At 32.0% G+C, this 142,526-nt stretch overlaps 14 protein-coding genes, 3 long non-coding RNA genes and 5 pseudogenes across 21 annotated transcripts in view; 12 read left to right on the top strand and 10 right to left on the bottom strand.

The window, feature by feature from the left end:
- The first annotated feature begins 12,607 nt into the window (after nucleotides 1-12,607).
- Nucleotides 12,608-14,397, top strand: LOC111316703 (expansin-A10-like). The gene is made up of 4 exons (XM_022918769.2): nucleotides 12,608-12,804; nucleotides 12,993-13,153; nucleotides 13,264-13,552; nucleotides 13,657-14,397. The coding sequence occupies exons 1-4, from the start codon at nucleotides 12,719-12,721 to the stop codon at nucleotides 13,964-13,966; spliced, it is 846 nt and encodes a 281-aa protein (XP_022774504.2). The 5' UTR covers nucleotides 12,608-12,718; the 3' UTR covers nucleotides 13,967-14,397.
- An 11,216-nt stretch (nucleotides 14,398-25,613) lies between these two features.
- Nucleotides 25,614-28,143, top strand: LOC111316307 (uncharacterized). The gene is made up of 3 exons (XM_089753653.1): nucleotides 25,614-26,581; nucleotides 26,725-27,219; nucleotides 27,500-28,143. Exons 1-3 carry the CDS (start codon nucleotides 26,029-26,031, stop codon nucleotides 27,799-27,801), a joined length of 1,350 nt encoding a protein of 449 aa, XP_089609779.1. The 5' UTR covers nucleotides 25,614-26,028; the 3' UTR covers nucleotides 27,802-28,143.
- Nucleotides 28,144-30,088: 1,945 nt separating this feature from the next.
- Nucleotides 30,089-32,965, top strand: EMB2744 (Pentatricopeptide repeat (PPR) superfamily protein). The gene is made up of 2 exons (XM_022918767.2): nucleotides 30,089-32,421; nucleotides 32,518-32,965. The coding sequence occupies exon 1, from the start codon at nucleotides 30,173-30,175 to the stop codon at nucleotides 32,282-32,284; it is 2,112 nt and encodes a 703-aa protein (XP_022774502.2). The 5' UTR covers nucleotides 30,089-30,172; the 3' UTR covers nucleotides 32,285-32,421; nucleotides 32,518-32,965.
- A 270-nt stretch (nucleotides 32,966-33,235) lies between these two features.
- LOC111316702 (putative calcium-binding protein CML46 pseudogene) lies at nucleotides 33,236-34,025 on the bottom strand (annotated as a pseudogene).
- Nucleotides 34,026-52,177: 18,152 nt separating this feature from the next.
- On the top strand, nucleotides 52,178-61,386 carry LOC149511851 (uncharacterized). Its single transcript, XM_089753435.1, has 2 exons — nucleotides 52,178-52,329; nucleotides 61,027-61,386. Exons 1-2 carry the CDS (start codon nucleotides 52,178-52,180, stop codon nucleotides 61,313-61,315), a joined length of 441 nt encoding a protein of 146 aa, XP_089609561.1. The 3' UTR covers nucleotides 61,316-61,386.
- Nucleotides 61,387-62,856: 1,470 nt separating this feature from the next.
- LOC149511850 (uncharacterized) lies at nucleotides 62,857-63,952 on the bottom strand. The gene is made up of 3 exons (XR_016333259.1): nucleotides 63,575-63,952; nucleotides 63,402-63,460; nucleotides 62,857-63,331 (listed from the first exon to the last, which is right to left on the bottom strand). It is a non-coding gene; the product is annotated as an uncharacterized LOC149511850 (long non-coding RNA).
- Nucleotides 63,953-68,739: 4,787 nt separating this feature from the next.
- Nucleotides 68,740-72,333, bottom strand: LOC111316700 (cyclic dof factor 1-like). 2 transcript variants are annotated; one of them, XM_022918765.2, is made up of 3 exons: nucleotides 71,858-72,256; nucleotides 69,980-70,499; nucleotides 68,740-69,910 (listed from the first exon to the last, which is right to left on the bottom strand). In XM_022918765.2, the coding sequence occupies exons 1-3, from the start codon at nucleotides 72,080-72,082 to the stop codon at nucleotides 69,171-69,173; spliced, it is 1,485 nt and encodes a 494-aa protein (XP_022774500.2). In that variant the 5' UTR covers nucleotides 72,083-72,256; the 3' UTR covers nucleotides 68,740-69,170. The 2 variants fall into 2 exon arrangements, with proteins under 2 accessions (XP_022774500.2, XP_022774499.2); XM_022918764.2 differs by having other exon boundaries at nucleotides 68,740-70,499; nucleotides 71,858-72,333.
- Nucleotides 72,334-78,680: 6,347 nt separating this feature from the next.
- Nucleotides 78,681-80,000, top strand: LOC149511849 (uncharacterized). Of its 2 annotated transcripts, XM_022918761.2 has the most exons (2): nucleotides 78,681-78,916; nucleotides 79,046-80,000. In XM_022918761.2, the coding sequence occupies exons 1-2, from the start codon at nucleotides 78,912-78,914 to the stop codon at nucleotides 79,752-79,754; spliced, it is 714 nt and encodes a 237-aa protein (XP_022774496.1). In that variant the 5' UTR covers nucleotides 78,681-78,911; the 3' UTR covers nucleotides 79,755-80,000. The 2 variants fall into 2 exon arrangements, with proteins under 2 accessions (XP_022774496.1, XP_089609543.1); XM_089753417.1 differs by having other exon boundaries at nucleotides 78,687-80,000.
- Nucleotides 80,001-81,117: 1,117 nt separating this feature from the next.
- Nucleotides 81,118-83,530, top strand: LOC111316697 (uncharacterized). Its single transcript, XR_016333100.1, has 3 exons — nucleotides 81,118-81,253; nucleotides 82,140-82,212; nucleotides 82,901-83,530. It is a non-coding gene; the product is annotated as an uncharacterized LOC111316697 (long non-coding RNA).
- A 178-nt stretch (nucleotides 83,531-83,708) lies between these two features.
- On the bottom strand, nucleotides 83,709-84,419 carry LOC111316699 (E3 ubiquitin-protein ligase MPSR1-like). The gene has a single exon (XM_022918763.2). It carries the CDS (start codon nucleotides 84,349-84,351, stop codon nucleotides 83,830-83,832), a length of 522 nt encoding a protein of 173 aa, XP_022774498.2. The 5' UTR covers nucleotides 84,352-84,419; the 3' UTR covers nucleotides 83,709-83,829.
- Nucleotides 84,420-89,844: 5,425 nt separating this feature from the next.
- On the top strand, nucleotides 89,845-93,566 carry LOC111316696 (defective in cullin neddylation protein AAR3-like). Of its 2 annotated transcripts, XM_022918756.2 has the most exons (9): nucleotides 89,845-89,989; nucleotides 90,590-90,722; nucleotides 91,238-91,289; nucleotides 91,424-91,499; nucleotides 91,647-91,729; nucleotides 92,220-92,316; nucleotides 92,398-92,443; nucleotides 92,792-92,880; nucleotides 92,982-93,566. In XM_022918756.2, exons 1-9 carry the CDS (start codon nucleotides 89,932-89,934, stop codon nucleotides 93,290-93,292), a joined length of 945 nt encoding a protein of 314 aa, XP_022774491.2. In that variant the 5' UTR covers nucleotides 89,845-89,931; the 3' UTR covers nucleotides 93,293-93,566. The 2 variants fall into 2 exon arrangements, with proteins under 2 accessions (XP_022774491.2, XP_022774492.2); XM_022918757.2 differs by lacking the exons at nucleotides 91,424-91,499; nucleotides 91,647-91,729.
- Nucleotides 93,567-96,782: 3,216 nt separating this feature from the next.
- On the bottom strand, nucleotides 96,783-103,716 carry LOC149511848 (granule-bound starch synthase 2, chloroplastic/amyloplastic-like; annotated as a pseudogene).
- Nucleotides 103,717-104,087: 371 nt separating this feature from the next.
- LOC149511847 (uncharacterized) lies at nucleotides 104,088-104,633 on the top strand. The gene has a single exon (XM_089753434.1). The coding sequence runs from the start codon at nucleotides 104,088-104,090 to the stop codon at nucleotides 104,631-104,633; it is 546 nt and encodes a 181-aa protein (XP_089609560.1).
- Nucleotides 104,634-113,286: 8,653 nt separating this feature from the next.
- On the bottom strand, nucleotides 113,287-115,113 carry LOC111316305 (ribonuclease S-7-like). The gene is made up of 4 exons (XM_089753871.1): nucleotides 114,473-115,113; nucleotides 114,182-114,380; nucleotides 113,870-114,104; nucleotides 113,287-113,768 (listed from the first exon to the last, which is right to left on the bottom strand). Exons 1-4 carry the CDS (start codon nucleotides 114,731-114,733, stop codon nucleotides 113,729-113,731), a joined length of 735 nt encoding a protein of 244 aa, XP_089609997.1. The 5' UTR covers nucleotides 114,734-115,113; the 3' UTR covers nucleotides 113,287-113,728.
- Nucleotides 115,114-117,063: 1,950 nt separating this feature from the next.
- On the bottom strand, nucleotides 117,064-120,236 carry LOC149511846 (uncharacterized). 2 transcript variants are annotated; one of them, XR_016333355.1, is made up of 4 exons: nucleotides 119,462-120,236; nucleotides 118,399-118,660; nucleotides 117,890-118,284; nucleotides 117,064-117,788 (listed from the first exon to the last, which is right to left on the bottom strand). It is a non-coding gene; the product is annotated as an uncharacterized LOC149511846 (long non-coding RNA). The 2 variants fall into 2 exon arrangements; XR_016333354.1 differs by having other exon boundaries at nucleotides 117,890-118,660.
- Nucleotides 120,237-120,966: 730 nt separating this feature from the next.
- Nucleotides 120,967-123,957, bottom strand: LOC111316303 (uncharacterized; annotated as a pseudogene).
- A 1,824-nt stretch (nucleotides 123,958-125,781) lies between these two features.
- LOC111315986 (protein DMP9-like) lies at nucleotides 125,782-126,846 on the bottom strand. Its single transcript, XM_022918002.2, has one exon. It carries the CDS (start codon nucleotides 126,565-126,567, stop codon nucleotides 125,920-125,922), a length of 648 nt encoding a protein of 215 aa, XP_022773737.2. The 5' UTR covers nucleotides 126,568-126,846; the 3' UTR covers nucleotides 125,782-125,919.
- Nucleotides 126,847-128,145: 1,299 nt separating this feature from the next.
- On the top strand, nucleotides 128,146-128,854 carry LOC149511845 (ATP-dependent zinc metalloprotease FTSH 6, chloroplastic pseudogene; annotated as a pseudogene).
- A 15-nt stretch (nucleotides 128,855-128,869) lies between these two features.
- Nucleotides 128,870-129,220, top strand: LOC111315985 (ATP-dependent zinc metalloprotease FTSH 6, chloroplastic pseudogene; annotated as a pseudogene).
- On the top strand, nucleotides 128,985-130,913 carry LOC111316695 (ATP-dependent zinc metalloprotease FTSH 6, chloroplastic-like). The gene is made up of 4 exons (XM_089753768.1): nucleotides 128,985-129,391; nucleotides 129,693-130,006; nucleotides 130,137-130,377; nucleotides 130,481-130,913. Exons 1-4 carry the CDS (start codon nucleotides 129,287-129,289, stop codon nucleotides 130,820-130,822), a joined length of 1,002 nt encoding a protein of 333 aa, XP_089609894.1. The 5' UTR covers nucleotides 128,985-129,286; the 3' UTR covers nucleotides 130,823-130,913.
- A 1,179-nt stretch (nucleotides 130,914-132,092) lies between these two features.
- LOC111316694 (amino acid transporter AVT1I-like) lies at nucleotides 132,093-135,761 on the bottom strand. Its single transcript, XM_022918754.2, has 3 exons — nucleotides 135,407-135,761; nucleotides 132,771-133,378; nucleotides 132,093-132,688 (listed from the first exon to the last, which is right to left on the bottom strand). The coding sequence occupies exons 1-3, from the start codon at nucleotides 135,579-135,581 to the stop codon at nucleotides 132,173-132,175; spliced, it is 1,299 nt and encodes a 432-aa protein (XP_022774489.2). The 5' UTR covers nucleotides 135,582-135,761; the 3' UTR covers nucleotides 132,093-132,172.
- A 4,096-nt stretch (nucleotides 135,762-139,857) lies between these two features.
- LOC111315984 (aquaporin NIP2-1-like) overlaps nucleotides 139,858-142,526 on the top strand; it is a 2,906-nt gene continuing 237 nt past the window's right edge. Inside the window, exons 1-5 of the mRNA XM_022918000.2 lie at nucleotides 139,858-140,145; nucleotides 140,221-140,445; nucleotides 141,123-141,317; nucleotides 141,466-141,527; nucleotides 142,217-142,526. The exon at nucleotides 142,217-142,526 is cut by the window's right edge and continues 237 nt beyond it. Of these exons, the coding sequence (XP_022773735.2) occupies nucleotides 140,014-140,145; nucleotides 140,221-140,445; nucleotides 141,123-141,317; nucleotides 141,466-141,527; nucleotides 142,217-142,445 (843 nt within the window). The 5' untranslated portion in view covers nucleotides 139,858-140,013 and the 3' untranslated portion in view covers nucleotides 142,446-142,526. The remainder of the gene's footprint in view (nucleotides 140,146-140,220; nucleotides 140,446-141,122; nucleotides 141,318-141,465; nucleotides 141,528-142,216) is intronic.

Genomic DNA, 142,526 nt, shown 5'->3' with positions numbered 1-142,526 from the left:
CTTAAATTCAAAAACTGAAATTTATATTAACTTCATTCACGTTTAAATATACATCTAATTAATACAAGGTTTAATAATTAATATAATAACATTCAAATATTTTATATACATTAACAAAATAAAAAATTAAAATATATGAAATGGATGACTGTATACATTTTACTGGCTGCCAACTGATGAAGAAAATTTTTCACCTTAGTTACTAGCGTGCTCAAGAACCTACTGAATAATACCATACAATTTTTAACACTTCATTGTAAGCTTTTTATATATTTAAAATTTTAAATATTTTCTAAATATAATACTTAAGTTGGTAGAGCACCAAGATCATTTTTTGGAAATTATTGCTGCACAAAATTCATAAAATGATCGAATTGATCATGCAACTGCTAAAATTTAGCACGTTCTTGCTTCATTTTAGCATATTTTTTCTACATTTTGGCACTGTCCTTCTATTCTCTTTCTGCTTCCACTTGTTGAAAATGTTGTTACATAGTTTGCAACTCCCCTCTCAATATTGAAATGTCTCACAAAGACTGACTTGCTGAGAATGTAAATTGCAGAGAGCTATGTCCATAGTTGGTAGATGGCGTTGGACCCAATCCAAGGCCTCGGACCCGTCTATGCTTTTCTTTTCTAGCAACTTCTACGAATATCTAACTTTTTATCTTTTACATGTTGAGAGAACCATCAGATGCTACTTCAATCTCAGCAACCATTTTTTCTTTCATTTTTTTTGTGAATTTATCATATACAACTATCAAGTTTCATGATTAATTGATTATATGTTAAAAAGAGTAAATATTTACTTTCTGTTAAAATAAATGATACAAATTACTATAATTTTTTGTGTTTTGATATTCATGTAAGATCCATCTTTTTTGTGTGTGTTATGCGAAAAAGTTTCACACGTCCAATTGTGCTACCCATCTCATTCTCCTATACAACAACATATTTTATTTGATATGATACATATCAACCGTAACTTATTCATGCATATCAAGCCTGTCAATCAAGTATTAAAATTTTGAATAATTTTAATCTCAGGTATTTATATTTTGGCCTTGTAACATCATAATAGTCTTAAACATACGCAAACAATAAAATCATTTTAGGCTTTCACACATATCGATCATGAAAATCAAATTCAATTATTTTCTCCCGGTTTAATATCAATGATTGAAGCCATTCAATATGTTGAAAGCCATCAAAAAGTTTAATTTGTAAATTTGCCTTTTGTATGAAAAAATAATCCCAAATAGACATAAACGACAACTTTTTCTCCTATATCAACCATAAAAACCAAGTTCAATCAATCGGACCAGTTTAATATCAAGTATTGAAGCTATCCAAATTGTTAAAATACAACAATCACAACAAATCTTTATTAAAGGCATAAATATACGTAAATAATAACTTTTCATATATATCATCTGTGTCAACTAAGTTCAAAACTTTTAATAAGTTTAATATCATGTATTGAAACTATTAAAACTATTAAAACAGAATAATAGCTGTTAATTTGCATATTTACCTTTTAATGACTGAAAAAGTTTATTCATTGGAATACGTTTATTAGCATAAACTTACGATTTCTTTTTGCTTTCTTGCAAAACTTTTTGATCTACTTGTATGGCTATATTTTTATTGTTTTCTACTATCAATCCCAATATGTTCTCTTTCCTATCATAAAATATAATTAAGTATATGATAGAAATACAAATATTACCAACTTAAACCATAAAACACTTTCATAATTTCATTATACTATACAAAGTTAAGAACTAGTACCTCTCTTTTTCTTGAGAATCAAAATCTAACCAGTTGTTTATATTGCCACCTAATCACATTATGGTGTAGATTTTCCATCATCGTCTCTACAGTAGTATTTCGATTGAAATACTTATTCTTCAAACTATGCTTATAATCTTTGTATTTCTTTCCCAATGACTTAAGCACAAATGAAGTTGGTATTTCAAGTACAAATCTTGACTACAATAATACAATAAGAAAAGTTAGAATAAGTAAACAATATGTAAAACAAAAAATTTTTATATCTAATTAATTATAATAATACCTTAATAAAGTTTAACGCATCGGCCTTAACTTCTTCTGGAACTTTATGCCATGTTTCATAATGAATAAGCAATTTTATTCCATTACGGGCTAGTATGCCTAGAAATTCAGCCAATAGTTAAGCCTCTTCACCAATTGGTTGTCTATCAGAGTTTGCAGATACTACAATACGCTCGTTAGGAGTTAGTGTAACCAATTCCTTTAAAGTTATTCGGCCTTTAGTCTTTCGATGACCATTGTTATCAACTGCAACAAATAAGAAATATATTTGTAAATTCTTAATACTTTTATCATTATACTCGAATTCTAAAATTGAAGTATATCATACCTACATTCAAATTTAAAGTATAATCAATTGATGGGGTACTATCTAAACCTGTACCTCTCATATTGCTAGATCTAATATCAGTTGATAGGTGAGAAGTGATGGAGTTAGATCTGACAGTATATTCATTTCCCTCCAAAAGATTCAGTCCATAGCCAATATCTACAGGTGCCGTAGATGTTTCTAAACTAATATTTCTAATATGTTTTTCTTTCAACCTACTCTTTCGCATTGTAGCTTACCTACATCATAAAAGCGAATATAGAAAAAATATTAGTTTAAACATATATAAAGACATTGACAATTTAAGAAATTAAAACCTATGATAGATAAATAACATATCAATTTAATTAAATCAAAAGATAATGTATGATTTAGAATACAATAATTATACAATAGCGAATGTCATATTATTTACATACTATTATTTACTACATTATGTCTTAAACACTCGAATTACAAATTACAGATGCATCATTTCATGGTTAATAAATATCTTCAGTAACATCTTGGCAGACCCACTGAGCGTAGGTACTAGAGATATTTTCATCCAAGTTTTATTCAACAAAAGGATAAAATTCAATTTCATGTTCAACATCATCTTTGGTATCTAACCCCATATCGAATAAGTCTCTAGGTGTGTTTTGAATAACAACAAACCAACCCAATTCTTTGAGATCTTTGGAGTAAAATACTTGTTTGACTTGAGATGAAAATACATAAGGTTTATTGATGAGTTGTTGTCCAATGTGAATTAATAAAAAAAAATTCACAAGTGTTAATCTATATTGATCTTTCTTAATACTCTTTGCACTATTCACATCAGCCCAATCATACCAAAATAAGAAAACTTTTCACTTGCCATATAATTCAACTCAATGATATCATTAATCATGCCATAATAGTCAACATTTTCCTCTAAAGGGTTTGTATCCCTAGCACTAGTATAACTAGTAGTTGATGAAATCACAACAACTCTTGAATTTTGTGTACTTCTAAATCTCTCATGAGATTTAGTGTGAAATCTAAATCCATTGATGATGAAACTTTTGTATTGTTTCATAATCCGATTCAAACTGTGTGAAAGATACTTCACATTTTCACTAACAAGCCTTCCACTCCAAACCTATAAAAGTGAAATAAATATATATGTTATTAATGTTATTTATACTGTAAGCATTTTATGTAGATTTTTCATAGTAGGAAGTAGGGCATTACTTATAGTTGTTCCTAACCATTCATGAAAGTTTTCAGTGAATAACTTATCAAGCTTTCGAGGGTTTCATCATCGATAATGTGCATGATCTCTCAAATTATTTCTATACTCACTATATAGCATCATGATAAAGTATTAACAATAAAAAAAGATAATAAATTATGCTTAATGTAATGAATTATTTTCTTGCTACAAAACTTACGTGCAAAACGATTTGATTAAGTCATGATGAAAAAAACATATTGATGTGCTTGTGCCCAAGATTTATCATCTAACTCCACCAATTTAGCTTTGCTTATGGGTTGTCTAAAACTTTGAAAAAGATAATTATAGGCAAAGTCTGAATGTTGTATACCAACATTTCTCGATGGTCTATTAAATCTCATTTCAACATCTTTCAAATAATGAGAACAAAATGTCATACACTCTTCTGTTAAATATCCTTCAGTAATAGAATCTTTCAGATAACGTTTATTGTGACAATAAGACTTTAACCTCTCCAAAAATCTATAGCATAAAACATTAGTCATATATTATTTTAAGTTAAGTGGCTTGATCATCAATAAAAAATGTAATTAATCTATTAACAAATAATACCTTTCAATAAGATACATCTATAGATAATAAATCGGCCCATCAACTTTTGCTTCATATGGAAAGTGGATAATCAAATACATCATAATAGTGAAAAAGTTTGGAAGAAAGATCTTCTCTAAATGGCATAAAGTAATCGTGGCTCGATCTTGAATTTGTCAAGCTTTTTCACATTCATATATTGTTTACATAGAGATTTAAATATGTTACTCAATTCAATTACTACAAAAGTGACTTGCTTTGACAATGATGAACGTAAAGTAATTGAAAGTAAGTCTTACATCAAAATGTGATAATCATGTGACTTCAATGAAAAAAGTTTTCACTTCTTTAGATTCATACATCTTGATATATTTGATGCATAACCATCCGAAACTTTGACATTTTTCAAAACCTTACAAAACACATCTTTTTCAGCTTTAAAAATCCTAAAACAAGCAGTAGACAATCGATATTTGCCATTAGAAAGCAATTTCAAATGAAGGTCTAGGTGAATCCCCATATCAACTAGGTCAAAATGACTCTTTAAGTCATCCATCGATCTTCTATTCATATTAAGAATTGTCTCGATGAAATTTTCACAAACATTCTTTGTTATATCCATCAAATCAAGGTTATGGCATAATAAATTATATTCTTAATAAGGCAACTCAAAAAATATACATTTTTTTCATAACTCAGACTCATTATGGTCATCTGTTTCATTATCCTCTTCATTACTTTGAACATCAAGATCACTAATTTTTGTATGACTATCACCAACTTCAAAGATGTCCCTCACTTTTTTTCTTGATGGAGTCATTTTTTCATAAGTAAAATTGATATCTTTTAACTTTGATAAGATACTAGACCCACTAATGGGTAAAGACGATCTCCTCAACTCATTCGTTTCATCAAAGAGATATTTATGGAATCTAAATCGATGATTATCATCTAACCATCGATGATGTCCCATATAACAAAATTTTTTACCATTAGGTAACCACGTTGAACATGTCTGTGCAGCACAACATGGATAAGCATAATGACCTTTTATACTCTAACCAGATAAATTCGCATAAGCAAGAAAATCGTTAATAATCCATAATAAAGCAGCATGCATATTAAAGTTCTTTTCTTTTGATGCATCATAGGTCTTAACTCTTTCTTATAATTATTTTAACTCTTTAATAAGAGGTTGTAACTAGATGTCTATATCATTACCTAAACTTTTTTTTTCGAGAATTATCATAGACAATATAAATGACTGTTGCTTTATAGCAATCCATAGTGGCAAATTATAAATAATCAATGCAATCGACCAAGTACTATAAGAAGTACTCATCATTTTGAATAGGTTGAATTCATCATATGCTAGTCTAAGCATAACATTTCGAGGATTAGATGCAAAGTCTGAAAACCTATAATGAAATGATTTTCATGCCAAAGAATTTGCAAGATGCCATAATGATCCATTATCCGTCCGTTTCTCATGATGCCACCTCATTGAATCTATAGTTTTGAAAGACATGAAGAGTCATTGAAGTATTGGTATTAATGAAAATAGTGTAAAACCTTAAAAGGTTACTTTTTGACACATACCTCATTACCATCATTATTCAACCTTTTATGAAGGCTTTTGTCCACCCAATGAGAAATACCAAACAAATGACAAGATTCTTGATTTTTTTTATCCCTTCAATACAACATACAATCATTGGGATAACTATGAATTTTTTTATATCCGAGACCTAAATCTTTTATCATCTTCTTTGATTCCTTATAAGATTAAGAGATTTTTGTAAAAAGAAACATTTCTTTTATAAATTGTAATAATAAAGTAATGAGTTTCCTGTCCATCCATATAAGCATTTTAAGTGAAAAAGATGAATATAGAAAGATAACCTTGAATGCTTCGATTCCTCAAAAAGTTCTTCATTCATCTCCTCAAGTAACTTATAAAACTTTGATGCTTCTCATTTAGGTTGTTGGTCACATACACCTATCTCAAGTTCACTAAATTCATGCATTTCAACATTAGACTGATTAAATCCTTCATTTTAGGGAGAAAAATTATGAAAATATTGGTTATGAATGTTAAAAGCATCTTATAACATGCATTCAATATCATCGATATAAAAGGATTATGTTGTTGTTGGGGAGCCTTTGAAGTTGAAGAAACTCTAGTGGAAGACCTTGACGATACAAACTCTCCATGAAAATACCAATTAACATATCCCAATAGAAATCCAATACAAATTAAATGTTCAAAAATAACTTGACACATTCGCCACTCGATATTAGCATACTTCACACATGGGCATAATATCATATTATATTTACTTGTATTATCAAATGCAAAATGAAGAAAATTTTTTACTTTATCTTTGTACTCTTGACTTAATCTTGACTTTTACATTAAACTCTTATCCATTTAGTACTTGCTGCATTATCAAACCAAATGTATATAAATAATTTATATGAAAATGATCATGTACAATACTTAAGTTTACTATGTTTTAAATAAAAGATAGTAATAAGACCAGTACTTACACAAAACAAAAACTCCTTATTGTGAAGTAATTTATCAGCTACTAGAGCCATTGAATGTTAAAACTCTACTACTAACATTGACAGTACCAAAGAGAATTTGTAGTTTGGGTTGACATAAAGTGAAATAAAATGGGTTTTAGAGAAAATTGCTTACACCAAAAAAGAAAATCGTGAATTGGAAAAGTTGAAAGAATAGTCGAATGAAGTAAAAGCTAAAGTAAATAAGTAATGAATAGTTGAACTAGGATTCTAAAAGATAATACTCGAATACTAAAAGCTGAAAGAAAGGGAAAGTAAATTGTACTTAGTCTAAAAAAAATAGTAGAATAATGAATATGAAGCTTGAAGTTGGTGATTGGATGCACTAAGTTTGGGAAGATTTTTATTGGATAAGATTATGAAAGGCGTTTACTAAGAAAAATGCCTACAATAATTTCATCCTGAATATTTTTTTAAATATATTATAGGCATCTTCACCAGCGTCGTAGTGGAATTGTTTGGGACTATTAAAGGTGTTTAGGCCATAAAAAATGTCATCAATACCTTATGTAAAATTTTTATGTGTTTATGGAAGATGATTTTTACATAATATGCCTTAAATAACACTCTCATATCAATAAAGGTGACTTTTTACAAAAAAAGCCTTCACTGTTTAGGTATATTAAAGGCATTTTTTATTGAAAATGCTTGTAATATTACACAACTTAAATTTTAAAGGGTTATTGAATGTTAAAATTCCATAAAAACACCTTGACTAATTCGTTTCATTTTTTTAAAGCAATTTACTGAAGGTGTGTTCCAATGCAAAACGACTTCATTATTCCAATTCTCAAATTTTATGACGAATAGTGAAGGTGTTTATTGTAGAAAAATGCGATTACTAAATGCTTATTTTTTATTTTAGGTACTAACGCATTGAATAATTTTCAAGTGCTTTTATTTTAAGTGTTCTACTAGAAAACGGTAATTGAAAGCATATATTAAAGAAAAATGCCTTTATGCATCCCTGTTATTAATTATTAATGGCATCTTTTACAGTAAAATATCTTCAATATACCATGATAGTTATAGAAGGTGTTTATTCAAAAATATGCCTTCAATATACCGTTAAACTTAGTAATCCATTACAGAAGACATTTGTTAATAATGGATGCCTTCAATATTTTTTTTCTAAAAATTTTAGGCATTATTAAAGGTGTCTTCTACTGTAAAATGTCTTCAATATATCGTCACATAAATTTTAACATGGTTATTGAAGGCGTATTAGATTTTGTAGATAGTTAGTCAATGCATTTGCAGATAGCAACGCCTTCAATAATTTCATTAAAAAAAATTTTGAGAGATTATTAAATGCGTCTTTTGTTATAAAATGCCTTCAATATACCACGATGGTTATAGAAGGCATTTATTCAAAAAAGTGCTTTCAATATACCTTTAAACTTAGTAATCCATTATTGAAGATGTTTGTTAATAATAAATGCCTTCAATATTTTCCCTCTAAAAATTTTGGGCATTATTAAAAACAGCTTTTACTATAAAATACCTTCAATATATCACCACATAAATTTTAACATGGTTATTGAAGGTGTATATTCAAGAAAAATGCTAATATTTGCTATTAGATTTTGTAAATAATTAGTAAAGACGGTTGCAGATAGCAACGCTTTCAATTATTTTATTAAAAAAAATTTTGGGATTATTAAAGGCATCTTTTATTATAAAACGCCTTTAATATACCACGGTGGTTATAGAAGGTGTTTGCTAAGAAAACGCCTAGAATAATCAATTATAAATAATCTGTGCAAAAAACCAAAAAAATGCCAAAGAGAGGGATCGAATTTTCAACCTTATGGTAAACATCTGTACGATCCAAACATTTTTATAAGCCTGTGAAATTTTTTGATCCAATTATTAAAGGCATTTCTTATGAAAAATACTTTCAATAATCTCATACAATTTTTTATAACGTGATTATTGAAGGCGTTGACTGTTAAAAATGCGTTTGTACTATTCATTAAAATTTTTAATAAAAATTATTCAAGGCATTTTTATCTAGAAAAACGTCATTGATATCAAGTCTTTGGTGGTGTTTATAAGTACCAATACTGCTATTTGAAAATTTAGTGGTGTTTTGATAATAAACGCTTGAAGTTTTATAAAAACATGGAAGCTAGCAACGTTTGTAAGTAAAAGGTCACTACAAAACTACCACTAATACACCATTTTCTTATAGTGAATGAAGTTCATAGAGGAAAAAAGAGAAAAAAGATTGGCTCATTTTTTGGGGTAAAAAGTAGAAACTAAAAGCCTATTTTTTCCTCCCCTTTACAAGATTTTCATCTCAGTTGGCTATATCTATCTAAATGTAGAAGGAAACATAGAGAAAGAGTTTACACCATCATTGGAAGATATCTTCACTGAATTTTTAATATAAATGATGGGTGAAAAAAAAAGGATAACAAAGATCTAAGCTGTCCATGGGTTTATCTTACCCCTCTTGGTGCAAAATTGAAAAATTGGCATGTTGAGGAGCTATCTGTTGTTTTTAAATTTTCTCCAAAGTAGTGTGTTGAACCTAATCTAAATAAATGTCTTATGTGTGTTTGTTTCTTCATTTTCAATTGAATAAATGACAAGTGTAGCACATTTGTTATTAACTTATTCATTTTATTGTTTTGAATTTTATTTTATTTTATTTTTGCTTTTTGTTTTGTTGTTTTATTTATTAATATTTGTTAGATAATGATTAAAAAAAAAGATAAAAAATAAAAAATTTTATCGTAAATCTGGTGGTTGGTAGAGTTGGAATTGAACTCAAAGATTGATAATTCTGAATCCCAATCAAAGAAAGAATCGAAATTGATCAAAAACTCTTTTGATCAATGCCTATAAATACTCACATAAAAGAAAATCACAAAATCACCGCAAGCAAAAAGTAGAAAAAAATTTTTGAAGACTTTTAGGTTTAAAAAAAATGGTTTTTTTGAAAAAATTTGAAAAATTTTTAGATTTCGATAAAATTTTTCAATGTCGGTTGAATTTTTTGACAAGGTTTTCCAAAATTGATGGTGATTCCGACAAAGGTTGAATTTTTCAATGACAAACCTACCCATATTTCGACGTCATTCCCCAGAATCCGATTGATATTCGATCGGAGTGCATCCGATTCTAAAAAGAGAATGAGAGAAAAAAAAGGAAAGAGAGAGAAGGGGAAGGGGAGATCTGAAGCAAAAAGTTGAAACTTGAGCTTTTATAACCTCACAGAAACGACACCATTTTGGTGTTTAAGAAAATCCAAGATTCGCGCGTTTTTCATTCAAACGACTCGACTTGAGCGCCAATCGACTTCTGCTGACCTGCATTCCAACCGATTCCTTTAGCTAAACCGCGCCATCCAGCTGTGACCCTGAGCCACTATTTGTGTTTGAAATCAAGCCACACCTAAACCATCTAGCCAAGTCGTTTCTTTTTTTTTTTTTGGTATTTTTTATTTATTTTTTTATGTGTTTTTTTTAGTATTTGTGCATGATTAAATTTAGAAAAAAATTTAAAAAAGTAAAAAATAAAAAAATAAAATAAATTTTTTGGAGTAAATATTAATTATCCAATGATAAAATTTATAGAAATTTCAAATGGTAAATTTTTATAAAATTCTTAGGTAAGGAATTTTGTCTAAATTTGCCCTAAATGGAGAAATGATTTAGATAAGATTTTAATAACGATAATTAATATTTATTTTCAAACAAAAAAATAAAAAAATAAAAAAATATTGATAAAAATTTTGGAATTAAATTTCTAAAAAATCTCTATGTGAGAAATTCTTTTTCAAATTTGGTTGAAAATATTTGATAATTATCTAATGATGAGATTTTTAAAAACTTCAAATGGTAAATTCGTAAGAAATCTTTAGGTGAGAAATTTCTTTAAATTTATCCCAAATGGTGAAAGAATTTAAATAAAATTTCAAAAAAAAATGTTATATTATTTTCTTTCTAAAAAAAATTAATAAAAAAAATTTCTAAATAAGCCCAAATTGTGAAAAATTTAGAAATTCAAAAAAAATATTTTTAATTTGGCCCAAATGGTGGAATAATTAGATATATTTTTATAATAAAATAATAAAAAATAATTCAACATTTTTTCGATAATGGAGCTTCTTCAAGGAAATAAATGGGATCTTTGTATACTCTTGAGGTAAGAAAATATTTTTAAAAATTTTACTAGATTGATGAAAGAATCTTATGAATTATTTTAATATTTAACATACAAATTAAAACCATTAGAATCAAGACATTAGGATAAATTTAAAATAAATGGTACCATCCTTTAGATGGGCATGTGGGGGTGCTATATCCTTCCTCACATGTAACTGAACTCTCAAATCATGTTCTAGTTTGTAGACCTAAACCTATTCTTTTAGGGACCCTTAGTTAAGCTTAAGAGCTCTTTAAGATGATAGATTCATTAGGTGACCAATCATACCTAGATAAAAAAGATTGGTGGTGACTCATCTATTTGTTAAGTCTAGCTATAGATTTATGGATCTATATGTTATGACACTTAGACTTTTTTATTACAGCAACTATATGATCAAACTTTGGAGTCAGGCTTCATAAAACTTTGAAGACAATGGTCTCGTCAATAATTTTATCACCGTAAATCTTAGTTGAGTCACAATATAAATTACTCTAGAAAGAAAATCTTTCACTATTTCCTTATTCATCATCATCAAAATTTCAAACTCATGTCATAAAGTTTGGAGTTTCACAGCAATAACTTTTAAAGAGCCCTGAAACTCTTTTTTAAGGTTTCTAAACTTACTTTAAAGTGTTGGCTGCTATAATCCTGGAAAAAAGTGTCTTATGAACTACCTGATAAATAGGGCTTTGAAATCCTTCTTCTTGTTGTCTTTCAGCCATCATTTATCATTATCATTTTGGTAGTATCTAGTCTCTACAAAATCTCCAAAATCTTAAGTTTTGAAAAATGTCTTCATCTTAATGTTCCAGAAGTCATAATGTTTTTCATCAAACACAAGCATGAGAGGTTAGGCTACATTTGAATTGGCATTCACTGCCATTGTTTTCTGGCTAGCTATCCTACATCTGAACTGAATTCTTTTTGGTTAACGAATCTTCTTCGAGTTCTTCTGGAACAATTAGTATATTCTCTAGAAAAAATACGGAGGTTTGCTTTTGGCAGCAACATGAGTGTACTTTCTAAGATGAAATATTTGAATTTCAATCTCATCGGTATGGTTGATCTCATAAATCTCATACCAAATCCCATCGATCAAATCCTTTTTTTGATAAATACGAGAGATCTAAGTCATACAAGTAAATAGATCTATTCATTGATAGCAAAAAGACAAAATGTGAACGGTGATTGTATTGAATGGATTCAAAAAATGGGTAAGGATTTTAAAGCTCTAATATTAAAGATTTGTTGGGGAAGGAAGTATGCTTTTCTAAAATTTAATCATCGACTCACAAAAAATAATTAATTTTGGATAATTATAAATAAATTACTCTGTATTCTTATTAAACTCAATCAGCCTTTTAATAAGTTTACAAGATAACTAACAGAGAAAAAAAATTCAAATAGTTAACAGATAATGAAAAAATAAAGAAAGTGATTGAATATTAAGAATCATTAAATCACATTTAACAAATACTACCAACTAATCCTAAAAACCAATGTCTACTACTAACTATAACCTAAAAATCAGGACTTTAAACCCAATGGTGAACTCAATTTTAAATCATTCTTTGATAAAAAATCCATGGCTTGTTTGTCTCTCCCCCCGCGTCCCCTCCCACACTCACTCCCCCTCTTTTCAAACCACGCGGTTTTAGCCTTGAAAACCGCTTTTAACCTTAGCCTAGTCTAGCCTAGCCCCTTAAAAACTACATTTGTTTCCATAAAATCAAGAGTCTCCAAAAACCACTTTGCAGTTGCTTGGTCCCAACAGCTCAATGGTTGTCAGGTTGTCAGATATTGACCGCCCTCTATTTATTCCCTTCAAACACCCCCTTTTCGTTCAACAAACAACTCTTTCAAGGTTCAGTTACTAGTCGCATTCTTCTTTTTGCTTCCTCTTACACTTTTTTTTTTTTTTTACTTTAAAACAGCATAATGAAAGAAAAAAAAGGCTTTGAAAATATGCTTGTATTCTTTGTTAGTTTTAGAATTTTAGTGTACAATTTTTTTCACATTAGGGGTTTATGGAGTATTTTTTTTCATGTGCAGGGCAATGAGACTTTTGGGGCTTCTTGTAGTTGTATTACTCTCAGTCCTCAACTTTGTTCATGGTTTTCCATGGAATCATCATGCTTATCATGGATACCTTGGACCCTGGAACAATGCTCATGCCACTTTCTATGGGGATGGTGATGCTTCTGGAACAATGGGTACATTCCATTATCACTTTTTTTTTCCTATTTTTGTGTTTGTTGTATTGTATCTGACATGTTGTTCTTGGTATCTACTTAATGAAATTACATTTTGGGTTTTGTTATAGGTGGAGCTTGTGGTTATGGAAACCTGTATAGCCAAGGTTATGGTGTTAACACAGCAGCATTGAGCACTGCATTGTTTGACAATGGCTTGAGCTGTGGTGCATGCTATGAACTCAGGTGTGTCAGTGACCCACAATGGTGCCTGCCTGGCTCCATTGTGGTCACAGCCACTAACTTCTGCCCTCCAGGAGGCTGGTGTGACCCACCTAATCACCACTTTGATCTCTCCCAGCCTATTTTCCAACACATTGCCCAATACAAAGCTGGTATTGTTCCTGTAATTTACAGAAGGTAACATAATTGGCTAATTTCACCAAAATGTTTCAACAATATTTTCTTTTATATTTCTAATATGATGGCAATAAGGTTACATGTAAAATGTTTTTGTTTTCCAGGGTGAGGTGCAGGAGAAGCGGGGGTGTCAGGTTCACAATTAATGGACATTCCTACTTCAACCTAGTACTTATAACCAATGTTGGAGGTGCTGGTGATGTGCATTCTGTAGCCATTAAAGGTTCAAGGACCAGATGGCAGGCAATGTCAAGAAACTGGGGCCAGAACTGGCAAAGCAATTCTTACCTTAATGGACAAAGCCTCTCATTTCTTGTCACAACCAGTGATGGCCGTAGTGTTATCTCTTACAATGTTGCTCCAGCCGGTTGGGCCTTTGGACAGACTTACATTGGAGGCCAGTTTAAGTTTTAACTACCCTTTACCATAAAATATAACAGCCGCCCTTGCTGTAGTATATGATATAGTAAAAATAATGTCCGAATAAAGACATGAGGGTGAACCTTGGGTCAAGTTTGATTTTTGAATGGCCCTTTTCTGTGTAGTTGTATAATTGTGAGTTTTTGCAGTTCTATTTGCTTTGAATTGAAGCCTGCATGTAACTGCTGTGGGAAGAGAAAGACTGTATTTAGACTTTTAGAGGCATATTTATGAGTGAGATCCTGTCTTGGAATCTTACTAAGTAGCTCTAGTACATCAAATAATGAATAGAAGGTTTTTTTTTTTTTTTCAAGCCAAAAGACATTTTTGCATGCTTGTGAAAAGCCACTGAAAACCTTTCTTTTTGTTGTTGTGTACTTTTGAACAATTATTGAATGTTAAAAAGATTCTGCAATTTGTGATGATGATAGAGAGATCTTGAATTTTGTTAATTAATTAAGTATCCAACATCATATCATCATCATCGGTTCTGCCATGTGCTGCAGACAAGCCCAAAATACATTTTTGAGTTATTATTAGATGAAAATGGTCTTTCCTTGCTTTCATTTTGCTGCACTTTCCCCTGCAACATTATCAGCTTATATGCTTAATCCAGTGTACCTTTTTCCATGACCTCATGCATTCCAATAGGAGCAGAGACATTAGAAGAAAACATTTTGTTTTTAAATTGGAGTACAGATTCGAATTTAGTTTTTGTAATTTGAAATATATAAATTAATCATTGAATTAAATGCTCAAGTACTATTTTTTTTAATTATTTTTAATTCAATTGATATACTAATAATTTTCAATCTCTCAAACTCATTATAAGGATTTGGCTCTAAACTTCTAAAAAATGGCAAAAATTTTAAGTGATTTGAAGGTATTTCAAGGTTTACCAAAATTGATAAATGCTTCATTTATGGAAGAAAATTAACATATAACAATTATCCTTATAATTATGTGCCTTCAAAAGATGTCAAGTTGTTTGCCTTTTCAGAAAGCTTCCTGGTTGATTTTGATGGAAAACTGAAACAGAAGCACCGACACACTACATTCTGAACCAGACTTATATTTGAAAGGTTGTCGGCAGATATATTTCAGTCTCCAAAAAAAAAAAAGTAGAATTGAAAATATATTTAGGAAGCACGTGAATGTAGCATGTTATTTTCATAGAATGACAAAAAGTGCAATAAATTTCATTTATTACTTCTTTCAAATCGAAGTGGTTAGTCCAATTTCCACCATTGATTTTGAAATCAGCCTTTTTCTTATCCTTCAAGAATTTCTTTTTTTTAACATAAAGGGGATGGATTTAAAATTTAAATTTGTTGAATGTCGTATTTTCAAAATGATTATATAAAATAATTAAATTAAATTTTAAGTTTTTTTTAAAATATATTTTGTGTGATAACTTCGACAACTCTGATCTAAATGTACGTAGATATGAAATTTAAACATTAAAATATATTTTTTTCAAAAAATATGTAATCTTAGCAGAAAAATATAATCCATTTATAAAAAATAATGATCTTTATTATTAGTAAGTCTCCATCATGAATACTATTAATTTCGAGATTTTTAATTTTTTTAATTTTTTTTTTGTGTATAAAGGCATAGTAATTTAAAAGTAAAAGTGAGAATATTTAAATTTGAAATTTATTAAATATTATTTTTTAAAAATAATACCCTTAATCAACTAAAGTAAACATCAAAATTGAATTCTCTCTAATTTTAAAGTACAACACATGATCATAATTGAAGATACTAAATCCTGATCAATCCAAAAAAAAAAAAAGAAAAGAACTTCTAACAATTAAATAAGCAATTCTAATCTACATTGGCGAATATGAAAAATTCTGAGTTATCCGATATTGCTGTTTTATTTATAAAAATAGTTGTTCGCAAGACAGATTTAAATTTGAGACTTCTTATTATAAGAGTGATATTGAGTAATTGAGACAATGTCAACGATCACACAAAAACAAAGCAAATTCAATGTTGTTTTGATCTTAATATTTTGCTCATAATTAGATTTGATATTTTAAAATACGACATGATAACACGATACGAAATTATATAAATAAAATATACAAAAATAATACGATTTAAAATTTTTAAAAATTTAATAAGTTTAATAAAATAAAAAAATTATATTTTATATTTTCATATCAACACGAATTATGATACGTGATTTTTATGTAAAATATGATATAAATATAATATTTTATATAATACGATGACATAAATCATAAGTTCTATTCACAACTTTATCTCCTTAAGTTGAAACAAAATGTTTATGATTAAAGCTATATCGTGGATTATTATCCAAAATGTAGAAAATCAAACATATGAACTTTTTCTTCAAATATTTTAATTAAAAATTTTAGAAATGAGATTTTACGGGTTAATCTAATTTGTAAGAAGAGAACTTTTTAATTTGTAAATCATAATTCAATATTCATAAAAAAATATTTCGAAAATAAAATCATAAATATTACCCCAAAAAAAAGTCAGAAATGAGAATAGTATTTGGGCTGAGAATCGTAATATTTGGCCCAACTTCTTATCTATTGCAGTAGGCCAGGTAGCCCACCCCTCGGCCTGGACTGGGGTTGGGCTTGAAAAAGTTTTTTTTAACACAAATCATATCTAAATTATTTTCGTTTTTGGTTTTTTTTTTTTTTTTATATATAGATTTTGCTAACTTATTTTTGTTATCTAGATAATACAATTCATAAATAAAATAAAAGAAATTATCATATAGACCGACTGTTGAGTTTTTAAACTTCATTGTCAAGATTAATAGGATGGTACATATCTCTTAAGGTATAGAAAAAAAATAAAAAAAATATGAAACATGTGATAATCTTTTAATTTCGTTTATAAAATTAAAAAATTACAAATATGTATACAAAAAATAAACTTATAAAATATAAATTATTACTAATATTGTTAAAAAAATTTACTAGATTATTTTAACCATCTTTCTTTTTTAAAAAATTAGTTAATCAGTATAGAAACATTTTTAACAACTGATTTTTAAAAGAGCAATGAAATTTGTTATAAGATTGAAACATCCAATTCCATTGAAGTATAACATTAATACAGCAATAACATGCCTGAAAACACAAGATTGGATCAGTGCATTACCAGATTGAATGTAGAAGTTGACGTGTCAAGTTTGACATCATTTGAATTCTTTGGAGATTTAATGAAGATTTCTTTGAGTATTTCGCCTTCCCTTGTTGAAACCACACCTTTTTCAGTAGGAACATAGACAAGATAAAGAAGAATTCGAGGACTATATTAGAATGTTGGCACGAAATCTTGCCCATGTAAAGCAACTTGGCGTTTGTTTTTGGTTTATTTCTTTGTAAATTCTTATTATTGTTTTTATTGAATTTGATTCTGCATTATCTAAAGATAGTTCTGGTACATCACTTCTTCGGTTATAAGAGTGAGATTGAATTTGTTAAGCATCTGCGGCTAAAGGCAGTTGCTGTTTTTGCATGACTTGTGGATTTTTTTTTTTTAGAAAATGGATTGGTTTGTAACCTATGTTATTATTTGTCGTACACTTGATAATTTGTGTATTAATGTAAAACATAAAAGTTATTGTATAAATTTGTGTCAATACGTTAAATATGAAATATGTTTCTTTTTTTATAAATCAATATACAATTTTTTACTAAAATATTAAATTATATTGCTTTTATATATCATTTTCGGAATGTATTTAAAATTATCTAGGTGTCACGGTTTGCTTACTTGTCTAGGCCCAGGGTTTGATCCAAGTCCAATAGTAGTTTTAATTCTAGCGGAACAGAGTCTGACAATCATAAAGAACTAGGCTTTAAGGTGCACTAAAGGTCTAGGATGTTGGACAGAGGATAGAATCCTAGAATAATGGTGCGGGCAATAATCAGGACTCTAGTGACTTAAACAAAGTGTTCAAGTTTGGTAGAATTGAGCCAGACCCAAGTATGGGCATTGATGAACATAGACTTGAAAAGATTAGATTTGAGAGCTTTTAGAAGGCCCAATGCTTAGCATAATTCCCAAAGGTCAAAGATGCGAGGAATTATGCTGCAATATTATATCTTTTAGAATCAAAGGATTCATTGTAATCTGAAAATTAATGTAATCTCTAGACTTTAGGAAGATAATCTCAACCATTGATTGTAAAAGGGACCCAACTATAAAAAAAGAGGTTCCTTCACCCTCATTGTACATAGCAACCATTGAGTAATACAACTTTACTCTTGCCTTACTTTTTATTGCTCTTTTTAGCCTTTATTCAAACACTTTATATGCCTTGTCTTATGTAGCATTTTGGGCAACTAGGCCCTGCAGTACCGAGTTCCTTAGCACCAGTACAAATATGGGTTGATTTATGACGTTGAAAAAGTCCATTCTCGGGTCTTGAAATTGCACAACCCTGGAGTTTAAAAGTTTATTTAGATTTCATTGAACCTTAAGTGAAATTTCGATCATTCCAGGAAATAGTGCCAAACGCAACAATGAGATCTAAATGAAGTAGGATAATGGTGCGATTTATCACGGTGAGCCATTGCCCATCTTTGCTCCAATTGCTTAATTGCATTAGGGCTTTTAACCCTTTTTTCCTTTTCCATCCTTATATTTTAATTATAAAGATAAAAATATCCTCAAAATTATAAAAATAATAAATAAATAAGTAAAATGTATTAGTATGTAATAAATAAATAAATTTTAAATATTTATTATTAAAACTATTATTTGATATAAAATAATTTAATAATTTATAAATTATTTATTAATTTTATAAATTTAAAATAATTTAAAATTTTTATTATATATACATTTTAATTTAACATTCTTAATAGTAGAATTGTAATTTCTCTTCTTATTATAATTCATTTAACCGTCACCGTTACATTTGCATCCAAACGCATATCCTTATCATTGATTTTAATCTCACAGTTACAATAGCCAATCTCACTTCCACAGCTATTTTCAATCTCACAAGAGCTAATCTCACCGTTCATCCAAATAGATCCTAAGTTTTGACTTATGATAAGTGGTATCAGAGCTTGGTACAAACTGGAGTTAGTGACTCTTGGTTCGGAAGCAAAAATTGGTCCAAAAGAGGTGATTAGTGCAGGGTGCTTCTAGAACCAAAATTGGCCCTGAAGGAGGTTTAGACCTATGAGATGCAGGCAATTTACTGTATGGTGCGAGCATATTGGAAGTGTTATTATGTTTGTGTGTCGGTATGCCTCCTAAAGTGCTACAAGTATACTAAAGGGTAGAACAATGCTTGACAAAGAATTGCTAGTGTGCTACAAATGTGATGTATATGTGTGTTGATTGGTGCTTCATAGAGTGCTGATCGTGTGTATTGTGCTGAGCAGGATCCTGATTCACTAAAGTGTTGGTTAGAAGGTTGAGGTAAAGTCCCTAGATTGTATTTATGAATTTGTGATTTAATAGTGTGTTTGCAAGTATGGCCAGGGATAACCAGACAAAAAGCTCGAGTGACGTGCGTGAGGAGCACCCCCTACAGATAAGAAAAAAAGGTTACCTCGAAAGATGTGATAATGGACACTCAACTGGTGAAGTGCCAGATGGCTATCATTGACATGCTAGATTGGTTTGAGAATAGTGAAAGATCCTTGAATAAGGCAATGGAAAAGCTCATGCAACAAAATAAAGCGTTGAGGTCCATGGTGTCAACCTTGCAAAATGAGCTACAAAGGCTCAAGGTTGATCATGCTGCATTGTGAGCTACCATGATTGTTGATGTTGGCTTAAGACCTATAGTGGAAATGCCTAAGCATTTCATGGATGGTTTAAAGCTGTGGGTAAAGATCGAGCTATAACGAAAAGATATGTAAGAGTCGAGTTAGGCCAGAGTTGTTGTGAAATCGATAACTTAAGTTGAGTGTACCAAGTTTTCAAAGCCTATGAAAAAAGGTAAAAATATGAAAGACACAGGTGGTAGTTCCTTAGAGAAGAAAAAGATTGTAGAAAATCCCAGATTTCGTAAGACCAGTAAAGCCGCTAGTAGGGGCAAGGATAAGAAACCTTTGAGTTTTATTTTTATATAGGTCCACATCAGATTAGAAAGTGCTTGATGCTTTCAGCCATTAAATAGGTAAAAGAGCTGTTTGAGGACAAGAATAGCAATGGTAAATGGCACTAGAAAATGCTCAAAGAGATGCGTCTAGGTGCTATTCGATACTATTGAAGGGTTGGAACCTCTCAAGGAGTTGATAAAAGAAAACCAGTAGCGACTGAGTGACATATCATGAATATCAAAATGTAGCTAGATTTCTCATAGAATAGTGTGTAGCAGGCAACTCGAAAGAAATGAAAAAAGCGTTGGTAGCGTAAGAAAAAAGGACCATTAGAGCAAAGTGCTAAGGAACATCAGATCTAGACCAACAAAAGCCAAAATAGTAAATTCAAGTATGGGACCAGTTGAAAGAAAATTGGTTCGTGCGGTAGGAGATGAAACTGGTGTGCATAGTGGATGCATCATTCCTTTAGCAACAAAGGTGTTGCTAGAATGAATGCGTAAGACTATCACAGTCCACACACTAGTTCAGGCTCAAGGGTTCAATCTGAATCCAGTAATAGTTCTAGTTCTAGCATGATAGAATGTGACAACTAGAAGGACTAAGCCCTGAGGCATAATGGAGATCCAAGACGTAGGATAGGAGCCTAGAATAATGGTGCGAGCAGTAATCATGACTCTAGTGGCTCAAGCAAGGTGTTCATGTTCCATAGAATTGAGTTAGGCCCAGGTATGGGTATCGATGAATACATACTTAGGAGGATTAGATTTGGGAGCTTCTAAAAGGCCTAATGCTCAACATAATTCCAGAAGGTCAAAAATGCTGAAAATTATATTGAAGTATCATATCCCCTAAAATCAAATATTGTATCATATTTCTTACGGTATGTTTGGATTGAGAGAAAGCGAAGGAAATGAAAGGAAAATAAAAGAAGTAATGAAAATAGAAAAACTATTCCTTTGTTTGGATAAACTTTTAATTTAAAGGAAAGGAATGAGGTGAAAACTCAATAACATTTGGTTTCCCCTATAGTCTTCATTTTTTTAATATTCCAATTTGGGAGAAAAGCTAAAGAAAGAAAAGTTAAAAAAATTTATTTTTATAAAAAGACTATTCTATCCATCTTTTTATTAATACCAAAGCCTAGCAAAAAAAAAACCTAACCCTTCCTGTAAGTTTTCAAAATCATCTCTTTTTTTAAGTAACTTTCACACGTTTCTTCCAATATAAAAATTTTTAATAATTTTTAGTTATTTAATTTTGATAAATGATTGAATATAAATAAACATATTTTTTAGATTTATGAGATATCGAATTAGCTTAAAATTTTTTATTTTTATATGTAGTATATTATAATTTGAGATGTTGGCAATTCTAAGACATTATAGAAAGAAAAGTGGGAAAAGGGAGATGCTTCATCGAAACACAATTAACTTGGCTATGATTATAAACATATCAGTACGCTTTTCACACAAACTTAATTGGTAAATATTAGTATTATAATAATTAATATATGTGAGTAATTGATAAATATTAGTATTATTATTTGTAGTATGTATGATTTATTGTTAAATGCTGTATGTCTCATAATTCTCTAATTTAATTTTGTTTTAATATTATTTTCTTTCATACAAGTGTTAGTGTATTTATTTTTAAGATAATAATAATTATTGTTAATAATTTGTTGTATAGATGAATAAACAAATAAATGAGATAATGACTGAGTATTTTTGAAGATGAATGCTCTAAAATTACAAGCAATTAAAGGTTATAATTAAAAAAATTTATTATAATGAATTATTTTATTTTTTTCGCTCTTTATCCAAACAATGTTTATTAAAATTTCTTTCATTTGTTTTTTTTATTAATTTTAATTATTCAAATAAAGGATACATATATCATTTTAAAAAAAAAAAATTCCTTTTCTTTTCCTTTCTTTTCTTTTTCTTTATTAATATTTATTTAAACATAGTGTTAGAATCAAGAGATTCATTATAATTTGAAAATTAATGTTATATTTAAACTTGAAAAAGATAATCTCAACAATTAATTATAAGAAAAACTCAACTATAAATAAAAATTCTTCACCTTATCGAATAATACAACTTTACTCGTCTTACTTTTTGTTGTTCTTTCTAACCTTCCTTCGAACATTTTTTATGCTTTGTCTTTTGTAGCATTCTGGACAGCTAGACCTTACAATAACGAATGCCTAAGCACCAATACAATTATAGGCTGATCTGAAACACATAAAGTCCATTTCTAAATCTTGAAATCACATAAGTCTAGAGTTTAAATCGATCAACGACATGTGTCTTTTGCTTTTATCAACATAGCTGAAAGCTAGATTTAAGTTCTCAGGCTTTTGCTCTCCAGCAGTGGCAAATAAATCTCACCCATCCATGAAAAACAGTATTGGTCAAATATTAAATAAATGGAGTTCAAAGTAGAAATGCTGAATTTCATGGCTGATTAGGCTTGTTATAGCAGCTGCTTCAACAATCCACTTTTTGGAAGCAAGACCTTTCGGCCTTTTTTTCATTTCGTACCATACCTTGGCTAGATTGTGGCTTGGGAAATTAAAGAGGGGGACAAGAAAACAGGCCAAATTTAGCTAATGGTTTAGAGCATAGGAGCCATATGAAAACCTAAAACCCAAATCTGAAAAAGGGGAAAATCTGTCTCAAAAAAGTGTGGCAACAGTCCTTCTCTGTGTTACTGCATTAATGATAAAACATAAATAAATAAATAAAAACTTGGGGAAGCAACAAAAGCTTAGAAGTTAAGCTTAGTCAGGGGAGTAAAAAAATGATCGGTCGTTTTAGGGGCAACAACTACTCGTAGGCTCAACTGAAAGACTAATATTTTTATGGTCCCATGTATATATTTGGTAATTTTGAATACATTTTTGGGATATGATATAAAAATAATATGATAAAGATATAAAAACAAAATAAGTTAAAATTTTAATAAAAAATTATATCAATTTGAAAATAATTGAAAATTACATTTTATATTTAGATATGTTCACATAATTATAACATATAATTTTTGTATTTTACATATATTTAATATAAATAAATATAATATAAATATATAAATCATAAGAGTTATTCATGTACAACCTATCACTCTTGCTATGTACGGCTTAATAATAATTTGTGCATCCATTTTGACAAGCTTTAAGTTGTACAGTTATCAGGATTATTATTTTGATAAGAAAGTTGCCAGCAAGTATGATTGAATTAGGGTTGCAAGTTTTCCAGTTTCAGCTCTTGGTAGAATTCAATATAAGAGGGTGAAAAATATTGGAGGTATGGTTCAAATTTGATTGCTATATAATTATGTAACTGTCATTCCATTTTCATTTCTTTTGACAAATTGAACAAGCTTTCTCTTTCTGAATTAATACTTGGCATTAACCAGCAAGATCATAGCTTTCGAAAAGACGTAACATTGGTTAAGGTTGCCTTAATCCAAATAAGTTTAACTTAGTAGAAAAGGATTGATATCGACAGTGTTTTGATTTGATTTCTTCCTTGTGTAGAGCAGTACATGTTATTATTTTGATGGACAAATTGCAATTCTGTTTTTAACGATTAAGGCAAATGAGAGGTTCCCACCTAAAATGTTTTTATCAAAGAAAAAGAATGGTGCCTAATCTAGTAGTATTACGACTACTTTTTTTTACAGTAAATTTCTTATCAGTTGCTTTAGCTATGTAGCCTATATCTGTTGTTTCTTATCAAGGGAAATCAAGGTCTCCAGGCTCACTGCATCAAGTTATATAAAAGGTAAAGGGTGACAGGCACTGAAATTGAAGTCAAACAAGGGCTGGTGAAAAGTTTTTTGTGTGTGTGTGTGTGCTGGGGGGGGGGGGGGGGGGGGGGGGGGAGGGGTAATGTTTTAGAATGCCTGGTTGCTGGTTGAAAGTGAAAATGCTCCCAGGATGTGCCAATAGTTTAGCTGTTGTTCTAGAGAATTTGAGTCAAATCAGGCAGTGAATTTGGCTTGAGAATATGGTTTACCTCTTTGACTGTGCAGGGAGGGTTGCTTTACATTTGGGGTAACTAACACTAATTGATCATGGCTAAATCTAGAAACAAACTTGCTCTTCCTTTCCCCATCTTTCCTTTATTTGTTATTCCTTTATAATTTCCCCTTCAAACATATGGTTAATGCTCAGTTAAGATTTTTGTTCCTGTATGTTTTAGCCCAGCTTAAGTTTATAGAGGTAACTTTTATTGTCAAATGACAATGACAATGAGATTGAGATAAAATTTTTCTGAATCCATCCATGAAGCTTGAGTTTTGATCTAGCTATAAAAAATTCTTGAAAATCTTCTATGGATAGTGAAGTTAAAACTCAAAAACCTGAAAGATTTTGACAACGAATATAATCTGAGGGTGTTTTGGAAGTTGTTGTAACCAAAAGAAAACAGGTGAAGGTGGTAGGTCCAAACTGATTTTGGAGTTTAATGCCTTTGCTGGTACAGTTTCCAAAATTGAAAAACTCGTATACTATTTCATGCAATGGTAGTTCTGCTAGGCTTTGGTGGTGCTGGGTCTATCTCAGGTGGTTAAATGAATAAAATCCCCCAGGGTTAAAGCAGAGGTCTGTATCAAAGTTATGTATCTGACAGTGATTAGGATGGAGAGAGCTCCTACTCATTTATTACTGGTTTTTTGGTTTGAGTAAAGATGATCATAGAAATTTAAAATATGATACGATGATATAAAATAATATAAAAAAATATATAATTTATTTAATATTTTTTATATTGATACGAATGATAATTTATATAACATAAATATATATATATGGATTGTCATTTATAATTTTATAAATGAAGATATAGATTTTATAGCCAGGGAAGCAGGCTTGCTGTCCTTGTTGCTTTGCCCATCTGAATCACAAGGAAATACATAGGAGCCTTTAGCAAGGGCAAGGAGACATGGGGAGTAACCCTTTCAATAGGGCAGCAGCAGTGCCCCCTTGTTTTGTTAAGCTAGATAGATTCCCAGAAGCTCTCACTAGGCTTATGGTTCTCTGACTCAGAGAGTTTCACTTTCACACGTGACATGAGATGACATCCACACGTGTGTCAGTGATGCAAGGGAACAAATGGTGAACAATTCAAACACCACTCGCAGTTAGGGATGGCACCTAAAGCTTTTTTTCGTTTATGCACTATCAGTTTTGGTTTTAATATTGCAGATATGTAGCAGCAGAAACTAGCTAGGCAAATTTATGGCAAATATAGGGTGAAAGCTCAAATACCCCACCAGTCCCTTTTGCCACCCTTTTACATTTTATACTTTGACATGCAGTCTCTGGTAGTAGCAAAAATGGTTTTATACAGTATTTATACACAAGAATATACATATTTGTAGCTAACTGTACAAGGCAAATGGTTTCATCTTTTTTATGTAAACCCATAGAAGAAAGAGATTCCATATCGAATTTTAACCATTTTAAAAGTAAATGTTAACAAATATTAGATCAACCATTTTAGATGTTAATTTTGTACTGGTGCATATATGCATTAACAACTTCTAACAAAACCAAACTTTTAAAAGGAAAGTTTTTTATTTAAGGAATTTTTCATTTATTAAGCTTCTTCGAAATGCATGTTTGATTCAAATGATTAAAAAAATGTGTTTTTTTTTTTTTTGAGTTCAAATTCGTTAAAAAAAAAAAAAGAAAGTGTATATTCTACGCTCTATAAAGTAGCGTAGAAATCTGTCCTTTGACAGAAAGAGTCAAAGTAGAGGTCAGGTTTCTGACAGAGTAGTGAAATGCCTTCAACAGCAGATGAGTAATCGTGTGGATTTTCTTTATTTCTCTGCCAATGCACCAAGCCTCCAATCTCTATATTGCTCTCTTAATTTTCTGCAGCTCTCTCACTTATTTTCCTTGGCAAAATCTCTCTCTCCCTCTCTCGCTTTTCCTTTTTTTGTTTTTATCTGCACTTGTTTTTGCCATTTTGGGATATGAAGACGACCTTGCAACAGTTCCACAACAGCCCCTGTTGTCACCAAGAAAATAATGGCTTGTCCAATTGGTGCAGCAGCATATATCCACCTTCCAGCTCATCTATGGAGGTGTTAAAACACATGGATTCTCTCTCTATTACTCCAAGTTATCATTTTTCTTCACAAAATATATGTTACTGTACTCGTGATCATGATCCTGTCAAGGGTCACATGGCGTTTTCATATATAATCAAGTGTCCTTGTGACTTGGAAGAGGATGGACAAAACAGTGAGGTAGCTGTTCATTTTTCGAAGGGCTCTGAATCAATTGATGGGTTTGGAGAAAACAATGCTGCAGTTTCCATGGAGGATATGAGGAGAAGAATGATCTGTATGAGTGAAGATAATACCCCTTGTGATGGTTTTCTCAATGGGAAGGATGTTGGGCAGTCAAAGGTTTGTGCTAGAGGGCATTGGAAACCTGCTGAGGACTCTAAACTCAAGGAACTTGTTGCACTTTATGGACCTCAAAACTGGAACCTTATAGCTGAAAATTTGCAAGGAAGAACAGGTAAAATCAGTTAAAAAATACATTACAAAGTTCTTTTCCATTTTTTTTTTGTATTTTTTTCCTTCAATGATGAAAATATGAAGCTTGTGCTTGAATTTGTTATGTACAATTTTTACATGTAAAAACTTCTGTTACATTTGAAGGTAAAAGCTGTAGATTGAGGTGGTTTAATCAACTTGACCCAAGGATCAACAAAAAGGTTTTTACTGAAGAGGAAGAAGAGAGGCTGATGGCAGCTCATAGAGCATATGGTAACAAATGGGCCATGATTGCTAGGCTTTTCCCTGGGAGAACTGATAATGCTGTAAAAAACCATTGGCATGTTATTATGGCTAGGAAATACAGGCAGCAGGCTAGTGCCTATAGTAGGAGAAAGCTAAGTCAAGCTGTTCAAAAAAAGTTGGAAGAAAATGGGAACTTTGACTGCAGAGAGGCAGCCAATGGCAACTTCACAAACCCCTCTAACAGCCCATATTTATCTTCATCTGTCGCGTCTAATGGCTCTAATTACAACAAGACTTCAAAGAAAGGAGATGCAAGCAGTGGTAGAGATTTGCTTCTTGGGTCTAAAAGCTACAACTCTTTATCTCCTGGGGAAGGAATTTGTAAAAACCAGACATCCTTAGATTTGTTTTCTGGTTTGTCCTTTTAGTCCCTTCTTACCATACTTTCTGTCATTTCATTTGCATTTAGTTTTGTGCTTCCTTTCATTGCTACTTTAAGCTAAATTTAACAATCTTTCACCAAGTTTCTCTTCTAAGTCTAGTCATCCTAGTGTAAGATACATTGTTGCATTTAAAAGTTCATATGTTGCAGAGAAAGACCATTTTCAATTTTCTTGGTCTTTTATTTGCAGCATTTAATTAGTCATTTTTTTCTTCATTTTCATGAAAGGGTCGATTGTGGATGTTTTTGCAGATTATAGTAGCCAAGATGGTTTAATTAGCCGGAACAGTAGGCAATGGAACATGCTTCGAGATGAAACGACCTTGGCTGTTTCCCATCCCAATTCTCTTCCTTCACAGATGTTAATGCAACAATCAAGTAACCATCAACCATCTGGTTTTTCTGATTCCATAGCATCAGCATCTCAGGTCACAGTCACTGAACCATCATCATCCTCCCCATCAGCTGCAGAGAACACAGTAGCAAGCCATTTTGATCAGACCACTAGCCCATCATCACCACCCTTTATCGATTTTCTTGGAGTAGGAGCTTAATGAAGAACAAGGATTTCCAAAGCGGGTAAAAGGATTTAAAACTGAAAAGAGTGTCCAAAGACTAGCTCAGACATCATTACAGGGCAAAGAGAAAAAAATTGTTTTTCAAGATGAATCACAAACCCCAGACGTAGCCCTTAATTATCATCAGCATCTTTGTCCTTGTAGCCATTCTAACAAAATCCAAACATTGAACCAGTGAACTAATACTCTTTCTCAGTCTAACAGTACTCCTCTTTCTTTCTTTCATTATTCATTTTTGTTGCCATTTCTTTTATAGGCAGAAATGATTTAATGTAAAAACTTTAAAGGAAATTCACTAATACATGCATGCCTTTTAGTAAAAACAAACTTAAAAAGAACCGAAACTTAGCTTTCTATGCAATTTAATAGGTCTGCATTTAAATCTCAACACCTACCGTTCTTCTCTTATCTCATATGGCGAAGAAAGTGTGATATTGAGAGAGAGAGAGAGAGAGAGAGAGAGAGAGAGAGAGAGAAAGAGAGAGATGCCTATGGTGAAGAGACCAGTGACAGAATAAGCTAGGCATTGGAATGGAACAACAGTGGGTTTAATAAGTTACAGAACAAAAACATGGGTACTTTTCAAAACATACAATTTTCATGGCGTTGCAGAATTCAGGTACAGATAACATTTATCACAAGCATCTTAAGAGGCTATTCAAGGGATCTGCTATGCCTTAACCCTACTTCCAAATCTATGCACTATTATATCATAAATTTTGCCTCTTATGCTTTAACTTTTGGTGAAACCATAAATATACAGATGTTCAGCTTAGATTCTCGACACAATCTGTGCACCATTATCATTCGAATCTCTTTCTTTCGAATTAAAAATCAATGAATAAAACAATGTAGGAGTTCACCGTAATTTGAAAACAAACATGCATAATTTTTACTACTATTATTATCCATCCCAGTCCTTTGCCTCATAAATCCGAAGTATATGAAAGACTTGGAGGAACCTGAGCTGCTACGCCAACCTCGAGGTGGTGTCAACTTGTTCTCAATGGTCTGAGGGCTGAATCCTCCTAAAATTGGTGACACCTAATTATCTTTTGCTCAACAGTGGAGGGCTTTTAGTTTGGAATGTCTTGAATCAAAATTTAAAAAAAAAAAAAAAGGACATAACTTAGTTTATTCAAATAGATACTTTAAAATATATTATTTAATAAATTTAAAATTTAAATCTTTAACACTTACAAACATTTTCTTTTATCTTCAATGTTGCGATCTTTTATACTAAAAAATAGTTCTAAGGGATTCTATAAGGAAGAGTCCTGAGAAAAAACTTGGACTGAGTGATTAAGTAATGCATGTCCGAGATCATATTGCAAACTGGGCCACTTTCTTCATGCCCCGATTCTTTATCATTCTTCCATCCCTCAAGGCTTCTAAGAGCACATTTATGAAAAATAAAGATTGAAACCCGAAGTTAAGAAAATATATTATTTGGTTGGAACAGTTTCGGTGATTGGTATTTTTGTGTTTATGTAAAATAATGAATCATATTTTATATAAAAATTAAATATTATAATTTATATCAATACGAAAACATAAAATTTAATTATTTCGTATTATATTCATATTATGTTACTGTATCATATCATCATATCATACTTTTAAATTGTCAAATCTAATTAAAAGTATTTTGAATGCTAAACAATTTTGTTGCTTTTCAAATCTCAAATTTACGGAATGTGGACTTACCATTAGCCAAGGATTTTCAATATTGACTTTTAGGTTTATTCATTGTCAATATTAATTGACTGCTTAATCAATATAGTTTCATTATTAATAATCTCTTAAATTTTTTATATTTTGACAATGCAACATCCTTTAATTCATTAATAAAACTTTTTATATTTTTTGTTTTTAATATATTTATGATTATTTTAATAATAAATTAAAGAAAATAATTCATATACAAAATATTAGAAAATATTCAATTAAAAATAATATATTATGATTGTATTTTTATTATTGACTTTTCGAGTTATATTATATGCATTATATTTTTTATTAGTTATTTGATCAATTGTATAATATTTGAAATTTATAGTAAATTTTAATTTTTTAATAAAAATATTTAAAGTAAAAAAGTAAAAAAAAATTATAAATTTAGACGAAACGATAAAATTTCTTGTTTGTATGTATTTTATTGTTTTTAAAATTTTGATTTTATTATAAATAACAAATAAAAACATTTATGTTTTCATCTTTTCTTTTTTTTTTCTTTTCATTTTCCATTTTTTCTCTTCTTTCCTGTACTCAAAGCAAAAAAAAAAAATCCGTGGCCTTTGACTTCTAAACTTCAAAAAATACTGCTCTGAAAATCCAGCCAAAAAAAATGCCCGGTCTAAAACGACCAAGGACCCAACTGGTACCGTTTTTGTTCAACCCAACGAACTCTATGCTCCTCAGCCACATACCTAAGCTTCTAAAAGTCTCAGCTGATACAAAAAACTTAAGATTAGGCAAAATAATCCATACCCATTTACTTGTAACCAATCAAATCTCAGTAGGAACCAACATAAACCCGTTAAACTCTTTAATCAATCTCTATGCAAAATGTAACCAAATTTCAATTGCTCAGAAAGTGTTTGAGAGAATGCAGGAAAGAAACTTGGTTTCTTGGTGTTCCTTAATGGCTGGGTATTTGCAAACTGGGTTTTCATTGGAAGTTTTAAAGTTGTTCAAAAATATGACTTTGGTGGATAGTTTGAGGCCTAATGAGTATATTTTCGCTGTAGTTTTTTCAGCTTGTTCCGACAGTGGGAAGGCTTTAGAGGGTAGACAGTGTCATGGTTATGTGTTCAAGTCAGGGTTGGTTTTTTATCAATATGTTAAGAATGCATTGATAAATATGTATTCAAAGTTTTTGGATGTTGAAGGAGCTATGAGGGTTTTTAGTTTAGTGCCTGGTTATGATGTTTTTACATATAATTCAGTTTTAAGTGGACTCTTGGAACAAGGGTTCTTGAATGAAGGGGTTGAAATTTTGGAAAGGATGATGGGAGAGAGTGTGGAGTGGGATAGTGTAACTTATGTTACTGTCTTTGGACTTTGTGCTTGTCTTAAGGATTTGAAGTTGGGCTTACAATTGCATAGTAGGATTCTGAAAAGTGATGTTAAGTTGGATGTTTTTGTTAATAGTGCAATCATTAATATGTATGGGAAATGCGGGGAGGTTTTTAATGCTAGGAAAGCTTTTGATGGGTTGCTAGTTAGGAATGTGGTTGTATGGACCGGAATCATGGCTGCTTACTCCCAAAATGGATGCTTTGAGGAAGCATTAAATCTGTTTCCAGAGATGAAGCTTGACGATATTTCACCTAATGAGTTTACTTTTGGGGTTATGTTAAATTCCACTTCAGGATTGTCTGCACTAAAACATGGAGACGTACTATATGGAGAAATTGTAAAGTCAGGTTTTAAGGACCATGTTATTGTTGGAAATGCTTTGATTAATATGTATGCAAAGTGTGGCAACATTGAAGCAGCAAGTAAAGTTTTTTCAGATATGATGTATCGAGACAGCATTACTTGGAATGTGATGATATGCGGGTATTCTCATCATGGGCTAGGAAAGGAGGCTATGGATGTGTTTCAAGACATGTTGGATGTAGGACAATGTCCTAACTATATTACTTTTGTGGGGGTTCTTTCTGCTTGTAGCCATCTTGGTCTAGTAAAAGAAGGTTTATCCTACTTGAACCAATTCATGAGACAGGTTGGAGTAGAACCTGGGTTGGAGCACTATACTTGTGTTGTTGGACTCCTGAGCAAGGCTGGACTTCTTAATGAGGCTGAGAAATTTTTGAGGTCTATACCAGTAAAATGGGATGTTGTTGCATGGCGTACATTGCTCAGTGCTTGTCGTGTACATCGGAATTATGGTTTTGGGAGGCGCATAGCAGAATTTGTGTTAGAGATGGACCCTAATGATGTGGGAACATATACACTATTATCTAATGTTTATGCAAAAGCAAAGAGGTGGGATGAAGTTGTGAAGATCCGAAAATTGATGAGAGATAGAAATATCAAGAAAGAACCTGGCGTGAGCTGGATAGAGGTAAGAAATATTACTCATGTTTTTGTTTCTGAGGACTGTCAACACCCAGAGTCAAGTCAAATTCATGAGAAAGTAAAAGAACTTTTAGCTAGGATTAAGCCATTGGGATACATACCAGATGTTGCTGCTGTGTTGCATGATGTGGAGGAAGAGCAGAAGGAAGACTACCTTAGTTATCACAGCGAGAAATTGGCCATTGCATATGGCCTCATGCAAACTCCCTTCGAGGCACCTATTCGTGTATTTAAAAACCTTAGAATGTGTGATGATTGCCACTCAGCTGTCAAACTTATTTCAAAGGTCACTAACAGGATCATCATTGTGAGAGATGCAAATCGCTTCCACAGTTTTCAAAATGGATGCTGTTCATGTGCAGATTACTGGTAATAGATTCATTGACTATTTGCTTCTGGATGAATGGAGAAGAAAATTGTATGTTCTGGAACTCAGAGGACATGGATTCCACATCTATCTCCAAAACAGCCAGGGCTCATTAATCCTCATTCTTTTCACCTGGATACTATGTAAGTATTTGAATGGATGTTCTTAGAATGGATTATATCTTGCCTTTATTATAATTTATAATTAAAAAAGACTATGAATGGATTTCTTTCTTTTAGGTCATGGATTCCAACGTCAGGGTCTATATCTAGCCGACTAATTCCCTGATCCTGCCCGTGCTGCTACATCCTTGAAGCCACGGTCCTCTTAGAGGTTGATATAAAGTTTTCAAGCACATTTACGAATGCAAGAACCAACAATTATTCCCAGATTTCAGGAACTAGAGAACGAAAGCCAGCCTTTTACCAATATGCCAGACTAAGTGACCTGCGGCTTGAATACTGGCATCTTCAATGGATTTTGATTCTTGCTCCGGGAAACAAAATTGTTCTATAAACTTTCTAGAACATTCATCTGTTTGCTCGCTTTTCGTTTTCCCCTACTGTCTTTCTCTGTACAAAGATTGAATTCAGAGACGGGGGTGCAAATTTGTATAGTCAGCAATCTTGTTTTTGGATATATACTCAACAATCTTTTCACTTTGAAGGAGACAAAATTCTGAGAGCATGGATTTTTTTTTTTTTATCTTATTGGACCATGGAATCATGTTTTTCTTCAATAAAATTATCTTTTCTCCAATAAAATTATCTTTTCTTCCTCTGTTAGAACTACTAATAAAAATAAAATAGTTGACAGTATAAGCCAAAATTCTTCCTAATTTTCTGAGGTCTTGATTTCAGGCTATTAGTTTCACTTTGCAATCACAAATTCATAATCACAATTACAACCAAAAGAAAATTAGAAAAATCAAATAAACCACATAAAAACAAATAAAGGTCAAAATAATCAAATATATATCTTAATATTATAATTTTCCAATACAAACGAAAAAAAAAAGGACTGATTCAGCAAAAACTGTTCTCCATGAATTTTACAAATTCCTGGAAATCTATTCTGCCATCTCCATTTTCATCAAAGGTTTTGATCATTGTGTTGCAGTTCTCCAGCTTTAAACCTTCTTTCAATCCCAAAATAAGGAGAACTCTCTGCAACTCTTCTGCATCAATAAAGCTATCTTTATTCACATCAAAAACATCAAAAGCTTGCTTCACTTCTTCCAAGCTTGGCTCCTCCTCAAACAGCCTGGAAAGCTCATCAGAACCAAATGATTTATTTAGCTCCTCACTTTCTTGGCTGCAAAAAAGTCCCAGTTTCCCCATCACCTTCTCCACATCTTTTCTATGAAATCTCCCATCATCTTCCTTCTTTTCTGTAGATGAAACTTCCTTTCTTGAACACTCAAAATTCTGCTTGTTCTCCCAACCTGATGATGTCTTTGAGCTGCTATGTTCATGCTGGGATTGTGGGAAAGACCAATAACTTAAGAAAAAAGTTTTAATGCTGTCATAACGTATCAAACTATCAAACAACAAGATCATATCAACAAAAAAAAATTGGCTAGAGTTTGAGTTTGCAGATGATGTCTCCATTGAAGTATAGCAATATAATTGGTAAGACTAAAAAACTAGAACTATTTGATTTTCTTCTATGTAAAAGAAAGTGAAAAACTGTTATCCAGGTTGAGAGAATGATATTCAAAAGGAACAAAAAACAATAGTCTGCATGAATTCGACGGAATGGTGAAGTTTGGGATTGGTATTTTAAGGCATCAGGTATGGTCAGCTTTCAAAGGTGGTTGAGAGGGAAGTTGCCTGTAAGCTGCAGTCAGGACCACCAGGAAGAAAAAAGAAATACAATATGAAAGAAAATAAGGAAATAATGGGTCATTTCTTCTTTTGTTAAAGAGGAAACTTCTCTTCTCCGGCTGATTGGAAGTAGCTAGAAAACTTGGTCAGCTTGGCCTAGCTACCTTTGTCTTGTCCTTATTTACATGACGTGTCTCGTTTCTTGCGTGGAACCTGCCGTTTATCTTGTTGGAATAAACTTTCTCAAATAACAATTTGTTTGCGTTTTTGGACAACGAAGTTTCTTGGAAGAGAATATCATAGGCGGCTGTTACTTTTGCCTTTTCCACTGCCCATTGAGTACTTTTGGGAGCCTAATACAACCTTACTATTTAATATTATTCTTCTTTGACTTGAAATGGCCTGGAAGGGTCAATTTCGTGGTGATTGTACCAGAAATTTTTTTTATTGGAAGTCGTCGAAATAGAGTCTAAACTTATGGAACATGAAAGTAATATTACCAGGATTCTTTTTTTATCGCGTAGTAATTGCATTTTATGATTAGATTCGGCCAAATGAAACATTAGATTTCAACAATCTTTACGGACACGTTGTGCTTGCTTTCGTTGAACGTAAAAGAAGGGAAGATTGGTGAGTGAAATATGATGGTTCAACTGAGTTTCTTTTGGTCAGCCCCATTCCTGGCTCCTTCGATGGTATTGGAATTTGGCAAGTGGGACGTTCATTCATTCTTACGGCTGCTGAGCTATGGTTTGGTTTGGGTTAGGCCCAGGCTTCTCAACATTAAAAATCTATGAAAAATCTAATGATGATCTAATGATGATGTTGATCAATTATAGCGATTAACATTTTGTCAAAAAAAAAAAATTATAAAACAGTGAAGGCCGAAGGGATAATATAAACTAGCCGGATTGCTAAGAGATGGCCCTTGGGTGAAGGGCTCTTTTTCTTTTGCATTGTCTTCCCATTTTTTGGTATTGAGGGTGTCGTAATAGTTTTATGTTCATCCGATGAATTTAAAAACGAAATAAAAAAATAACGAAATCGTTATTAATCTTTTTTTTTAGGTGTAATTGGTCACCTATTAAAATATATTATTTTAATAAAAATTTTAAATTAATTAAAATTTATTAAAAAGATAATTTTATGGTCTGCGAAACAATCTGAGTTCGAGAGTCAATTACGCGTGGGGAAAGATTAGCACCCTCACAGCGCCCGTTAAAAACGGTACCAATTAACAATGTGTTATCTTTTGATTTTGATAAAAATAATCTAATTTTCGATATTCGAAAAATAATTTCTTTGATTTTTTATTTATTAGAAAAAAAATTTTATTCTCGAGAAAAATAAATTAAAACCTTTTTATTGAAATAATTCTTAAAATGTTTCAGTACGTTGGTAACATTAGAAGAACTTTTTTTCACCTAGAGATTTTTTTGACATCGCTTCTCGGAATATCTTATAATCTCATCCTCGGATGCTCAAATTTACTTTTCATAAAAATGTCATACATGCAATGCAAAATGTTACCATGTTGGTGCACACATTTTATTCTCCTTTGTTATAAATTTTATTAATTATTTTATTAATATTTATTTTTAATTGAAATTTTGAAGAAAAAGGAATTTAATTATATTGAAGATTTTTTATAAATATTTCAATACACTGGTAATATTTTACAAAATATCTTCTCACCTAGGGATTTCTTAAAGCATCTATACTCGAAATATTTTAGAATCTCATCATCGGATAAAATTTCCTTTTTTCTCATTTTTATTACTCATTTTTAATTTATTAATCAATTTTTATTTATTACTATTTTATACAAGAAAATTTTTATTGTATTGAAAAGTTTTTTATAAATACTCTAATACACTGGTAGTATTTTAAAAAAAAATCTTCTCACCTAGAGATTTCGTAGGTATCACTACTCGGAGTACCTTTGAATCTCATCGTCGGATAAAAATTTCTTTTTCTTACATTTTTTATTAGTTTAGTATTATTATTAAATTTATTTTTATTTTATTTTGTTTTTAAAGTTTATTTTTTAAAAAAAATAACAAAATTATAAAATTTTTAATTACAATTTCATCATTTAATCTAACAACTATGAATATTTTAATATGCATAAATTTTAATAAAATAATATATAAAAAATTCAAAAAAATTCAAAAAAAATTTTTTTTTTACCTGAACCGGATCAATCAACGGTCTGGTCAATGCGCAGTTCGGTTCGGCAGTTCGGGTGCGGTTTGACAGTTCGGCTCAATCTAGGCACGATCTGGTTGGTTCAGTTTCGGTCCAAGTTCAGGTTTAGCGGTTCGGTTTCGGTTCAGTCAGATCGGTCAGAGGCTGATGAAAAAAGCATGTCACAGGTTGGGTGCGTGGACCCCAGGTCGGATTGATAGTACTGAGTGCTCTAAATGCAATGCATGTAATACAATCAAAATTATTCATTGTGGTAAAAAGGTTCAAAATTCTCAACAATTGCCATATGACCAATCTGTTCTTAACATCTGACCATTGTATTCTTCCCTACCAATACTTTTCTTCAAAAGTTTGCAACATCAATGTCTTATCATGCTTTTCTCTTCTTTTTTCATTTGCCTTTGTAAACTTTTAAAAAGTAACGCTAAGATCTTTTATGTTTGTTTTTCTTTTCATTATTTTAAGTCTAAGATCAATAAAATGCAATCACACAGTTCTCATATTCATATGGCGGACAAAAAATGAGAATAAAGGAATGGATAGGTGTTATTTCTAAAAAAAAGATAGATATTTTAATAGACTGGTAACAAGTGTATGGTAAAGTATTTGAGTTAAAACAAATGTGCCCAAATAATGATCATAAGATAATCATGAACAAAATATTCTCAGATTTTTTTTCTAAAACTAAATTAGATGACTTCCTTGATCATTCAGAGTTCATCAAACTACACTTACCCCTGTATTGTGGAATGATGCTTCTTCTTCGCATCCAAGCTGCCTTTTTAGGTTTTCAGCTTAGATGAGTCATTATTTTTTTATTTTTTACTTTTTTTTTTCTTTCAAGTAAAATATTTCTTCACAGCATCTGAGTTTATCGGAGTAGGTAAATCACTTCTGTCCATCTCTACCAAAATCAATGCCCTGTCAGAAAAGGCTTTTTTCACCACATACGGGCCTTCCCAATTTGGTGTCCATTTTTTTCGATTATCATGTTGATTTGGAAGGATCTTTTTCAGCACTAAATATCCTTCCCTAAAGCAACGGGGATAGATTTTCTTATCATGTGCTCTCATCATCCTTTTTTGATATAATTGACCATGACAAAGTGCTGTAACTCTTTTCTCTTCAATGAGATTCAACTGTTCATAGCGATTTCGAACCCATTCTACTTTCTCTAATTCTACCTCCATTAAGACTCTCAGCGAGGGAATTTTTACTTTGATCGGTAACACAACTTTCATTCCATATACCAAAGAGAATGAAGTGACCCCAATAGATGTTCGAACTGATGTTCTATAAGCATGCAAAGCAAAAGGTAACTTTTCATGCCAATCTTTATAAGTATCAGTCATTTTCTCTGAGATTCTTTTGATATTCTTATTTGCTGCCTCTACTGTCTCATTCATCTTTGAACGATATGGTGTCGAATTACGGTGACGAATCTTGAACTGAATGCAAACTTTATTCATCATTTTACTGTTTAATTTTTTGGCATTATCAGAAATAATTATATCTGAAAGCCCATATCTGCATATTATCTCTCTTTTTTATGAATTTGCATACCACAGATCGGGTCACGCTAGCATATAATGTGGCTTCTACCTATTTTGTGAAGTAATCAATCATCATAAAAATGAATCTATGTCTATTTGAAGCTTTTGGAGTAATGGGACCGATGACATAAATACCTCACATAGAGAATGACCATGGAGGAGCCAAAACATGTAATGTTATTGGAAGAGTGTGGATCTTATCGATATAGATCTGACACTTATGGTATTTTTTGGCATAATCAATACAGTCACTTTTCATTGTCAACCAATAGTATCCAGTTCTCATAATTTGTCTAGCCATCATATGACCATTTGCATGTGCCTTACAAACTCGATCATGTATTTTTTTAATAATCCTCTTCGCTTCAGCTGCATTCACATACCTTAAGAGTACTTAATCTTGACCCATTTTATAAAGAACATCTTCATCAAGAAAGAAACTCATAGCCAACCTTCTAATAGTTCTCTTATCATTTTTTGTTACATGTTCTGGGTATTGCTAACTTTTAATGATTGCATGATGTCATGATACAATGGCTTCCCATTAACTTCTTCTTCAACACTTAACTAATGTGCTGGTTCATCCTTCACATCTAGCTTGATGGGTTAGATTTTAGTATTTACATCTATTTTAATCATTACAGCTAGAGTAGTCAGTGCATCAGCAATTTGATTTTCCTCTCTATGCAAATTTCTTAAATTGAACTTCTTCGAATTGTTTGACCAATTGAAAGATGTACTTATGGTATCGTATCAATTTGGAATCTCTGGTTTCTCATTTTTCTCGTAATTGGTAGATGACTAAAGCTGAATTTTCAAACACATTTAATACTTTGATTTTCTTTTCAATTACTGCTTGTAGACCCATAACATAGGCCTCAAACTCAGTCACATTATTTGTGCAATTAAAATTTACCCTGGCTATAATGAGATAATAGTGGCCATCAAGAGATATTAAAATTACCCCAATATCATGACCTAAAGTATTAGTAGCTCTATCAAAATACATCCTCCAAGACTCTTTAACAAGTTCATTTTCTTCAATGGCCATCACATCTTCATCAGAGAATCCAGGTTCATTGGTTCATAATTTTTGACAGCGCTATTAGCAAGGAACTCGGTTATGACACTTTTTTTATAGCTTTTTGAGATATATAAATGATATCATATTCTAAAAGCATAACTTGCCATCATGCTATCTTTCCTATCAATGAGGGCTTTTCGAAGATATACTTAATAGGATCCAACTTTGCTATGAGCCACATAGTATGATAAAGCATGTATTATCTAAGCTTTTAAGTTGTCCAGACTAATGCACAACATATCTTCTCTAATGGTGAGTACTTTGACTCATAATCAGTGAAGTTTTTACTCAAGTAGTATATTGCTCGTTCTTTTCTATCAGTTTCATCTCTTTGCCCCCGTACACATCCCATATAATTTTCATATACCTTTAAATATAAGATCAAAGACTTTCTTGAAACATGTGGTACCAATATGGGCGGATTTGATAAGTATTCTTTGATTTTGTCAAAAGCTTCTTGGCATTCATCATTTTATTCTCCTAGATAATGTTTTCTAAGAAGCTTGAAAATAGGATCGCACTTGTAGGTGAGTTGAGAGATGAAACGAGCAATATAGTTCAGTCTTCCTAGGAAACCTCACACTTCTTTTGGGGTATGAGGAGGAGATAAGTTCTAGATGGCTTGTACTTTATCTGGGTCTACTTCGATTCTTTTTTCACTGACCACAAAGCCCAATAGTTTTCTTTATTTGGCACAAAATATACATTTAGCAGGATTCAACTTCAACTGAAATCTGCTCAACCTGTCAAACAGCTTTTTGATATTGACTACATGATCTTTTCCTTCACGAGATTTTTCAATCATATCATCCATATATACCTCTATTTTTTTATGCATCATGTTATGAAAGAGAGTCATCATTGCTCTTTGATAAGTAGCACCAGTATTTTTAACCCAAAAGACATGACTTTGTAACAGAATATCCCTCACATTGTAACAAATGTAGTTTTCTCCATATCATCTCGAGCCATCTTGATCTGATTATTGCCTGAGAAGCCATCCATAAAGAAAAATATAGAATGCCTAGCTGTATTATCCATTAGAGTATCGATGTGAGGTAGAGAAAAGTTATCCTTAGGTCTTGCCCTATTCAGATCTCAATAATCGACAAACATTCTCACTTTTTCATCCTTCTTAAGAACTGGCACTATATTGGCTACCCATTCAGGATGTTTTACCACCTCAAAAAATTTAGCATCAAATTGCTTCTTCACTTTCTCTTTAATTTTGAGCAACATCTCTGGTTTCATGCGCCTTAACTTTTGCTGTATCGGTTTACATCCTAGTTTTAAAGGTAACTTATGCTCTACAATATCAGTGTTGAGTCCTGACATATCTTGGTAAGTTCATGCGAACACATCTACATATTCTCGGAGTAGTTTTTTTAGTTTCTGTCTTTCAACTGGTGAAAGAGATATACCAACTTTAACCTCTTTTCTGTTTTCACCATCTTTCAAATTCACTAATTCAATAATTTCTTAGTGGGGTTCAATTGGCTTATCTTTATGTTCTATTAATTTTAACAAATCAAGAGGCAATGTGTAGCTATTTGAATCTTCCTCATTATCAAGTTCATCAACATAAATTAAGTTTTCAAAATTAAATCCGAGATTATTACCATGATTATCTTTGTGTTCATTGTTTGAGACCCTGTAAAAGGTAAGATGAAAGGAATATTGACACACAAAAATGAAATGGTAAGAAAATGATAGAAAGAGAAGAATGAAAAGCAAAATAAAGATGAAAATAATAGAAAAAATATGGATGCATCTTCTAAGTCTTTTATTAAAACGACAAATATAAACACACCACAAAAGATCTCCTAATACTCGTAAAAAGTAATTAAGGATTTAAAGTTTCACAGTACATTTTTTTCTAAAGTTTTAAAGACAACGGGCAGCTCTATAACTTTCCAATTATCCAGCTTAAAATCTAGAGGATAAAAGTACACGAACAGCTCTTCACTTTGACTCTTCTTTTTTCCATAATCCACCATTTGAATAGCCAGCTCTAAAAATTCTTTCACGAATCTTGCACTTAGGGCTACCGGTAAATCTGGGTAAATATATCTTTTCGAGTGAAAAGAATCATAAAGATATGGAATGACTATAGGCTCTGACTCTGACTCATATCCCTTAAGATTAGCTATCCTCTTATCTCTTTTCTCATTCACCATTCTTATTTTGTCCCCTCTTGTTGGCAATATCTCAAGCTAAATCTGTCTCTTTTTTCATATATGATCGATGGCTTCGTGATTCCTTACAGGTTTTTTCCAAGTTCGGCTTCAGGTCACCATCTCATCTTGGTAAGTTGTTTAACTACCATTTTAGTTATCGTAGACAAGTGTGGTGAATACAATTTAGATTCTTCAGCTATATATGTTGCATTGGCAATCTCAATGGATCTATAAAAGTATTCCAAAGCTTCATCTGCTGATTCCACATAAGGAGTATTTATAGGTTGAGTTACTAATAAATCTTTTTCTCCTGCCACACATGTTAGCTTTCCTTCAACAATGAATTTGACTTTCTGATGTAATGAAGATGGAACAGCACCTGCCATATGGATCCACGACCTACCCAATAAATAATTTTATGAAGGAGAAATGTCCATAACTTGGAATTTTACGTTGAAAGTGCACAGGCCAATATACAATGGCACTTTTATATCTCTCAGCACCTCTTTTTTAGTTCCATCAAAGGCTCGTACTATCATATGACTAGGTTTCATACAAGATCCATCAACAGGGAGTTTTGCTAGAGTAGTCACAGGTATAACATTGATAGATGAGCCATTATCAATCAAAACCTTAGCCATTATATGACTTTTACATTTCACAGTAATGTGAAGAGCCTTGGTACTTCCTCGACCTTCAGGAGGAATCTCTTCATCACTAAAAGAGATATAATTTAAAATGATCAGATTGCTAACAAGCTATTCCACATATTCAACAAAGGCATTATGAGATGCATATGCTTGATTTAGCACCTTCAGCAAAGCATTATGGTGCGACTCTGAACTGAGCAATAATGACAATAACAAAATTCTAGTTGACATTTTGTTAAGCTATTCTACCACGCTATACTCGTTATGTTTTATTAACTTTAAAAATTTACATGTTTCACTCTCAAAGATCGACTTCTGACATTCTTTTTTTGGGGCTAAATCAAGACCACTCTGGCTTTCCTTTTCTTCTCTCACCTTAACTTTCTCTTTTCTAGCTTTTTCTAGAGTATAACACCTCCCACTTCAAGTTATACCTCCTATGCCTGTTATGTTCACAGTATCTGGGTTGACTACAACATCATAATCATACTTTTATGGTACTATTTTATCATTTTGATATGAAAAAAGATCAGAAACTTTAATTGTCACCACTAGTCGAGAGATTGGTTTTTCTAGCTTCAGTGTCAGCTTATCATCATAATAAATAGTGATTGATTTACGCACAAACTTATCTTTTGAATCAATGGTAGACACTTCAACTTTTATTAACTCTTCTGTCTCTTGGTAAAACTTTATTCGACCCATATCCATTAACTTTTATACCTCTTGATGGAATTGATAACAATTCTCGATAGAATGCCCCAGAACACCTCTATGATAATTACAGCTTTCAGTTGAGTTAATCATTTCAGAGTAATTTTAAAATTTTATTGGCTTCAACATATCAACTTTGACCAAGACTTCGAACACTTTAACCATCGAAGTCTTAACTTTATTTATTTTTTTCTTCACGTCGCTTCTTTGCCCATTAATTAAGGTATTTATTAATGGTCTGGTATGATTTGGTAGAGGGTTCCCATTAACATTTGGAGTCCCTTGTTAGTTGGTATCAAAGTTTAATACCCCTTCATTGATTAACCCTTGCACTTTATACTTCAAAACAGTACAGTTCTCGATGGAATGACCTGGATTCCTATAGTGATAATCATAATGTGTATTGGGGTCATACCATTTGAGAAACGGAGGTTTCAAGGGTTCAATGATAACAAGAGCAAGCAAATTTTCTCAACAAGTCAAGGATACAAATCTATGTATGTCATGGGAATGGGATCAAAAGTGATTTTTTCTTAGATATTTCTTAGGGCTTTCAAACCACTATTAGAACTAGGTCTTCATTCTAGTCTGATAGGTACAGCAAGATGATTATAGGTGGGTGTCTGAAAGGATGACTGAAAACAGGGTGGATAAGCTGGTTGTGATAATGACTGGTATAGTTGATATGAATGAGGGATATATGTAACATGGTTTATGAAAGGGCAATGGGTTTGGTAGACTGGTGTAGGATAAGGTGTGAAACCTTTGAATTGTTACCCCATATAGTTCACTGCTTGAGTTTTATTCTTTTTTTTTTAAGAGCTCCACCTTTTCTTGCTCTACTTGTTTCTCCTACATCGAGCTTACCATTTTTTATGGCATTTTCAATGATTTCACCTGATATCACCATATCTATAAAGTTCTTGGTTGCATTACCTATCAATCTCTCATAGTATGGTACTTTCAGGGTGTTCACAAATAAAACAGTTGTTTCTTTTTCAGTAAGAGGAGGTTGAACTTATACAGCCATGTCTCTCCATCTTTGTGCATATTCTTTGAAGCTTTCAGTTACTTTCTTTTTCATACCTTGTAAAGATAGACGATCTGGAGCTAAATCCCTGACATGCTGATATTGTGTAAAAAATACCCTTGTGAACTCTTACCATGAATGAATACGAGTTTTGTCTAGTTGGACATACTATCTAGCTACAAATCTTGTAAGGTTATCTTGAAATATGTGCATCAATAACTTCTCGTCATGACTATATGCTACCATCTTACGATAATACATGATGATATAAGTCATTAGACATTTCGTGCCATTGTATTTTTTAAATTCAGAGACCTTAAATTTTGGTGGAATGACCACATCTGGAACTAAACAAAGGTCAACCGCATCTGTAGAGCCATAAAAATTCATTCCTTCTATAGCCTAAGCCTTTCTTCTAATAATTTCATTTTCTCTCGGGTATTGATATTTTTCACTTTCTCAGGTGTCTGTATCCCTAGCTTTTCTCTCTCTTTGGGACCATCTAAATCAGGAACTAAGATCGACTCAGGTGGTTTTTCCATCATGACAGGATTAACAAAATTTTAAAATTATCTTGGAACAGATATGGATGTCATTCCTGGATAAGGATTAGGATATCCACAGAGAGTAAGAATTGGCACTCTAGTTCCTTAAGAAAGTTGGGTCGATCGTGGCTCAAACCCTGAAAGGTAAACAGGATCTACCATATCTGGTGATTGCTCTTGAAAGCTAGGATTTTCTTTCACCATTTTTCTCCTATCAAGTTTTTTAAGCATATCCATTACTGTACTGAGATCCTCTATTAGTTCTTCTTGAGCTTTCTCAATTCTCTTAAATCGATCGACCTGTTCTTGCTCTATGATTTTTGTCTGAGTTTTGGTATTGTATGAATGACAAGTAGGTTGGGTCAAAATTTTTTATGGGCAAGCTATTCTTGAACCTTTATTACCACAAAGTTTTTTTTTTTTTTTTGTTTTGAACAAGAAAAAGGAAAAACAATTAGAATGCTATATGTTGAAAATTTTATTTTTCAATGATGTATATGATGCATGAATGCAAGTGAGAGATATTTGCTCTTGGACAAATTTCAACATTAGAAATTTTTATTGATTTCATACAACTTTTATTACATGGGATTTATCATTTTAGAGTTATATCCATAGAAGCGTTTGACTTGTTCATAATGATCATTTACCTCGTCTAGAAAGTTGATTAGTCAAGTGCTCTATGTACTGTTACCTCCTTAAGCTTTCTGCCTTCCATCTCATGTGAGCATCCTTTTCTGAATCACATGTGAAGATCCAATCTTTTTTCCTTCTACGCCACTCATATATTATTGCTGAAATATGACTTTTGTGGTCTTGTAGTTGTATCTCTAACCTTTGGATCACCAGCTGAAGTGATTCTTTTTTATTCAGTACTTCAAAGTACTTTCTTCTCTCTTTTATGAGCATGACTTTCATTTTTTCCTTTTCGTTTTGGCATTCCACCAATCTTACTGAAGTTGTAGAATATAATCCCTTCCAATTCTGACATTCTTGAAAAATTTTGGTGGTCTTCTCTTATTTTTCTTGAGCTTTGCCCTTCCATTAGTTCATTCTCTCTCGAAGCTCATTTATTTCACGTTGTCGACTAAGGTAAGACTTGGTGACTTTTTCAGTTTTGAATTGAACTCGTAACATCTTATTTTTCTAGTGTAGATCTTTCAAATCACTATTAACCAGATCCCATTTTTTTATAACTTTTTTTAATCTGTTCTCTTGTATCTCTGCTTCATATTTTAATTGCCCTACTTTCTCATGAAGTCTCAAATTTTCTCTTCTTATTTCTTTTTTTTCAGCTCTAATTCTTTTTGACAAGCTCAACTTTTGATAATTGTACCTCTTCTGAAAGATTAACCAATTGATATGAGCTGTCATCAAGAGGGAGTACTATGTCTTTAGGCCGCCTTACTTTTCAAATCTGGTAATCAGAAGTGACTTTGTCGATGAGAGGCCCTAACCTCATTCTTCGTGTTTTTTTCCATGCTTGGATCAACTGTTCTGAGGTTTTTGATGGATTCGATTTCCCATAAATGAATTCTACTTGGACCAAGCCATGAATAGCAGGAACAAACCACTTTGCATCAAATTACCTAAGCACCATTAATGGAGCATAACTTATAATGTCCTATAGCCCTAATAACGATATCCATGGCTCATTTTCTCCACGATACAACAAAGACACACGAAGCATCCAAGGTGCCATCCATTCGATTTTATCCCCAGTAAACCTTCACAAGAAAATGACCCACTCTTCCTTAGTCTTCAATGTCGGCCATTGGCTTTTACAAAACTCTTCAATTGGTGCCTTATTTCAAAGATATGGTTTAAAAAATGCACTATTTCCATACTTGAAATAACTTCTAACCCATACGTATAATAGAGATGCGCATCCTATGAATCGTCATTTTTCATTTCGTCGATAGAAATTCAATGACCCGATGGTTTCGGCTAGGACTGCTGAAGCGAGATTAATTGCTTGAGTTTCAATTTGCTCGAAAAAGTCTATCACAGTTATCTCAATGTAACCCAAAATCTTCGAACAGATTACCATGCCATACAATGCTAAAGCAAACACAGCCATACCTTGATCATCATTTAAATGCTCCTGAATGAAGTTTCGAAAAAAGTCTCAATGGACGTCGAGATGTTCACCTTTAGGCTTCACAAAGGAATCGATGGCTTCTACTTTAACCCCCATAAGCTTGGCTAATTTTTTACGATAACCTGATTTGGCTTTCGGGTAAATACTTTATCTGGACATTGTAGTTCTATCCCGAGCAAAATCGAATACTCTTCGAAAGTTGGCACCAAATCTTCATGATTAAAAATGAAGCATCTATAAGATGGATCCCAAAACTGTATAGCTGCTTTGACCAGCTATTCATCAATCACTACTGAAATGAGGGATGCAATCTGCCCATACTTTTTGTAAAAGCTTTCTTTCTTTTTTTCACTTAACTGACCCCAAACAGCAGCTAACTCTTTTAAATCATTCTGTGTGAGATCTAAATGCATTTTCTCAAGTAATTCAGACACATAATCGGTAGGTAAACAATCTTCATTCTTTTGTTGAGCTTCTTTCGACCAAACATTACTTCATTATATGACTCACATGACACACTAACCGAGGATGAGCAAATATATAGTTTTATGAGATCCATGAAAATTTTTTGAGAGAAATATATCATAGAGCAAATATCTCGATGCAGAACTGTATGATATGATTAATGCAAAGAAAAATAAAAATGAAACAAAATTGAGTTAGTGTGAGGATGTGGTTTAAGAAAAAAAATATTTTTTGTTTTTTAGTGTTTTCTTTGTGTTTTAAGATTTTTTGTTTTGTTTTGTTTTGTATTACGCATAACTTTTATTCTTAGGTATTTCTTACAATAAGGTGGACAAGGCTTTACATAAGGCTGATTTCCTAGGTTTATTATATGCTAGGTTTAGATTGACAGTGTCTAAAGATTTTTAAATTGTTCCTCACTGTCGTCCATATTGGACTAGTAAGACACCCCGATCTTCACCCATTACAGGCTACGAACGAAAATGGTTCAATTCGAGTGAAAGTATTTCGCTTGCCATTACGGAGGTTATCACCTCACGAGAGCATAGGTACTTTATTTTCTCTTATAAAGGATGAAGCCCGAGTATAGAGCTCATGCATGAGATGCATCGTACCATTGTGTGCAAATATATCCTAATTTATTAAGAGTAATATATACAGAAAAATAAAACATAAGAGGCATAGTAAAAGAAATGTGTGTGAATTTTTTTTGCTTTTTATTTTCGATTTGTTTCATTCTTTTTTTTTATCTTTTTTACTGAAAATGAAAAATAAAAATTTAAGAAATTGATTAAAACTGTTAAAACCAAAATTTGAGGATAACAAGTAGTTAATTTTGGCCTAACTCTTGAAAATAAAAGGTAGTCCCCAGCGGAGTCGCCAAGCTGTCGTAACAGTTTTGTGTCTGCCCGACGAATATGAAAAAAAAATAAAAAAATAATGGAGTTGCCACTAATCTTTTTTGGCTAGGTGCGATTGGCCACCTACTAAAACATATTATTTTAATAAAGTTTTAAAATTAATTAAAATTTATTAAAAAGATAATTTTACGATCTACGAAACAGTCTGGGTTCGTGAGTCGGTTACGCGTGAGAAATAATTAGCACCCCCACAGCGCCCGTTAAAAATGGTACCAAGTAACAATGTGTTATCCTTTGATTTTGATAAAAATAGTCCAATTTTCGGTGTTCAAAAAATAATTTCCTTAATTTTTTATTTATTAGAAAAAAATTTTTATTCTCGAGAAAAATAAATTAAAACCTTTTTATTGAAATAATTCTTAAAATATTCTAGTATGTTAGTAACATTAGAAGAACTTTTTCTCACCTAGAGATTTCTTAGGCATCGCTTTTCGGAATACCTTAGAATCTTATCCTCGAAGGCTCAAATTTACTTTTCATAAAAATGTCATGTATGCAATGCAAAATGTTACCATGTTAGTGCACACATTTTATTCTCCTTTGTTAGAAATTTTATTAATTATTTTATTAATATTTATTTTTAATTGAAATTTTGAAGAAAAAAAAATTTAATTATATTGAAGATTTTCTATAAATATTTCAATACACTGATAATATTTTACAAAAAATCTTCTCACCTAGGGATTTCTTAAAGCATCTCTACTCAGAATACTTTTAGAATCCCATCATCAGATAAAATTTCCTTTCTTCTCATTTTTATTACTCATTTTTAATTTATTAATCAATTTTCATTTATTACTATTTTATAAAAGAAAATTTTTATTGTATTGAAAATTTTTTTATAAATACTCTAATACACTGGTAGTATTTTAAAAAAAATCTTCTCACCTAGAGATTTCATAGGTATCACTACTTAGAATATTTTTGAATTTCATAGTCGGATAAAAATTTCATTTTCCTACATTTTTTATTAGTTTAATATTATTATTAAATTTATTTTTATTTTATTTTTAAAGTTTATTTTTAAAAAATTAATAAAATTATAAAATTTTTAATTACAATTTCATCATTTAATCTAACAAATATGAATATTTTAATATGCATAAATTTTAATAAAATAATATATAAAAAATAAGAAAAAATTTAAAAAACAAAAAAAATTTTTACCGGAACCGGACCGGTCAACGGTCCGATTAACGCATGGTTCGGTCAAGTGGTTCGGGTACGGTTCGACGATTCGACTCGATTTGAGCACCTTCTGGTTGGTTCAATTCTGGTCCAGATCGGGTTCAACGGTTCGGTTCCTGTTCAGTCGGACCGATCAAAGGCTGATGAAGGAAGTGGGTCGCAGGTCGGGTGCGCGGACCCCAGGTAGGGTCGTGGGTTGACGTGCGGATCCTAGGTGCTTAAAATGACATCGTTTTTCGTATTTATTGAAACGACGTCATTCAAAAAAAATGTTGTTTTGGTTTTGGCAGTTTATATAAAATGTGCTAAATTTTTTTTTTGTCATTCTCCCCTTTTCCTCAGAAAATATGCTTTTTTTTTTCAGGCCGCCAGGGGACGATGGCCGTCCGTCGCAACGGCAGCCGCATTCCTGTCAGTGGCGAGCTTCTGCTGTCGCTACCAATGCTAAAAAATTTTTAAAAAATACCCACAAACTCCTTTCGACCTCCTGAACACAGATTCGACCTCTTTTTCATCAAAAAAAGTCCTCACTTCCCTAGATCTGCTTTCAAAGTTTCGGTGAAACTTTTTTTTTTGTATTCTGATTCTTTTTTTTAAACTAACTTTTTTTTCTTTTTTGTGCAGGAAGCTCAGTGCTGGGTTCCTCCTTACGGAAGGACTGTATTTTTTTTGTTTATTTTTTTTACAGATTTTTTTTTGCAGCATCCCTTTTTCATTTTTTTTCTTCTTCTTTGTTGTCCAGCCAGGAGCTCTATTTATAAAGCTCTAGCAATGCCCTATGCCTAAGGGAATGGCACAGGGCTAGGCATGGGGGTGCAAGCACGAGCCCCATGCCTCTTTTATTTGTTTTTGGCAACATTTGACAGTGATAGGGTTAGGCAGCGGGATGGGTGATAAGGCATGGTAGTCAAATGGGTTGAGGGTAGGGTATGGTAGCGGTGGTGCCAAGGAAGGCACCACTGCCATCCCCCATTTTTCTGTTCTGTTTGTTTTTTTTTTTCGATATTTTGTATTTTATATTTTTATATATTTTATATTTAATAATAATAATATTATTATATTTATTACTTGTTGGACAAATTTGATGTCCACGGAGGGTTCTTAAATTATACTCCTACTGTGTTTTGCTAAATGTTACACCATGCCACATGCATATTGTCATGAGCCAACCTTGTATAGGGCCATGACCAGGGGCCTAGGTTGTCATGAGCCACCTATGTATAGGGTCATGACCGGGTAGATCTCTTGTGCTAGAAAAAATGTCTCAATTTCAAACATTGTAATGGTTAGTGGTAGTATAGCTCTAAAATCTCTAAGGCTCTTTAAGGGGGTGAACGGGCAGCGTCCTGTTGGGCTGCCTCACTGATCGTGTTATGGGCCTAGGTCATCCGCCAAGGGCTGCCCCCTGGCCCTGGCGATGATGGAAAGTCCCGATGTAATATCTTCGATTTTAATAAAATTCACCTCTGATTCTAATGTCTCGATTGTTGCATCGATGTGTTTTTCTTTTGTCGATGTGAATATGCCTTCTTGTGTGTGCTTGAGATTGATCTTGATCTAAATATGTTTTATTGCGTATGTGAGGGACTAACTATGGCTTATGATTATTTGTTCAGATATCGAACTATTGAGGGCTGACTTGGGTGAGAGCATCCATTCAAGTACCGCATGGGCTATCGCTTGTTGAGAGAAAGCCTAGTCCGTGACACGTGGTATCAGAGCACGGTTGAGAAGTGCCAAAAAATGGAGGAGATGGCCATAAGTGGTGGACCCAATTATCAACAGAGACTTGAAAAACTTGAGGTCGTGGTGATCGCAATGAAAACTCACATGGTGACTAAAGATCGATTGAGGAAGATCGAGACAACCCAGCGGGAGTTGTCTGATACTCTCCACAACGTGAGCAAAGAGGCTAGAGATGCCTTGAATGTTCTCCAAAAGGAGTTTGAGGAGCTCAGAGCATAAGTGAGCATCATACAAATGGTAGTAGCCAGATCGAGTTCGAGCTCGACGAAAAGGGGAAAAGGGCCAAGGAGCTAGAACCTCGATGCTATGAAGGGACAAGGGATGCCAATGAGCTTGAAAACTTTTTGTTTGACATGGAGTAGTACTTTCCAGCTGTACACACAGATTCAAAGGAAGACAAGGTAGCAATGGCATCGATGTACCTCACAGGGGATGCCAAGCTATGATGGTGCTCCAAGTTTGTCAATGACGAGTATCCGATTATGATTTGGACGGACCTGAAACAAGAACTGAAAAACTAGTTTTCCCTGAGAATGTGGAGTATATGGCCTAAAGGAAATTTTGAGAATTGGTGCAAACAGGAACGGTGCGAAAGTTTGTAAGGAGTTTTTCTACCCTGATGTTGGATATTCGAGACATGTTCGAAAAGGACAAGATGTTTTATTTTTTTAAGGGCCTCAAGCCTTGGACCAGGATAAAACTACAAAGACAAAGAGTGCAAGACATAGCCACGGCCATGGCTACAGCTAAATGTCTCCACGATTATAATGATGGCTCCTCAAAATGGAAAAATCCTCCATCAGCTGACAGTAGCTTCAACTTGGGAGTGGGGGAAAGATGACTAGGTTGGACTGGCCCTTCAGTGAGGCATCAGACAGGAGGTCTTTTGGTCGAGATAACATCCAACCTAAGACAAACAGCGTGGCAACTTTCAAGCCTAGGCAACTATTGGCTTACTTCCTATGCAAGGGGCCACATTGAGTGGCCGAATGCCCACACAAAGGAGCCCTTAATGCCTTAAGAGCCTCGTCTCAAGAGTCCACAAAAGTGCCAGAGAGCATTAAAGAAATTGAAGAGAAGCCAGCCATGATAGGTTCAATAAGGTTTCTCAATGCCCTCTATACCCAACTGAACATAATAAAGAAAAAGCAGGGTAGAGGCCTGATATATGTGAACTTAATGATCAATGAGAAGGCCACTAGGGCCATGGTAGACACAGGTGCAACCAATACCTTCATCACACCAGAAAAAGCAAAAATGTGTGGTATCCAGGTTAGCAAGGACTGTGGATGAATGAAGGGGGTCAATTCGTTAGCTTTTATGATCAGTGAAAGCTTCAAGAGTGTGACGACCAAATTGAAGCCATGGAAAGGGAAGGTAAACTTTACAGTTTCTCTCATAGATGACTTTGATGTCATCCTCAGATTAGACTTCATGATGTTGGCTCAAGTAATCCCTATCCCTGTCAGTAGCTGCTTGTTATTCTTAAGAAAACACCCATGTGTGGTGCCGGCCACTATCTTGCCAAAGAATTGAAAGAAAATGATCTCAGCTTTATAGTTCAAGAAAAGGGTAAAGAGATGGGAACCCTCTTTCGTGGTCATATCGATTTACAAAGAAGGGTTAGGAGTGGAACCAATACTCGATGGCGTGAAAAAGGTGTTGGAAGAATTCTAAGAGGTGATGCCAGGGATGTTGCCTAAGGTTCTACCTCATCGACGAGCTGTGGACCATGAAATTGAGCTCCTCTTAGGAGTTAAACCCCCTGCTAGAGCCCCTTACCGTATGGCCCCATCAGAGTTAGTCGAACTAAGGAAACAGTTAGATGAACTTCTACAGGTCAGGTTCATTAGACCATCAAAGGCTCATTTCGAAGCGCCAATGCTTTTTCAGAAAAAACATGATGGAAGTTTGAGATTATGTGTTGACTACAGAGCCCTGAACAAAGTCACTGTGAGAAACAAATATCCCATCCCTCTTATAGCAGATTTGTTTGATCAACTAAGCTGGGCTAAGTATTTTTCCAAATTGGACTTGAGAAATGGCTACCATCAGGTCAGAATTGCTGAGGGAGATGAGCCAAAGACCACTTGTGTAACACGGTATGGTGCATTTGAATTTCTTGTTATGCCCTTTGGACTGACCAATGCTCCTGCCACATTTTGTACATTAATGAATCAGGGGTTCCATGACTACCTAGACAAATTTGTAGTCACTATTTAGACGACATAGTGGTATATAGCTCCGCTCTGGAAAAATATCAAGAACACTTGTGCCAAGTACTTCAAAGACTACAAGACCACCAGTTATATGTGAAAAGGGAGAAATATGCATTTGCTCAAACCCAAATCCATTTTCTCGGTCACATTGTCAAACGTGGCCACATTCTAGTAGACATGGAAAAAGTTAAGGCCATCAAAGAGTGGATAACACCAAAGAATGTTAGTGAACTTCGCTCATTTTTTAGACTAGCTAACTATTATAGAAGATTTGTAGAAGGGTACTCTCGTAAGACCACGACCCTCACGGAGCTATTGAAAAAGAAGCATAAATGATGTTGGACAAGTGAGTGTCAAGAGGCCTTTGGGGATTGAAGGATGCTATTATGAAGGATCCTATCTTAGCTCTCTCTAATATTGAAAAGCTTTTTGAAGTTAAGACAGATGCATCTAATTTCGCTATTAGATGAGTGCTTTTACAATAACATCACCCAATAGCATTTGAAAGTAGGAAGCTAAGTGAAGCTAAGAGGAAATATATGGCCTAAGAAAAAAAGCTCTTAGCGGTAGTTCACTGTTTGAGGGCTTAGCGACATTATTTGTTGGGTTCACACTTTGTCGTAAAGATAAAAAATACGACCGTTAGCCATTTCCTCACCCAACCAAGGCTCACAGTGAAACAAGCTAGATGGTAAGAATTTTTAGTGGAGTTCAACTTTTGTTTTGAGCACACAACTGGAAAGACCAATCAAATGGTCGATGCATTGAGTAGACGAATAGAGTTAGTAGCCCTTAAAAGAATTACCCCTATGGCGGCTAGCAGAGTCACGATAAATATTCACAAGTTAAGTGAAGATCATTTAGGGAAGGACTCGCAGGCCAGTGCCATCCTGAAACTAGTTGAAGAAGGGAAGTCCAAGTACTTCTGATGAGAAAATGGGATCTTGTGGACCAAGGGGCCCCGATTGTTTGTGCCAAGAGCAGGAGGTCTGAGACAGATGCTGATGAGGGAATGTCATGACACACTATGGGCCGAACATCCAGGCTGGCAATACACTTTGGCTTTATTGAAACAGGGATACTATTGGCCTCACATGCGACAAGACGTGATAGATTATACAAAGACTTGTCTCATTTACCAATAAGATAAAGTTGAAAAGAAAAAACCTGCAGGCATGCTTGAACCACTACCGATGCCCATTAGACCGTGGGAAAGCATCTCTCTCGATTTTATTTCGAGCCTACCCAAGGTTGGTAATCTTGAAGCTATTTTGGTGATGATTGATCGTTTCTCTAAGTACGTCACATTCATTCCCACTCACAAGTATTGTACTACGAAAAACACAGCTCGACTATTGTTTAAACATGTGATCAAATATTGGGGCCTCCCTCAAAATATTGTAAGCGATAGAGATCCGAGATTCACGAGGTCCTTCTGAAGAAAACTTTTCAAGATATTGGGGTCCCAACTTAACATCTCCTCAAGCTACCACCCTCAAACCAATGGTCAAACGAAACGGTTCAATGGATTACTAGAGGAATACTTAAGGCACTTTGTTCAAGCCAATCAAAAAAATTGGCCTTCGTTATTGGACGTTGCTCAACTTTGCTTTAGTTTCAACAAAAGCTCTTCCACTAACAAGAGCCCATTTGAGGTGGTCATCGGACAATTATCAAGGTTACCCCATACTTCCTTGGAGTAATATGAAGGGAAGAATCCGAGAGCCTTCAACCTCAGCAAGGAGTGAAAATAAAACATTGAGATTACACAAGCCTACTTGGAGAAAGCATCGAAACGAAAGAAAAAATGGGCAGACAAAGGTCGCAGGGCGCAACAATTCCAAGTTGGTGATTTGTTTCTTGTTCGACTAGTCCCTGAACAAACCAGGTTCTTGAGAAAGAGAGATCATAGATTAGTGCGTAAATATGAGGGTCCAATGAATATCCTTTTCAAGGTGGAGAATACTTTTTACAAAATCGACCTATCAAAGTGGATGAAGGTACACCCAATATTTCATGTGAGTAACTTGAAACCTTTCCATGTAGATCTTAAAGATGCTAGCCGAAAGGAGCCAACCAAAGTCGTCATCACCATGAAGCCACCCTCTGAGCGTCGAGTCGAAAAGATCTTAACCGACAGAGAAATCAAAGTATCTCGAAGACTAGTTCGTGAATACTTAGTGAAGTGAGAGGGATTAGAACTAGAAGAAACTAGCTGGGAAAAGGAACACGACCTTCGGAGATTCAAAAGAAAGATTGAAGAATTTCAAGCCAGCAAGTCGACGAGGACATCGATAGAATATGTGGGGGAGGATGTCATGAGCCAACCTTGTATAGGGCCATGACCAGGGGCCTAGGTTGTCATGAGCCACCCATGTATAAGGCCATGACCGAGTAGACCTCTTGTGCTAGGAAAAGTGTCCCCATTTCAAATATTATAATGGTTAGTGGTAGCATAGCTCTAAAATCTCTAAGGCTCTTTAGGGGGGTGAGCAGGCAACGTCTTGTTGGGCTACCTTATCGGTCGCGATACGGGCCTAGGCCATCCGCCAAGGGCTACCCCCTGGTCCTGGCGATGGTGGGAAGTCCCGATGTAATATCCTCAATTTTAATAAAATTCACCTCTTATTTGAATGTCCCAATTGTTACCTCAATGTGTTTTTCTTTTGTCGATGTGAATGTGCCTTCTTGTGTATGCTTGAGATTGATCTCGATCTAAATGTGTTTTATTGCGTATGCGAGGGACTAACTGTGACTTATGGTTATTTGTTCAAATATCGAACTATTGAGGGCTGACTTGGGTAGGAGCGTCCATTCAAGTGCCGCACGAGCTATCGCTTGTTAAGAGAAAGCTTAGTCCGTGACACATATCCTGTTCTCTAGCTGGTGCTCAAAACACTATAACAAAAAAAAAAAGTTTGGGTACCTACTTCAGATGCTATCAAATCTTTGATTCTTCTCAATTTATGAACTTTCCCTAGGCATCTATTTAAAGTTGTTTAGCCATGAAAGCTCCTTTAAGTTAGATTCTGTGAGATTTTGTCCTAACATATTGTAAATATATATGTTATAACTTCATGGTCACCTCATTAACATTTTGGTTACTATATTATCGGTGGTCACAAATGATTTCAAGACAGATAGCTACTTATCCAACCAACCACATCAATCATCCATAAAATATATATATATATAAGAGAATTAGATCAAGCATATAGCAGTCTGTACACCACATCTTTCTTGCTTCTCTCACTACTTTTTTTTCATCTCGTACACTTGACTAACTTGAGCGTTAAAATGCATCTTGAAATATTATCTTCAAAACCTTTTAACTTTTTTTTTAATGATAGGTTTGACAACTGACATGCTCTTCAATCAAGTTTCTAACATACTCTTCCATCATCAGATAAAAAATTACATCAACATTTATATGTATATGTATATCCTTTTAGAGACACTTAAATAGGATATTATTTTAATGCATATCTTAATGCAATGTTAAATTTTGTTCCAAGAGAACTTAAAGTTGTTCTCATATGCTTGTTTGGACAATCTCTTTATCGAAAGCCTTTGAGGTGAACTTTCAAAGTCATGAAAGCTTGGCTTAATGTAAGAAGTTAGCAGAAAATGATAAGAATTAAGAGTGAGAACAATTATAATACAGGTTAAGTATTGTACTAAAATTAGTTACTACTATACTTCATAAATTATCCTACATCACAAGGTTGATATCCTTGTTTTGTTAATACAACAATTAATACTCAAGTTTTTTTAATTAAAATACACAATCAAAACCAAAACCAAAACCAAAATAGTAGTATGAAATTTCATATGGATTGAGTTATTATATGAAGCATTTTCACATTAATTGATAGTAAACTAGGAAATCATATTGACTCTCCATAAAGGAAAGAAGGGAAATGTCATTTTACTCTCATTACATATATGTACTTTTGGATAAATTCCATTCATGATCCTAACCTTTTGTTTTTACTTCATTTTGGTTCTTAATTTTTGAATTGTCATATTTAAGTCTTTATCCTTTTAAAAGGGTTTCATTTTTTGTCATTTTATCACATTTTTCCTTAATAATTGAAAAAATATCCACATGACAATGTTAAGGGAATGTACACGTGACGTGGTAATTATATCGATATCATCAAAATTATTTTTGGAAAGGACCAAAATAAAACAATTTTAAAGGTTGAAGATAAAAGTAGAAGTGAATTAAAGGATTTGGGACCATTGATGAAATTTACCTGGTACTTTGAAATTGAATGTAATTTTTATTTTACAGTGTCCATGTCCTAACTCATTCTTATTTTTCACCTAAAGAATTCATTTTTAATGTTAAAACTTTATCAAAACTTAAATGTAAAAAAATGAAAAGTTTTATATGCAATATTTAGATTTGTTTTATAATCAATTTATTGGGAAAAAAAGGGGTTATACTCAAATGACAGAAACGCCATCATATATTTTTTTCACCAAACATAACCTATTCCGCCAGTCATAAAGCTCTAGTTTTTTTTTTCTCACAAATCCAAAGCCTTCAAAGCAACAATATCGCCGTTGAATATCGAATGTACCCTTTTACTTTCTTACTGATTTACTTTTCAAATTGCGTTATTCAGTTCTCTTCTCTCTGTTTGCTTTTTTAGCTGTTCTTTGCTTATCCACACTATAATCCCTGCTTTTCTTGATTTTTACTGAAATTTGATTGACTTTAAAACCTTTTTTTCTATCTGGGTTTTTTTTGTATTTGTTGAAAGTTCTATTATTTTTCTACCAAATCTGACACTGAATGACTGTGATCTTACTTTTCTGTTGACTACTTTGTTGTTCTCCTTTTAAGGTTTTTATCTTTGTCTTTTTCTATGTTGGAAAGAGAATAATTGAATTTTGTTTCTGGCTGGGGTGATTGTCTCTTTGTTTTTGAGTTTTCGAGTTGCTTGTGTTGTTGGGTATGTTGGGGATTTGAAACATCTGTTGTTTGTTGGTTCTGAATCCCATGCTTGTTTTATTTATCTGGAACTGGAGGCACCTTTTGCTTAATCAGTTTGCTCTGTGATTGTTTTAAAATTTGAAAATTTGCAATTTTCCATAAGGAACGAACTCTTTTCTGTTTCCTAGTTATGAACTTCTAAGCCTGTCTCAGAAAAAACGTAACTCAACTAGGTAGTTCAGATTCAGAACGCAAGTATTCTTTGAACAATGCTAAATGGTCATATGTAGCTTGAATAAAATGTTGGGGTACAAGTTTGATTCTACCGTCCATCATCATGCTTAATCAATGACCAGAAAGACAAGGGATTAGTGAGAGAAACTCTGGCCTAACTTCGATGATAAGTCAGTGGAGAGTGAGAGTACGGTGAGAAAGTAGGAGTAAGTCTACTAGTAGTAAAATGGGAGTTCTCCATTGGGGAGATAAACTTATCATTCCATGTTTTATTTGTATAAATTAGATGATATAATGGATCTTAAAAAATACATATTTACGTCAACCGAACATGAAGAAAAATATTTGATTGACACATCATCTTCAAAAATACAAAAAAACATAGGAGATAATCTAAGTTGCTTCAAGCAATTGGGAAGAACACACTGAGTTCAATGTTGATGGCAAGCTTGTTTAAGTGGTACATCAAAGTTAGCTAGCCATATTGAATGTCTCGTCTAAGAGATATCCATTAATTACAACAGTTGAAGGAACGTTTTAGTAAATAAAAATAACTATATATGGGAATCGATTGTAATAAGTTATATAAGTCAAATTGAAATTATTGATCATTGATATGTATTGCTTATGGAATGCATTTACATTGCCTTGTTCAAATGTTTTAATTTATTTTTCATAGGAACGCTTTGACATCCCAGCTCAGTATAGGAAAGTTGATTGCAATCTGCTGTATTGAAATTTAGAAACTCTAAAAGCATATTGACTCAAAAATATATATTACCTAATACTGATAATTTTAAATTGTTGGCTCATCCCCTAATCTCGTATTCAGATGTCATTAGTGATACAGAGTAGATGAATTTGTTTCAGCTTGACCATCAAATGAATTTAATGAATGCATAGCAATTTTTTTTTAATTTTCAATTATTGAAGCTGGGTTATTTGTTTCATGTGGTATTAAAAAATGTTTGTTTCATGTGTTCTTGAATTTATTGGTAGCAGAAAATAAAAAAATCCCAATAGAAAATAAAGACCCAAAAAAAGTATCACCATTAATAATCAAGAAAAGGGTATGCAAATGTGAAGTATGAACTTGTAAGTATTTTTTATTGTGTATTATACAGATGATTTAAGAAATATGAAATTCAATTACTTTCAAGTTGCAAAATTATATTTTGATATGATTTAAGTAAACATTGGATCAAGCAATGAAATATCAAGATGAGATGTTTGAAAAAAGGCACATGCTACAAAAGTTGGAGATTCTACTAATAAAGCAACTGAAGAAACAGAAAAGAAAATTGTAAGTTCATATCGAATTTATATCTCGTTTGCTACTTTCACCAATTTTTGCATGTTAATATTTTGTATTTTTTATGTATGCATTTTGTGTTTTAGGACGGCATTACAAGATACACATCTAGTGAACTTGAAACTGATGATGGCGTAGATGTGTTGACTTTAGCTTTCAGTTCTAAAAACAGACTTGATTGTGTTAAGGGCGTTGGGAGCTTTGTTTGTCCAACAAATTGTTTCAAAACAAAGCCTAAACCGTTCACATCAAAAACTTCTAAATATTTATTCATAGTAGCTCAACAAAATGAATGAATTGTTAAATCGGAGGCACAAGTGGCAGCTTTAGCAACTAAAACAATGGGTCAATCATTTACCAATAATGTAGGAAATAAATCCGTGGCTGAAACTTATGACCAATCTTGTTTTTTGGTAATACAAATTTTGAATTAATTATTTGATTATTTGGTAATTGTGATTTAAGTTTATATAAATATATTTTTGTATGTAACAGGCTTTCGAAATTGAAATAATTCAAAATCCACCTGCCCAACTGTGGCAATATAGGTGGCAATGATTGTGACAACGAACACAGCCCTTATTACCTGGCAACGAGTTGAGGAGGTAGGGTTTTGGCTTTTGGGTTTAAGGAAATGGAGTCTATAATGTTGAGTGGTGTTCTGTTCTGATGAGTGGGAGTCGAAATTGAAGTTTATAATACGTTTCTACAATAAAAAGCATAGTTTTTGTATGTTTAATCTTTTAAAAATTATAGATCACGTTTCCAGTTTAAAAAATGTAGTCTTTGTATGTCCATTTTTTTTTCAATTGAAGACCAAGTTTCCAGTTTAAGAAACGTAGTCCTTGTATGTTTAATTTTCTTTTCAATTAAAGATTATGTTTCTACTTTAAAAAATATAATCCTTGTATGTTTAATTTTTTTTTCAATTAAAGATCACGTTTCTACTTTAAGAAATATAGTTTTTGTATGTTTATTTGTGCTTTCAATTAAAAACCATATTTTCACTTTAAAAAATGTAGTCTTGTGGTCTTTGAATCTTTATTTTTTTTTTTTAAATTAAAGACTATGTTTCCACTTTAAAACATATACTCTGTGTACAATAATTTTTTTTCAATTAAAGACCACGTTTTAATTTTAAAAAACATAGTTTTCGTAAAAATGAATCAATTTATTTTTAATATTATAAAAATGAAAAACTTCTTTATTTTAATTTTTTAATGGTTGTCATAGGTTTAATTTTAATAACATAATAAGCAGTTGAAATGTTGATCATATGTAATGTAGGATATTATAGTAAAAAGATTTTATTATGTAATTTGAGATTTTCTGAACTAAACACAGGAATCTAACATTTTTATGTCAAGAATAATCATCCCTTGTTAAGAATTTACACTTTCTTGAGATCACTTTTCTTCCCAAAATTTAAGATTTTATGAATCAAACACTCCTTAAAATAAAATGACATTTGATTAACTGGAAAAAGTGACCAGTCCATAATATGTTTCCAGAGAGAAAGCTTTAGATGCTTTCCTATGAATAGCCTGAATATATAGCTAGCATAAGAAATATGTCTCCTTACAAATGCAACCATAGAGCTTCTGTTAATTGGCAGAGTTTTTGATACATGTGGAGAAATTTCCAATCTTTTTTTATTTGATCATTTCTCTTTATTTATTTACCCTTTTAAAATGGTTAGTGCAGAATTTCTAAACTAAGTGGCTTGGTCCCTTTAGCACTTGTATCCGACGGAAAATTTTTTGAAAAAGGAACTGAACCTATATTTGATTTAGCAAAGCTGTTATCTCTATGTTTTCTCTAAGTACTGAAGTGGAAATTCTTTAACTTTGGTGTTGTGTTTGTTACAAACAGCTCCCCCTAGAGGAAGTGCAGCAGCTGCTGCAAGCATGCGTAGGAGGAGAACGACAAGTGATGTAGCCTCAGGAGGGGCAGCCGGTACCTTGCTTCAGTTTTACACAGATGATGCTCCAGGCCTCAAGATCTCTCCAAATGTTGTGCGTGTCATGAGTATTGGTTTCATATCTTTTGTTGCCATTCTTCATGTCATGGGCAAGCTGTTTTTTGTTTGTAGAGTGGCTTTAGAGTTTCCCAAACAATAGGTAACTAAATTCAACTGGTTTAATTTGGGATTTTGAGTTTCAATCATAACCCTTTTTTTTTTTCATTTGAATGAAAAATGAGTCTATTTTCAAGGTAAAATATATTTTCAATGTTTAAAACAGGTTTAGTTGTCATTCTTCAGTTTGTTGAGGAAGACATATCATATAAATTTTTAGCTGAAGTTCCTTGGATAGCCAGAATTGCCTAAACATATTTGGCAGCTGAAAAGACACGATGAATGCAATGGATGCATAATGATATTATTTATGTTGATAAGTATCAGATAAATCTATAATGGATACAGGGATAGGATTATGATAATGATCTAATTACCATATTATATATCATCTAATATATATATTTTTATGTTGAACTCTACAGGCAGTCCAGCAGATAATTTATATGAAAATTACCATGTGTTCTTGCTTTGTCTTGCACTATTTTTCACATGTCCCCATCATTTATTGAAGCAAGTTAACCAGACTGTCATCTGCCAAAATATAGTTATTTCTTCTGCCTTTGCACAAAATCTACAAGAATATTTCCTTCTACAGATATTACAGTTCGCAAATCCAAAACTCAGACGACAGTACTAGAGTGTTTCTAATGCAATATCAGTTGATTTTTCGACTTGGATTGCAGTTTTGCTTCAAAGACTACTTCAAGTTTGTTTTATAGAAAGCAGAAACAGATCAGAGCATTTCAGTTCTGTCTGAAACGAAACCGATCCTTCCCCATCTGTCCCCTCCTTGTTTACATGGTAAATGCCATATACAAACAGCAAGTGTGTGAGAATCCTCTTGACTGATAAGGTTTGGTAAACCTTCATATGTATCAAAAAAAAGTTGATAACCATCATAGCAATTATCCTTCGTACAAAGATACAACATAAATCAAATTAAAGGGATTTCACTCATAGTCGTGTGGACTATTAGTAGAGTATTTGACTTTTAGTTTTAGTTATCAGTATTCAAATTTCCGCAACTTCAAGTACAAAAAAAAAAAAAAATTAAAAGATTTCTTCTTCCTTATAGAAACTTCTCTCTGTGAAATTCTTTCTAAGACAGAACTCAGATGCTTCAAACTATGGGACATCACTATAGTTTTGTCAACCCCAGACTCGAAAGGGCAGCACTCCCGAATCACCTATCTATTTACATTGTTCATCTATGCAAATATTTACTCTGTATAACAACTAATGACGGACTCAAGATGAATAAAATGATTGAATTTGCCCCCTCTAAGAAGCTATTTTCCCAACATTCTTCTGAACGCGTGCCGTGTGACAGGCCACTTTGCCATAAAAGTCAAACCATTTTATATTGTCTAAGGGGCCAAAAAAAGAACATTGGGGTTTTGGAAATTGTGATATTTTGTCATTTACACCATATATCTTTTCTGAGCCAAAGTTATCAGGTAGCATTACATTTCAAAGCAATCCTTCTTCGGCAAAGTATTGCCATAATCTCATATTTAAACTCGTTTTTTTAATGCCAATTTACAGTATATAATTCAAACAAACCAGAACTGAAAATTGCAATTACAGTTCAAGGGTTATTCCATTCGTGTAACTTACATTCCCTTACAATCAAGAATTCAACATACATATACATAAAAAGAAACTTCTTTTCATGACAAGAGTTATAACTCTAATAAAAGAACAAGTTGTCATTTTCATGCCTATTGCTCATACACAGAAAGCATAACCATTTCTTACATATAGCACATTAACATGAAAGGGAAAATCCATAGTTTTTATAAGAAAAGAAAAAAAAAAAACAAATCAACATAGTGAAATCTTAACTTCTCAAACCATCTTTGCTTCTGCTTCATTCAGACATAATTAAGGTAAGAAAAACAGTAACTCTGCTCTGTTCAAACTTCAGATTACTCTCAAGTGTCAACTAGCCTCGTGGAGGAGGGCTAAATATGTAACCAGTTTTGGGGTTTACATTTGGTCCTGGATCATTATAATCCATTATTTCAATCATCTCCCTTGATGTATCTGCAAATCCCTGCTAGCCAAGAATTAAAAACACCAATTTTAGCTCCTAAAAATTGTAAATAAAGACTAGAAAAACCGACCTCCAATTGAGCAGTGGCTTCTTCAAACTCAACAGTCTCCATCAATTTCCTGCCGAATCCTAAGAAATGACAACAACAAAAAAGAAAGTATATAAGACTAAAAAACAAACAAAAAGAAAAAAAAATCAAATAAAAACAGATTCCTACAAAAGGCCAAACAAACAAGGTAATACCTCGGGAGAAGGAGAGAATCAAAAGCATTGAAAGAAGTAGTTTGAGAAACCAAGAACGACCCATTATTTCTTAAGCAATCCTAGGAAATGGGTAGTCCTGAACGAAAGAAAAGATAGTTTAACAGGCTTTTGTTGAGAGTTTATAGGAAATAAGGAAACCGCTAAACTTCAGCTTTCAGGTTTTTCAGCTTCTTCAGATCCCCAATGAAAGGGCTTTAATGGCATATTTTTATCTCAGTATGCATTGAGTGAGTGCGTAATAATAAAGTGGAAACTGCCATTGTTTCTTGAAGGGCCACTTTGTTCTGATTCCGTTTTATTTTCGAAGGCTTTGGCTTTGGACTTTGGAAAAATTGAAACTGCCTTTGTTTTTTCTGCAAGAAAATGAGGTTTCTGTTTTGTATCATGTTTTTGTTATTAAAAAAAATTAATATTATGAATAATTTTTAAATTATATTATAATATTAAATGTGATATCTAAATTTTAAAAATTATAATATATAAATTATAAATCTGATAATTAATATGATATTTAAATTATAAATTTTTATTATTGTTAATTAATTTTAAGTTTAATACTTAATATGATATTAAAATTAAAAGTTTTTTTTATCGTCTTTTTTAAATTTATCGAGCGATAGACTTTTTCTATATCCATTTACACATGATGAGACTCATTAAAATGATGTTACTTCGTATTTAATAAATATTTAATTTTTTATAATTTTATATTTAGATTGGATCCCTCTACTTATAATCAATTTATTTTAAGTTGAATACTTAATAAATATTATATTAAAATTTTTAAATTTTAAATATTATTTTAAATATTTCGATATAATTTAAGAAGTATTCATAATATTAACCTTTTTTTTAGCAATAATTGTAGCCTAGATTGAAGTTATTAAATTTTAGATGACTTATATATATATATATATATATATATGTTGCTGAGAATAGAGTTTGCTGGAAGTGGACTTTGGGCAATTGGATTACCATTGGACCACAAATATTGAAATGATTTTCCTATCTCAATCAAAGTTTAATTTGGTATATAGAAACATGTTGGATTCTTTGCTAAATAATAATGATGTAAAAAGAAAAACAAAACAAAACAAAATAGATGATACAGGCATGCACCCTTTCAAGCTTTAATCATGGCAAGCTTTAATCATGAAAACCATTAACCCTTTGCTAGTCATTTCCCTCTATTAACCAATTACACAATTTTATGCGTGATTTACATATATATTTTGGCTATTTAATTAATTTTTTACAAAAAAAAAAATCATAATTTAAAAATAAAAAATAAATTATAAATGTTGATTTAAATTTCAAATGGAATGTTATTTTTTAATAAAAATAATCACATAAATTAATTTAACTAAAATTTTGATATATAATTATATATAATGCATGTGTTGACACATGTGAAAACTCCATACATGAACGTCTACCATGTGAAGGAGGGGTGATAATAATTTGGTTCGAATCGGATTCGATTCGATTTGATTTTTTTGAATATTATATAATATTATAAAAATTAAAAATTTAATCCGAATTCGAATCGAACTTTCATTCGATCTATATTAAATCGAATTAAATTTTATCAATTAAGTTTGATTTATTGGTTTTTAATTTTTTATATTATTTTAATATAAATTTTTAATATATTTAAGTAGATTTTGAAATAAAATTATTTATTTTATTTTATAAAAATTTAAAAAATATATCAAAACTAAAATATATATAATTCAATGGTTTGATTTTTTTTTCATCTTTCGATCCGAAATCCAATCTGAATCTAATATATATACTTAATATCTAAATTTGATCCGAATTTAATAAATATATATATATATATCTGAATCGAACACTACGATTTCAAATTAATTTTTAAATTTTTCAACATTTTTTCTCACCCCTAATGTGAAGTGAAATAGAAGTATCACATGTGCCATTAAGGCCAAGGAAAAGTTAAGGGTAATATTTTACATATTTTTATAAGGTTTTGTGATCAAGATACAAATTTCATCTTCATTTCGAGGACAAGTTTTTTAAATTATTCTCAAGTTAATTAGACTCTAAGTTGTGCTTTACGAAGACATGAGTTTGAAGAAGTGGAAGTTCAATTTAGGTTAGCTTATTTTTACTTAATTTTTTTTATCTATGATATACTTTGGCAGCCACATCAGTAATTTTTACATTTGGCTTAAAGCATACACTCTATTTGTATAAAAAGCCAAGTAATTATCTATGAAGTACATATATATATATATATATATATAATGGTAAGGATGTGACCTTGTTTGCAAATCACTTTATTCTCTACTACTCTATTTTTCGTTTCCTTCACTTGCTTTTTTTAAAAAAATATTTTATTAATTTGAGTGTTAAAATATGTTTTAAAATGAAATTTGAAAAATGTAAGTGATATATATATATATATATATATATATATATATATATAAGTTAGGTTTCATTCGACTGAATAATGGGTAGGCAGACAAGTTGGCTTTGTGGAAGTTTTGCTTTTCAGGTAAAGTAAAGCTTTCAATCTCCACTTTAACTAAATGGATTCTTTATTTAATTATTGTTTTTGGTTAGATAAATACAACTATCAACATTACATGGAACCAATAACATATTCTTTGTTCATTTCCATTAGAAAATAATAATAATAATAATAATAAGATAAATTTAAAAGTTCTCTTTGAATAAAAACAAGGTGAGAAGGAAAAAAGATTAATTGGAACAAAAAATTATTATTATTTCATCTTATTTTATGATTCAATTATGCAATTAAAAAAGTTGTTGTGAAAGTTTAATTTTTTAGATTTTTTTCATGAATTCAATTTCACGAAAGTTTAAAAAATTTTAATGTGACTTAACTATAATCACAAAATTTCAACTGATATCAATATAAATAACGTTAAAGCATATGATAATTTTAAGTAACCGAGTTCTTAAATCATAATTGTTTCTAAGGAAGAAATTAAATTAATGTGGATGAAACTTTAGCTAAAGGGTAGTCATCGAGAACTTCTTATAGTTTGGATAATTTAGGGAACTGATCTTCTTGACATGGAAAGTACCAGCCAGAGAATAATATTATAAGCTTAGAGTTGACTTCAGAATCTCAAATCCCAATGATTAATTAGCTGTACTTTGTAAAGACACTCAAATTTATTAATCTTAAATATAACTAATTAATTAGAGCTTCGATTAAATTAAAGCATAATAAAATAAATTGGCATGCCATATTTTAGCATATTAGAATCACAAATGATAGAAAGGAAATAGTTAAATAAAATCGACTTTGATTTTATTTAAGAATGACGTGGACTAATTTGATAAAGAAGACGAAATAATGAATTAAATTAGAAAAGTGGGGTCGAGTATTATATTAAGTGGGCCAAGTATTATACAATAATGGTATCAAAAATATTTTTGGGAGGGTGATGGTTCTTACCTATTTTAGTGACCAAGGCCTCCACATCTTGGTTACAAGGTCATCGGCACTCAAACATGGTTCAAAGCAGAGACAGGCACACCAACTCAGCTAACCCTGTTCTCACCAGACCAAAAAAGTGAATCAACAAGCTAAACTGTTCAAAAGAGCTCATTTGTCAGCCCTCCCACCATTGGTTTCTCGGCAGTTGGAGCCTTGGGGCTCTCATTATCATGCCAGACAGCAAGAAGGTTGAACGATTGGTTGCCCCCCATCCTAGTTTATGCTTAAAAGCGCATGTTTAAAAGATAGTACATTTATGTATATATGGTTTGTTTATATGTGGCTAGAATCATATCTAAGAAGATGCTTGTGGCTGTGAATCATGCCCCTAGCTCTATTTTTTTTTTCATTTATTTAGTTTAGTCCAAATTTTCCATGCATGGTGTTTGATAATGATTTAGCAAGAATCATGAAACATGGCACGCGTTTTCAAACTCTAAACCAGGACATTAGACACTAATGAAAATGGTGATTCGAGATAGTGGCCCTTTTCCACAAGTTATAATTAGATGAATTTAAACCCAGGAGGAATGAACCAGTTGATTTGGTCAAGTGTGATTGATGATGATTCCATGTGAAAATGTGAGGTCCGAATCATGTATAGCAGATATCAGAACCAAAACCCAAATATCTATTGGCAGATGCAGAAAGTGGCTAGAACTCAACAATTGCATTACCTGAACGAAGTTTCCTTATAATTTATCAGATTCAAGTTCATCAGCAACATATATATGACCCAAAATGAAATATCAAAACAAGGAGGGAAAAAAACTACCAATATACTTGATAGAAATGAAGCAAAGAGACAGAAAGAAGGAAGGGGTAAACAAGAGAACAGCCAAGAGTATTAATAGCATCACATGCTTTGGGTCCCATAAGCAGCTCATGGCTCATGTAGTAGCCATGTTTTTTTGCTGGCCTTATCTATTAAAACATAGTTATTCGATTTTGTTGACTTAAAATCAAGGCTTAAGGACTTGTTTCTAAGGTTGTTCAAGCCTGTCTTTTTCTTTTAAAGGGCAATATAGTATTTGATCTGATTTTTCTTTTGGCTGTGATTAGAACTGGGTATTATATTACTGATTAGAGGAAAACAAAAAGAAAAAAGAGAAAAGAAAGCAACAACAGATAAGAAAAGAAAGGAAAACTTTGTGATCAACTTTATCCCTTTTGGTGCTAGTTGTTTGGATTCTATGGTTATGGAAAGGGAAAGGTGCTTGGCCTTTTCTGATAAGAATTCAAGTCTATCTGCCAAAGGGCCCCCATGGACTTTTCAGTTTTCCCAAGTTGCGCACAATTTCTATTCTAGCTTGAACACTTCCTCAACCAATCCCATCCAAACTTATTTATGTGAAGCTGAGCAGATTATTGTACCTGCTCCTTTGGCTTCATTCAATTCGGTTTACCTGTACTGCTGGATTTTAACACACAAACAATAACTAACAACTTCGATCCAATCGTTTGCAATTGATGCATGCTTCGAACTAAAGAGAAATAGCATAATGGCAGTGACACTGGATTCTATAACAATTCATGAGAATCAGAGAATCTGCTTTCATTCATACATGAGAATCTACGTCTTTAAAAAAGAAAGTACATAAGATGCTTATCATGGCAGTTTAAGGTAGATTGAGCAAACATTACCCAAGACTTGAAGAGAAGAAGAAGATTAACTTCAGTTCCCAATTTTATTTAAATACAACTGGGATTATGGTACAGAAACTTACTTTGTCCTACCTCTCACCATTTCATATATATTTATGTACAGAACTCGCAAACCATCTAACCGAAAACAAAACAAACAAGAAAAACTGCTCATACCGTCTTTGGCAAATAAAAAAGGAACCCAAAAAAAAGAATAATCAGTTTCTACTTAGCTAAACGCTCTGACTTCAAAGGATATGACGGGAACTCTTGTTCTGTTCTCCTCAGTTGGCCTGCTTTGACAGTTGGTTATAAAGAGGTGATGCTGAATGAATATGACCCAGCAGCTAACAAGTTGGACTGTATTTGCATAGAATAATCAATACCACCAGGCTGTATACAACACCATAAACCAATTAAAAGTCATAATTTACACAATTATGAGCTCTCATGGAAGTTTATTGACCTAGACAATGCTGCAGGATTTGCCTGCAAGACTGGAGAGGCTTCAGGAACCTGATTCCTTTCTTCACCCTTTGATTGAAATGCTTTGAAAAGTCCTCCACCACCTATTGAATCAGATTTATCATTCTTAATGCCAAGTGTAGCCCATATAGAACTCCTCGCTGCTTCTTCCGGATCATCGATCCTCAATGTTTTCGGAATCCAAAGGCATCTCTCAACATTTTTTTCCTTTACCGGTTCCTCTTCTCCAGAGTTGCTAGATTTGCCCATGTTCTCATCTCTTGAATGTTTTCCCAAGGTCGGGGAATTAGGACAAGAACTTGGGGCTGTTTGCTTCGGAGAGGGAGGCTGAGGAAGCCAAGGGAAATTCCATGTGCCTGGTACAGTACAACCCCAGTAAGCAGCCGCAGGATAGAAAGGCATAGGAAAGCCTGGAGGGCAGAAAGCAGATGGAGGGACAGGAGAGCTCCATTGAGCTGAATTCCACGGGTAAGGCCAGGGAGCCCCAGGAAAGCATGGCATCTGAGGTGGAAAACCCTGATAATTCCGCATTTGATCTTGTGACCCAGCTTTACCTGCCTCATCCTTTGAAATTGGGACAGATGATCCATTTGACTGCTCAACCCCATTTTCTCCACCTCTACGAGAAACAGGAATCTTTAACTCCTCAGGCTTATGAAACCCATTTTGTGTGGTATTATGCATTGTTTTATCTGCAAGGTTCAAAACAGAAGCCATTGATTCACATAGGGGTGTGTCTGAGCCAAAGGTGAGAACAGTACCATTAGCTTTTAGTGCCGGATGGTAGGCTCCATTAGGAATGTTGGTATGGGCATTCTGCAGGGCTTCGGAGGCAGTTACGTGACGGTAGTGAGAAGCTGAACTCTTGTTCTTGCGGCGTCCAGCGCCCACAGGTACATTCCTCATGGTTCCACCAGCTGTCCAGTATCTCTGGCAGTTCTTGCAAAAGTGTCGGGGTTGATTGACATTGTAATTGTTGAAGTAACAAAACTTGGTATCCATGCTGTTGCAGCGAGGGCACGGAAGAATTTTGTCAGGTTTCTTCAAGGTTCTTTCTTGTGGATTACTTGTCTCACTTTGTTCCTCTTCTGTTTTTGAAGTTTTAGTGATCTCCTTCTCAACAGAAGGTGTTTTAGGGTTGTCACTTGCTCCAGAGATTGTCTCCAAATTTGTAGACTCTCCAGAAGTAACTGGAGGAGCACCATCATCCTGTTTAGATCCATCCTCCTTTCTATCTCCAACTTCCTGTTCAATGTCTGTTGTTTTATCTCCCACAGTGTCCTGAATAATTTGTAGGGGAAAAATAAGCATGAGAACTAAAAAGAGTAGAAGAAAATGTTTACTGTACTTAAAAACAAAAAATAAGTTTTAGACAACTAGAAGGTACAAATCATATCAGAAGTAACTGCATTTTCTTTCATTTCTTGTATTTGCTATGTAGAGAACCAGTTTGACACCAATAGCAACCACAGCATTCTGACAGCTATAATAGAAATTACACCATAGAAGTTGCTTAAGAACTTAAGAATTCATAGAATGTTAAGCAAGGCTCAAAACTCTTCTACTAGCTTTGTCAATGCCAGGATTCAAATATTCCTAATGTATGGTTATGTAACCAAGATAAAGGGAAGTGGCCAAAAAAATCAAGATAAAGGGAAAAAGAATCCTGAAAAGATATCTTGCAACAAAAATTAGGATCATAATGGCTGCAAAGAAACTAGAAATTTCATTTAAGTTTGTATGTATGATTTCTTGGTAATCAGCATGATTACTATGGAAACACAGGAAATTTAGTAGGGCCAAGAAGCAGTTAAAACTGATAGTTACTTTCTTAAGGAATGAGGAGTAAATGTCTGATTCCAGAAGATTGAGCTTTCACTAGATCAGAAAGCTAGCATAACATAAAATACTCATTCAGTATGGTAAGGAACGTAAAAGTACAGGAAACAAAAGAAAGCAGTGGTAAGGGACAGATTATGATATTTGTTTAGACTTTCAATGCTGAGATCCTAACCATAGCATATACTCCTCATAAAATTCAGAGAAAAGAAATCCAGAAAACATTTCTCACAAGCTATAAAAGTCAACTAGATGTAACAACCGCAAATCGTCATATGACTTAATTCAACTGAAAAAGAAAAAGGTAGGGGGCTATCAAGCTAAACTATAAATTTCAACGAAGGTAGCCAGAAATTTTTCCTAGAAAAATGAAAAGTGGCGAAACAGTGAATAAGATCCCGAAACCAGTATCCAAAACGATAGAGGAAAAGAAAAGTACCCTATTAAATGCCAAAAATTTAGCAGTCAGGCTGTAAGCTACTACTAACTTCTTTAATTATGCCAATCTATGAACACAGCCAACCAATCTAAAAGCAAATAACCAAGATTTTATTGTGAATAATTGAATTATGCCCAAGAAAACAGTTCTAGGAAACCAATCTTAACTTCCAAAAACCTCAACTTTACTTAAACTAAGAACCAAAATTTAACCAATCCCCCAATAATCAAACATCATTACCTTTCAAAAGCCAACCATTTGTATAGCAAAAACCAAGAACCAAAGACAAACCCATTTTTTATTTCCATATTCTCAACAATGGGTGTTCTTCAAAATTCCAAAAAAATATATATTTCCTTACCTTTTCAGCTTCCCTCTCTGCCCCTTTATTTTCCTCTGGTGAAGAATTTGTAGAACAACAAAGATCTTGATCTTGATCAATATTATCATTGTTGTTGCTATCATCACCACAAGTAGCGCAAAAGTTAGCTGACGTTGTTGATGCTGCTGCTGCTTTTGGAGATTTCTCAGGCAAAGGAATCGTTTTCCCAAATAATTTGATCGCCGGGTCTTTTGGTTCCGACATTTTGTTTCCTTTGTTTTCTCCCTGTTTGTGCTTTTCTTTTTCCTTTTTTTTTCTCAAATATAAAATTTTTTCTCTAAATCTTCTGCCAAAACAAGATAAAACTGAAACTTTCTAGAGAGAGAAAGTTTTGTAGAAAAAAAAAAAGAAGAAAGAGATAAAAGAGAGAGAGAAACTGATCTGACACGTTTGAGCTGCTTGTGTTGTTGTATTAATTTTTTGTTTTGTTTTTGTTTGTTTTAACGTTTCGTCATAAGAAAAAAAAAAAAAAAAAGGTGCGTAATCGTTGTTAGTCCCTTGGAGTCTACGTTTTTTTATCGATTTAGGCAGGTGGGTGCGCCACGTCAGATTAAAGAAAAAATTTTCAGCCACAAGTTCCCTTTGTGGTCTTAAAAGATCTTTCTCTTTCCTCTTTTTGATTTATTTTCCTCTTCCGATCACTTTTTGCAATATCCTAATCAGCAATTATTTTCTTTTATTTTTTTTTTCTTCTACCCTGTTTTTTCCTCTAAACACTTTTTTTAAATTAATATCATATTTTATCTTTTAAAAAAATAGTTTTCTTTCAATTACTCGCCAAAACTTTAAACTAATAGATCAACCAAATTCAAGTTCAAGAATTTAATTTATTTCAATTAAATTAAATTAAATATTATATTACTATTGTATTATTAATGAAATTAAAATCTTAATTAATAATCATGTACTTTACCCCATTATAAGCTTTATATCAAACATTCAAACCTTTGATATTGTCAACTATAAAATCTTTTTTTTTTTTGTTATTTGTGGTTGACATTGTAAGTTGGCCCATAGCTCAACTTTCTAGTCCTTTCTTATCTTTTTCCATGGCTCATTAGGTTAGTGGTTGTGATATATCCTACATGAGAGATAAATAAAGTTTTAAATACCATCTTGAAGGTGAATTTATTTTGTTTATTAATACATATTTGAAATTTTCAAACTTAATAGATGACTTAGGTATGTTAAATGTGGATGAGGTGCGACCAAAATCAACCATCATAACCTAACAAAATTAAAAGAATATCTTACTTTTCATATATCCATTTGTTAAGCATTTTAAAATAAATAAAAATTTTCACAATTTTAAGTTTCATTATTTATTATTTCCTACCTTTTTTTTATTTCTATATTATTTTTTAATTTAATATTTTAAAATTTTTAAAATTTTAATCCCAAAAAACAAGTACAAAATACATATATCATTCATAACTTAGACACTAATATTTCATTTGAATAATAAATAAAAAAAATTTCATCATACCATCATATTATTTCATCATTTAATTTTTAAAAGTTTAATTCAAAATAATATAATAATGTAATAAACAAAATTTCATCAATCAAGACTTAAATCAATTGAAACAAATTCATAAGTCAATAATTCCTTTATTAGTAATTCCAATCTTTTCTCTCCAAATAACAAAAAAAAATTATTTTGTCTTAAAAATAATAATAAAAACCAGCCTTTGTCAAGCATTATCCGATTTTTTGCCGAGTTTTTAAAAAATGGTCCGGCGAAGAAAACCACAGGAAGTATTCTTAGAAAAGTACTAAACCCATAGAAATAGAAATCCACGTCACCGTCCGATTTCAAAGCAGCAGTGAGACGGGCCCCACCAACTATTCTGAGGCCACATATTTTTGCCACAGCAGCACCATATTCTTTCGTGGACCTCACCTCCAAAAGTAATTGACCCTCCCTCTATGTGCTCACACGTGTCCAATTGTGAAAATAATTTTCCTTGTTTTATTTATTTTGCAAAATATAAAATAAAAAAGTAAAAAAAAAAAAGTGCAAATGAAGAATCTCTCTTCCGGTGGCTGAGCATTTTTCCTTGTTAGGTGGAGGAGCGCTCCATAGTTGACACGTGTGACCCGACAAAAAGTTACAGCAGATCTTTTTCTACCTTTACACGTGTGATATTTTTATTTGGTGAAGCAAATTAGGGCAATTAAAAAAGTAAATAAAGGCTAGCCCGACACCTAGTTGACACGTGGAAAAGTTTTTTAAATAATCATTTGATATGAATTTTTATATTATTTTATTTTATAACACCATTTCTTGATTATTTTTTCCTTTTGTTTCTTGACTAATTATAACACTTACTAAATGTTGAAAAAAAGAATATTGTTGACACAATATTTTAATTTGAAGTCTTTTTTTAATAATTAATTATTTTATTAAAAATGCTAAATTTATTTGAATTTTTTAAAAAATTCATATTCATTGACAATGATTTTTTGAACTCCATTTTTAAATTAATACCCTTAAGTATACACTAAAAATAAAAAATACATATATGTAATAGTCTCTTAATTTAATATATAAAAAAATTTTACAGAAACATTTTTAATACTTCATTATGAGAAAAAAAAAATTTTTTTCTCTAGTGCCTATATCATCAAAATTTTGGTAGCCAATGTTGGATAATTCGAATTGTTCGGTGGATTTCCTAGTGGATAAGCCTTTTTTATCCTGTAAGACCTTTTTTTTTTAATTTGAAAATGAAAGAGCTATTAATAGCCCAAGTTGATCTCATGGATCACTAGTAATTTGAGACCAATTTCAACAACTGGCCCATTTCTTGTGCTCACTAGCCCATTTTCATGACCTTTTAGCCCAAAATATGAAGCTTTAGTTTCCCAATGTCTATCAAACTATAATGGCCTTAAAGCCCAAATCTAAGGAGTGAGTTCTAACCGCTTTGGGTTTAGCTTCAAACCAATCAATTTAAACTTTCAAAATTTTTAAAACTAAATAACGTCCATGATCCTAAACTTTGAACCGTCTATCATTTTGATTCTTATATTTTTCAAATATTTTTTTGTTAGTCTCCACACTCCTAAAGCCATAACGTTTTGGGTCTTCTATAATTGAACCATCAATTCAAACGCTAAGTGCCTAGCTTACCGTTGATATCATTAATGTCACGATGGATGTAATAGAAACGGGTTGAGTCAATATAATAAAAAAGTTAAATTTAAATTTAATTTAAAATTTATTATTTAAAATTTGATTTAAAATTTAAAACTTAAATTTAATTCGAAATAAAAATTAAATTATTTGAATTTATTCGATTAAGTTCATTTATCAAATAAAAAATAAGCTCAATTATCATATTTAACTTTAAGTTCGATTATTTATTTTCGCATTCAAGTTTAAATTCACATATATATATATATATGAGTGAAATAGTAACTTTTAAATTAAAATAATAAAAATATATATTAAAATATAAAAATTTGATTAGACTCGTGGATATTTAAATCGAACATTAAAAAGTTTAAACTCAATTCGTTCAATAAATCAAGTTGCTCAAACTTTACTCAATAATAATCAAATCAAATTTAAATTTTATCCAAATCAAATCTAAATAATTTATAAATATTGATATATTATTTACACTTCTAATTAATACTTTTTTTTTGTATTTTAAATATAAATGCTAAACGTCATATGCACATAGTATAGTGAACAACATTTTAACTTCGAGGAATATTACTCAAGCAAAACATAAGTTTAACTTCATTAATGCTATCAAAACGTTTAAGCACAAAGTGGTTAATTTACCTTTTAGCTAGAAGTAATAATGGTTTAAATCGAATTGGATTTAATTCAAATTTTTAAGATAATATATAATATTATAAATTTTTAAATTTAAATTTAAATTTGAATTGATTTATTTTTAAAATTGATTCATACTAAATTTTATCGATTTGATTTGATTTATTGATTTTTAAATTTTTAAATTTTTAAATTTTATTTTTATATATTATTTTAATTTTAATATATTTAAATAGATTTATATATAAAATAATTAATTTTATTTTATAAAAATTTAAAAATATAAAAATTAATAAAAATATATAATTTGATATGATTTTTTATTTTTATACTTCACATCACGATTCAAATTTTAATCTAAACTTAATATAAGTATTTAATATTTAAATTTAATCAAAATCAAATTAAAAAAAATTCTGATCAAATTAAATATTATATTTTTAAATCAATTTTTAATTTTTCCTTTCTTTTTTCATCCCTACTTCTAGTCATGGCTCAAAGGCCCTCTCATAATGTCAACGTCCTCTCTCATACGACATCGATGGCTCCAAAAAGGAGTTTATTTTCCATGCTTTTCTTCTTTCTTTGAAAGTACCTACCTAGTGGGCGTCTAAAGTAATGGACTTTTGAGTATTGAATTGATTTGAAAAGACGTTTTGGAAAGCAAATTGTAGGATCATGGGAAAACGAATGGAAACACATTAACAAAGTGTCTAAGGTAAAATCATAATTTGATTGAAATATTGGAAAAGTTAATAGGCAATGCGGCATTCCAAATATTTTTTTCATGTGGGAGAAATATAGAAGTGGCCTATCATTTTCCTTAAAACAACTCTTTTTCCTTCATTCTCCACCTAGCTTTCAAATATAAAATATGGTCGGTATTTTTTACATTTATATTTATATATATAATATAATCATAATATTTTAAAATTTATCTGAATTTAATATTTTTTTTGAAATGATTTTAGAAATGCATTTTCTCATATTAATTTGATATATTTAAAATTTTATTTTTAAAACACTCTTCAAAATAATTGAATTTTAATTAATAAAATAAATTATTTTTTTATCAATTGAATTAATTAATGTTGATAGTCCATATTGGTTTTTTTATAGAAAAAAAAAATGTCATATTTCTTAGAAAGAGAACAAGAAGCATGTGATTATCCTTCTTTCAATCTTCAATCATGGTTTATTAATGAGTTTTAATTTCCTTTCTTTTTTTCTTGTTATTAAAAGCTTTATTGCCTTTCACATACTTTTGATGGTTATCTTGATCATATAGCTCACTCTCTCTTAACACAGGATATATTTAGTAATCATTGAAATGCTGTTTCAACTAAAAAACCTATGGCCGGAAAGGTGAAAATGTCCTTTGATTTAGTTAAAATAAGTCATCATATCATACACTAAAAAAAAAAATCAACATGTTGTAGATTAAATCTTGTTTTTAGCATAAGAATCACCTTTGTTTTCATGATAACAAATCAATTTTATTTATGTTTTCCTTAGTGGAACCGATATATAAATTTTTAAATCAATTCAAACAAGTTTTATTTACGTTGCATTTAGCAAATTTATGAAAAATTATTTTTTTATAATTTTTTAATAAATTTGATTTTATTTCAACAAACCAAGAAAGGAGGAAACTTTCTTTATCACTTAGTTAATATTATTGGTTTTATTTATGTATTTGCCAACTCAATTTTCAAATTTTGTGGTTGCCTTGCATTAGGGTTTAATTTGAAAGACTTTTGTTGTACAAAGGTCATTCAAGCTTATCAAAGATTGGCTATGGCTTAACGTAAGTCACATGCAACTTTAATTTTAAATAATAATTTTTCAAACTTTCTAACTATAGTCAACTTTGTTGGTATTGACTTTAATTAGATTTTTTTTTTGTTTTTATATTCGAAGTTGTTCGAGACTGAATTTATCAAGTTTGAAAAGTAATATTTTATTTTTGAGGAATTCCCCTTGAATTCTTTTCTTTTATTTTTATTTTGCATTAGCTTGATTAAAGCAAAGTATAATTTTTTTTAATATCAATTAAATGTAATAATGTTAATTTTGATTAAATTTTAATTTAAAAATACTTGAAAACTTACAAATAAAATTGGCAGAAACTATCTGCTAATATAATGTTCTTAAATTAAAATATATTTACTATGAAATAAACATTAAAGCTTTGCCAATAAATTGCTTAAATAATCATGATAAGGAGATAAATTGAATTATAGAAAATTTTGAATTAAATTAGCACATCAAATAAACATAAAGTATAGAGTATAAGATTAAATTAAAAAAAAAAATAATGAAATCCCAAACATCAAACATCCTAAAATTATTTTCATTTTATGGTAAATTCAAGTTTTAACCTAAATGAAAATTTTTTAGTTTGAATTCATGAGAAAAATGATAGAAGTGAAAAAAAAGAAGAGTTGAGAATTAATTTTTAATCTTAAAAAGGAAAAAGAAAAAGAGATGGTGCACCAAAGCCCATAGAATACCCCACAAAATCATGAAGACATGATAGGAAACTCTCTTCCCTAAAAGAAAAGCAAAATCCCAAGCCCATTGTAATAATCAAAAGCCCACCAAAAAAAAAAGGAATGGAATTCTTTTTCATTTTTTTTCTTTAAAAGTGCATGACCCTTCCTTTTTCAACAAAAACAAGCCAAATATTGCTCAAGAATATTTTGTGATAAAAGAAATAAGGCAAGAAGTTAAAATGAAACATTTTTTTTTAAAAAATTAATAATTATTTATATTTTTGATATTTTATTGTAACTAATTAAATTTTAAAAATTTTTATTTATAATTAATTCCTTTATTTAATTAAATTTTTAAATATTTATTTTTATTTAATTAAGATTTTGATTAGATGAAAATAATTAATTATTTTTTTAATAAAAGTTAAATTGATAAAAATAAATATTTAAAAATTTAATTGATTTTACTTTAGCCAATAATTAACAATGTCAAAAGGTTGAAAAAGACTCTTGCTTTGTCCTTTTCTATCTCGTCTCTCTCTCCCTCTCTCTCAACAGCCGATTAGCCGGCCTTTCTTAAATTAATTCAATTTCCATTCTTCTTCTGCTCCTTATAATTCAATCTCAAATCTCACTTTGGGATTGAAATTTTCCTTTTTTTTTTTTAAGGAATTTAATCAATTGGATACTAATTAAATCACCTGATCTTGAGGTGGAAATAATAAAGTTATTTCCTTGTTAAATTTTTATGAGGTGGGTTTGATCTCGATTTGCAGTTTGGTTTGGAGGAAAATTGATAGAGATTCAATTTTTCTTTATTGGGTTATCTTTATTTTTGGATTTAAAATTCTGGGTTTGATTTGAAATGGTCTATTTCCATAGCTCAATCTCAGTCTGCAACTCGGTTGACCAGGCTTCTTCAGCTACAAACATGGCAAATTCTGTGAATTCAAATGATTTTGTGATGAACTTCAAATCACCATCATCATCATCATCATCAAGGAACAACTTTTACAAGAAACAAAAGGTATTCAATTCACCAAGTTGCTTAAAAATTCCATCTTGTGAAAGATCAAGATCTGCTGCAATTGATGTTCTCATCTTAATTGCTGTAATTGCTGCTTGTGGATTCTTGTTGTTCCCAACTATAAAGTGTATATCTTTGAAATTGATTGAATTCACTGGAGCTGCCATTTATTTGGTTAAAGAGGAAATTATGACAGCTCCAATGATATATGGATCTATAGCACTTGGTTTTTTTGGTGCTGCAATAGCTGCTTGGATTTTGCTTCTGTGTGCAACTAGGAAATGCGGGAATCCTAACTGTAAAGGGCTTAGGAAGGCAGCTGAGTTTGATATTCAGTTGGAAACTGAGGAGTGTGTCAAGAACTCCAGTACTTTGGTTAAATATGGTGTTAAAAAAGGACTTTTTGAATTGCCACGGGATCATCATAAGGAATTGGAGGCTGAGCTAAAGAAGATGGCACCAGTCAACGGAAGAGCAGTGCTTGTGTTTCGAGCTAGGTGTGGATGTTCTGTTGGCAGAATGGAGGTTCCAGGACCCAAGAAGCAAAGAAAGATCAAGAAATAGGATTTTGGGATATGATAGAGAGAGGAATTACAGCAATACAGAAAGTAGTCATAATGCAGAGAGGTGTGTCTTCTCTGGTTAGTTTAATCAGAAGCTATGTTGTCTTTAATTAAGCTCTCATGACAATAAGTTGTAAGGATTATATACAGTTGGTTATAGTGGAGAATATAAGAATCCTTACTTTCATTTGTTTAATCACTATTTTATGGTAATTTACGTCTTAAAAGCTGACGTGTTGAGTTCTTAGTGTTGTGATTTCTTTTATGTAGTTATAGTTTCTAGAATTTCCTTTTAATCGATTATGGTGATGATTGAAGTTTGAAACTTTGTAGGTACTAGATTATTATGCCTTTTGTTTAATAATTTGATTAGTGGTGGTGTTAAAATATGAGAAGAAGGTTGTTAAATATTTTCTTTTGCGATGTTGATTATTATGCTTAAGGTAAATATTCAACTAAACTTACGTTAGAGTGCTTGATTCTGCAAAATACTAAGTAGTAACTTTTTTTGCGTACCACATAGTCCATGGTGTTGCATGTTTTTCCTTATGGAAGTCTGTGTTTCAAATTAATTGAGACCACAGGAGTGAGGTATACTTTATGGCTTAACTACAGGGTCTTTTGAATCTCTCTTCGTCTGTTTTACTGACAACATATCTGTTTATTCTGTTGATGCCAATAATAGAAACAAGATTCTTCATCTGTTGTCCTATGTATGATCAATCCTCAAATGCTTGCAACATTTCCAATTTCTATTTGATAGATCTGAACTCTTTCCGGTAATTCTGGCAAGAATTGAGGAGTCTTAGGTTGTACTCTTTTGTTTATCCTTGCTAAAACTTCATGCTATGTTACTTATCTTTGGTAGGAAGTATAAGACTTTGCCTACATTTTGAGCTTCATGGTAGTATTTCACAAATAATAATAACTTGGTCTAGTGATTGAGAGAATTATAGCTCATAAGTTTCCTGAACCAGATATTTCCTGAAGGTTAAATGTCTCTTGTGATATCTCATCTGGTATTATCTGCTAAATCTTAATGTTCACTTGTTGTGTAAGTTGGTAGAATATATTCTTTTCTACTTGATTAATGTGTGAATATCTCATCATATCAGTGCAGCAATTGCACTCTTAATATCTTGCTCTTCTCTTATTATCACATCTAAATCCATCTTCCATGGTTTTCAGTGAGTTACATCTCTTATGATGGATCTCCATGTAAAAAAACCGATTCTTATATTGCTTATATTTTCCTTTTTACTGTCACTTAAGATTTTTCTATTATACTAAAAGCGCCTTTCCTTGTGTTGGAATTTACTCCATTAAAGTGAGAAAGGGCAAGATGAACAGCATGATGATATATTGTAAAGGTAATTTCAGTTGCTTCCTTTCATTTCTTCCCTTTTATGGATCATCGCAATTTATTACTCTGTTTGTAGTCCAGCTGGTTCTTATCAGTTTAAGCTGTGAGCTATGAGTCTGGAACCAAAATTCAAAGCAGTAAGACATTTAAATCTCATTTTACGTTTTACCTAATTTTCTTTCAGCATTAGAGGATAAATGGATTTTGCTTTATGTTTTGGTTTAACTATGTTTCAACCTTGTGGTTGTACGTATTGTGTTTATCATTTCTTTTTATCTGGATGAGAGTCATTAATCAGTGTTAAATTTGCTAAATTGTAAATATCTGTTAATTAAATTGGTCAACTTGGTATAGGGCTTTCAAGATCCTATCTGATTTCGTTTAGCTAAGATATTACTGAATCAAACAACCAAAACTTCTAAAGGTAGACCACAAAAGATATGGATTCAAGTAATAAGAAATGATACGAGGATTAAAGAAGTAGATGAAAAGGTTGTTTTTTATAGAAACGTGACACAAGAAGATTCAAAACTATAACCTAACATGATTCTTTTTTTAGGCCTTTTGTACAGCCAATCCCAGAGTTATGGAATATAAGGCTTAGTTTATTATTATATAACTGAATCAAATGACTTGATGGATTAGCAAAGCCCAAGTGTGGCTTACTTTTTTTTTTCCCTTCTGGGCTATCATATGACAATATGAACTGGATTAATGCAAAAATTAAGGCTTGGAAATTAGATAACCTGAGTTGAGCTGTCATCAGTGTTAACACCAGAAAGCTCTTAGTTATTATATGATTTATTGACTAAACCTTGGTAATTCCATGTTAGTTATGTTTGTTCATTGCATGCAACACTGGAATTTTTTTGTCTAAATTGATTTGGAACATACTCATCCAAGAAATTCTTTATCTCATAAAGTAGGGGAGATACAGAAGTGAATGGAATGTTGAAGCTTTATCTTTATACTTAATTGCTTGAATGCACTGTACTTCATAAACATTATTTTTCTTTGTTAAAGCTTCTCAATTGAACAGTGGCTATTGTTGGCCAATGAAGTGGACAGAGTCAGAGTAAATCCTTGAATCTTTAAGGTAGGAAAGGTAGATATTTGGTGAATTTTGGTGCTTATTTCATTATTTATTTGTATAGTACTTCCCTCTTGAATCCTATTGTACATTCTGCTTTCAAATTTTAAACTTTTTCTACCTTCCCCTTTTGATTCAGAACGCTAAGCGTAAAACATGATGCACCATACCTCTCTGTATTCATTTAACATAGGCGTTGCTAGAAGTTCTCAAATTGATGAAAAATAGGCAGAGTTGAAAGCACTGCATTGCCATTTTCATAGGTTTGAGTGCTCCTTACTACAAATTTTTACGGAGTTTTGAAAGGCCGCAAAACTGTGGTAAATGACTAAAGGCTTCATTTGGCTACATGGTGGGAAGGAGGGGGGGGGGGGGAATCCCACCGTGCTGTGATGTCGTTTTATGACTGGACCCCTATGGGTCCAGTCATAAAACACAGCTGTGGCACGGTGGGAGTCCCTTTCACCATACCGTCAAATGAAGCCTAAGTGGTAATGGTACAAGTATTCTGCTTATGCAAAGTCTATTCAGAAAATCCGCATACCAACTATGGGCCAATCCTTTAAAAGGAAGTTTTTCTCTCTCCTGAATACCTTGATCATACTTGATCATTGTAAGAAACTCTTATGTTTAGATAATTAATCAGTTAATGTCTGTTCCATGCCTCCTTATTCACCTTGTGATTTGGGAGCAGATGCCAAGGATCGGATGAGAAGTAGTGCTCAGGGAATTGCACGAAACAGATGCTACTTGCTCTTATAACAACTAAAGTAGAGTTTTGTTACAAGATCTTACTTTTTCTCCATGGCTGTTGTATTTAGTTTGTACTTTAGGCTGGTAGCTTCTCTTTTCTATTGCTTTTTTTTTTTTTAACAAAAAAAGCTGCAACCTGGAAATAGGAGAAGGGCTACGTGAACTGTATCAACCAATTAAACTAAGCTCTGATGCTCTTTTTCTATTGCTTTGCTTTCAGGCTGATAGTACAAGAATAAAGAATGATGGTGATGGAACACTTCAGACAAGCCCGAACCCAAGCTCTTTCCAATCTCGCATTTCCCTGTCAAAGTCAAAGGTTTTGGCTAGAATTTGGCAAATGGATGAAATCCCAGGCTTAAAGTTGCTTTTCTTGAAGTTGTTGTTATTAGCACCTAACCTAAAGATTGGAACCAAAACTAGGATCTAGTTTTCTCCTTTCAGCTGGAAAATCAAATGTTTTGTTAGTGATGGCTTTTCATAAATTTAAGATCAGCAGTCATGGAACAAAAATGGACTCAGTTCCAAATTCAATCATAGAGCATAAATTCCAAGTTTTTAGAGGATCAAACATATCCATGACATTGCTGGGATGAGCAGTACTTGCATGATTCGATCAGTACACTTAATCATCATCATCATCATCATCATCATCATCATCAGATCATAATTAAAATTTTTATCGTAGTATCAGATCATCGCATGACCTAGAGGTTTAAGCCTAAATAATGCGTCAAAAAAGCACACTAATAAATAAATAAATAATTAAATTTCCTTTCATCTATTTACACTATAGTCCCCTTTCTTCAAGAGCAAAGAATGAAAAAAAAATACATTTAGCTTAAAAGAAAAGAAAAAAACTGATTTATTTCAGTTGCAATCCATGTCTGTTGCTGAAGAGTCATCTCCATCAACTTGACCCGCATCAGACTGTTCCGGTTCCCCACCCGATCCCGCAATAGCAATCAAACTCGCCAAACTAGCCACAGCTAAAACCGATTGTACAAATCCTAAACCAATCTCCCTACCTTCAAAAGTTCCCAAACCACCGCTACCGCCTCCGCTTTCAGCCTCCTCAGAAGGCATCAAAAACCGACAAACCGGGCATGACCCGTGAATCCCCAGCCACTTCTCAACACAACCCGAATGAAACACGTGCTTGCATGGCATCTCCCTAGCTTCTTCGTCTTCTTTGAACGCTTCCAAACAAATAGAACAATCGATACCACTCCCTTTTACTTTTATCCTCGGCATAGCTTCTATGGAAGCCTTCGAAGCGGGGGCAGGCCCGGGTTTATTGTCCTGGCCGACGCCGACTCCACCGCTGCCAAGGTGGACCACGACGAAGACAACCAGAGGAGGCTCTTGGGATTGGGTAGGAATGTCCGCCATGTGAGTGCAGGGAGATCGGGAAAAGAAACAGATAAAGAAGAATTAAACTTTTTATGGACTAAAAATTGGGAGGAAAGAGAAGATTTTATAGAGGATTTTGGGGGAGCAAGTTCTGGAAAGTTCCGGAAAAATGTAGATTCGAGGATGTTGATGATGTCGTATGAGATTACGTTAAAACGCTGTTAGAAGTTTCCGTTTCATCCGAAAAAACCAGGAAAGATATGGTGACGCGTCAAAGAAGATGACATGTCAGATATTATGTAAACCAAAAGAAATTCAATTTAAAGACAACTCTTTCTTTTGGTTCAAATTATGCAAACGATATTTCTACTCTATTGTTTTCGAAATTGGTTTAATAGTTAAAAACATTTGAAAATATATCAAAAATTTAATTTTGAATTAAATCTCTCTTATTTTTTATTTATATTTGAGTTTTGCCTTCTTGATGTAATAAAAAAATATTTATATTCTATTATAATTATACTTGTATTCTATTACGCAAACAATATTTGTATTTTATCAAAATTTAAAATTTAATCATTTTATTATAATTAATATAAATGCATTTTTTATATTATTTTGATTTAATAATTTTAGTTTAATTATTAATTTTATAAAATTTTTGTCGATAAAAATGTTGACATAATCATTTATTTGACGATATAGATATTAATTTTATTAATGTGATAACTTAAATAGATGAAATTAATTATTAAATTATATAAATAATTATTGTATTCATATAAAATTTTAATTTTAATTTTTTTAATATAAATTATAAAAATCTTATCTTTAGTACAAATTAAATTTAATAATATTTATCGAATTATTAATACCATCAATTGCTCTCTTTAAAATTAGTTAACGTAACCATTAATTTTTTAGAAAAATAAATGAAAATTCAAAAATTCTAATTTTATTAAAAATTAAAAAAATATATATATTATTTTTAAAATAAAATTTTAAAATTTTTTGGGAAAATTCAAAAAATTGAAAATTAGTTTTATAATTTCGAAATCTAATTTTGAAAAAATTCTAGAAATATTATTTTTTATAAAATCAAAAAATTAGAAAATTATTAAATTTAATATTTTAAAATTCAGAAAAAATTTTAGATAATTAAAAATTTGGAATTTTAAAAAAATTAACAATTATGATTTTTTCCAAAAAAAAAATTAAAATATTAAAAAATTAAATTTAAAAATATGGAAAAATTCTAAAAAATCTTATATTTTTTAATATTTTTAAAAATTTTTAAAAATATTTTAATTTTTAGATATTTTTCTAAAAAATCAATGATCACAAGAACAAAGTTAAATAGAGTAATTGATCGTATTAATAATTGGATCAATATTATCAAATTCAATTTATACAATGTCGGGATTTTTATGAATTATGCTAAAAGAATTAAAATTTAAATTTTGTGTAAATACAAAAACTATTTGTATAAATTAACAATTAGTTTCATTCATCTAAATTGCCTGTTAGTGAAGTTAATTCTTATGTGAACAAAGTTAATACTTCTATACGATCAAATTAACAGGAATGTTAATAATTTTAACGATAAAAATATAATAGAGTTAGTGATTAGAGATTATTTAATCAAAATAGTATGAATACTACATTTGTATACATTTTAATAAAAGAACTAAATTTTAAATATGATAAAGTTCATAATCTGTTGGTATAATTCAATCTTATAAATCTCTCGTGGAATACAATAAAGGAAATTTGAACTTGTGGCTATTTTGATAATCAAAGTGAAGTTATCTTTCTTCTTCTTCTTCTTTTTAAAATTTTTTTTTTTTACAGGGGGTGAAATTTAAGAAATAAGGAAAAGGAGAATAACAAGTATTGGAGATTGAATTTCAACTTTATAAGAATCTATATTTTATGAAAGGTAGATGAATCATTTAGATTAAACCCTAAATTTGATATTTTGATTTATTTTAAGTAATATATATCCTATTATTATTTTGGAGACTAAAAAAATTTTTTTTTGATCAATTAAGATGCCTAACTGAACGACACATATCCCTAATAGTGAGATTTTGAAGCTTTTAATCTTTATAGCCTGGTTATTATTTTTTAAGCCAAACCCTCATTTTTTGTGAAATAAGGACAAGGATTCTTGAACCACCCTCATCAACCCATCAGAGGAAGTAAGCAAAAATTCAAAGATTTAGCATTCATAACTTATTTTCTTTCTTTCAAAAAGGAAAATTGTAAACAAGTTGGTATGTAACAACATGCTATAAGGTTAATGTTTGCTCACCAAATTCTTTTTTTTTTTTTTGTTGAATTAAGTTGAATGAGTTATAAAACATGATTTTGTAATCAATCGATTCGTAGATATCATTAAGTTATATTCTTAGTATTTTATTTTAAATTATATAAATTTAATTATTCATGAATCTAATTATTTGTAAACTAAACTAAATTTATGGTATACATGAATTTAATTAATTGTAAATGAATGTATTTTATTTTTAGTATCATTTAAATTTAATATTTTAAGTATATATTCATATCTACTTTTGAGCAGTATAAATAATCATAAATTAAATCTAATTGTATGAACCTAACTATTAATAATTTATCTATTCATTATAGTATTCATGAACTTAATTAGTTGTGGATAAATATACTTAGTTATTAATATAATTTAAGTTTAACATATTTATTGAATAATATAAATACCCAAGATTCAAATTTAGATTGTTATATTTTAGTTTTTTTTTTTTTTTGTGTTTGAAAATGTTGTAAAGTATAAGTTCTTGGATTGTATCAATAGAATTAAGTCTTAATTTTAATTTATGAATCAATTGAGTTTCGATTGAATGAACTTATTAATTTGTTCACATAAAATATTATTTTGCAAATACCTATTATTTATTAATACTAAATAAAATTATGACCCGATTGAAGTCATGTAAATTCTTCTAATAGTTTGTGATATTTAACTAGTGTCAATCTATGATTTTATGAATATTAATTTTTAGAGATTTGAAATTATAAATTATTATTCAACTTTTTTACAAGTGTGAAAAAAAGTTCATAAATATACATAAAAATTGTAATTCATTTTTTCTTATTTCATATCATCTTGAGGTTTCTTAAATAATATAAAAAATAATAAAAAATTAAATTTGATAATTTTAAACACAACATATTGATACGATATAAAAACGATAAAAAAACGACACGATTTAAAAGTTTTAACAAAAATTGAATATGATTTTTATAAAAATTAAAAATATATTTTGTATTTAATGTATTAATATAAATTTAATATAATAATTTTTTATATTTTACATGTGTTTGATACGAATCTAATATAAATATATGAATTATCAAATATATTAAAAAGATCATTGTGAAGGTTACGATAAAGAAATGAATTACATATGTAATTAATAGTTTGCTTCATTTATATTTATATATATATATATATATATGTTTGATCAAAGATATTTAAAAAAAAAAAAGAAAATAGTGTTTCTTCGCTTTTCTTCATTTAAAGTTTTAGCATATATAAAATTGATAAAATTGCTTTAAATTTGCAAAATCAAATTGGATTGATGTAAAAAAAAAAAAACATTATTCATAAAAGTTTAAAAGTTTATTTTCTAATTCTTAAATTAAAATCTAAAAATTTATTTTTTATATGTTTAAAATTATCAAAAATTAAATCTTAATCATTAAAACTAAAAATCTAATCCTTTATCAATAAACCATACAAATTTTAGGGATTATAAAAACACTTTTACAAAATGTAAAATAAAATATATAACTTAGATTTCACTTATCTAACCCACTTTTTCAGTAGGTAAGTCAAGGGCTCATTTAGCATGGGGGACGTCAATGTATTGTCATTGGTTGGAGCCAAACCACCCTTGTCTACTTGGTTTTGAAGGTTTTAATCATTATAACCAATTTATTATTTTTTGAGATAATCCCTCATTATTTTGTGAAGTAAGGAATCTACCCATTAGAAGAAGTGAGCAAAAATTCAAAATATTTAGTAAATACAACTCACAAATAATTTATTTTTAAATATGATAATTTATGTATTTATATTTTATAAAATATTGATAATTTGTGTATATATATTATATTTTATATAAAAATTACATCTTATAATTCGTATCGACTCAAAAAAATAAGTTATATTTTTTTATTTTGTTAAATTTATTTATTGTTTTTGTTAAAATTTTAAATCATATTATTTTTGTATCTTTTGTTTATATCATTGTTATATTGTATTACTATATCATATTTAAAATTATCAAATCTATTTATTTATTTTTCCTTCAAAAAGGAAAAGAGCAAAAAAAGTTGGTATGTAACAACATGGTACAAGCTTTAAGTTTGCTCACCAAATTCCTCTTTTTGATTCAACAAAAATTAAAAATGGCTATAACTTTTAATGCAAAGATAAGCAATATTGAAGTCCTTAACTTACCATACAAGTTGTCATATAGCAAAGTAGTGTACAAGATGCTGCATAATCTTCAAACCAATAAGAATCCTTTGATTGCAAGTAGTGTGAAAGAATATATATTGGTGGTTTTGTTTTCAAAGAGATGGGACATTGTTTTCATAGATATTGACTCTTCATAATAAAAATTAAATAATCATGATCAACCTCAATGTATTTAAAATTTTTCTTGCTTAAAAGTTCTTTTGAAAATCTTAGATGAAACTAAAAAAAAAGGGATTTATGTTTAATAGTTGTCTTATATCATCTAAATTGATTATAATTATTTTTTGTTTAAATATTCATAACTTTGTCATCGAGTTATTAGCACAATAATATTGAAATCGATTTTAAAATTAAAAATTTTGAATTTAAACTTTAATTATAACTTGAAAAATAAAAAAAATTATAACTTTTTTTAATTAATTTTATTTACTATTTGAATCTCACTATGTGCTAATTCTTGTTCAATTTGGTTTTGGTATTTTCATTCTTGCATCATAATAGATGCAAATAGTTAAAAATTGGACAATTTTTTATTATTTTCACAAAATTACAAATTTTAAGTAGATTAATCTAAAAATAATTGGAGTCGTTTAAGGAGTGAAATTTGGATAAAAATTTTAATTTGGAAACATTCCAATTTTAATATACATTTTTTTTTAATTTTTTGAAAATTTATTTTGAAAGAAAACAAAATTCCCTCTATTTTTTTTTTTTATATTACTACATTTTAAGAAAAAAAAAATCTAGGTGTGGGTTATCAAAGAGAGCAAGAAACAGAATATTGGCTGCGTCACATGCTATTTCACCAGCCGGTTCACATGAACCGGAAGAAGATCCGGTTCAATTCCCCGTTAATTTCACCGAGAAACCCGTCTTTTCGTTTTCGTTTCTTTCTCTATATGGGAACAAAATCATTAAGGAAAAAACTTGAAAAATCTGATTTTGGTAAAATACAGAGAAGGGAGGAGACTATAACTATAAAAGGACACGGGAAAAGATAAAGTTTCGATATTTTTAGTTGTGGGTTTTTCTTTGAAACTCACCAAAAAAATAAAACCTAACTCGCCAGAGCTCCGATAACAGTTGAGATTCCGATGGACTCTTTGGGTCCGGGTCGGTTTGATATCTTCGAGATTTACTGGCGATTCTGTGGTATTTTTTTTCATTTTTCTTTATTTGTTCTTGAGATTTTACTTCTCTATTCTGCCCATTTGTTAGAAAAAAGGAAAATTTAAATGTTTTGCTTTGATGTTCAAAAGGAAAGTTTGAAACTTTTTACATTTTAGGTGAATTTTTTTGGTGAAAAAGATTCGAAATTGGATAAGGGTTTTTGGGTTACATTTGTTGTGTAATAATTGGGGGATGAGAATTGAAAATGGTTTTTTTTTTTTTTTTTTGGGTTCAAATTTTGGTTGAATTGAAGTTTAATTATGGAAAAAATTAATGTAATTGAATACCCAAAAAAAGTTAATAAAAAGAGGAAAATATGGGTAACGTAATTTGGTCTGGTTAAACAAGCGGTTTTTTTTTTGGCCGGTTAAAATGTTCAAAGTTTTGCTCTTTCGCTGATGCTTAAATTTTAGAGTCTCAACTTTTCAGGATTTTTGTTCTGTGATAGGGATGTAACTTTTTTGTTAAAAAAATTTTGGTTTTTTTTTCTTTTTTTTTTTTTTTGGGGGGGGGGGGGGGGGAGGTTTCGGAGGTTGAAAGGGCTGTTGCTGTCATTTAGTTAACTTTTGAACTGTCTTGCAGAACTTAGAACAGGAAATGCATATGTTTGTGGTGAAGAAGGCTACCGACAAGATGATGAATCACAAAGATCTAAGTTATCTAGGGAGGCATTGAATCAGCTTTTAAAGATGGTGGAGTCAAGGATGATCACAAGGTAGTCAACATATGTATGTAGAAGTTTATCGCGTTTAGTTTGCCTTTAAGAAGATTAGAGAATTGGTTGATGAGTCTTATCACACCTGACAATTGTTGGCATGAAAGAACCAGTTTGATATTCAAGGGATGCCATGTGAACTTAATATCGTTCTTGGCAGTTATTGTCTAAGATACATTTGATTTAGCTGCAATTTTTGGAATCTGCGAATCCCATCTTAAGGTTGAATTTTGTAGACTCTAGCTTGATCCTGAGTTCCTTGAGTGGCAATTGCTGTCCTAGAACATGTTATACATCCTAATGTTTATAGACTACGGCTGTATTATTTATGATTATGTGTAAACCTGTGAAAACTTTAATCTAATAGTTGAATGAAAAAGGTATTATGCCCCAAGACATTCTCAAAGGGAGGTGAATGGCAGGAAAAGATTCTTTAGCCAGTCTTCTTAATTGGTTATTTGGTCATAATTCAGCTTGATTGTTGCATTTCAATATTTTTATTTATCCTTTGACAGGACTGCAATCTTTGATGAACTTCTCAAGCTGATGCTACAACTAGACTTGACGGTGAGATATGTCTTCATTGAAGTTCTTTGAGGGATGGATTTAACTAGAATTTTAGACTTTAGTATCAAGTATCTTTACAGCTCTTCATTGTTGGTGCATTGATTTTATTTTCTGATGTCGTGTTTCCATACAAGGTGGACTTTTCTGAATTCTCGCGCTTCTATGATTTTGTTTTCTTTATATGCCGAGAAAATGGTCAAAAGAATATTAGTAAGTTATCTCATACTACTTAGTTAAGTGCAAATGCTTTTATTGATTTATCCTTGGAATAAATATTGAGGCTATCTAAGCTGTAAATTACAAGGAATTTTTTTTGGTGTTGTATTTAAATCTCTTCTTTTTTGGCGTGATTGATAGCTGTAAGCAGGGCAATTGCTGCATGGAGATTAGTATTAGCGGGCAGGTTTCGATTGCTTAACCAATGGTGTGACTTTGTTGAGGTATGAGTATGACTGATACTGAGCTTCTAACACTTTATGTTTGTCTCAAAGGCATCTTGTGAAACTCTTACTTGTTGTTCCAATGTCTAAGACCACTTTAATTTTTGCATCAAACTTTCTTTAGAATTGCGATATTGGTTGTTACGTGTACTTCATAAATGATTTATTATTACCATAATAGGTGGAAGATGTTATCTAGCACTCATTTTATCATATAGGGAGTGACTTGTCTGGCGCTGCAGTCTCAATTGTTAGTGAACAAGAAGCATTCTAAAATTTTTTAGTTTAGTTGCCTTATGCGTGCCTTTGAAAATCCTTATACAGGCCTGCTATGCTGTGCATGCCAAGTATGTGAATATGGATGGTGATCGACTCTTAGGCTGTACATGTTTTCTGTTCCTGCACTATTACTTCAAATTGAAAGTATATATCTGCACTATTACTGTCAGTCTTTTGATTAAGGCAACTAATCTCTTTGATTTCCTTTTAGGAAAATCAGCATCACAATGTTTCTGAGGATACTTGGCAGCAAGTTTTAGCTTTTAGTAGGTGTGTGCATGAAAATCTGGAAGGGTATGATCCTGAAGGTATTAAGTTTACCTAAATCTGTCCTCTGGCCTCTCGTGTATCTGTGCTACTTGAATCTTAGTTGTTTGGTTATTATGCAGGTGCTTGGCCTGTTCTGATTGATGACTTTGTTGAGCATATGTACAGGTTTGGTTTCTATATCTTCAGCACTTTAGGTGATCATGGGAAATTTGATGGCTATTTCTTTATTACTCAGTTTATTCTAGGTTACAATTTCAAACTCTAATTGTGATCTTTTTAGTCTTTTTTCATATCATCCTTCTACTTATTATCTTTTCATGTTTGTATTTTTACTGAATAACTTATATGATCACTTGCTCATAATCATTTTTTGTATTGACTAGTAACCATGGCTTGTGTTATTGGTTCATTCATGATCCCGACAGAATGTTTTAATGAGAACAGTGTTATTTTATGCACATTGTGCCTAGATGCCTTACAGCCCTTCCTTTCTCTGCTCTCTTCCCATTGCAGAATTTCAGGGTTCAACAAAGATTCAAATGTTTTCTGTAGCTGTGGTGATTCAGAGTCCCAGTTGTGCGCAGATGAGGACACCTTGCCTGGTATGTCAAATATTAGCTTCCACGTTCACCTTTGTATAAGTTTCCTACTTTTATGGACTGCAATAGATAATTGATGTTATTATAATGATATCATGTGGCAGGATTAAGAGTATTTCCCGGGTTGAAGAGGAAATTGCCTGAATGTCCTGAGGATGAAATGGAGTCCTCAGATTCACACTTCTCAATCTCTCCAGACCTGAATTGCACATTGAATTCTAAGAGAAGTAGGTTGATCGCACACAGATCAGCTAAAAGGGAAGATAATACTCCCCAGAATTCATCTGATGACTGCATGGAAATTGTTAAACACAGTAGTCCAATGGGTTCTTCCAAGTCTCTGTGTGCGATTGAAGGTTACCTGTCTAAGGGTTTTGCTGGGCTCTTATCGAGCCGGTCGTATTTTGCAGTTTGATCAGTAAAGAAGTATTACCTATACATAAAGCTCCCACCCGAGTTGCAATTATAGAAAAAATGTCCTTTGCAATTCAATGATTTAGATATATTCATATGTTGGCTGGGGGTAAGATGACAGTTTGCCAACATTTTCGGATGATTTTGTGGGTTGATTTCTTAATTTTCTCTTGGGACGTTTGTGCGGTTGTCAATTTTTTTGTTTCTGGTACTTGAGGTTGTAAGGGTTTGAATTGAATGATGTTATTGAAATTAAAAGTCTAGCATATTATCAACTCTTCATGCGGCCGTTTTTGTGCTGCCATTGGTTTGTTCATGCATGCTGCAAACACCTATTTTGTCTAAAACAAAATAAAATAAAATAAAATAATAATAATAATAATAAAATTAATAAACTAAAATAAAATAGGTCGAAAGTCAAAAATTATTTTAACTCTCAACTGAAATCAAGTTATCATAAAGGGTTGTTTTTTTTTCTTTTTCTTCCCCAAAGTGCATTTAATGCATTGAAAGAACTATATCTGTTTAATTTGGCAACAAAAATCAGACCAACAAAAGTTTACTAGTTATTGTTGAAATTATCAGGCTCTTGAAAATTTAGAATTTAAATCTCAAAAAATTTAGGATTTGAATCTCAAAAAATTTTATAAATATTTCACTTTTCTTGCAAGAAGAGAGAATAAAAGGGGTGAACATGGAAAAAAAAAAAAAAAAAGCAGAGGGATAGGGAGGATTTTTTTTTTTTTTGAAACTAATGGGTTCAAAAAACACACATACACACAAAAAATCATTCCTCTATGAATGAAGGAACTAGCAGCAAAAAACAAAAAAAAAATTCAAAAACAAAAAAGAAAACCTATAACAAAATTCTTGATTTAGGCTGTTTGAGATTTTTTTTGAAGAATCTAGTTTAAGAAAAATGTTTAAAAAGTCAAGGAGAGTGTCTTAGAAATTTTTGGGAATTTTTCAAAATTTTTTTTATAGTCGTCGAAATCTAAAAAACTTAAATTTTTTGATCATCAAAAACTGAAAAAATGACTCAAGACTGCAATTGTTAAATTTTCTAATGCAGTTGAAAATTCTGGCCACCAGTGCATGGTGACGATTGGTGGCTGTTGGCAAAAAGGGGATTGGTTAAAGAGAGAGGATTTGGAGTTTAGAGAGAGAGAGAGAAGGGAAAGGAAAAATGATATAAAAATCTAATTTTTGGGCCTTTTATAGCCTTGCTGTTTTGGGTTTTGGATTCAACCCAACCCATTTTAGGATTCGTCCCTTGACCCGTGTCTAACTCACTTGTTTGGTGAATTTTTTTTTTTATTTTTTTATTTTATTTTTTGATTTGATTTGATTATTGTTATTTATTTAAAATTTTTTTATAACTTATGATTTATAATATTTATATATTTACTAAAAATAAATAATTATCATTAATAATAAAAAATGTAACGCAATAAAAAAAATAAATACTAATATTTTAATTTAAAATAAAAAGATAAACAAAATAATAATAATATTAAGGAAAAATAAAAAGAGCTTTATTTTTTTCATAATTTTACAAATAAAAAAAATATTTCTTGAATTTTATCAAAGTATTGAGATAATTCAAGAAATTATTTTTACTAAAAAAATACTAATAACAATTATTTATCTTTTTAAAAACACAATATTTAAAAATTTTTGAAAGAGTTCAAATTTTTGTAATTAATGCAAATAAAAAATATTTTTAAATTTCTTCAATGAGTTGGGATAATCTAAAAGTTATTTTTTACTAAAATAAAATTTGTTTCAATAAAAAAGAAACAATAAAATTAATAAAAGTATTTGTTTAAATAAATTTCTTCACTATTACAAAAATAATTTCACCAAAGAGTTAAGATAATTCATAAAGTTATATTTTTGATAAATAAGGATTTATTTAAATAAAAAATGATGAAAATTAATTAATAATAAATAATAATAAATAAAAAATTAATTGTTTAGATGAATATCTTAAGTAAAAATTTTAAGGAAAATTAAAATTTTTTAAATTATCATGAAAAGAAAGGTTTTTTTTTTTATTTCACTAAAAAGTTGGATGATTCTAAAATCAGTTTAAAATTTTTAAGATTTTGTCAAAAAATTGAAAAAATCCTAAAAATGGGAAAAAATTAGAAAAATAATTTTTGAATTTTGTTAAAAAGTCGAGACAATTCTAAAATCAATTTTAATAAATAAATAAATAAATATCTTATAACGAAATTTCAAAAATTTTGTAAATGATCAATTTTTTTGAATAAAAAATTTTCTATAAATTTCACTAAATATTGAAGAATTTATAAAATAATAATAATTTCTCAAAATAAAAAATATTTTGCATAAAGAAATTTTTAAAAGGAGTTAAATTTAAAAATCTTAAAAGACCATATCATTAAAATTAAAAGATAACATATGTTTAATTAGTATTATTTTTTGAACGGGTGACGTAAGTGTATTAATACATTCCTCATTCATAACGGTATTTTCGAATCCAATTTTGATTTCATAAATCAAAATGTTCTTTTAATAAATTTTAATTAATTTTAAAATTTTTATTAAAATATGATATTTTTAAATAATCAATCTTACTCTATAAATAAAAAAATATTGACGATAACTCCAAAATTTTTTTATCAAATTTACCGATTGAATCTCTCGAATAAAAAATCGTTATAACAAATGTCACATTCTTGTTCTAATGCAATCTAGAAATTAATAAAAGAACTATATTAGATACGCTTTATCCTTCAAGTTTTTCTTTTTTTTTTTCTTCAATTTTAAGATTGTTGCCGAAAAAATACACCAACGTTCCTATGCCGAAACAATTAAAAGAAAATAAATAAATAAATTGAAGAAGAAGTCAATGGAAAGCAGATCATTGGAATGTTGGAAGTAGGTATTTTGTTGCTCCCTTCCATTGGAATACAACGTTTAGACTAAACCAAAAAATGATCAGAGAGCGATTGCTTGGGGTCTGCATTGGCATTTTAAAATGATGTGCTGAAGAAAATAATCGAAGGCTTGGTGCTTTGTAGATCTTTACAGCTCTTAATGAGACTATGAGCAAGTCTACCTATGAAAGCATTATCAGAAAAAAAAAAGATATATTTTTTTATTTTTATATTTGAGGTTATAAAAGATTAAATTTTGATAATTGGAATAAAGTCTAACACACTTTATCAGCAGATTATATGATTCGTAAAAAAAGAAAAATTTCTCTTGCAATTGATTAAAGCCTAAGAGTGGCTAAAACCATTAATATAATAAAGATGAAAACAAAACACTCCTCATGTTAATAGGTTTCGAATCAAAGGCCGAAGGGCATTAGAATGTGGCAAATAACATTCTTTTACGTTTCTTCAATCATCTCTTACAGAAGATGGTGCAATTTGACTGATACAGCACCTTTAACATCTTCAGGAACAATCTCAGGCGCTGCAATTACTTCAAAACAGGCTTTGCGCCAACCTACTTAGCTAGCGATAGAAGGCCAAAATGATATATGGCTCATTGAGAACAAACAGCGAGCATTGGTATTTGGCAGCAAGGACCTCCTTATACTTCTAAGCAGCATTGTCCCAGCTGAGATCTTGCATCATACCCCGTTTCTGGAGTCCTTCCCAACTCTCTTTATACTGTCGATAAGTCAATAAGCAGTTTCCGAATGCATGTATCAACTTATTTGCATCAGGACTAACAATGCCCAACCAAGCCCTTACTTTTCAAATGGATTGGAAGGCTGCACAGTGTCCCTTAATCCGCCGATGGATTGGACAACCGGAATTGTTGCATAGCTCATAGCATACGGTTGGTTCAGTCCACAGGGTTAAAATATTGATGGCAGGAGTAAACTATCAGCCCCGGCCGTTATACGATGAATTGTCTTTACAGAAAACCCAACCCATCCCCTGACTTTGTCATGATGTTGGTTTTCAAACTGCCTAAGCATCTATTCTAGGTCAGGTCCGCCAATGCCTAACATGATAATTGCACATCCTCGCCCATAATCCAGGGAATAGCCTCAGCAATTAGATCAAAACCTTTTTGCTGATCCAGTATCCCAATAAAACCAATCAGGGGGACATCTTCACGAACGGGCAGCCCAAGCTCCTTTTGCAAGGCTGCCTTCAACTAAGCCTCGCCGGTTTGCAGTGTTTCCTGGAAGTGGCTAGTATAACCATCTGATTTGAGGTGAACATCATACTGTGGATTCAGGAGCCGCACGAGCCTAAAGCTAAAGTCTCGGGCCAGTGACACAACCACCCTCCCAAGTTCTAAGCTCCCAAGTGTTGCGCCTGAAGCAATAATCACAACAATACAGAAGCAATAGACAACAATCAATAATCAAATGCGCAGGAAAAATAAAGTATACCAAGATTTACGTGGAAAACCCTCCAGTGTAGAGGGAAAAAACCACGGGCCACCAGAAAAAACCACGGGCCACCAGAAAAATCTTCACTATCAAATAATAGTTATACAAAGTTCTTCTCTAGCTAAAACTAGAGCTAATCAACAACTAGAGAAACAATTGGAGAAATCTCACCAAATAAGTGACTCAACAAATACACCCTGGATTTGTTCCTAGAGAGCTTCAAACCCGATCTTCACCGTTCAGAATGTATAACTCTGAATCATAAACCTCCTGACAAGGTTCCAACTCAATCGGACCACGGATCGACTTCCGTTTAACCAACTCTCCCTTCTCTTTTTTCTCTCTCTGCTTTTCCTGGCTTTTCTTCTTTCTCTGCTTGGTTGTCGACACACACATAAAACAACCCCACCTCTTTTTTATTAAGTAGCTAGAGCTCTGTGTAAAATAAAAGATCAAGGCCCATGGCCTTTACTTGGTCCAAAACCACTTACATGGGACTGGACCCCATTTTCCTAATAATCTTCCCCTCCAGCCCCATTAGGAGGAGATTCATCACCATAGCAGTTTCATTTGGAACTTACCTTGGCCAGGGAACTTATTCCGGCCAAGTTACTGCAAAGCTCAAGCTTTTCCCTGGGAAGTATCTTAGTCAACATATCTGCCACATTTTTATCAGTATGGACTTTCTTCAATAGCATCTGCTGTTCTTCAATCACTGAACGTAACCAATGGTATCTAACATCAATGTGCTTTGTTCTAGCATGGTACATGGTATTCTTACTCAAATCTAAAGCACTCTGGCTATCACAAAATACCACATACTCTTTCTGATTCAACCCTAATTCAAGAAGAAAACGTTTCATCCAAAGCATTTCTTTACATGCTTCAGTTGCTGCAATATACTCAGCCTCTGTAGTTGACAAAGCAACACACTTCTGCAACTTAGACTGTCAAGATACAGCTCCTCCTGCAAAAGTGAACAAATACCCCGAAGTAGATTTCCTACCATCAAGATCGCCTGCCATGTCAGCATCAGTAAACCCTTCTAGAACTGGTTGTGAAACTCCATAAGTCAAGCACATTTTTGAGGTACCCCTCAAATATCTAAAAATCCATTTCACTGCTTCCCAGTGAACCTTTCCTGGATTAGAAAGAAATCTGCTCACTACACCAACTGCATGAGCAATGTCAGGCCTTGTACAAACCATAAGATACATTAAAGAACCGACTGCAGAAGAATAAGGAATACTAGACATAGCTAGTTGCTCTTCCTTAGACACTGGACAAGATTTCTTACTTAGGTGAAAATGGTTGGCAAGTGAACTACTAACTGATTTAGCATGTTGCATGTTGAATCTACCAAGCACTCGTTCAACATACTTTTCCTGTGACAACCACAGCTTTCCAGCTCTCCTATCCCGGATAATATCCATACCAAGAATCTGCTTTGCTGGACCTAAATCTTTCATATCAAAAGACTTAGACAATTGTTCTTTCAACCTGCAAACCATACTAGCATCTTGTCCTACAATCAACATATAATAATAGGATAATGAAGTTACCATTAGGGAATTGTTTAATATACACACAAGAATCCGCTGCTGTTCTTTTATAGCTATGACTCACCATAAAAGAATCAATTTTTTGTACCATTATCGCGGAGCTTGTTTCAAGCCATACAAGCTTTTCTTCAATTTGCAAACTAAGTGCTCTTTCCCTTTCACTTCAAAACCCTCAGGCTGATTCATATAAATATCCTCCTGCAAATCACCATGCAAAAATGCAGTTTTAACATCAAGTTGCTCAAGCTCAAGATTCAAACTAACTATCAATCCCAGTACCACTCGAATAGAACTCATTTTTACAACTGAAGCAAAAATCTCATCAAAATCGATGCCTGGTTTCTGAGAAAAACCTTTTACTACCAATCGAGCTTTGTACCTTACTAGTTTGTCACCATCCTTTTTCAACTTGAACACCCATTTATTCTTTAATGGCCTCTTCCCTGTTGGAAGTTTAACAAGATCATAAGTACCATTCTTTCGCAATGACTCCATCTCTTCTTTCATTGCTTTTAACCAGTGCTCTCTATCCGGAGTAGCCTGTACATTTTGAAAGCTTTTTGGCTCCCCTTCACTGGTAACTAAAATAAAATTTGAACTTGGATACCTGGTAGATGGCCTGCGCTCTCTAGTAGATCTCCTAGGCTGAGACTCTACATCACTTGATACCGAAGGTGGCTCTCCCTGCTCAACACTCTCAGGTAGAGAGGATTGCTCCCCCTACTCAAAACTAATAGCATCTGGCTCATCACCAACTGTAGCTGGCTCATCCATATCCCCAAGTTCTGTTTCTGGCTCATTTTCACCATCTGTGGCTCTTTCTTGTGAAATCTCTGTCGGTGTTGAAACATCACACTCAACAGTAACTCGTGTAGTCTTCTCATTTTTCTCAAGGTCTGCTATGGTTTCTTTTTCATGAAAGACCATATCTCTGCTTCTGACTGTCTTTCTCTTTACTGGATCCCATACCCTGTAGCCAAATTCCTCATCACCATATCCTACAAACACACACTGTGTAGCTTTACTGTCAAGCTTTGATCTCTGCTCTTTCGACACATGCATGAATGCTTTACACCCAAAAATTTTCAAGTGAGAGTATGAAGCATCTTTTCCTGTCCACACTCTTTCTGGAATGTCAAAGCCCAAAGGAACTGATGGTGACCTGTTAAGTAAATAACAAGCTGTGTTGACTGCTTCACCCCAGAATGGCTTTGGTAATTTTGCCATCCTCAACATACATCTAACTTTTTCCACAATGGTGCGATTTATTCTTTCAGCTATACCATTATGCTGCAGTGTTCCAGGTTCTGTCCTCTCATGCCTGATCCCATACTTTGAGCAATACTCTTCAAAGCTTTTAGATGTGTATTCCCCACCATTATCAGTTCGAATACACTTCAAGGGTAACCCTGTCATCCTTTCAACCATGGCATGAAATTTTTGAAAATACTGTAGTACCGGACTTTTATATTTCAATATATACACCCAAGTCTTACGTGAAGCATCATCAATAAAAGTAACAAAATATCTGCTACCACCTAATGACTCAACCTCAATGGGACCACATACGTCAGAATAAATTAATTCCAATTTATTTTCTTTTCTCTGAGAACTTTTACGAAAAGAAACTCTATGATGCTTACCAAACAAACAATAATCACATGAATCGAGATACATACCTTTGGTCAAGGGAATGAGAGAGTGCCTTACCAAAACCTGTAACCCTTTTTCACTCATGTGTGCCAGCCTCCTGTGCCACAAGTTTGCTGAAGCATCATTTTCAACGGTATTTACCTGGTTACCGTTCAATTGTATCCATGTCTTATACATTGTGCAGCATAGTTTTCCCCTTGCAACTACCATAGATCCTTTGAGAAGCTTTCACTGTCCATTTTTTTGTCGGCTTTCATATCCCTCTTTATCAAGGACATTAATAGCAAGCAAGTTCATTCTCATATCTGGAATGTGTCTGACATCCCTCAAAGTCAACATGCAGCCTGTACTAGTTTATACAACAATATCACCAATCCCAACAATCTGCGACACACTCTTGTTTTCCATCTTGGTACAACCAAAGTCTCCTACTTTGTAAGTTGTAAACAACTCTCTCTTAGGAACACAATGATATGCCGTTCCTGTGTCAACTATCCACTCAATGCCGGGATCACTAACATGATTACAATCACCATGTGTACAAATCAAAGTAACTGAATCACTATCTGAATTCACTGCTGCAACATTGCCATCATCTGAACTCTTACTTTTCTCATCTTTTCGCTTTGTTTTAAGATTCTACAGTTTCGTTTTATATGACCCGCCTTACCACAATGGAAACACTTCACTTTACCTCTAGACTTGGATCTATGTTTAGACTTACCACGGCCTTTTGAGTTCTGACCTCTGACGATGTTTCTACCCCTGTTCTCTGTGACCAGAGCTTGATTCTCAGGGTCTACATCTTTTCACCTCGCTTCTTCATTAAGCATACTGTCCTTTACCATCTCCAATGTCATCTTATAATCAGGAGCTGAATTAAGAACAATCACAACTAGAGTATTCCAGCTGTCTGGCAATGAACCCAAAAGAAATAATGCCTTCATTTCATCATCCATTTTAAGCTTCATAGTAGTCATCCGATTAAATATATCTTGAAAATCACTCAAGTGCTCTGTAACAGATCGTCCATCCCTGTACTGTAAAGTTACAATCTTTTTAACAAGCATAACTTTATTCATACCTGTTTTTCTCTCATACAATGCTGTCAATTTTTCCCAAACAATGTGAGCATCTGACTCCTGCGCTACATGATGAAACACGCTGATATCAACCCATTTTCTGATTGTAGCCAGCGTCTTTTTACCTAGCTTCTTCCAGCTTTCATCTTTCATATCTGCTGGTTTAGCCGAATCACCCAATACTGGCTCATACAAATCTTTACAGTATAGATGATCCTCCATCATAGGCTTCCAAATTGAATAATTCGATGCTGTCAATTTTATCATGGAACCTGTATCACCCTCCATGATCTCAAACAGAATTTACTTCTATCCTGAGATGCTTCTGTATCGATGTCTCAAAATAACCCTCGCTCTGATACCACTTGTTGCGCCTGAAGCAATAATCACAATAATACAGAAGCAATAGACAACAATCAATAATCAAATGCGAAAGAAAAATAAAGCACACCAAGATTTACGTGGAAAACCCTCCAGTGTAGAGGGAAAAAATAACGGGCCACCAAAAAAATCTTCACTATCAAATAATAGTTATACAAAGTTCTTCTCTAGCTAAAACTAGAGCTAATCAACAACTAGAGAAACAATTGGAGAAATCTCACCAAATAAGTGACTCAACAAATACACCCTGAATTTGTTCCTAGAGAGCTTCAAACCCGATCTTCACCGTTCAGAATGTATAACTCTGAATCATAAACCTCCTGACAAGGTTCCAACTCAATCGGACCACGGATCGACTTCCGTTTAACCAACTCTCCCTTCTCTTTTTTCTCTCTCTGCTTTTCCTAGCTTTTCTTCTTTCTCTGCTTAGTTGTCGACACACACATAAAACAACCTCACCTCTTTTTTATTAAGTAGCTAGGGCTCTGTGTAAAATAAAAGATCAAGGCCCATGGCCTTTACTTGGTCCAAAACCACTTACATGAGACTGGACCCCATTTTCCTAACACCAAGCATATCCATGGCTAATAGTTACCACTCTGTCAGCACTCTTTAGTACTGCAGCCAAGATATTGAAGTGCTCACCTCCAATGGGGTCATATAACTTGAAAAGATCCATGAAGTGTTCTGGTAGATCCACATAGTAGAAATCTTGCACAGGCCCCCGAACCTGAATACAATTTATCAGTTAGAATAGGCTACAAAGAAATTCAAAAAATTAATCTCTGAAATCAGTTCTGGTAATAACGTCTAAAAGTTTAAAGCAGAATTATATTCTTGACTTGGACATTTTAAGAAACAGAAAAACTAAATTATGTTTTCAGCTCAGCAAATGTTTATTCTCCAATCTCTCTCTTTTGGCAGATTAATTCATGTACTCAGTTGCAACAAAGTAGCAAATACATTATAGTTGTCCTCCATATAAACTAAACTTCAAGAGAGAATTGTGGATAAGCCATGTACAGTCATTCATGATTTGGGAAAGTTTTATGTGCTCTCTTTGTTTAAGTAGGCAATACAAAATAACAAATTGATTTGGTATATAATTCTGTGTGTTAAATCAAGCAAAGAGTTGAGATAAATATGTGAATGCACTTGGACATTAGTTCTTTATTTCAACTAAATACACAGCAAAAATATCAATGAACAGATTCTTTTTTTACTATAAAAGATCACATCAGGCTAATTATCATGGTAGAGAACAAACCTGGTGAGCAATATTATGGATAACAATAATGGATCTAGTGAAGGACATCAAACCATTCTGCCGATAATAAGCCTTCAAGTGCACTGGCAACATGTTAGAAGATGTGTTTAGGACTGTTAATGTGGATTCATGAATGTTGCTTAGTTGAATGTTTCATGTTGTTCCTGTTTTTCTGGTGTTAGTTATTTTTTTGTTATTCATGCTGGTGGTCATGGCTTAATCTTAAGATTATGATTTTAGTGGGTAGTTATTAATTAGGCTTTAAATTGTAATGTTTCTGATGTTAAGAAATGCAACAGTGAGTAAAGTTTTTTTTGCTTCAAAAATAACAACATTTGGTATCAGAGCTATCTTCTTAAGGGATCTATGTGTGAAATTGATGCGTCATGGAAGCTGAAGCCAGTTTCTCTACAATTGCTCCGGCAGTGTTCGACAGAGACAACTACCAGATTTAGGCAGTACGTATGGAGACATACTTGGAAGCTTTAGATCTTTGGAAAGTAGTGGAAGAAGACTATGAAATTCCTGCACTTCCAAACAATCCCACCATGGCACAGATTAAAGCACAGAAAGAAAAGAAGACAAAGAAATCAAAGGCAAAGGCCTGCTTATTTGCTGCAGTCTCATCCATCATCTTCACTCGTATCATGTCTCTAAAGTCAGCAAAAGAGATATGGGATTATCTCAAGAATGAATATGAAGGAGATGAAAGAATTAAAGGGATGCAAGTCCTTAACTTGATTAGGGAATTTGAACTTCAAAGAATGAAAGACTCCGAGACTATTAAAGATTACTCCGATAAGCTTCTGAGTATCGCAAACAAAGTAAGGCTTCTTGGATCTGAATTTACTGACTCAAAAATTGTAAAAAAAATTCTTGTTACAGTACCTGAAAGATATGAAGCAACCATCACTGCCTTGGAGAATACGAAGGATCTGTCAAAATTTTCCTTAACAGAATTGCTTAACGCTTTGCAAGCACAAGAACAAAGAAGAGTGGAACTGGGATGATGCAAAAAAGATGGATCCAACCTTAAAAGAGCACAAGCCCAAGTTTCCTAGCATTGGAGACTGAGAGAATGAAATGATGGATGACAGTCCTATCAGAGGTACAAGACTACTTTCTGATGTTTATCAAAGATGCAATATTGCTGTGTATGAACCTACAAATTATGAAGAGGCCAAGACGGATCAAAATTGGATTGCTACAATGAAGGATGAGCTATTCATGATTGAAAGGAATGAAACATGGGAGTTGGTTGATCGACCCCAAAACAAAAAAGTAATTAGAGTCAAATGGGTGTACAGAACCAAGCTTAATGTTGATGGCTCAATCAACAAGTATAAAGCTAGACTTGTGGTCAAAGGATATGCTCAAATACTCGGTGTGGACTACTCAGATACCTTCGCACCAGTCGTTAGACTCGACACCATCATGCTCTTACTCGTCGTTGCAGCACAAAAGAATTGGAAAGTGCACCAATTAGATGTCAAGTCAGCATTCTTGAATGGTTTTCTGCAAGAGGAGATTTATGTAGAACAACCAGAAGGTTATGTCAATGAAAGAGAAGAAGACAATGTTTATTTTCTTAAAAAGGCACTTTACGGATTGAAGCAAGCTCCAAGAGCTTGGTACAGCAGGATTGATGAACATTTGCAGAACTTAGGATTTGTCAAAAGCTTATCTGAATCAACTTTATATGTCAAGCACAATGGAGCTGACATTCTTATCATCTCACTATATATGGATGACTTACTTGTGACAGGAAACAACACAAGTATTGTGGAGAAGTTTAAGCAAGAGATGATGGAGTTTTTTGAAATGACAGATCTTGGATTGATGATATTTTTTCTTAGAATGGAAATCAAACAGAATAAACATGAAGTCTTCATCTGTCAGAAGAAATATGCCAAGGAGATTCTGAAGAAGTTTAAGCTCGAAGAATGTAAAGAAATGAGGACACCAATGAATTCAAAGGAAAAGCTCTGTAAAGAAGATGGAACAGAGAAGATTGATCAGCCATATTTCAGAAGCCTGATTGGTTGCTTAATGTTTCTCACAGCAACTCGACCTGACATTTTGAATGCTGTAAGCATTTTGTCTCGGTTTATGCATTATGCAAGTGAATGGCATCTCAAGGCTGCAAAGAGAGTGCTTAGATATGTGAAAGGCACAAGTGATTTTGGCATTAAATACACAAAGAGCAAAGAGTTCAAGCTGGTTGGTTTCTCAGACAGTGATTGGGGAGGTTCCATTGATGATATGAAGAGCACTTCAGGCTATTGTTTCACACTTGGTTCTGGTGTTTTCTCATGGAGCTCGAAAAAATAAGAAATTGTAGCTCAATCCACAGCTGAAGTAGAGTTTATTGTTGCAACAACTGCTGTTAATCAAGCTTTGTGGCTAAGGAAGATTTTAATCGATCTTAACTTAGAGCATGAGGAAAGCACGAAGATTCTTGTTGACAACCAAACTGCCATTGCTATCTCTCAAAATCCTGTGTTTCACCGGAAAACTAAACATTTTAATATTAAATTATTCTTCTTAAGGGAAGTACAGAAAGATGGAGCTGTTGTTCTTGTCTACTGCAAAACAGAAGATCAGGTTGTAGATGTTTTCACCAAGCCACTGCCAGTTAGCAAGTTTGAATTTCTGAGGACAAAACTTGGTGTTTGCAACTCCTAAAGCAAGGAGGAGTGTTAGAAGATGTGTTTAGGACTGCTAATGTGGATTCATGAATGTTGCTTAGTTGAATGTTTTATGTTGTTCCTGTTTTTCTGGTGTTGGTTATTTTTTTGTTATTCATGCTGGTGGTCATGGCTTAATCTTAGGATTATAATTTTAGTGGGTAGTTATTAATTAAGCTTTAAATTATAATGTTTCTGATGTTAAGAAATGTAACAGTGAGTAAAGTTTTCTTTGCTTCAAAAATAACAACATTGCAGTATGCCAATCATTAGAAATGGAAACCAGATTTCCATCTCCATAGCAGACACCCCCACATGGAACATGCCGAGGAACCCGAAAAAACCACTCCTTCACTTTGTGACATTAATAATATAGTCAATCAATTATATTCAACCAAGAATGAGGCTATGCTAGAAAAGAAGAAAACGGACTCAAGAAGACCTTAAGTTTATCAAAAATAATATATGTAGAGACCATTCTAGCATAGTAAGTAAGAAGCATCGGGTCCAGACTGTGACCAACGTGATTTTTAATTTTTTTGACGTTTCCGACACGTATTTCGGCGTGTCAACGGCACCGATACGGAAGAGTTGAAGCTGTATCCGTGCTTCATAGCAGCCTATCAATAGCTTCAAAAACCATCCATTGTTTCCAAGGCCTAGATTGCTTGTTACACACACAACTTACTGCCACCATATAACCAGATTCAATAATTATAGCATTCCTAGTAACCCAAGGAAAAAATGAAAATGCCTTCAAAACAGTTTTAATAGCTAAATCTCTACAACATTTGATTCTGTTCACGGAGCGGACAATAGAATAAGCCTCGTATATCTCCCCTTGAATCCCTTAAGACCCCACCACATCCGGCAGGCTCTTGTTTTCCCCTTGCTGATCCATCCACATTGAATTTTAGAACATTATCAGCCGGACAAGACCACTCCACCCCTTTTCCTGGATTAAGCTTCATATGACCTATTCCCAACTGCCTGGGATTTAAACACCATTCAGCAAACTGCACCCTTCAATGGCTTTCACCCTAAAACGGAGACCTTTATTTAATGAGAAAAAGAATTCCTTCGCACCCCATTGAGAGCCGTCTCATTCCTAATCATCTTCAATGGCTGCTTAGAGGCCTTGACGAGAGCAAGTAAAACAGGCAGGCACCGTATACTGATGACTCACATATTTGTAACTAACTTTCATCTCTATTGACAAAGCATGCTCCCCGAAATTGATGTAACACTTAAATTGAACAGTTCTCACGTTCAATTCATTATGGTATTGAATATGAAACATCTTTGTGGATTTTTTTTCATTTTCTTGGCTGTGCTGGTGATCAAGAACAAGTTCGAGATCACTCAATTCTGAGCCATCAGTACTTGAATAAAGAAAGAAGAGAAAAACCAAAAGGATGAAGGGACCAATGAAGCTAATTGAAAGGGCTTGTTTAAAGGGATTGAACGGCATTACAAATCCTTGAAGCTAGAGGTGTTGGTTTTGAGGGATCACAGCGGTGTCAAGTGTGTTTCAATATTAATTGATTTTCTCGCAGTTATGTGTTTATAGAAACCAATCTTTGACGCAATTCTGCGTTATATTTAAGCTAAGATGACTTTTCTGGATTAAAGCAATTGAAGGAGGGACCTTGGTTGATGAATCGGTATAACATTTTAATTACAATGCATAAAATTAAAATACACACAAAAATAAATAAATAAAACTAACATATAACATTTTAATTTGAGGATTCAATTCATATTTATTTAAAATAAATAAATAAATATATATCATTACAGAAAGAATTTTCCAAAATTTTTGGGGCTTGGATACTGATATCGCCTTGACAATTGCCAAGAGGTGCTTAAAGACAAATATTTGTATTACTTAATAAGGAAGAAACGTTTGAACGTGGCTGACTAGAAGAATGAAGTGAAAATTCACCTGCCAATATGTGAAAAACCAAATGGCAGTCGAAAAATTAGGGTCTTGCACTATGTATTAATGCACTTGAACGATGTGGGGCATTTGCATGCAACCACCCTTTTTCTAATGAAAATTTTGAAAATATATTATATTACTTATCTAAAAAATATAAGTAGTAAAGAAATAAAGATTATTATTTTGGAATAATTTTTTTTAAAAAAAACAATAACATGTAAAGAATGGGCCATCCCATTAGTTTCTCTAAAACATATACATGATTTAGTTATAAATAAAAATGATCATTAACATATCATATAAATTACATCATGTTGTATTTACCACACGAAGTCATTTAAATTATATTTTAATCTATAATAATTATATCATATTACCATTAATCAGCTTTTGTATCTTTTATTTTTTATCATATCAATGATTTTTATAAAATGAATATCCATGTTTTACTTGGCATGGAAATTTAGAAAAATATCTTGACTTTAATGATTTTAATAGATAAAATTATTATACTATTGATAAACTATAGTTTTTAATGTTAAACAAAAAATAATTAAAAACAAATCCAAAATATTTAAAAAGTAATGATTGTTGGCATTAAAAAAATTAACATAATTTTGAGACAATGAAAATGGAAATTAAGTCGAAAAAAGGGAATGTGTTTTTAAATTATTTATTAATTTTGTTTATATTTTAGTAGTTCTAATGTGAAATTATTTTTTATCAATTATATCATATCTTTTACTTTTGTTTCTTTTTACTTTATAACTTCAAAATATGCAAAACCTTTTTCATCCATCTTTTATCTTGTTTCCCTTCTTTATTATATTTATTTCATTTAATAATGATGATTTAATTATTCTATAATATTTTTATTTATAATAAATTATATTATTTGAAAAATAGTGAAATTGATTTAAATAAAAATAAAAAAATTAATTTAAATAGTAAAGTAAAAATTCAAAGCTTTTTTTTTAATAATCTAACAAAAATGAAAGTTTGTCTACGGACAAATATCGGTAGTTTTGACATATAACCAAAAAAACAAAGGGATAAAATTTTTGAGTTTTTAGATTTATGATGTCAACTTTAAAGTCTTGATTATCTTAATCTATAAATCAATATATCGAAATAATTATACCACTGGAAAGAACATATTGTTATTATAAAAAACACACAAACATCAACTCAATCGGTCATTGGAAAGTGAATTTTCAATTACTCAAAAGTTGGATGTTTGAAATTATCAAATACAAAAAACTAGTTAATTTCAAAATTTTCATTCTCCTAAATTATTTAATTAAATGAAATGTGTCACATTATATTAAAAATGTATTAAGGAGTCCTTTTCAAGATATCCACAATTTCTATGAAATCTCACCTGAAGGTCATCAAAATTTTGAGAAGTTGAAAAGGTTTAAAACAAAATTGATTTTTGTAAAAAAATACTCAAAACATAGAAATTTCAAGAATTGAATCTTGTGGTAAGAAGGAAGGTTGAGTTACTGGGGGTTATCTTTTGTAATAATTGATTTTATCATTTACGAATTGTACTCTCTATTGCATCATGTTTCTAACGAAATCAAATCTGATTTAGCAAAAAAGATTACCTGGCTTTTTTAACTTTAAATGATCAGGGGCAGTAGGGCTTCGACCAGGATCACCAAAGTAAAACTAGCTGCCCCAATTCCCACCCTTTCCAATTTGTACATCATAGCAGTTGGATTGCTGAGTGAAAGTCCCAATACCTTTTAGGAACCCTGAGATTGTGGGATTCGTTAACAATTTGGAATATTTTAAAAGCAACAAGCTTTCCCGAAACCTTCGTTTGGGAAATGACTACTACCCAATTACGTTGAAGTATGCTCTACATATTCTGAGTTTAATCAAATTAATATATATAAAAATCTATATGTATAATTTGTATACCATTGATAAACTATAATTTTTAAATGTTAAACATAAAAATAATTATTATGTGATATACAGATGTTATATATATTAAAATAATTATAATTTTTGTTTTGTTTTAAATTAAAATTCGAAAATAAATAAATTTTTTAATTTTTTAAATTAAAATAAAATATTTCATATTTAATAATTTAAAATAAATAATTAAAATTTATATATTTAAAATAATTTTAATAAATGATCATCAATAAAATTTTAAATCAAAATTTTTTTTATTAAAGATGATAATTTTTAATAAATTAAAACAATCACTCGTTGATGTAGTTGTTCGTTGACAAAAGAGGAGGAAGATTGATCACGGAAAGCCTTTTGAGGCCAATGGCAAGGATGATCAAATGAGTTAAAGGGCACTATGATGTGGTTTAAACTAAAAAGCAGAGCTGTAATTTTTGTTGCTAGAGGGGAAGGACGATTGATCACGGAACCCAACTCTAGTTAAAGACCATGGGAATTAAGGGCGGGCTGTGGTCAGCGCGTGTGGGGCCCAGTCCCATCAAAACTTTTGAAAGCACCATGATGTGATCTAAACTAAAAGGCACTAGAGTTCAATCTGTCTGGCTAAAAAAGAAGTTTAAATTTGGAGACTGCACGTGGTGAATTATGTCCTAAATTAGGTTAGCATGAGTTATCAATCAAAAGAAAGGATTACATACTTATCAATTAATAAATTTAGTCATTTAAGACTTAAAATTTGACATGATTCGACTCTTTATTTGAGCGGACGTTTAAGGCCAATTGCATAAGCAACTGCCCCAAATATTTTTCTAACCCTTTAACATATATTATATATTATAATTATTTCATATAATAATTTAATTGATTCTCACATTAAATTTGTTTTGAAATGAAAATCCATGTTTAACTTGACCTGGAAATTCAGAAAAATATCTTGACTCTAATGATTTTAGTAGAAAAATTTTTTATACCATTGATAAACTAAAATTTTTTATGTTAAACAAAATATAATTAAAAACAAATCCGAAATATTTAAAAAGTAATGATTGTTGGCATTAAAAAAATTAACATAATTTTGAGAAAATAAAAATGAAAATTAAGTCGAAACATGTTTTTTAAATTTTTTATTAATTTTTGTTTATATTTTAGTAGTTCTAATATGAAATTATTATTTTTTATCAATTATATCATATCTTTTACTTTTTTCTTCTTTATAACTTCAAAATATGCAAAGCCGTTCTCATCCATCTTTTATCTTGTTTCCCTTCTTTATTATATTTATTTCATTTAATAATGATGAATTAATTGTTTTAAAATTATTTATTTATAATAAATTATATTATTCGAAAAATAGTAAAATTGGTTCTAATAAAAATAAATTAAATTAATTTAAATAGCAAAGTAAAACTTCAAAGCTTTTTTTTAAGCGTACTTTGTTAATCTAATAAAAATGAAAATCGTCTAGGGACGAATATAGGTAGTTTTGACATATTACCAAAAAAAGGGATAAAATTTTTGGAATTTTTTAGATATGCCTTTGGACATTTTTAGGAGATGCCTTAACTAAAATTTTGTTCTTTTCAAAAATATTAAAATAATTAATATTGTTAAAAATTATATGATCAAAACATCTGACACGCATATGATAAAATTTCTTTTTGATACATGAAAGTCAAAACATCTGACATATGTCATGGACTTAAAGAAGAGTCTTGAATCTCATATCGAACATAATAAGAGGGTCATTTGGATATAAAAAGGTTCACACTATTTCTGTCTTGTGAGGCGCCTTTTGTAAGATAAAACTGTGAGATTAAGGGGGTCAGAGTAGATAATACCTCACAAGGGTGTGAACTGTAGTGGTCAGACTGATCCGAGACATCAGATGAGTGGATGCCCGAGTCCCGGAGCCGCGCGGGTTCGGAGCTTAAGTCTTGACCTGTGACAAGTGGCATCAGAGCCAGCCCTAAGTCGTTCGATTCACGCCAAGCACCTCGAGGGAGGTAGGTAGGGTGATCAGCCTCCATAATGAAGGCGTCACGAGATTAGGTGCGAGAGAATGTCACGGATCTAAGGAAGAGTCATGAATATCACATCGAACATAATAGGAGGGTCATTAGAGTATAAAAGGATTCACATTATCTCTACTTTGTGAGGTGTCTTTTGTAGGATAAAACTGTGAGGTCAGGGGGATCAAAGCAGACAATACCTCATAAAAGTGTCAATTGTGGCGGTTAGATTGATCCGAGACACCGGAAGGGTGAATACTCGGATCTCGAAGCCGCACGAATTCGAAGCTTAAATCTCTACTCGTGACACACGCACATGATAAAAGTTTCTTTTTATGCATCAAAGTCAAAACATCTGACCAGCACATGTTAAGATTCCTTTGATGCATAATGTTACTCAATGCTGCTTAATTAATTTTTTGCAAAAATAAAATCATTTTCATTACAAAATGATATTTGTTTGTCAACAACAAACGAGACAAAATGGAAAAACAAACCGTATGTCCCTACCACTACCGCGTATGGAAAATTGATGCACAAAAAAGTTTGCCTTTTCCTTTTTCATGATAGCATGATGAAATTTAATTCACCAAAATATATTTTAATTGAGAAGAAAAGGTTCTTCCGAAAATTATGGAATATATATATATATATATATACACATATATATATATAAACAATTGCAATTGTTGTTGTTAAAAGGGAAGGAAGATTGATCATGGAACCCAACACGATCTACATAAATACCATAGGATTAGCTACATATCATTGTATACTTCATTTTACCCTAATTAATTATAATATTTTCATGAAATCAAACATTAATTAACTTATTAATTCCTCCTAAAACTACATGCACATGGATCTATTATGTTTGAGGAAAGTACGTGCATGCATGCATGCATGCTATTTTCATGTATAAAAAAGGTGACCCCCAAACTAAGTTGTTTAATTTGATAATTTTCAAAAATGCAGTGATCGAAGTGGGAATAGCAGTTAGATTATTAGTGGCTATAATGCTTTGAGACGTTTGCCACTTGTTTATAAGTAAATTTATAATTAACATCAGATATGCAAAGGGATAATTTGGCGTACAATTACTAGCAAGTCACCGAGAAGACTTTGGGTACTTGGAAGCTCCTCCTTTCCATATAAAATTAAATTAACCTTGGTAATTGGTCCTGTTGAAGGCCAAAAAATATAGACCAACCAATTATTCGGTCCGATCTTTGGCACGTGGCAATGCTGGGGGTGGGGGGGTAAAGCACTCAGACTCTTACTACCGTCGGCAATGGAAGACCAACTTTGTTTAATCTCCAAGAAACAGCTTCGCAGGACTGTAGTCATTATCTTTTACAGGTGAAAACCAAATCCTATGTTTACCACTATGACAACTACTATTTAGAATCCAAAGTCTAATACATATCCGATAACAATTACCCTTATTGTTATCTACTAAAGACATATAATTCATTTCAATAATTTGTTCATTGCTCAGATTTGAGTTGCATGGCTGCCCATCAAAGATCTTCCTCCCCTGCTCAAAGTTCATCATGCCTTCCTCGCCGAAATTCATCATGCCTAGTAAAATTAAAGAGAGTAAAAGATAAACTTCAATTGAATGCCATTATGTAATAGAAGAAATAGGAGACAATAAAATCATAAGAAAGTTATATACGTACCCAAGAGTACTGATTGACGGTAGTAAAATTAAATAATCTCGATTGCAACCTCTAGCAGAAAATATGCAATCCTGGAGCCCTCCAAATTTATCGAAACAAAAAGTTATTTCAAACAATTGCGTTACACGTCCACGGCCCTGATTGCATAGAAATTGAGGGGTTCGACCTATTATTTCCTCAATGCTATTTTTTATTTTTGTGAGTTCGCATGAAGGTATTTCTCCCGGGGAACATTCTGTTAAAAATAATTACTTAAATAAGTCATTGAGGAAGATAAATTAAAGAATATAATAAAATAAATCGATTAATTACCTCCATATTTCCTTAATATGTCAACAAGCTTTGCATATTTTTTGCTGAGATTGATGGCTTGTTCAAAGTAAGCTTGTGCACTCTTACCAGAGCAGTAACCATGTTTTTTCCATTGATATCTCCAAAAATTCAAATTACTATGTCCAATCTTCAAATCTGGCCACTCGCGATTTAACTTAAGTTGAAGATGTCGAGGTAACTATGAGAAAAAAAAATTACTAGATTAGAGATATAAGATATTAGAATGAAAAGATGAAGCAAATACAAGGAAAGTAATTAAGTCCATTTTACCTGATATTCTTCTAATCGTACTCCATCATCTCCACAATAAACTTTACATCTTCCGGTTTGAGTGTAGCAGTGGCGTAGGCCGTGTATCTTGAAGTAATTAAAAGGTATTTTTCCGCATCTATGAGGGTTTCTTATGTCGTTGCAAAAAGAAACCGGCCAGTGCAGCACCAGCTGTAGAGAATCATAGCCTGGGTTTCTGGCCTTGCTTAAACAAAGAAGAAGAATGAAGAGAAAAGCAGATTTTGTGAAAAATTTCAACATTTTTTAAAATGCGGTTGGAGACGGAGAGGCTAGTAGGTTTTAATTGCTGAATTCTTCGACTTGAAGTAACTTTAAGTCGTGACGGCCGCCGTGATTTTCGCCGGCTACGAACTCCGGCCGCCATCAACAGTGCCGGAAAATTCCAAAAAAATTCTCACGAACTTCTCTCGACCTCTTGAGCACAAATCTGACATCTTTTTCACAAAAAAAAAATCCCCACTTCCCTAGATCTACTCTCAAAGTTTCGGTGAAAAAAACATTTCTTTTATTGTTTGTGTGTTTTCTGGTTTATTTTTGTTGGATGTCTTTGTAGGTGTAATTTGACGTTGGTTTCTCGTTTCAGGGGATTGTTTTTGCTTTTTTTGTTATGTTTTTACAGATTTTTTTTTCGACAGAAGCTTTATTTATAGAGCTTGTATGGATTAAAATATTATATCTTCTATATTCCAATCCCAATTTTCAATTAAAAAATCACTTCTATCGTTTGTGATTGGCGACTTATTGGTTAGTTGTGGGCAACTAACGACGGTAATTTTGATTTTAAAAATTGTGCATTTAATGCAATCAGATATGAATGAAGAAAAATAAAAAAGGAAAAGGAAAGAAAGAAGAAAAGAAAAGAAGAAGACAAACGCAAAAAACGAAAAAAAAAAAAATAATAAATAAATAAGTGTTTACAACAAGCTTTCCCGAAACCTTCGTTTGGGAAATGACTACTACCCAATTACGTTGAAGTATGCTCTACATATTCTGAGTTTAATCAAATTAATATATATATATATATATAAATATATATGTATAATTTTTATACCATTGATAAACTATAGTTTCTAAATGTTATACACAAAATATTTATTGTGTGATATGCAGATGTTATATATATAAATATATATTTCAAAATAATTGTAGTTGTTGTTAAAAGGGAAGGAAGGTTGATCACGGAACCCACTCTAGCCAAAGACCGTGGGAACGTCCCATCAAAACTTTTGAAAGCCTTTGAGGTCGGTGGAAGGGAGGGACAATCAAATTACTTACAAAGGACCATGATGGGGTCCTAACTGAGGAGGACTTGAGCTCATGTCCGCCGCTTTCGTCTCAGTCCGACTTATCCAGAGCTTTCTTAAGTTCAATCCCATTACCACCATTCTGGAACTCTCTATAAGTTTCTCTTGCAAAATCCTTGAACTTAGCATAATCCTTGAACTTAGCATCAGATCACTTGGCATAAATTTATTTTTGTGGTCTGGTGCTTGGGTGAAGGTTTGATTTTTTTGCGCTGGTGCTCAAACCTTGGTCTTGATAGTGTTCACATGGAGTGCAACAAGTGCACATGGTGATATATGTGATAAATTAAGTTGGCATGAGTCTCAATCCAAAGAAAGAATTACATACTTATCAATTAATCAATTTGGTCATTTAAGACTTAAAATTTGACATGATTCGATTCTTTATTTGAGCGGATGTTTAAGGCCAATTGCATAAGCAACTGCCCCAAATATTTTTCTAATCCTTTAACATATATTATATATTATAATTATTTCATATAATAATTTAATTGATTCTTACATTAAATTTGTTTTGAAATGAATATCCATGTTTAACTTGGCCTGGAAATTTAGAAAAATATCTTGACTCCAATGATTTTAATAGACAAATTTTTTATACCATCGATAAACTATAATTTTTTATGTTAAACAAAAAATAATTAAAAATAAATCCAAAATATTTAAAAAGTAATGATTGTTGGCATTTAAAAAAATTAACATAATTTTGAGACAATAAAAATAGAAATTAAGTGGAAATATATATATATTTTTTTAATTTTTGTTTATATTTTAGTAGTTCTAATATGAAATTATTATTTTTTATCAATTATATCATATCTTTTACTTTTTTTCTTCTTTATAACTTCAGAATATGCAAAACCTTTCTAGTCCATCTTTTATCTTGTTTCCCTTCTTTATTATATTTATTCATTTAATAATGATGAGTTAATTATTTTGAAATTATTTATTTATAATAAATTATATTATTCGAAAAATAGTGAAATTGGTGCGAATAAAAATAAATTAAATTAATTTAAATAGTAAAGTAAAACTTCAAAGCATTTTTTTTTTTAAACCTACTTTGCTAATCTAATAAAAATGAAAATCGTATAGGGACGAATATAGGTAGTTTTGATATATTAACAAAAAGGGGCAAAATTTTTGGAATTTTTTAGATATGCCTTGGACTTTTTTAGGACAGGCCTTAATTAAAATTTTTTTCTTTTCAAAAATATTAAAATAATTAATATTTTTAAAAATTATATGATCAAAACATCTGACAGGCACATGAAAAAACTTCTTTTTGATACATGAAAGTTAAAACATCTGACACCCACATGGTAAAGTTTCTTTTTACATATGAAAGTCAAACACCCACGTGTTAAAAGATTCTTTTGACACATATGCGATACAATTACTCTCATGCTTGTATACTAGAGATAGGGATGGCCACGGGTCGGGTCGGGACGAGTTTTTGCTCGTTTCAAATTCGATCCGATTTTAAATATATAATATCTGAATTCGTATCTGATTCGATATTTTTTTCATTTTAAATATTCGAACTCGATCTGACTCGATATTGTATAAAATCAAATCCGACTCGATCTGACTCGAAATTAAAAAAATATTATTTTAAATATAAATATAAAATTAAATATATATAAAATATATATAATTAAATATAAAATTAAAAAAATAACTAAAAAATAATTTTTTTATATATATCGGATCGGATAGGGTCGAGTTTGCTTAAAACCCGACCCGAACCCGAAAATTTTTTTACTCTACCCGATCCGATACCCGATTTTCAAAAAAAAAAAATTAACCTTAAGAAGTCGGATCGAATCGAAACCCGACGGTTCGGGTGATTTTGCCCTCCCTAACTAGAGACATATAATTCATTTGAATAATTTGTTCATTGTTCAGATTTGAGTTGCGTGGCTGCCCATCAAGGATCTTCCTCCCCTGCTCAAAGTTCATCATGCCTTCCTCGCCGAAATTCATCATGCCTAGTAAAATTAAAGAGAGTAAAAGATAAACATTAATTAAATGCCGTTATGTAATAGAAGAAATAGGAGACATTAAAATCATAAGACAGTTATATACGTACCAAAGAGTCCTCCTTGATGGTAGTAAAATTAAATAATCTTGATAGCAACCTCTAGCATCATATCTGCAATCCTTGGACCTTCCAGATTTATCGAAACAAGATGTTATTTCAAACAATTGCGTTACACGTCCAGGGCCCTGATTGTATAGAAATTGAGGGGTTCGACCTATTATTTCTTCAATGCTACTTTTTATTTTTGTGAGTTTACGTGAAGGTATTTCTCCCGGGGAACATTCTGTTAAAAATAATTACTTAAGTCATTGAGGAAGATAAATTAAAGAATATGATGACATTGGCACCGGCTAGTGGCAGGGGGTTTTCAACTTCAATTGCAGGATCATGTACCTCACCAAACTTTTCTAAGCCTGCTTTGGGCAAATTTTCATTCTCTTCATCTGTAAGTCAGACAGTGTCAGAGGAACAGAGAGATATGAAGGAAGCACATCGTACTTAAATGCTTTAGAATCAGTGATGTTCAACTGTTTGGTAGAACCTATATTAGGGGAAACCTTTTCTGAAGGCAAATGCAGTTCAGGTTCCTCTCCAACTGCATTTAATGGTAGGATCTCTGATACGTCCTTCATAGTTGAATTAACATGACTGCTTGAAAGCATGCTACAGTTTTTGTCTTCATCCATTCTGTCAGAGCTGTTTGAAGCAAGATCCACATTGGGAAGAGAGTTATCTCTCTGTTCATTTAGATCTTCATCTTCGTCTAGGTCAGTAATCCTATTTTTTTATGAATGAAACCAATTTCCTTCTTTCTGCAATCTGCCATGGATACAGAAAATCAATAACACCATTTCGATTTCAATTCTCACAAATGAAAACAGCAAAATAAAGCGATTGTAGCTCTTGAAAGATAAGAACAAGAATAGACATGACAAATTTCCTCATTCATAAAGCTGGTTGAATTTTAACATAATTGCATGTGCTAAAAGGTTTTCATCACCAAAACCTAACACTTCCGTTATAGTAATTCTAAGAAGTTCAATGCTAGGAAAAAAAGAAACTTATTCTACAATAACATAACTGATTTGAGTAAAAAGATATCTCAGAGATTACGTATGAATGCAACTTTGCAAACCTAAAAGGGTGTAGAGGAAAAATTAGATATGAGATGGTAAGAAACCTTCATCAACAATGCGATTCCAATGGAATCCTCTCTCCTCTGTTCAGTTTTGAACTAATAACGCAAGAATGTTCTTATATACTCCATGAAAGCTGCTTATTGATTCAATGGAGTTTCATTGCAAGTTAGGTATAGAATTAAAAAGTTGCTAATTCCAGAAGGATTCATAGCCACAATTCCCTTGTCCGATTTTTCTTTATCTTTATCTGCTGCAAACTATTACACTTGCAAAGTTCACATTTAAGAAAGAAATAAAGAAACAATCACAACATAGAAAATAAAACAATTATACATTAAAAATACATTTTCAACCCAATGGCAACATTTATAAAGAAAAACACAAAATTATATTCCAAAAGAAACATTCTCAATGAAAAGCATAACCCTTACAATCCAAAACCAAGATTCTGACACAAAATAAAAACTATGACAAAAGATACCTGTTGAAGTACGTCTCTCTGCATTGCAAGAGCCTTCTTGCTCTTCTCAATTGTAGCCTGAAGTGTATCCTGAGTCATAACCAGCGCCACTTACACCATCCACAGAACCAGCTATTCTGATAGGCTTAAACCTCCAGAGTTGCCCTTCGTTATAGAACAGAGAAACCCCACATGTTGAAGCATTCAAAACAGCAAAATTTTTAGTTTTCCCTAGCCTAGAAGTTGAGAAAGTGAAAACAGGACTACTTTCTACGTTTCTTTCAATGACAAAAGGGGAGGAAGCACCAAGGGAAGCCATTTCCCAGTGCTAGAAACTATGTCTTAAACTAAACCAACAAATCAGAAATAGGTGTTTTCTTTAGCAATTACAAGATAATTTGGGAAATGGGAATTAACGGCAAAATCAAGAAAAATGTCTTTTGCTTTAACAAAAAAGAGAAAAGATTTTACTGAAAGAATGAGAATAAGAATTTAAGAAAAGTTATAGTTTTTTTTTTTTTAATTAAAGATGATAGAAAAACCATGGAAAGAACAGGAAAATCTGCGAGTAGAGTTTTCAAGTGGGTCCAAGGAAATGGGAAACCATAGAGGATTTTTTTTTTTTTTTTTGTAATTTGAGGTTCAAATTGGCTGAGAATTTGGGAACAGAAATTGGAGAGTATTATAGTCTATAGAGATCATGTCTTTGGATGGCTAGCCTAGTGGCCGTTGGGCTTTTAAGAGTTCCTCTTCGTCTTTTTACTTCGGCTTTAATTAATAGGAGGATAGAAATGACTAAAGCATAAAAAATTTGTTAATTTAATAATTAAGTTATAAAATAAAAATTAATTATAAATTTTAATATTAGATTAATAAATTTTTTATTTTTACTTTTTTATTCATTCTTTCTATTTGTCTTTTCGATTTTCTAAAGAAAAGTATCAATGTCCATGACAAAATAATAGGGTCAGTTTTCACAAGAATTTAAAACGTGGGAGAGAAAGATGGACTCACTTTATATCAATTTATATGTCATTAAATTTCACTATTAAAAATTATGAATTTGAAAAAATTTATATGAATTATATCTATTTAATTAGATAAGTATTTTAATAAAAGATTCAAAAGTAAATTAAAAATTTCAAAACAAACTTTGGAAGACAAAAAGGCATGGTGAAAGTTTAATAAGAGCTTTTTGTCCAATTCAACTTGAAAATTTGTCCGATTCTACTTGAAAAATATTAAGTTAGAGGAGTGCAATGAGCAAAGATTCTGAAGCAAATTGCAGCTAGATTACATTCAAAGCCACCTGCAAATGTGGCCATGAAAACAGGTACTGGTTTTTCACAAACCTGACATTGTTACATGACATTCTTGTCTTTTGTTGTTTACACATGTACATGTTTTCATATTTAACATATGCACAAAAACCCAGCCTTGTCTTTAATGTGGAGCAGATTTTAGCTTAAATGAGAACCCCTAAAATTGGGGTTTTTTTTTTTTTTTTTTTTTTATGCGGCTGAAAGTCAAGAAGATGGGAATAGGGGACCATTAGCAGTCCCGAAAAGCCTCCCTCTTTTGAATTCAATGTTGTTTAGCTTTTCCTGGCACCATTTGAGTTGAGAAGAGGATAGAAATGACATTTGGAGTACCCTTGATACCAGCTTCATTTCTATCATTGTGAACAATATTGCCACTTTCTGGGATTCTTCTACTGGGTTCACAGCTTTGTTAAACCAGCATCTTTGTTTCCCTTGTAACTCTTTCAACCATAGTTCCTTCTGCAGCCAAAACAAAGTGTAATATTCAAGAAAAATTATCTCATATACTGTTGATGGAGTTTTTAGATTGCAGCAGAGTTACGCATATCTTAAAATATATTAAAATAATAAAACATGTAACAATCTTTTAATATCACTTGTAAAGTTAAAAATTTTTTTACCAACTTATTATTCGAACACCAGCTTTTGAGGAAACATTGCAATATTTTCTACTGAAAGAAATTTCTTGGTAAACTTCAGGTTGATAGGTATCATGAGAATTGGTCAGTCCATTGAAATATTTACCTTTTGGAGACATGTGGTCAGGTCAGCCAGGAGCTCCAAGTCTCTTGGATCATCCACAGAGGGAAAGTCCATAATGAACTTTTAAATTTCCACCAAGGCTTTTTCCTGTCAGTAGTTACAAATTTCCCAAAAATCTGTATGCATTTCTCTATGGCCTTCAACACAACTTTTGCAAACACAGTTTCTCCTTTAATCCCTTCCTTTTCTTCCTCAAAAAACCCTGTGAGAAACCAAATTAAGGGTAAATTTTAACAAGGTAGCTTGATAAGTACTGCCTTTGATTGAGATTTTTAATATATTTCTCCCCATCACTAAGTAAATTCTTTTTTTTTTTTTTCAATTAGAAATGTGTTCAAGTTGGAATAAGTTGGAATTTTGCATATTCTATAAATTGACAAATTGACAAAGTTATTGCCTTCTAATTTAGCATTGCTGGAAATGTTAGAAAGAATTTGGGCTTAAAAAGTGTATTATTGTAACAAAAATGATGAATTGAAATGTTCAAAAAATATGTACGAAATAATAAAAATTCAAAGATATGATTTTATTCATAAAATTATGGTTGAACTGCAAAAACACTTTTTTAAAAATTTTTTGGTTTGAGCTTGCAGGCAAAATTTATTAAATCGAAAAATCATTATTTTTTTGGTTATTTTACATTGAAATTTGGTTAAAAGCAGCTTTTGAATACAGAAGCAACTTTCAATCTCAATCTAAACTAATCCAAAGGCAGATGAGGATTTTCTTTTCAAAATCAAAAAGTCAAAATCTCAGTTTAATTTTATAAGTAACGTCATATTTGATTAACAGCCTTAAACTAGTTAAGATTGAGGAAATAAAGAATTAAAAGAATTACTTGTCACTTTAGGAACTTGAAGAAGACTCTTGCAAGAAAATCTTGCTTAAGCATAATTCCAAGCTCTCTTTCCCTGATAATGGTACCTTCTTCTTCCAAAAATCTTTCAAGCAATGCTTGGAAGTTTTGGAAATCCCCTGCCACATTATCAGAAAACAAGGAGTTGGAGAAGATCAGAAACTTGACCTTTCTGTATTGATGATGCAGGGCCTCCCAGGTCAAGCATGATTGAGCCACATAAACAAGCTCAAAATCTCTCTGTAAACTTCTTAAGAGCTTCTGTTTATCCATTTTGCTCCATGATATGTAGGGGATTGAGAAATCCTTCACCTTGATGCTCTCCAGTGACCTTGGAATTCCCACTTCCTTGCTCAAGATTGAACCTGAAATAGTCAACCATGAATTGCAGTGAGTGCATCTGAATCTGATTAAGATGCATTCTATTTCTTTTTCTATAAGAATAACTAATTTCATAGAGATTTAGTTCAGTTGATTCATATAACCACCTTTAATAGGTAGGATCCTATAAGTTTTGGATTCAAATCCCAGCACTTACAATCTCTTTCCCTATTCTTAGGCTGTGGCCTACCTTTTACCAATATATATATATATATATATATTAGAATCATTCAAGATCAAGGGTTCCCCCCACAACATGTAAAGATTTGCTCCATCATGCACCAAACACTTTCATTTGTACATAAATATTGCATTGCCCAAACTATATATGCTAGTTCTGCTATAAAATATTATGCCTTTTTCCCCTATATATAGCATGATTGATAAAAGAAAGTAAAAAGTACCCACTTATTCCACAGATCCTTTTATAGTTTAGCACATCAAATCATCCCATTCTGTCAGAATATTTCTTGTAAAATTCTTCTGATTCGTCCTCATCTCTTGCTGTGGTTATCACTTCCCTCTCCAAAACTGGATAATCAGAGCTGCAAGTTGGAAATGAGTGTTCTTTCATAAATAGTGACGTCAAGGAACCAAACAGTGGTGAATATTCATTCAAGTATGCTTCATCTATGGATGGAGAAGAGATGCAAAAGGAAGATGCATACTGGTCTGCACTCAAGTCCATGTGAAGACGAAAACTCCAGCCTTCCATATTTGCATTCTCTCTTTCAGGAAGAATTTCATTATCTTCTCAACCATTAGCCTCTTCAAATTCATCCCTCTGAAGTTCAACCACTTTAGTCTTGCATGGAATTGGGGGTGTTCTTGAAAAAAATACTTAACCTAACAAGCTGATTTTGAATGACAATACCAACTGATCTTTTTACCAATTCTGAATTGGAATCAACCTCTTCAACTACTTGCATGTTGGTTACTCTAATAAAAGAGAAAATATTGAAGATACAATATGTACAAAATTTGTGAACATATAAACACAAAAAGCAAATGATTCTGAAAGGATAAATGAATACAGCTGAACTACATCTTTTCAGCAACTTGAGCCATAGAAAAATCTGGCAAGCAAAAAGAAAAACAGGATGGATACAGAAGCTCAAATAAAACCACTTCAGAAAATATCCATCAGGGATGACAATAGACTTGGTGATAGGCCAACAGGAAGCAAGGGAAGCCATTTTCAAGACCTATTAGTTACAACCACTCAAGCCATATTGAAGACCTATTATTTACAACCACTCCCTTCAGGAAGCTCTAATAGTTGTTTCCTAGTGGTTTGTGGGAAGATTTTATCAGTTAATTAGCTGAATTCTCTCAACATCATATATGAACTTGGTGGGTTTTTTGAGGGGAAGGGGGGGTGGGCTCATTGACTCATGGAAAAATGAATGAAACAACATAGAAAGTGCCAAGATTGGAAAATTTTTCCTGAGGATTTTAGCAGTTAATTAACTGAACCCCCTCAACATCTTATATAAACCAGGTAGGTTTTTTTGGGGAGGGGGGTCATTGACTCATTGAAAAATGAATGAAACAACATGGAAAGTGCCAGTATTGGAAAAATTTTCCTCCAATCACTATAAAATAAGAGTAGTTTATGGATGGATAATTTACTTTTAATCAGTTGACATGTTATTAGACTTGGTGTTTGGAAGTTGCAAGTTCGAAGTAGATCATGTACGTAATATCCTTGTTAGTCAAATAAATACTAAGGTAGGAAGATTCAAGGATAGATTAGGAATTTAAAAAAAAAAAAGAGTAGTTCATGGGTCTGGAAATATGGAAGAAATTATTTTCAATTGACAGACTTGGCTTAGAATGTGCTTTGTGATATCTTGACTAACTTTTTAGTTAATGCATCAAAATATAAAACTTGTTTGCTTACCTAGGATCCTATCCATTAGAACAATTGTCTAATGAATCTAACAATATCACCAAAATTTTGCTTAAAACCCCTCTATTGTCCTAACCTGTCTTCACTATATGTTGACCAAAGTGATCAAGCGTGAATCTGCCATTAGGCTAAAAATGAATCAACCGAGGGAAGGTTGTTGAGGAATTGTTCAAGTTAGAAAGTTATGAGATCTTGTCTCTTCCTTCAGGAGTCAACATTATTTGATTTGCCTGTCATTTTTTTCCACGTTGATAACAAAGACACTGAAAAGCTTAACTTGTGAAGGTATATGAACAAATATACCTTCAATAATGACAAAACTCTTTCAATCAACCCTTACCTCACCATTGGATAACCATTAAAGAAGTCAAGGGGTTTTACACCTCATTTGTAATGATACACCTAACCTAATTAACTTAACTAGCAAACAATTGATGGTACAAGTAAGGATGATGGGTTTGCTTACAGGAATTTGAATCATGAATTATGACCAATCCAATTACTGCTGGAGATTAAAAAACAAAATTAATCAAAATGATAAACTTTGATCTTTATAACTGATTTATGAATTTTGGTTGGTAGTACTTTTTAAACAAATAAGACAACCACATACATTAAGAAAGAAAAACAACTAAACATGAATATAAGAAAAAAAAATTACAGTACTGTGAAAGTGTGAATCTGAAATGAATCCAGCGGTTGTTTTCAGAGACACTGCTGATCTTTCATTGTCTGTCAATTTAACTCCTGGGAAAAAATGGTCCTTATTTGAACATTCAGTTGCAGGCCTTGTATTAATGAACCTTCTCTGCATCATAAAGAAGTATTTTCAGCTTTGTGCAAGCTTTTAATATCTTGTTTCCCAAATTTTTCTAGCAAGTTTAAACTAGGCAAGTCAAAGCTAATAATAAATCTGATCTAGTGGTATGTATCTGTTCAGAAGATTATATCAGAAATGACTAAAAGGTCAAGTTTATAGTAAGGGAGTCACGAATCTATTCCAGAATCTTGTCTTGAATTTAAATGAATGAATGAATTATAATTTGATCAAATACTTCCATAAATTCAAACATATAAAAATATTGTTCTTGAAAACCACAAAGAAAAAAACACAAATTCAGCAATAATGTTACATTCTTCTGCAGGCACAAGCCATTAATTTTGAAGAAATTTATTCTTACAAATTCATTTCAAACTAATCTATATACACCAGAATCTAATTCCACAACCATGGTTTTTACAAATTTCAAGCAGCCATGCAACCAACGCCGAATCTGGTGTTGGGAAACACAAGAAACAAGCCACTGCAAATAATCCCCACCATCAAGGGAAAACTTTCCATAACCTGATCCATATCCTTCTCATGCCCGGGGAAAACACAGTTTGTAACTCTATAATCCGAAAAAGCAATTGCCATAAACACCAAGACCGACATGATGGCATGAACAAAATCAGTAAGTCCAACCTTGTATTTATCGTCTTTCGGGGATTCAACATCGAGACCAGGCTTGAACACAGCCAGTCCCTTAGGGGTCACGAAACCATAGTAAACATTCCCATCAGGACCCCGGAAACTATCAGTGAAATGAAAGAAGAAGCAAGAGAGTGAGCAAAGGCATAGGAGGAAGTAAATCATCATGGTGTTAACGCTGGAGCAATCACCATTGCGGTAAACAGAAGGGAGAACCATTTCAAAAGTTAAAAGTGTGCCTGTTGGAAGGAAGTTAACAAGCATGGAAGTTTTGGATATAGATTTTTGCACTCCTTTTGCCACGGCTTTCCTCTTCCTGCCGGGTTCTGGTGGCAGCCGAGGGAGGGAGGAGATTGCTATAGGACCTTCTGGTGGTGTTGCATTGTAGACTTTGACGCCAATTCCTTCTTCAGTTTGTTCCATTTTGTTTTCAGATAAGAAAAAAAACTGCTTGATGATAAGGAAATGAAAGCTTTGAGGGGAATTCTGTGATATTTAAAGGGTTTTGTCCTTGTTTGAAATTTGAAACTTTGGGGTAGTTACGACGGTTAATGAAATGATATTAGCACGTGATTACAAAAAAAAAAAAAAAGCCAATTGCAGGCGGCTCACTAGAACCGCTATTAAATGACCGGCTCTTCATCATAGAGTAAAGATCGATTTTGTTAGGTGGTCTTTATGAGTACCTCAGAATTAGTTTTATGGGGAGTCTCTCTCAACTCTAAATAGTTCTCAAGTTAGGTTTTGCTCAAGCTTTTAATCGCATAAGTAACTAATTTGTTTAATTATGTCAGGATAAGAGTTAATATTTTATTATAGATTATATTATGAGAAATTTTAATCATAATTTTAATTGTTTATAATTTTTTTATCAAATATAATTTTGATATTATATCTATATAATAATTATTGTAGTGTCAAAATTTTGATAATTGACGAAACAAAAAACTTATAATATCTTTATGTTTGTAATAAAAAAATGTCATTTTTTAGTTTGTAATAATTTTTAATTAATTTTTTATTTTTTATTTGAGTATAAAATTAGTATCCCATATTGAACACTAATATATATATATATATATATATATATATATATATATACATTGATTAGAAAATAAGGATAAAAATGGTGACGTTTGAACTCTCGTCTCATATGTTTTTCTAAACTTTTTTAACTATTAGATTAAGAAATTGAAGTAATTTTTTAGTACTTCAATAGAATTATTTTAACTTTTTTTATTTTTCATTATTTTTAAAAAATTGATAATTTTAAATATGACAAAAACATAATATAAAAAAATATAAAAAATATAATTTAAAATTGACAAAACTCATATATTAATTTAAAAAAAATAATAAAAACATATTTTACCTTTCACGTGTTCAAACAAATTATAATATAATAATTTTTATATTTTATATATTTTAACATAAAATAAACATGCTATGGACACAATTGCTTAAAACTCATATTTCCTTTAATAATATGCCGAGAATACTTTGAACCACTTAGAAAAATATAACGTGGCATCATTTTAGAATATACTTAGACCCTTCGAATTCATAAATACAAAATATCCAATACACCCGTTCTTTATTTCCAAGTGTTTGGTTTGGAAAATTAATCAAACATGAAAGAAAAAAAATGTATGGTTGAGAACAAGAGATAGTGGTGAAAGAAAAGATCTTCTGTTTGTATGTTTCTTGAACCAATCTTCCACGGTGGAATTTTCATTTTTCAGGACCCCTTTTTTTTCCCATAAATCTTTAGTTATGGATCTGAGCAATGAAGAGTACAATTTCCAGATCCTTCAGGAAATGGAAAATTTGAGCAAGAAATATCCAAGCCAAAGAAAAGGCCAAATTGAAGTGCTAGCAACATCCTTGTCTGATCACCTATTTATGGAACTCCAAAGCGGAAACTACTGCTCGAGTCACAGCACAAATTGTTCAAGAAAACTTGGATTATAGCTTGGCTGATAGCAGCTGAGACCAAAAACTATGGCACCTTTTCTCTCTCTTTCGGTCTCCCACCTTCCAGTTTGCAAATTTCAGGACTTTTCTAAGGATACCGACTTCCCCAAAGGAACTAATAGAGAAAACTCTTCTGCCGAAGTAGTCTCAGATACCAAGTTAAGTAAAAGAAAGCTGTTGAGTTCAACTGCTTTGGGTCTGATTGGAGGAAGGCTCTCAGTTGCTCAGGCAGCAAAAGCTGAGCCAGAAAGCCCGATCGAGAGCACATCAAATGGAATGTCATATTCAAGATTTTTGCAGTACTTGGATGAAGGTGTTGTGAGGAAGGTGGACTTGTTTGAGAATGGGACCGTGGCGATTGCTGAGATATATAGTCCTGCACTTGATATAATCCAGAGGGTAAGAATTCAATTACCAGGATTGCCACAAGAATTGCTGAGGAAAATGAAGGAGAAAAACATAGACTTCGCTGCTTATCCTATGGATGCGAACCGGTCAGGTGCTTTACTTGACTTGTTGGGGAACTTGGCATTTCCATTGATTTTGCTTGGCGCTTGGTTGCTAAGGAGCTCATCTACAACCACTCCTGGAGGTCCAAACTTGCCTTTTGGACTTGGAAGGTAATTGATATCCCTCTTTAATTGATCATAAATGATAAAATTGTGGTTTCAAGTGTTTTTTTGGTTACTGGTGCTTCATAAGAGGAGCGTTTACTTGTTGCTTTGTGAACAGGAGCAAAGCCAAATTTCAGATGGAACCTAACACTGGAGTAACTTTTAATGATGTTGCTGGTGTTGATGAAGCCAAGCAAGATTTTCAGGAGATAGTTGAGTTCTTAAAAAACCCAGAGAAGTTTGCTGCAGTGGGTGCCAAAATTCCTAAAGGAGTACTTTTAGTTGGACCTCCTAGGACTGGAAAGACATTGCTGGCTAAGGCAATTGCAGGAGAAGCAGGAGTTCCTTTCTTTTCACTTTCTGGATCAGAGTTCATAGAGATGTTTGTCGGGGTAGGAGCTTCAAGAGTAATGGATCTGTTCAACAAGGCAAAAGCTAATTCGCCATGCTTGGTGTTCATAGATGAGATAGATGCTGTTGGAAGGTAGAGAGGAACTGGAATTGGTGGAGGAAATGATGAGAGGGAGCAAACTCTAAACCAATTGCTAACTGAAATGGATGGTTTTACCGGCAATACTGGAGTTATTGTCATTGCTGCTACTAATAGGCCTGAAATCCTGGATTCTGCTTTGCTAAGGCCTGGAAGATTTGATAGACAGGTAAGCTATTCTTTCATATATTCTCCAACTTGAAATCTTCTTTATATAAAATATGTACTATAATTGAATTTGAAACTTAGCTCAGTTGTTTTTTGCAATTACTCTTAAAAGGAGTTATCTAGCAGGTCTGGAGTTTAAAACCAGCACCTGCAACCCCTTCCCTATCCTTAAGCTACGACATCTTTGTAAAATAAAAAATGTATTATAATCCATAGTCTTGATCATGAAGTTACAAAGTAACACATTTTCTTGCAAAACCGTGGCTAGAAACATAAGACAACTCATTCGGTTGATTGAGCAGGTCACTGTTGGGTTACCTGATATTAGAGGGAGGGAAGAAATATTGAAGGTACATAGCAACAACAAGAGACTGGATAAGGATGTTTCTCTGAGTGTAATTGCTATGAGGACACCAGGATTCAGTGGTGCAGATTTGGCAAACCTTATGAACGAAGCTGCCATTCTTGCTGGTAGAAGGGGCAAAGACAAGATCACAATGAAAGAGATTGATGACTCAATTGATCGAATTGTGGCTGGAATGGAAGGAACAAAGATGACAGATGGAAAGAGCAAATTGCTCGTGGCCTACCATGAAATTGGACATGCTGTTTGCGCGTAAGTTTCATCAATGAATGTTGCAACATACTCGAACACCCTAGGATTTTGACATGGACAGCCTTCTGATATATATTTCATGGGAAGAAGCACAGTTACTTAACCTGTTTTTTACATTTTGTACTTACAGAACATTGACCCCAGGCCATGACCCAGTTCAAAAAGTCACTCTGATCCCCAGAGGCCAAGCTCGAGGCCTAACATGGTTCATACCAGGTGAAGATCCTGCTGTTATTTCCAAGCAACAACTCTTTGCTAGAATAGTTGGAGGTCTTGGTGGTAGGGCAGCGGAAGAAATAATATTTGGAGAACCAGAAACTACTACAGGTGCAGCAGGGGACTTGCAAAAAATAACCCAAATAGCAAGACAGGTTTGCATCAAGAAAATCTGATTTTTCAAGCAATCATCCACCAAGAAATCAATACAAACCGAAATCTAACGTTAGCTAACAAGTTTCCTTTCGCTCCTTACAGATGGTAACCATGTTTGGCATGTCAGATATTGGACCTTGGGCGTTAACTGATCCTGCAGTTCAAAGTAGCGATGTCGTGCTAAGGATGCTTGCCAGGAATTCCATGTCAGAGAAACTTGCGGAAGATATTGATTCATCAGTTAGGAAAATAATTGAAAATGCATATGAGGTTGCAAAGAATCATATCAGGAATAACCGCGAAGCCATTGACAAGCTAGTAGAAGTGTTGCTGGAGAAAGAAACTCTTACAGGAGATGAGTTCAGAGCAATCCTGTCTGAATTTGTTGATGCACCTGCAGTAAAAATTGACAGAACTCCTGTTCGTGAGATGATCAATGCTTGAGTAACTGTACAACCATACCTAGTTCAGATAACATTGTATATATAAAGTGTAGTAAGCAATATTTATAGAGAACAATCTTGTTCATCCAATTTCCAAAGCTATGAAATCCTAGAAATATTATTGCAGAAAGTGTTTATTGATCCATTAGCTGCAAATTTTATGATTAATCCAAATATGAAAACAAAATGCAAATTGACAAAGAAAGAGAATCGGGACTATAAATTTCGTGTGGAAATAAAACATATTGACATATTAGAAGAGTTAGTGAACCTATGAGACATCCATGGAGAAGAAGTGTGTTAAATTCATCAATAAGAAAAAAGTAAAAATTCATTTTTATTTTCTTTTGAAGGCATTTTTAAGCTTTGTTTACTGCATCCTTTTCTCGATCCAAACAAGTTTATATATGCCAGAATTAGTCAGTTCATGAAAAAAGTTTATCTACGCCAATTGTCATCTGTAATCTCCACCTAGACTCTTTCCTCCTCACTGAACTCATCAGATTCTCCTTTCTATCTCCCTTCTAAAGCCTCAGCTACGCTCATTCCCTTCTCATTAACTCACTCAATTCAACTCCGTCTACATGGAATATCCTCATCCGAGGCCATGCTTCGAGTAATTCTCCCCAAAAATCAATCTGGGTACTTAAAGAAATGCGAAAACGAGGGCTGAAACGCCATAAACTTGGTGGTGGTTGCAAACATGTATGCAGGGGCCGACGGAGGTTTATGAAGATGGAAGGTTCAAAAAGATGGCAGGTGAATAATGATGTCTTGAATTAATTGGCTACGATTCTCAATTTGATTTTGATGGTATCTAATTATCTATCCATTGCTAGATACACTGACCTTACACATGAAACTGATTAACCTTTTGTAATTGATCAAATCACTCAAAATATAAGAAAAAAGCTTGCTACTATTAATCATTGATAATTAATTCATGTCATTGTGATAGACTAGATCTGACAATTTGTATGTTTGATTTGTATAAAATATTGAAAATTTGTTTATTCAATTCTTGTTTTACATAAAAAAATTATGTGTCCTAATTTCACAGGAAAACACAAAATACTATATATATATATATATATATATATATTTTTTTTTTTGTTAAACATATATGTGGCTTTTGCTAAAATTCTAATTGCGTCTTTTTTTGTATTATTTTCAATTTGTGTTATCTTATTTTAGATTGGCTGATTCAAGCAATGGAGATGTTGAGAACCATTGTTAGTGCTAACTGCAAAGAACAGATTTCAGAATCGAGATTACAGAAATTTTTATCTGAATTTAGAGAATCCCTCCAAAATCACACAAGAATACATTATATTATAACAAAATAAGCATATTATAACTTGCCTATGATGTCTACCAGAGATGTGTAAGTACCAAATATAACCACAGCAACGCCCATTATAATTATTAGGCCTACAACAACCATTTCAACGTCGAATCTCTTATAATTTCCAGATATCTTCAAGTAGCAGAAGCATGGTAGTATGACTGAAGCTGTGATACTTAAAATTGCTCCAACTAGGGACATGAGGGAACCGAAAAATGGAACTGCCAGAGCCACCAAAACAGTGCTGATTACTAGGGTGGTACCAACAAAGAGGCTGAGGAATCGCTTGTTGCAGTGATATGGAAACCAGGTTTTAGTGGCATTTACAATTGGTGTAACCATCAATGCATATTTGGATATGGGATTGACCAGGGTGGTGTATATTGCCACTCTTGAGCTGAGCTTGTTAGTTGGAAGGTTCAAAGTTATCTGTGATTGAACATCTGATCCGAACATTAAGTACCCCAAAATCGCCATTGATGCGTAACAGATGGTACATAAGACAAAGCATACAACCAGGACCTAAAGGAAAAACAGAGAAATTTCCGTCACAAGCCTGTTTATGTGAACTAAAACAATATAAACTTGTAAAGTTAATACTTACATTGGAGAATTGATGCCTTTTTTTCATTGAAGTGTAAAGCGTAGGGAAGACTGGATGAGCGCAATAACAGAAGGCGTATAAGCTGACAGCAGTAGGGATTCCTTCCCAGTTTATCAGCGTTCCCCTTTGTTGAAATCCAATTCCATCAAATGCACCAGTCCAGATAATTGAAATAAGGATGATTGCAGAAGCTATAACCCCACTGGCAGAGACATAAGAAAGAAGGGTCAAGTTATCCAACCAAACAGTGGGCAAAATTATGAGCGCTACAATTATAATAAAGCCTTGTTTGCCACCAACTGCTAGTCCGACTACTTCAAATTCCATATTTGGTAACAACTTTTGCAAGTTATCTCCTTCTAGAATCAAAAATCCTGTCGCGACTAAGTAGAGCTCGATATACATGAAAACTGATACTATTAGTCTCCCATTGTTCCCAAATGCACGCTCTCCTATGTCAGGGTAAGTTCTGATACTTGAATCTGCTTCCATACATCTTTGAATTAACAAACCCGAGTAGAATGCTGCAGTGGCTATGGCAAAAAGAAGTATCAAGCCCAACCATCCTCCTGATGCCAGCGCATATGGGACTGATAATATCCCTATTCCTGGATGTAGTTAAAAGAAAAAAAAAAAAGGGTTAAGAGCTAGCCAAACTGCTTTTCTTACTAAGCAGAAAAATCAAATGAAAATGTTAAAGAAATTAAAATAGGAAACAGTTCTTCCCCACTCCTGCAGTCTCATTGTTGCTCCTTAAATCACAAAGTGTTCTTCAACATGACTGGAATTCTCAAACCATTTAGATTGCTGGTTCAGCAAATATTTGCTGAATTGTATTGTAACTTATGACAAAGCATAATTCCAACTTTTATGCCTAATTTGTGCAGACTACAGACTTCATAGTCCAATTAGGCTATAAGATTAGTGATTGGGACTTGAACGTACTTAGTCAGTTAATATATATATATATATTTTTATCATTCTTCCCATCATTTATCTCCACATAATTCACAATAATATATCGAAGTTTTTTTCAGAATCTAATATATAGCGTAAGTCCCTGGGGTCATTAACAATACTATAGAGTTATACAAGCACATACCACCATTATTACACCATGTCCCCCCCCCCCCCCCCCCAACTTCCCTTCCAAGAGTCATGCAAACTAGGCAAAAGAAAGGGGGCCACATTGTGATATTCTTAGGCATGGATGGATCTCACTTCGTCGTTGCATTTTTTCCTAGGACATTATACAAATAATGTGAATGATAGATTATATATATATATGGAGAGAAAGTTTATCCCACGCTTGTCTAGATGCTGTCTGTCTTATCGCAGTAACCAGAAAGTTTATCCCACACTTTAGAAAAGTTAACCTTTTCTTGATACAAAATAATTTTTTATAGTAAAAGTTAAATAACTACTAATAACTAATATTTGCTTTTCTCCTTTTTAAGAAGCATGAAACATGGGTTCTGGGATATTTGTTGATGCTAATCCAAATAGGTAGAATGGATTTTTTTTTCCGGTTAGAAATTTGCAGGTATTGTGTAAAATATTATTTTCAAATATGTTTAAGCAAGTTTATTAATGTCGAGTAAAATAAATTTATAAAAAATTATTTTCTCTCAATCTTAGAACAAATTTGAATCCAAGCAATAAAAACTAAAAAATACTTTCTTTATCACTTTAGCTAATCAGCTAATCATCCATCCATAGATAAATGTTATTTGGAGTTAAGAAGAAGAAGCAGCCAATGGAAATTATAAAGCTCTAATTAAATCATATTTATCATCATGAAAAAGCAGGTAATGGAAAAATATTGAAGAAAAATAATATATTTAATATATTATTAATATAAAAATTTTATATATTATCAATAAATTAAATGATATCATCTCATTAATAAGATGAATCAAATAATATCATTTTATTAATAAATAAATTATTAAAAAATATTAATTTTATATATTTATTTCAAATTTTGATATTTATTTATTAATTAATTAAATAACATTATTTGATTCAATAACTGTATAGATATATATATCAAATATAAACTCAAAAAATAATTTCCACAAATCCCTGGTTTCCTCTCTCTTTCCATTGCAATAAAGTTATGCTTACAGGGTTCCCCACCATAGATAAGGACACCTCTTCGTTGTTTGCTACTAAACAAATTGTGGGTACCATAGATTTTTCTATGAAATTTCTTTGATCCTTCACCAGTAAATAAGCTTGGGATATTTTCATGGTTGCTTTTCTGTCTTTAGCTCAGCAGCCTCAAGCTCATCTCCTCTCTCCATTTTCCTTTTGGCCCTTGAAACTCTTCCTGTATAGATTCATACATAGCTGCAAGCTCTACCTAGATTTGATTTCAGAGCCGTGAACTAAAATCCCACCTCAAATTCCATGCCTTTTCTTGAACCAAATTAATTAAGCCAGGTTTTGCAATTTGTTTCAAAAGCTTGGCCTGACATTGAGACAACTACTCTGTCACATGGTTTTAGGCAGCTTCAGCCTATCTCGTTTCCATGAAAATAAGAATTTTATAATGAAAAAAGTTATAATTTTTCAGCCCCCAAAAACACACTAACAATGGCAAAAGTTGAGAACTGATGAGAATGAGAAAGTACCTGATAAAGCATTGAGTCCATTGAAACAAGTACTGAAGAAAGAGGTGGCGTCTTTGATATTGATATCAACATGATTTCCAGGTGCCTCTAAATCCTGTAATTTGCTTTGGTTCTGGTCAAGAAGCAAGGGTACTTTAAGATCAGGTGCTCCAGCACTTTGGTGTTTAGTCTCCATTGCTAGAAAAATCAATTAAAAAAGGGGAGAAATATAAGGAAATTAACGCTGGATGGGCAAAGAAAATTGGTTTCAATAGTTCTGATACTACCGAAAATGCAAAGACAAGATAGTATCAAAAGGGGCAACGAAAATATAGTATCCTAAAAGACTTTTATAGATTTTCTTTCACTTACATTTGAGCAAAGGGCTAACACAATTTATAGATGCACTCTTTCCCACTGACAAAATGGCTAAAAAAAAAGTTACGCGTTTACTGTCAAAATGGCACGCCAATGCTATGAATTTACCACGTTTTTCATACTCCAACAAACATAAATCGTATCTTAGAATGTCAGAAAATGTAATTTTGGAGGGACCATTTCTTGTCTTTCACTTACTTAGCTTTATGGTATTATATCAATTAATGTTCATTAATTAATAAAACAACTAAATTTCTCTTACAAGAGTATACTCCATCCTCTTTTTTTTTTTTTCTATCTTTTCATAGCTTAATATATAAAAAAAAAAGTCAAATTCTTCATTTTATTTAAAATGGTAGATCAAATTTATCACTCACTTTTTAAATTGTATAATTGTATCACTATATTTGTTTCAACTAAATAGTCAAAAGTTTATAATTTTCAAACAAAATTAAGAATTATAAGAGAAATTACATGGTGTGAAAAGTGAATACATGTGTTGCAATCAAATCACAAGTGAAAAAGGAAAGAGAAGGGGAAGAACACACGATACCTTGACAGGCACATATTGCACATGTTTTGCATTATTGTAATTTATATCGGCCCTTCCTCGAACAAACGTGCCTCGAACAGCTTTTCACCTTTTTCAGTTCTATAAATTGACGTCCGAAGAAACAAAAAAAGAAAAAGGTTAGAGAGCAATCGACGCCGTCTTTTAAAGATTAATGTATAATTGATTAAGACTGATGAAATTACGTACTCCTTTCGTTAATATCCTCAATTGTATGGTCCATGGCAATTAGATAATCAAGTCAGGTTTTGGCTTATAGTTAAATATAGTAATTTATGTATTTATATTTATTTATTTTATGTTATATATAATATAAAAATTATTATATTAATATATAATATATAAAATATGTTTTTAATTTTTATCAAATTCATATATAATTTTATTAAAATTTTAAGCAGTGATACTTTTATCTTTTTTTATATTATATTTAAAATTGACGAATTTAATCTTAGTTTCAATTCAAGTAGCCTTATCCATGAAACAGTCAAAGTTATACGTCTAGAAGGGCAGTTCGGGATCTTACTGTACTATCTTCATGACGAGCTGATTTGCATGTTTTTTGTTACGTGGCCGGCAGGCCACACCGGCCATATATGTGTTTTAAAAAAACGTGTGACACCATACGATGTCTGCAGATTTTGACAAAAGTAACGTGCGTAGATTTGAGGCAAAAGTAACGATAGGTTCGGCACCTCACGTTTTAATTAAGGTGTCAAAGTTAAATTGAGCGGAGGACTCAAGTAGTATCATACTTGCCTACAATGAATTCCCTATAGGATTGCATCATTTTCAGCTGTTAGAATGCTGTTATTTTGTACTGATTTTAAAGAATTCAATCTCAAAATTTATCATCAAATCTTTTGAGGTTTAAATTAATATTTCTAACAACTTGTTTTAGAAATTCTTAAATCTCAATTTAACCCTTGCTCAAATATTTAGGTTAATTCAAGTGGAATATTTTAGAATTTGGCTGGATGATTAATGGATGTAATCTGTTTCAAAGAGCAAAATGCAAATAAGTTTTTTTTTTTTCAAATAAAACAAATTAATTTAATTGAAATCTCTCTCTTAATCTTTCTCCCATCATGAATTAGAAAATATAAATCAAATCCAATTGTTTTGAAACCAAATTGACATGAACCTAAAATGTTGATCTGTATTCAAATTGACCAAATTCAAAATGGCATCATCCGATTCAGCCATTAAACCAAATAATTTGCATAAAAAAAAAAACCAAATAATTGAGTGCAGATTTTTCCCCAATCTTCAATTTGATACACTCTCTACTTTGTCTTTTTTTTTTCACTGGATAATTATAAAGACCCCTTTTGGTTTTTTTTCGTGATCAACTGACTGAATTTCATGACATTATTATATATACCATAAACATAATCCTTATTGTTAACTTTATGCTTATGATCCACTGCAGTTCCAGTGCTAGTCCCAAGCACTAAAAAAATTTTTATATTTAGCAACAAAATATTATTGAATAATTTTAATAATATGCTTTAAAATATCTTTTTGCAACATAAAAAGTATTACGTTATAATATATTTTACAAATATATATATATTTATGCTCAACAATTATTGCAAATACTTTTGCAACATCTTGTAACAATTTATGTTTTGTAGCAAAAAATTTTATGTCACAATAGATGTGCAAGCTGCTAATGATCAAATTCTTTGTTGTGAAGGCTTAACAAATAGGCCCAAATTCAACCAATGGATCAATGAGTGGCCACAGGCTTTCTCTTGGGTCCTATTCAAAACCCAAAAAATTTTATGTCACAATAGATGTGCAAACTGCTAATGATCAAATTTATTGTTGTGAAAGCTTAACAATAAGGCCCAAATTCAACCAATGGATCAATGAGTGTCCACAGGCTTTCTCTTGGGTCCTATTCAAAACCCAATTATGATTTTTTTTTATTCTCTATTCTTCATTGTTTTAATAAAATAAGAACATGGACACTCTTTTTTTTTTTTTTGAAAGAACAGGGACAAAACTTTTTTCAGCTAAAATTGTGATGCATTTGATTCATCAAAGACCCTCGGAATTATTTATTAAAATTCTATCTATAAATATTACTTTAAATAGTACTAAAATTAATATTTGATGTATTAAGAGTGCATAACTGCTATATATTATCAATTAATTATACGATAACAATGAGTAAAATAAAAAGTAATCAAATTCATAAAAAAAATATGAATAATATTATCGTATAATTTATTAATATTTATTTTTAAAAGCTTGACTATTTTTTATTTTACTTATTAACGAGATATCATCTTATGATTGATCGATAATATACATATAACATTTATACACTTTATTAATATATAAAATTTAAATTAATCAGATCGTTAAAATAAATGAGTGAGATTATAATGCAATTTATTAATATTTACTTTTAAAAAACCGACATTTTTTGTTTAATACATTAGTGAAATATCATCCCATAATAAGTTACAGTGTCTAATACTTATATATATTATCAGTTCATCAAATATCTAGGCATATTGAATTTTTTAGAATGGAAAAGATGTTATCTTTAGCCCCAACTTTTACAAACATTAGTTTCTGTATTACTCTTGATAAGTATCTTCAAAGTGAATCTGTTAGCTGGAAGACAAAAAGAATGAAAGAGATCCTTACCTGTTGATCATCCTTACCTGTTGATCATACCTGCTAATAACCTAACACCATGTTGCCGTATAAATCAAAAGAAAAAGGTGAAATCTTTGTAGTGGAAAGTAGGCATTACTTTTTTCTGTTTTCTTTTTTTTTTTTTCCTTTTTACAAAGGTGGATGTAAAGATAGAGAAAATGACGGTAGGTGATGAGTGATTATTTAAATTAATTAAATTAAACCTTGACGATATACTTTTTTTAAAAGGAAAATTGACTATGCACTTGTTTTAATGCAAATCTGGCTTTGAAATTATGCCATAGTATATTTATTGCATGATTTATTGATTTTTAAGTTTCAACTAAAAATTATGGATTTTTTGCAGTGATTCGTACTTAATTTATAAAATATTATTTGTTTTAATTTAAAAATTTTATGATTTTGTTTCATAAAATGTGTTTTACAAGTTTCGATTTAAATTTTAACTTATATATCATAACAATTTTTGAAAATATTTTAATATGAGATTGAGATGTCGCAATCCGTCAAGTCCAGCATAAAATATACACAAAACTAAAATTACATCAAATATTAAAATTTTAAAAGTAGATTTTATCGTATATTACTTAATTTTTATTTGATTGATAACTATTTTAATATTTTTTGTAAATATATGCTCTCAATTGATAAAATATTATCTATTTTGATTTAAAAATTTTATTATTTTATTTTTAAAAAATATCTTATAAATTTGAATTTAAAAATATATTTTATATTATAATAGATTCTCGAAGGATGTAACGACACACCACTAACCGATAATAAAACTATGGACCGTAGGTATATGCTTACTTTTAAAATATATTCTACGCTTTCAGTCCAATAAGCAGGTTAGAGATAGGCCAGAAACATTATAAAAGGGCAAGAGATGGTGTAATTTGAGCAATAAGATTCAGTTGGTATTCACTTTGGATTAATCTCAATCTCTCCCTTCCATCTTTCAATTTCTCAGCTGATCTGTATTTCTGTCAGTCCTTCAACAATGGCTACAACTGATGATCATCCAAATGAGCTTGCCCCAATGGATCAAAATCCAACACCCCAAAAAAAGCCCGAAATTACTCGTGTTTGCACATCATTGCAACAACAGTACCCTCCTGATTTTCTAAGAAAGGTAAAACTATAGCTTTTTCCTTTTGTATAAATAACTTTGTTTGATAAAATTAATTTTATATGTAATATGTAACAGGTGTTTGCAGAGCTCATAGCAACCTACTTGCTTGTGTTTGTGACATGTGGATCAGCTGCCATTAGTTCCATTGATGAACAAAAAATCTCAAGGCTTGGAGCTTCAGTTGCTGGGGGACTTATTGTAACCGTAATGATCTATGCAGTTGGCCATATCTCTGGCGCACACATGAACCCAGCTGTTACTCTTGCATTTGCAGCTGCCAGACATTTTCCATGGGAACAGGTACATGTTTTTTCTCTTTTCTTTTAGTTCCTGAAACCACCATGTTTTTTGCTTAGGAAACTATGAAAATAAATAATAATATTAGACAAACAAAAATGAATAGAATCTGATCCAATCATATTGATTTTTTTTTTTTTTTTTTGTTGATGATTTCTGAATCCTGTGGCAAAGGTCGTTAGGTTTCATCGACCGACAATTACTCTGACATGGGCACATGGGAATAAGTGAAGAGGGGTCGAGCCCACGGTTCAAATTGTGGATCATTTTGAACCGTCGAGGTTTAGTGGTTTTGAGCTCAAGCTTCATTTAGCCACAATTAATACATATAAATGTTGGAAAAATTCATGGCCCAAACTATATGCAACATTTATTCTGTTTTTTAACAAATGAAACCGCAATTTGAAAATAAAAAAAGTGTTACAATATTGAAATTTAAACTTAAAATAAATTGAATTAAACTTTGAGTTAATAGAATATTTTTTCAATACACTAAGAATTGATAAATTAAACAAATGATTGGTATTTATCGATATGGAAAATAGAATTATTTGAATTTATTTTTATTTTGTTTTTTTTTCAAAAAATCATAAAAACTTGTGGTTGGAATTTCTCTTTGGAGTACCACAATTAATGACAAAATTTTTGGGACAAACCTTGTTGGGTTCAATTTCTTGCAGGTTCCATTCTATGGTGTAGCTCAACTTACAGGAGCAATCTCAGCATCATTCACACTTCGTGTATTATTGCATCCAATAAAACATGTAGGCACCACATCACCTTCAGGGTCAGATTTTCAAGCTCTAGTCATGGAAATAGTCGTCACATTTTCAATGATGTTTATCACTTCAGCTGTGGCTACTGATACTAAAGCCGTAAGAATAACATCATATGAAAAAGTTTTTTTTCCTGTTTCTTCTAAAATACTCTGTATGATCTTTCCAAAAATTATTCAATTTGGTCATATGATTAAGTTTGAGGAATAATTGAATCTTTCCAGTTTTTATGTTTCCATATTGACAGATAGGAGAGCTAGCAGGCATAGCTGTTGGTTCAGCTGTTTGCATAACTTCAATCTTGGCTGGGTAAGCACACTTTATAACTCTTCATTGATGAGTCTGGTCTTTCATTGTTCCTGTTTTTGGTTAACATTATATGCCCAATTCTTGCTCATATTCATTTTTGAGCCCTTAATCACCCTTAACAAAAGTACAATAGCCTTACAAAGGACAGATTCTTTTTTTTTTTTTTTGGATTAGTTGTGCTTTGTTTATCCAAAGAAAATCTGCTACAATACAACTACTACTAGCATAGAGTAACATTCACTATTTACGTAGCATTCAGTATAATGGTGTTAATATTCCAAGCAGCGCACAAATACTTATTCACTGAGTCTGCAGCAACCAAGCGCAAGCCTTCTAATCGATTCTTGACAGCATCCTGTACTCTAGGCTCTAGCAAACACCTGTTCAGCTGTCTCTTTTCTATCTCTTTACAACCTGTGTTTCCTTTCTCTCTGTGCCTGATGTATACAAGCACTCTAAGCAATTCGCAAGATGAACGAGATCAATGCTTTCCCTTTCATCCTGCTCTCTGCCCACTACCAAGGAAAGATTTATTCTTTCCAAATTGTTTCTTTAAGATTCTCTTGATATTGATTCTCCAATAGATGACAAAAAAAAAAAAAACGGCATCTAGACCAGAACATAAATACATAAACACAAAAAAAGAAGCCATAAAATACTAACAAGTTGTCTAAGAATATGTCTGTCAGACCAATATCAGGTGGATCAATGAACCCAGCAAGGACCATAGGACCAGCTATTGCTAGTGCTCACTACAAGGGAATTTGGGTATATGTTGTTGGACCAGTGATAGGAACGTTGATGGGGGCATGGTCTTACAATCTTATTCGGGCGAAAGACAATTCGGTGCATGCAATCTCTCCACGTTCCTTTTCATTCAAACTTCGTCAAATGAGGAGCCAAGATGGAGAGGTTTAAAACAAAAAACCTTTCAATGATCTTTGAGTTTTTATCCATTGTACGACATCAAGGCCAATCCTCATTCCTAACTACCCTTTT

Source organism: Durio zibethinus, chromosome 24, assembly GCF_047325235.1.
Source record: "Durio zibethinus cultivar Kanyao isolate XHJ-2024 chromosome 24, ASM4732523v1, whole genome shotgun sequence".
Lineage (NCBI taxonomy): Eukaryota > Viridiplantae > Streptophyta > Magnoliopsida > Malvales > Malvaceae > Durio > Durio zibethinus.
Note: the sequence above shows the minus strand (reverse complement) of the source record. Positions and strands in the feature narration are given on the sequence as shown.

Excerpts from the sequence above, each read along its gene's own strand:
- LOC111316703 (XM_022918769.2), top strand. The coding sequence starts at position 12,719 with ATGGTTGTCAGGTTGTCAGATATTGACCGCCCTCTATTTATTCCCTTC. Across the intron at positions 12,805-12,992 it reads CAACAAACAACTCTTTCAAG|GGCAATGAGACTTTTGGGGC; the intron begins GTTCAGTTACTA and ends TTTCATGTGCAG. Across the intron at positions 13,553-13,656 it reads GTTCCTGTAATTTACAGAAG|GGTGAGGTGCAGGAGAAGCG; the intron begins GTAACATAATTG and ends TTTGTTTTCCAG.
- LOC111316307 (XM_089753653.1), top strand. The coding sequence starts at position 26,029 with ATGAAGACGACCTTGCAACAGTTCCACAACAGCCCCTGTTGTCACCAA. Across the intron at positions 26,582-26,724 it reads AAATTTGCAAGGAAGAACAG|GTAAAAGCTGTAGATTGAGG; the intron begins GTAAAATCAGTT and ends TTACATTTGAAG. Across the intron at positions 27,220-27,499 it reads ATCCTTAGATTTGTTTTCTG|ATTATAGTAGCCAAGATGGT; the intron begins GTTTGTCCTTTT and ends ATGTTTTTGCAG.
- EMB2744 (XM_022918767.2), top strand. The coding sequence starts at position 30,173 with ATGCCCGGTCTAAAACGACCAAGGACCCAACTGGTACCGTTTTTGTTC.
- LOC149511851 (XM_089753435.1), top strand. The coding sequence starts at position 52,178 with ATGTTGCCTAAGGTTCTACCTCATCGACGAGCTGTGGACCATGAAATT. Across the intron at positions 52,330-61,026 it reads GATGAACTTCTACAGGTCAG|TGGAAATTCTTTAACTTTGG; the intron begins GTTCATTAGACC and ends TAAGTACTGAAG.
- LOC111316700 (XM_022918764.2), bottom strand. The coding sequence starts at position 72,082 with ATGTCGGAACCAAAAGACCCGGCGATCAAATTATTTGGGAAAACGATT. Across the intron at positions 70,500-71,857 it reads CAGAGAGGGAAGCTGAAAAG|GACACTGTGGGAGATAAAAC; the intron begins GTAAGGAAATAT and ends CAAATTATTCAG.
- LOC149511849 (XM_089753417.1), top strand. The coding sequence starts at position 79,029 with ATGGTCTATTTCCATAGCTCAATCTCAGTCTGCAACTCGGTTGACCAG.
- LOC111316699 (XM_022918763.2), bottom strand. The coding sequence starts at position 84,351 with ATGGCGGACATTCCTACCCAATCCCAAGAGCCTCCTCTGGTTGTCTTC.
- LOC111316696 (XM_022918756.2), top strand. The coding sequence starts at position 89,932 with ATGGACTCTTTGGGTCCGGGTCGGTTTGATATCTTCGAGATTTACTGG. Across the intron at positions 89,990-90,589 it reads GATTTACTGGCGATTCTGTG|AACTTAGAACAGGAAATGCA; the intron begins GTATTTTTTTTC and ends ACTGTCTTGCAG. Across the intron at positions 92,317-92,397 it reads GGAAGGGTATGATCCTGAAG|GTGCTTGGCCTGTTCTGATT; the intron begins GTATTAAGTTTA and ends GTTATTATGCAG.
- LOC149511847 (XM_089753434.1), top strand. The coding sequence starts at position 104,088 with ATGGAGACATACTTGGAAGCTTTAGATCTTTGGAAAGTAGTGGAAGAA.
- LOC111316305 (XM_089753871.1), bottom strand. The coding sequence starts at position 114,733 with ATGTTGAAATTTTTCACAAAATCTGCTTTTCTCTTCATTCTTCTTCTT. Across the intron at positions 114,381-114,472 it reads TACGATTAGAAGAATATCAG|TTACCTCGACATCTTCAACT; the intron begins GTAAAATGGACT and ends TTTTTCTCATAG. Across the intron at positions 114,105-114,181 it reads CATATTAAGGAAATATGGAG|AATGTTCCCCGGGAGAAATA; the intron begins GTAATTAATCGA and ends TATTTTTAACAG.
- LOC111315986 (XM_022918002.2), bottom strand. The coding sequence starts at position 126,567 with ATGGAACAAACTGAAGAAGGAATTGGCGTCAAAGTCTACAATGCAACA.
- LOC111316695 (XM_089753768.1), top strand. The coding sequence starts at position 129,287 with ATGGATGGTTTTACCGGCAATACTGGAGTTATTGTCATTGCTGCTACT. Across the intron at positions 130,007-130,136 it reads ATTGGACATGCTGTTTGCGC|AACATTGACCCCAGGCCATG; the intron begins GTAAGTTTCATC and ends TTGTACTTACAG. Across the intron at positions 130,378-130,480 it reads TAACCCAAATAGCAAGACAG|ATGGTAACCATGTTTGGCAT; the intron begins GTTTGCATCAAG and ends CGCTCCTTACAG.
- LOC111316694 (XM_022918754.2), bottom strand. The coding sequence starts at position 135,581 with ATGGAGACTAAACACCAAAGTGCTGGAGCACCTGATCTTAAAGTACCC. Across the intron at positions 133,379-135,406 it reads TGGACTCAATGCTTTATCAG|GAATAGGGATATTATCAGTC; the intron begins GTACTTTCTCAT and ends AACTACATCCAG. Across the intron at positions 132,689-132,770 it reads AAAGGCATCAATTCTCCAAT|GTCCTGGTTGTATGCTTTGT; the intron begins GTAAGTATTAAC and ends TTTTTCCTTTAG.